Source organism: Solanum dulcamara, chromosome 12 (assembly GCF_947179165.1).
Source record: "Solanum dulcamara chromosome 12, daSolDulc1.2, whole genome shotgun sequence".
NCBI lineage: Eukaryota > Viridiplantae > Streptophyta > Magnoliopsida > Solanales > Solanaceae > Solanum > Solanum dulcamara.
In genome coordinates this window covers 5,433,489-5,577,667 of record NC_077248.1, presented here as the reverse complement: position 1 = coordinate 5,577,667, position 144,179 = coordinate 5,433,489, and the positions used below count along the sequence as shown (strand labels likewise).

Genomic DNA, 144,179 nt, shown 5'->3' with positions numbered 1-144,179 from the left:
TAGCTCCCAAAAAGAGTATCCTGTCAAAGATAACTCATTTCACCTACCATAGAAAGATCTAGATAAATTTGACATCACTCATGACATAAATTGTCCTCCATTTAACATCATCCATGACATCAATATATTCCACTAAATTTTCAGATTTTTATTTATAATTATTTTATTTATTGTTAGGTCTTCTTTTCTACCTATAAATACCCACCTTATTTCCTCATTTTATTCATCAAACTTTCTCAAGCAAATCTTCTCTCTATACACTTCTTTACACATTCTCAAATATAGTTTTAGTTCTTAGTAGTGAAGAAATACTATTCCGGTAATTCATATATTCCGGGTAGTACACAAAACGTTCCGGCAAGGAGAGAAGCTAGGACTCAAGAGTGGTCATTAAGTCTTCCGGTACCAACTAAAGCTTCGGTTTCCAGGTATGTAAGGTTTCAATGAGAGTATTCCTTCCACTCTCATGTCTAAATTATTTTAATTATATGATAAATTATGTTTATTTTCTTTAAGCTTTACTCTAAGTTATGTGGGTGTTTATCCATGGGTTCTTCCATCCATGTAGTCCAAAAACTCTTTTAATTAAATATCTTGATTTCAAGTAATATTTTCTTATGTTAATTCTTAATTTTACTTAATAGTATGAATCATGGTTAAACTAATGATTATTGCTCTATTTTGATGCAACATAATTTCATATATATGAATTGATGGTTTACAAGTAATTCCTCTATTTATCTATTTAAAGGCTCTTGAAATTCATGGTGGGTTGTTTAAAGCATGATTTTTAATAAATGGATTTTAAAGTATTTATGTATATTTATTTACATACATATTTGCAAGTTGAAGTGATTTGAACCCACCTAGTTTTACTATGTTTTTAATAAAGTTTGACTTGAAAGCTTTGACTCCAAATAAATATTTATGAAAGCAATATCTATGATCAAAAAACGAGTCTTATGAAATGAAAGAATGATGAAATGATATGAATGATGGATTCTTTATGCAATAAGGACAATTCTTGCATATTTGAATTATCAAATGTTTTAATGAGCTATTCTACCGAATATGATGTTTGAATTCTCAAGTTATATGCTATGAATATTTTGAAGTATTAAACTATTCCGTGGCATTGACTTAGCACCGAATGAGGCATTGAGGTGGGATTCGGTAAGGGAATCCTAGTAGCAACCCCTTGTCTCATTAACTATGTGCCAACATAGGAGCCCTTGTAGGCTTAGGCTAATGGATCCATAAATAGCCCTTAAAGTTAAAGTTAAAGAAATGAATGAAGTTGACGGAGTTCTACCTGGCAAGTAGTCTCCCCGACCAACGTAGGGGGTTATGTTGGATTCCATGTAATAGCTCGCATGGTCTTAAATGTCGGTTATGGTTAATTTCCCACAAAATGAATGTTTTAAAGGATATATATATGATTTATTATGCATACATTAAATTATGTTCCATATTACATAAATGTTTTAATGTTTTCTCAATGTTCATGCATCCTTACATACTTAGTACATTCAAAGTACTAACGCATACTCTTTTGCCTACATGATATCACCATGTAGGGATCAGTGCTCCTCTTCATTCTCCTCTACGTGGCTAGTTGATATTCCATTGAAGACTACTTTTGGTGAGTTCCCATGTTCCGGGAACAATACTCCTTTATCTTTCTAGTTTATGATATGTTAAGATATTTTACTATGGAATTTCTTCTATTATGATTGAGGGTGAGCTAGGGACTTGTCTTAGCCCCGTTAAATCTAATAGTTAGAGGTATTGTTGGACATATGTAAGTTGAAGATTTATTATGATTTCCGCTTGTTTATTTATCATCATTACCTATGAAAGGCTAAAAGAATGCTAAGAGGCTTGTTTGAGGTACTTTCGAGTTCCTCATTCGCCATGTCACGTCTAGGCCCTAGGCTTGGGTCGTGACAAACTTGGTATCAGAGCCCGAGGTTTTGAATGATCCTTGGAAGTCCAACATACCGCGTCGAATAGGTTCTTGTTCATGGTTGTGAAGCGCGCCACAATTATGAATAAGAGACTATGAGACGTTTAGGAAAATTTTCACTTCTTTCAAATTCATGTCGTGCCTTAGAGTGTCCTAAGCTTTCCTTTAACTAACGACCCATTTTGTGTTCTCTAGATAATGACTCGTGGAAGACCACCTCAAAGAGCAAGGGTTGATGGTGAGGACCAAACTCCTCCGATTCCTAATGCCCAACATCATGAGGACGAGGTAACCCATGCCGAGTTTCGCAGTGTTATTACTTTGTTAGCCCAAGTCGTAGCTAACCAAGGGAATCTAGGTGTTCCTCCTCCCCAAATGAAAAATGCAGCCTCTAGGATTCGGGATTTCCAAAGGATGAATCCACCCGAGTTCGATGGTTCTAAACTAAATGAGGACCCTATGGAGTTCATTAATGAGGTGTACCGGATTGTGGCTATCATGGGTGTGCCACCAAATGAGAAGGCCGAGCTAGTGGCCTATCAACTCAAAGGTGTGGCTCGAGTGTGGTACGAACAATGGATTGTTGAGAGGGATGAAGAAATAGGGTCGATAGGATGGGAAGAGTTCAAAGGTGCCTTCCTAGACCGCTTCTTCCCATTGGAGCTAAGGGAGGCCAAAATCCAAGAGTTTATCAACCTTCGTCAAGGAAGTATGAGCGTGAGGGAGTATGCTCTCAAATTCAGTAAGTTGTCAAAGTATGCTCTGTTGACACCCAATTTTGACCATCCACAACGCAAATTATCTATCGAGTTTCTTTGAATTCGAACATTTTGAAACAATTAGCTTTTAAAAAAAAAATATTTTCATATTATTCTTAACTATTTTTATCTTTTTATAAATTTTAGTATAATATACATATTTCTATATAACTATATATTTGATTAATATTTATGTGGTTATGCAAATATTACCTTAAAAGATTTTTTTTTTACTAAATACAATGTTAGTTAGGTTAGTTTAATTATAGTTTGCATTTTTGAAAATTTTAGTTTTTTTTCTAAAAAAAAAAAAATAAAAAATCCCAAACTCCCACATCGAAAATACATGGAAAACTTGGGGTTTTTGGAGCCTATATAAAGGCTCATATTTTCATTAAGAAGAGGGAGAAGGAGGAGGTTTTTTAACCACCCCAAAGTTAGAAATTTTCTTAACTTGGCTAGGATTTTGGACTTTTGTCCCCAGCCTAAAAGTTGTGAAAATTTCTAGCTTTCAATCTATATTTTCTTCACGGAAAATAGGAGATTGAAGTTGAAATTTAGGCTAAGAACCCACGAAGGTTCGAGTCTAAACTTTTTTTTTTTAAAAAAATCTTTTTTCTTTGTTTTGTAGATTGGAGTTCCATCAAGCTATTGGGTGGTGGTGAAGTTGTCTTCCGCTCATCGTTTTCAATCTTGGCCCGAAAAGAGGTAAAATATTTTTTCAGTTTTATTTTATTTAATTATTTCATGTTTTATATTTAGTTGATTCATAGTCTTATTTTTTTTGTTAGTATGTATATAAGAATAATTAGATTAATGATATAAATTTGTTACAGTTAGCATGTGTTAGGATTAATTAGCTAGCATGTGTTAGAGTTAATTAGCTAGAATATGTTAGGATTATTTTATGAAAGCACTTAGTTTTGTTCATTATTTTTCCAAGTAGTTTGATATTATTATTATTAACTATTATTATTATTATTGTTTGTTCTTATTATTATTGTTTGTTCTTATTATTATTGTTGTTGTTATTATTATTGTTGTTGTTATTATTATTGTTGTTGTTGATTACTATTATTATTATTATTATTGTTCTTATTATTGTTGTTGTTGTTCTTGTTATTATTATTGTGTTCTTCTTATTGTTGTTGTTGTTCTTGTTATTATTATTGTGTTCTTCTTATTGTTGTTGTTCTTATTATTATTATTATTATTATTATTATTGTTATTATTATTGTTGTTATTCTTGTTATTATTATTGTTGTTCTTATTATTATTATTGTTGTTCTTATTATTATTATTGTTGTTGTTCTTATTGTTATTATTATTGTTCTTATTATTATTGTTGTTGTTCTTATTATTATTATTATTGTTATTATTATTATTATTATTATTATTATTATTATTATTATTATTATTGTTGTTGTTGTTGTTCTTATTATTATTATTGTTGTTCTTATTATTATTATTATTGTTCTTATTATTGTTGTTGTTCTTGTTATTATTATTGTTGTTCGTATTATTGTTGTTGTTGTTCTTGTTATTATTATTGTTGTTATTATTATTGTTGTTCATGTATTATTTATTATATTTATATTGATTCGGGTTGTAATAATTTAGTTACTTATGTTAGTTATACTTTCTTAGATATTAATTTTAATTTATTTTAACCTAATTAGATTCCCCTAAAGATAAACCATTTCATGTTAATTTTACTCTTTAAATGATTTTCTACCTTTACTTAGTTATTTGATAAACTTTTACTTTTTATATATACATCTATATTATTTTCAGTGTTTAAGTTTAATCTTTTTTTTTTCCTAAAAAATAATTCTAAAGTCTTCATTTCACTTTAAATTAATATTTTCAAAAGTTAGTCAAATAATTTTTAAATCGTCGGATAACCGCGCGTTAGCGGCCACTTTGAATGCTTAACATCTTCTCAAAGTGGAAATAAGAACCTCGTACCTTTTTCTCTGAATTTTTAAGACTTAAATCTGTTAGGGTCTTTTAAATTAAGTTTTCTTAATTTCTTTAAAAAAATTAAGTGGCGACTCCTTTTTTCTAAAATTGATTTTTTCTCTAAAAAGTTGAAAGTAATTTTAAACCGTCTTTTTTTCGATATAACATGCTCCCTTCATGGTCTCCGAGCCAAGAGCTAGAATGAGCAAGTTTATTTCCGATATCTCAAGCTTGGTGTCCAAGGAGTGCAAAACGGCCATGTTGATCAAGGAGATGGACATCTCTCGGTTAATGACTTACGCAGAACAAATTGAAAAAGAGAAGCTTAGAGAGAGATCAAGGGGGTTCAAAAAGGCTAGAGTGGAGGGTTTAACCCTCAAAGGTCCGATCATGGAAACAATGGCAAAGGCCAAGGTGGGCAAAGATTTGTGGGACAAGGTTCCACCAATACTCCTCCTCCAAAGTTCAACAAGGACAAGAGTGGTAAACCAATGATTCCAAGAGAGAATGTTGCTACTCAAACTTTCCCCACTTGCAAGAAGTGTGGAAGGACTCACAAAGGGGAATGCTTAGCCGACTCCAATGCATGCTTTAAGTGTGGCAAGCTGGGCCACCATGCTAAGGATTGTATAGATGGTGGTGGTGGTAGGACTCAAGGACAAATTGCTCATGGTCAACAAGTCCAAGGAGGTGTCCAACGTACCAACCGCTTTTACGCCTTGCATGGGAGACAAGAGGTTGAGGATGCACCCAATGTCATTACCGGTATGTTAAAGGTCTTTTCTTTTGATGTGTATGCACTATTAGATCCGGGTGCAAATTTATCTTTTGTTACTCCATTCCTTGCTAATAGATTTGATGTTTTACCTGAAATGTTATTAGAGCCCTATTTGGTGTCTACCCCCGTTGGTGAGTCAGTTATTGCTAGAAAGGTCTATAGGGGTTGCCTTGTGTCTATCTTGCATAAACTTATTCCTTGTGATCTCATTGAGCTTGACATGATAGATTTCGATGTAATTCTTGGGATGGATTGGTTACATGCATCTTATGCTTCCATAGATTGTAGGAATCGTCGAGTCAAATTCCAATTTCCAAATGAGCCTGTTATTGAATGGCAGGGTCGTGATTCGGTGGTGAAGGGTCAGTTTATTTCTTATCTTAAGGCCCGCAAAATGATTTCTAAGGGATGTATTTACCACATTGTGAGGGTTAGGGATGTCAACTCCAAAATTCCTTCTCTTGAGTCAGTTCCTATAGTCAATGAATTCCCCGATGTCTTTTCCGATGACCTTCCTGGTGTCCCTCCCGAAAGGGAAGTTGATTTTGGTATCGATCTCCTCCCTGATACCCAACCTATCTCTATTCCTCCTTACCGTATGGCCCCGGCAGAATTAAAAGAGTTGAAGGAACAGTTAAAGGACTTGTTAGAGAAGGGGTTCATAAGACCAAGTATTTCTCCATGGGGTGCTCCCGTTCTATTTGTAAGAAAGAAGGATGGGTCACTTCGAATGTGCATAGACTACCGGCAATTAAATAAGATGATCATTAAGAACAAGTACCCACTCCCTAGAATAAATGACTTGTTTGATCAATTGCAAGGGGCAAGTCACTTCTCCAAGATCGACCTTCGGTCCGGCTATCACCAACTACGGGTAAGGGAGTGTGACATTCCCAAAATAGCCTTCCGAACAAGGTATGGTCACTATGAGTTTGTGGTGATGAGTTTTGGGTTGACGAATGCACCGGCGGTGTTTATGGACTTGATGAATAGGGTGTTCAAACCTTACCTTGATACCTTTGTAGTAGTCTTTATTTATGATATTTTAATTTACTCTCGGGGTGAGGAAGAACATAAAAATCACTTGAGAGTTTTGCTTCAAACATTGAGGGATAGACAATTATTTGCAAAATTTAGTAAGTGTGAATTTTGGTTAAAGGAGGTAGTATTTCTTGGTCACGTAGTGTCCGGTGATGGAATCAAGGTTGATCCTAAGAAAATAGAGGCAGTCAAAAATTAGCCTAGACCATTATCTCCTTCAGACATTAGGAGCTTCTTAGGTCTAGCCGGGTACTATAGAAGGTTCGTCAAAGGCTTTTCTTCCATCTCATCTCCTATGACAAAATTGACCCAAAAGAAATCCAAATTCATATGGACAGATGAGTGTGAGAAGAGTTTCCAGACCTTAAAAGATCGACTTACCTCTGCTCCTATTTTAACTCTCCCAGAAGGATTAGAGAGGTTTGTAGTTTATTGTGATGCTTCAAAGATTGGTTTAGGTTGTGTCTTAATGCAAAACGGCAAGGTCATAGCCTATGCTTCTAGGCAATTAAAGGTGCATGAGTGTAACTACCCTACCCATGACCTTGAATTGGCGGCCGTTGTTTTTGCTCTGAAGATTTGGAGGCATTACCTCTATGGGGTGCATGTGGATGTGTATACTGATCATAAGAGTCTTCAGTATGTGTTCACCCAAAAGGACCTTAACCTAAGGCAAAGAAGGTGGCTAGAACTCCTTAAGGACTATGACATGAGTGTGCACTATCATCCGGGTAAAGCTAATGTGGTTGCTGATGCACTTAGTAGAGTGTCTATGGGGAGTATGGCCCATGTGGATGAAAGTAAGAGGGAGTTGGTGAAAGATGTTCACCGATTGGCTAGATTAGGGGTGAAGTTGTGTGGTACTAATGATGGGGGTATGGTTGTTCAAAATAGGTCTGCATCCTCTTTGGTGGTGGATGTTAAATCCAAGCAAGATCTTGACCCAAAGTTTATCGAGTTAAAGAAGTTGGTAAAGGAAAAGAAGATAGAGGTCTTTTCCCAAGGGGGAGATAGGGTACTGTACTATCAAGGTCGGATATGTGTTCCAAATGTTGATGGCTTAAGGAGTTTGATCATGATGGAGGCTCATAATTCTACATACTCCATTCATCCCGGTTCAACGAAAATGTACCGAGACTTAAAGGAGTTGTATTGGTGGGGTGGCATGAAGAAGGACATAGCAAGGTTTGTGTCCGAATGTACGAATTGCCAACAAGTGAAGGCCGAACATCAAAGGCCGGGTGGCCTAGCCCAAGACATTGAAATCCCAACTTGGAAGTGGGAAGATGTGAATATGGATTTTGTAGTGGGTCTGCCTCATACCCGGAAGCGTCATGACTCAATTTGGGTAATTGTTGATAGAATGACTAAGTCAGCTCACTTCCTACCGGTTAAAACTTCCTATAGTGCCGAAGACTATGCCAAGTTGTATATTCGGGAGTTGGTGAGGTTGCATGATGTGCCATTATCCATTATTTCGAATCGTGGTACCCAATTCACTTCTCACTTCTGGAGATCATTTCAAAAAGGCCTCGGTACTAAGGTAAAGTTGAGCACAGCATTCCATCCTCAAACGGATGGGCAAGCCGAAAGGACGATTCAAACACTAGAGGATATGTTAAGGGCTTGTGTGTTGGAGTTTAAAGGAAATTGGGATGATCATCTACCTCTCATCGAGTTTGCCTATAATAATAGTTACCACTCAAGTATTGAGATGGCACCGTTTGAGGCTTTGTATGGGAGATGATGTAGATCACCGGTTGGTTGGTTCGAAGTAGGTGAGATGACCTTGTTGGGCCCCGATTTGGTACTTGATGCTTTAGAGAAGGTGAAGATCATTAGAGAAAGGTTGAAGACGGCTCAAAGTCGTCAAAAGTCCTATTCTGACACTAGAAGAAGGGATCTTGAGTTTAATGTGGATGATTGGGTGTATCTGAAGGTTTCACCCATGAAAGGTGTGGTTCGATTTGGTAAGAAAGGGAAATTGAGCCCTAGATATGTAGGGCCTTATAGAATCGTGAGACGTGTTGGTAAGGTTGCATATGAGTTGGAATTACCATTGGAAATGGCCATGGTTCATCCGGTGTTTCACGTGTCTATGTTGAAAAACATGTGGGTGATCCTAGTTCCATTGTACCTATGGGAGTAGTGAATATTGAAGAAAACTTGACCTATGAAGAAGTTCCTGTGGAAATTTTGAACCGGCAAGTTAAGAGATTGAGGAACAAAGAAATTGCATCTGTTAAAGTCCTTTGGAGGAATCAACAAATAGAAAGTGCAACATGGGAAGCGGAAGCGGATATGATTAAGAGATACCCTCATCTTTTCCCCTCTACCCAAACCTAAGGTATTAAGTTGTCATTGCTCAATTACTTGAAATCCTTACATCTCAACTTTTCTTGTCATATGGTTGCAAAATTATGAAATATATTTTAAACGATATTTTAAATTACACTGTTGCATTAATGATAGGTTGTTTGTTAACACTCTACTCTACTCAAGCTAAGTCTTTTCTCATTCGAGGACGAATGTTCCCAAGGGGGAGATAATGTAACATCCCCTAAAAATGTTGTATACGATGTTTTAATTTTTGCCTAAACATGATACAGCCTCTGTATTTTGGTCATAACGTTTCATAGGAATATCCAAATTGAGTGATTCAAATTTCTGAGTAACCATAAGATCATTACCTACAACGTTTATGAAGACCATATTTTAAGATTCGGAGGTTAAGTAGGTCAAATAAATTAATCTTTGTAAGGTAGGATGCTGTGACGGAAATGAGTGTTTATAGAAGAAAAATCATATCTCACTATAGATTTATCCAAATTGGTTGATTCTTAAACGATATGAAACTAGACTTCCATATCTACAATTCTTATGAAGATACCAAATCCTAATAAGGAATTTATCTTATTCAAACGCAGCTTCGAAAACAAGTATTCTGTTAAAAAGAACTCATCTTACCTACCATGGAAACATCTAGATGCATTTGACATCATGCATGACATAAATTGTCCTCCATTTAACATCATCCATGACATCAATATATTCCATTAAATTTTCCGATTTTTCATTATAATTATTTTATTTATAGTTAGGTCCCTCTTTCCCACCTATAAATACCCACCTTATTTCCTCATTTTATTCATCAAGCTTTCTTAAGCATTTCTTCCCTCTATATACTTCTTCTCAAATATAGTTTTAGTTTTAGTAGTATAAAAATACTACTTCGGTCATTCTTATACTCCGGGTAGTACACAAAACGCTCCGGCGAGAAGAAAAGGCTAGGGGTCCAAGAGTGTTCCAATTCGGAGTAAACCTTCGGATTTAAGGTATGTAAGGCTTTCATAGCATTGGATTGAGTTCGTCCATGCGCCCAATATTTAAATTTATTATAATTGAGTTATAGTTGAGTTTTATCCAAATCTTGAATTCTAAATGAAATAATTCTTCTTCTATTGAGTTTGATATATTTATGCATTAATATTATTATTATTGTTATCTCTCATATTATTGGAATTATTGTTCATGGCTACTTTTCCATGAATCCTAATTGATTTGATGTTCATGAATATTTTTACACATATTTTGAGTAAAGATGTTGGCTTTTTAATATTTTCATTGATAAAAAGAGTGATATGAATTAATACTATATATGTATTTTATTGAGTTTTGAAAGAGCAAAAGAATTGAGTTTAAATGATTTTTTGAGTAAATGATGTTTTGAGCAAGATGTTTTGATGAGATGTAAATGATGTTTTCGAAGTATAAAAATTGATGAAGAGGTAATGAGATGAGTTTGATGATTTAAATTAAAGTCCAATGAGACTAGATGATGAGTTTAATATGAGCACATATTTTGAGAGTAGTATTGAGCACCGAGTTGGGTAAGAGTTTAATTGACTCAAACCCCAGAACTACGTAGCCAGCGTAGGATGGAGGCTATGCCTCTTAAGTCCCAAAAAGAGGACTTTGATGAGTGGATCCAAGATGGTGATGTCCTTTACCCTGGCAAGGTATTGGATGGATGTGGCAACGACATCGCTTCGTTGTATCATCGCTAGCTCATAAGTGATGGTTGTCGGTTAGAGAAACTCCCAACTGAGTAAGCACTGCTTATTACTATTATTTTTATTATTATATTTTAAACTTGCATTACATATTCATGTTGAGATGATGTTGAGTTCTGAGCTGAGTTTTATTGAGAGGAGTATCTTGATATCTGTCCTTACCTTCCTGCCATTTTACATACTCGTACATTCCACGTACTGACGTCATTCGACCTGCATCGTTTTATGATGCAGATACAGGTGTTAGAGATCCTCAACAGGCGCATCGTTGAAGATCATTTCTTTTCAGCTATTTGGTGAGTCCTTCTTGTATTCGAAGGAACTCCTTATCCTTTTATTATTGTTGAGTGTGATGTTTCTTTTGAGGTAGCCATGGACATGTCATTGGCACCATGTAAGAGTATTAGAGGCTTCATAGACAGAGTCTGATGATGTAATCGGAGTAGTTCTCCTTAGAAACTACTTCTTCTAATAATTATCTATTTTTCCTTTGATTATGACAAGCCCACATTAGTATTCTTAAGTCTTCCGCTGATGAATAAATAAGAAATGAGACCAAGTGGTTCTCTCAGAAGTCAGAAATGATTTCTGAGTGCCGGCCACGCATAGGGTACCCTCTCGGGGCGTGACAGTTTTGTGTACTACCCGGAATATATGAATTACCGGAATAGTATTTCTTCACTACTAATAACTAAAACTATATTTGAGAATGTGTAAAGAAGTGTATAGAAAGAAGATTTGCTTGAGAAAGCTTGATGAATAAAATGAGGAAATAAGGTGGGTATTTATAGGTGGGAAAGAGGACCTAACAATAAATAAAATAATTATAAATAAAAATCTGAAAATTTAGTGGAATATATTGATGTCATGGATGATGTTAAATGGAGGACAATTTATGTCATGCATGATGTCAAATGCATCTAGATATTTCCATGGTAGGTAAGATGAGTTCTTTTTAACAGAATACTTGTTTTCGAAGCTGCGTTTGAATAAGATAAATTCCTTATTAGGATTTGGTATCTTCATAAGAATTGTAGATATGGAAGTCTAGTTTCATATCGTTTAAGAATCAACCAATTTGGATAAATCTATAGTGAGATATGATTTTTCTTCTATAAACACTCATTTCCGTCACAGCATCCTACCTTACAAAGATTAATTTATTTGACCTACTTAACCTCCGAATCTTAAAATATGGTCTTCATAAAAGTTGTAGGTAATGATCTTATGGTTACTCAGAAATTTGAATCACTCAATTTGGATATTCCTATGAAACGTTATGACCAAAATACAGAGGCTGTATCATGTTTAGGCAAAAATTAAAACATCGTATACAACGTTTTTAGGGGATGTTACATTATCTCCCCCTTGGGAACATTCGTCCTCGAATGAGAAAAGACTTAGCTTGAGTAGAGTAGAGTGTTAACAAACAACCTATCATTAATGCAACAGTGTAATTTAAAATATCGTTTAAAATATATTTCATAATTTTGCAACCATATGACAAGAAAAGTTGAGATGTAAGGATTTCAAGTAATTGAGCAATGACAACTTAATACCTTAGGTTTGGGTAGAGGGGAAAAGATGAGGGTATCTCTTAATCATATCCGCTTCCGCTTCCCATGTTGCACTTTCTATTTGTTGATTCCTCCAAAGGACTTTAACAGATGCAATTTCTTTGTTCCTCAATCTCTTAACTTGCCGGTCCAAAATTTCCACAGGAACTTCTTCATAGGTCAAGTTTTCTTCAATATTCACTACTCCCATAGGTACAATGGAACTAGGATCACCCACATGTTTTTCAACATAGACACGTGAAACACCGGATGAACCATGGCCATTTCCAATGGTAATTCCAACTCATATGCAACCTTACCAACACGTCTCACGATTCTATAAGGCCCTACATATCTAGGGCTCAATTTCCCTTTCTTACCAAATCGAACCACACCTTTCATGGGTGAAACCTTCAGATACACCCAATCATCCACATTAAACTCAAGATCCCTTCTTCTAGTGTCAGAATAGGACTTTTGACGACTTTGAGCCGTCTTCAACCTTTCTCTAATGATCTTCACCTTCTCTAAAGCATCAAGTACCAAATCGGGGCCCAACAAGGTCATCTCACCTACTTCGAACCAACCAACCGGTGATCTACATCGTCTCCCATACAAAGCCTCAAACGGTGCCATCTCAATACTTGAGTGGTAACTATTATTATAGGCAAACTCGATGAGAGGTAGATGATCATCCCAATTTCCTTTAAACTCCAACACACAAGCCCTTAACATATCCTCTAGTGTTTGAATCGTCCTTTCGGCTTGCCCATCCGTTTGAGGATGGAATGCTGTGCTCAACTTTACCTTAGTACCGAGGCCTTTTTGAAATGATCTCCAGAAGTGAGAAGTGAATTGGGTACCACGATCCGAAATAATGGATAATGGCACATCATGCAACCTCACCAACTCCCGAATATACAACTTGGCATAGTCTTCGGCACTATAGGAAGTTTTAACCGGTAGGAAGTGAGCTGACTTAGTCATTCTATCAACAATTACCCAAATTGAGTCATGACGCTTCCGGGTATGAGGCAGACCCACTACAAAATCCATATTCACATCTTCCCACTTCCAAGTTGGGATTTCAATGTCTTGGGCTAGGCCACCCGGCCTTTGATGTTCGGCCTTCACTTGTTGGCAATTCGTACATTCGGACACAAACCTTGCTATGTCCTTCTTCATGCCACCCCACCAATACAACTCCTTTAAGTCTCGGTACATTTTCGTTGAACCGGGATGAATGGAGTATGTAGAATTATGAGCCTCCATCATGATCAAACTCCTTAAGCCATCAACATTTGGAACACATATCCGACCTTGATAGTACAGTACCCTATCTCCCCCTTGGGAAAAGACCTCTATCTTCTTTTCCTTTACCAACTTCTTTAACTCGATAAACTTTGGGTCAAGATCTTGCTTGGATTTAACATCCACCACCAAAGAGGATGCAGACCTATTTTGAACAACCATACCCCCATCATTAGTACCACACAACTTCACCCCTAATCTAGCCAATCGGTGAACATCTTTCACCAACTCCCTCTTACTTTCATCCACATGGGCCATACTCCCCATAGACACTCTACTAAGTGCATCAGCAACCACATTAGCTTTACCCGGATGATAGTGCACACTCATGTCATAGTCCTTAAGGAGTTCTAGCCACCTCCCTTGCCTTAGGTTAAGGTCCTTTTGGGTGAACACATACTGAAGACTCTTATGATCAGTATACACATCCACATGCACCCCATAGAGGTAATGCCTCCAAATCTTCAGAGCAAAAACAACGGTCGCCAATTCAAGGTCATGGGTAGGGTAGTTACGCTCATGCACCTTTAATTGCCTAGAAGCATAGGCTATGACCTTGCCGTTTTGCATTAAGACACAACCTAAACCAATCTTTGAAGCATCACAATAAACTACAAACCTCTCTAATCCTTCTGGGAGAGTTAAAATAGGAGCAGAGGTAAGTCGATCTTTTAAGGTCTGGAAACTCTTCTCACACTCATCTGTCCATATGAATTTGGATTTCTTTTGGGTCAATTTTGTCATAGGAGATGAGATGGAAGAAAAGCCTTTGACGAACCTTCTATAGTACCCGGCTAGACCTAAGAAGCTCCTAATGTCTGAAGGAGATAATGGTCTAGGCTAATTTTTGACTGCCTCTATTTTCTTAGGATCAACCTTGATTCCATCACCGGACACTACGTGACCAAGAAATACTACCTCCTTTAACCAAAATTCACACTTACTAAATTTTGCAAATAATTGTCTATCCCTCAATGTTTGAAGCACAACTCTCAAGTGATTTTTATGTTCTTCCTCACCCCGAGAGTAAATTAAAATATCATAAAATGAGGAAATAAGGTGGGTATTTATAGGTGGGAAAGAGGGACCTAACTATAAATAAAATAATTATAATGAAAAATCGGAAAATTTAATGGAATATATTGATGTCATAGATGATGTTAAATGGAGGACAATTTATGTCATGCATGATGTCAAATGCATCTAGATGTTTCCATGGTAGGTAAGATGAGTTCTTTTTAACAGAATACGTGTTTTCGAAGCTGCGTTTGAATAAGATAAATTCCTTATTAGGATTTGGTGTCTTCATAAGAATTGTAGATATGGAAGTCTAGTTTCATATCGTTCAAGAATCAACCAATTTGGAGCAACCTATAGTGAGATATGAATTTTCTTCTATCAACACTCAATTCCGTCACAGCACTATATCTTGCAAAGATTAATTTATTTGACCTACTTATACTCCGAATTTGAAGTTATGTTCTTCATGAAAGTTGTAGGTAAGGATGTTGTGATTACCCAGAAATTTGAATCACCTAATTTGGACCAACCTATGAAAAGTTATGCCTAAAATACAGAGGCTGTATTATTTTCGTCGACAATTGAAATATCGACATACAACATTTTAGGGGTTGTTACAAAAACGTTCCGGCAAGGAGAGAAGCTAGGACTCAAGAGTGGTCATTAAGTTTTCCGGTACCAACTAAAGCTTCAGTTTCCAGGTATGTAAGGCTTCAATGAGAGTATTCCTTCCACTCTCATGCCTAAATTATTTTGAGTATATGATAAATTATATTTATTTTCTTTAAGATTTACTCTAAGTTATGTGGGTGTTTATCCATGGGTTCTTCCATCCATGTAGTCCAAAAACTCTTTTAATTAAATATCTTGATTTCAAGTAATATTTTCTTATGTTAATTCTTAATTTTACTTAATAGTATGAATCATGGTTAAACTAATGATTATTGCTCTATTTTGATGCAACATAATTTCATATATATGAATTGATGGTTTACAAGTAATTCCTCTATTTATCTATTTAAAGGCTCTTGAAATTCATGGTGGGTTGTTTAAAGCATGATTTTTAATAAATGGATTTTAAAGTATTTATGTATATTTATTTACATACATATTTGCAAATTGAAGTGATTTGAACCCACCTAGTTTTACTATGTTTTTAATAAAATTTGACTTGAAAGCTTTGACTCCAAATAAATGTTTATGAAAGCAATATCTATGATCAAAAAGGGAGTCTTATGAAATGAAAGAATGATGAAATGATATGAATGATGTATTCTTTATGCAATAAGGACAATTCTTGCATATTTGAATTATCAAATGTTTTAATGAGCTATTCTACCGAATATGATGTTTGAATTCTCAAGTTATATGCTATGAATATTTTGAAGTATTAAACTATTCCGTGGGATTGACTTAGCACCTAATGAGGCATTGAGGTGGGATTCGGTAAGGGAATTCTAGTAGCAACCCCTTATCTCATTAACTATGTGCCAACATAGGAGCCCTTGTAGGCTTAGGCTAATGGATCCATAAATAGCCCTTAAAGTTAAAGTTAAAGAAATGAATGAAATTGACGGAGTTCTACCTGGCAAGTAGTCTCCCCGGCCAACGTAGGGGGTTATGTTGGATTCCATGTAATAGCTCGCATGGTCTTAAATGTCGGTTATGGTTAATTTCCCACAAAATGAATGTTTTAAAGGATATATATATAATTTATTATGCATACATTAAATTATGTTCCATATTACATAAATGTTTTAATGTTTTCTCAATGTTCATGCATCCTTACATACTTAGTACATTCAAAGTACTAACGCATACTCTTTTGCCTACATGATATCACCATGTAGGGATCAGTGCTCCTCCTCATTCTCCTCCACGTGGCTAGTTGATATTCCATTGAAGACTACTTTTGGTGAGTTCCCATGTTCCGGGAACAATACTCCTTTATCTTTCTAGTTTATGATATGTTAAGATATTTTACTATGGAATTTCTTCTATTGTGATTGAGGGTGAGCTAGGGACTTGTCTTAGCCCCGTTAAATCTAATAGTTAGAGGTATTGTTGGACATATGTAAGTTGAAGATTTATTATGATTTCCGCTTGTTTATTTATCATCATTACCTATGAAAGGCTAAAAGAATGCTAAGAGGCTTGTTTGAGGTACTTTCGGGTTCCTCATTCGCCATGTCACGTCTAGGCCCTAGGCTTGGGTCGTGACAACTGGATTATTGACTGTATGATTAGCCTTAAAAATGGAGATGAGGGGTATAAAATGGTGATCTAATAACATGTATTGGTGGAATTGATATGTTGTGATTATGAATTTATTTTGGACATCTGAAATGATTATGTTAGTGTGAGACAGGAAGAATTATTGTTGTTGTCATTTTATTATCGTGAATTATATGAACATGAATTGATTGCATTGGTTCTGATATATTGTGTTGAAACTGGAAATGATATGAAATAAAGGGGTCGGGCCACACGCTCCGTGGCAGGTATTATGAAATAAAGGGGTCGGGCCACACGCTCCGTGGCAAGTATTATAAAATAAAAAGGGTCAGGCCACACGCTCTGTGGCAAGATATATATATTGAGGGGATGGGCCACACGTTCCGTGGCAGGTTACATGGACAGAAATGTCCCCCATGGGTTCCGGACTGTGATTCAGCGGATGTGTACCGATAGGACAGGCATGCATCATTTTATTGCACTGCATTGCACCTTTCTGATATTTGTGAATGTGTTTACCTTCATATTGCTCTGTGTGTGCTGAACTTGACTTGGTATGATTCATTGACGAGACTATTGATGAGTATTTGTGGACTGTATTATTGTTGTTATTGTACAAGTGTAGAGTTAGGCTGATTTTATGCAGGTTGTAGTTAAGGAGGTTCGGTTGGGAGGACATGAGTACTTGTATCTATTAAGTTTTGCTTAGTTTTAGTTATCCACTTGCTGAGTACCGTGTTATTTGGTACTCACCCCTTGCTTCCACACTTGTGTAGGTTGTGAGCCCGGACCTGCTTGATCTTCTAGCATTTTCTACTACATCCGAGGTTATCATTCCGAGTGTCGAGGTAGCTGTTACATCTATTTAGCGGACACCTCTTGCTCTTTTCTTATGTTTTAGTCCTATTCTAGAGACAAAGACATTGTGACTGTATTTCTTTTCGTACTTCGATAATACATTAGTGGCTTGTACATGTGACAACCAATCTTGGGGGGATGTTGAGCTTCTTTTATGTGTTTTCGCTTAAGTTAAATTTTGATCCTTTTCTTTTTCTTCCGCATCTACTTTTCGTTGGGTATTAGGCTGACTCATCTCGGTGGATTGAGATGAGTGTCATCACACCCGGATTCGGGTCGTGACATTATATCGTTAAATTTGGATCATCAATACAATATTGTTTGTGACTTATTATTAATAATTTATTAACTGATTGACCTAATTAACAAATTTTAGACTATACACTTTGGGATAATACTCTACTTACTTAAGATAAACCACAACATAATCTCATAACAACATATCATTAATATTTTTTAAAAAAAAAAAAAAAAAACAAGTAAAATCTGTAGTACTTTTGTCTCATTTATTCCTCAGTATTTATGGCCGGCAAAGCTATTATTACTCAAATAAAAAGCCTATTACTACTGTACGTAACATTTGTCTCCATCTCAATACAATAATGTTCACCTGTCAGGCTGTCAGGCTGTCACACTGAAAATACGTCATATAGTCGATACATAGTACAATTACCTACTAATTAATTAAATGATAGAAACCATTCCATCACGTGTGAAAAGCCAAAAGGAGTAAATGTAAATTTCGTGCAAAATTATATACATCACCTAAATCAAGATAAAAAAATAAGAAGAAATCAAAACTTACACAAAGTCACTCAAATCCAGTACTAGCTATAAAATGAAGTGACATATGAACAAATTTTCTTTTTTCTTCATTTCATATCCATGGCAACAAGAGAATTCGAAATTGAAGTGAACAATCACTATTAAAAAATTATCAAAAAACGACGCAAAAAAACGTCAGATTGCGGTGCTTTTTTGGTCAAACTCAACGAAAAAGCGATGCAGTCACTTTCGTCGCTTTTTTGCTCGACGCTTTTGAAAGAGCCACAGACAGGGCCGTAAAAAGCGACGGACTGCATCGCCCCTAATTTTTTAAAAGTAAAAAATATATAAAACAAAACGACGGACTCCATCTTTTTATTTTTTTAAAAAAATAATTATTTAATAAAAGCGACGGACTAGTAGTCTCCATTCGTCGCTTTATTTATATTGGTCTTCTTAAAATTTTGCAGAAAAGCGACGGACTTTGAGTCTCTGTCTGTCGCTCTTCTGGAAAAATATAAAAAAAAATCCAGAAAAGCGACGGACTAAAGGAATTTGTCCGTCGCATTTTTCCAACATTTTTGACAGCAAAAACCTGCAGTTTCTGCTGCCCACCTGCAATCAAAATTCAATTCACTTGTATTCAATTCAGCCCATTCAAACACAAATAACAACAAACAAAATACGCAAAATACATAATAACAAACATAATTAAACACTTAAAACGAATAAAATCATAATTTAGAACGATTTAAAGTGTTTCAAAGTTAACAAAAAATTTCAAAATGTTCATAAACTAACATAGGAAACTCTAAGGACTATTTCCTATATATTCATCACTATCGTTGGAATCATCCAGAGTGGACCCTCTGAAATAACGGGGCGGAGGCTAACGGGCGAGGTTGAGCACTTGTTCTTTAATTTGCTCAACTTGTTCATTCATACTTTTTTGATCTGTGACCCTTCTTTTCTCTGATTCTGCCAATGCGCGTATAAGTTCTGCAATTTGCTGAGACATTGCAGCTATATGAACCCCGTCAATGGCCTTGGTTTGACGCGACGATCCAATACCTTCTAAATCTGATAGGAGTCGCCGTACATTATTCCTAGAGTCCATTCCATATATTCGGCCCTTTTGACTGTCTCCAACCACTTTTTCTGTCCAAATTTGAGTGGACTGTTCAACAGTTAGCTGAACCGAATCTCCCATCTCACGTATGTGCCGTTCATAATCTTGCTGCATATTAGAAAATAAAAGTTATAATCAATATATATATATATATATATATATATATATATATATAAAATAAAACTTAGAATCAAAATATATTATACATTATATCTTAAATAACTTACATATGCTCGTTCGGTCCTTTCCTCCGCTCACTCATCCGGATTCGACTCTTTAGTATTTTTCTTCACATTAGTCTTTTTAAAGACTTCTAATTTCAAGAACTAACCAACTTAAAATAACATTTGAACATCAACAACACTTTAATTCCAACTCCAAAAAATATTCAATTCACAATTTAATTCAAAAAAAAATCCCAACTCAAAGAAAAGACCTAAAATCTAATTTCAAACATTCATCAATTTAAAATCACATATACAAATTAACTATGTTAATAACATACATTAAATAAATTAAATAAAATAAATTAACTAACAAATCAACAAATTAATTTTTTTTTTCAAAATTCAAAAACCCTAAAACTACTAACCTTATTAACAATGAGGAGAGAGAGGCTGACGGTAGGGAAGGGTGGCGGCAACAACGGCGATGGGGGAGGGCGTGGCGGCGACAACGACGAACGACGATGAGGGGGTGGGAGTTGGAATTTTTAGAGAGAAAGGGGAGGGTTTAGAGAGAGAGAGAGAGCAGAAATGAGAAAAAAGTCGGGTCTGAGTTTCAAATATTTTAGAAAGAGAGACGGACAGCGTCGCCCTGTTCGTCGCTTTTTTTAAGTATTTGACCGCCATTTTGATAAAAAAAGCGACGGATTGGGAGACGTTGTCCGTCGCTTATTAACAAAAATTGATAAATAAAATATAATAAAAAACGACGGACGGAGACGTAATTTTTAAATAATATTTAATTATTTTTAATTAAAAGCGACGGATTCCGTCATTATTTTTATTTTATAATTGATTTTTAAATATATTTATATATGGCGCAAATATCCGCCAAAATAAGTGACGGACATATAGTCCTTGTCCGTCGCTTTTTATTAAAAAAAAATTAATTTTTTCTTAAAACAAAACGACGGACAGCATCTCAAATTCCGTTGCTTTTTTGAGCGACGCAGTCCGTCGCTGTTATTTTCGTTATTTTTTGACAATTTTTTAGTAGTGAATATTATTAGTACTGCAAATAATTGCACCGCGAAAAATTCGAAGAAAAATAATTTGAGGAAGAAGTGCAGTGATTTTGCAAAGAAGCAGAAGGCTAAGTTTTATATTCTTAGGAGATGTGTAGCTATGCTTGTTTGTTGGCATGAGAGAAATGATCATTGAATTTGAGAGTATGCAGATAAAATTATATTGCAATCTTCTTTATTATGAATTTTAGTTTATAGTTTAAAAAATCTTGATTTTTTTTTTTTGGTTTCATGGATTTGTGCTTTTTAATATTTTATCATGTTGCTTCACAGTTTCTTGGGAAGAAGCTAATATATATTTTACCTCCTCCGTTCCATATTAGTTGATCATCTTTTTAAAAATAGTTGTCCATATTAGTTGTCCACCTTATCAAATCAAGAAATCATTAATTAAATATTTTCTATATTCAAATTTGTTTGTAAAATTCTCAAGAAATTTCGTAAGGGAAAATTTTGTAAGGGATGAACTAGTAAAATTATCTTTTTATTTGCGATTTCTTAATGTGTGTGTAAAAAAAATGATCAATTAATATCAGACGGGACTTTGCAATTAGACTCGACTACTTTGTTTAGTTTCTTGTTCCCAACAAAATTATTTTGTGCTAGAAGTTACTCACTCCATTCATATTTACGTGTTCATATTGATTTTGCACACTCTTTAAGATTGAAGTAATAAATAAAATTATAATTTTACTACTTATATCACATCTAATTATTCTCAATTCATCTAAATATTAAAAATGATTAATAGTTAATAATAAGTATAAAATAAAAAATTATCTTCATTTTTTTCAAACGGAAAAAATACAACATTCTATTCTTATTATAGTGAATATGTAAAAAGAACAAGGGGAATATCTTATTCGGTCTCAAATGTTAGTCAATTTGTCAAACTTAATTTGTTTCAAGATATATCATGCATGTTTTAGAATAATAAGATTTTATTTTCTTTCTCAATTGACATTCAGTTAGTTAAATATTAATCAAGTGAGACGTTTAAAATGCATAGTCGAGATAATATTCTTGTGAATGTTTTGGCTATTCAGACAATCTAAATGGAGTCTTTTCTATGGTAGAGTTTCTCTAAATTAATATTGTCAGAAATAAGAAAAGAAGAGTCGCCATGATTAGGGCTGTACAGGGCAAACCAATAAATCGCACCAAACCGACAAACCGAACTAAACCGGAAAAAAAACCCGACTAGTGGTTTGGTTTGACATGGTTTGGTGTTTGGAAAAAAAAACCCGACCATTATAGGTTTGGTTTGGTTTTAACTAAAAAAAGTCAAACCGAACCCAAACCGACCCGATTATAGATATACTACTCTTAAATTATGTTATACATAAAAATATTTATTAAAATGTAATTTATAAATATATATTTAAAATTTTTCATAATTGTTTTTTCTTTCTTACATTTAGATTTGGACTTGAGAAACCCATCTAAATAATATACAAAAAAAAAAGCTCATCTTATAAAGTTATATTATAAAGTTAAAACTTCAAACAATGTTCTACCTCCATCTTATATGTTGATATTTTGTACTAGAATTCTTTTTAAGAATCACCGGTCTTTGTTTTTTATTAGATACTATGGAAATTCGAAAAACCCGAAAAAACCCGAATAATCCGAAAAAACCCGAAAAACCCGAGAAAAATTAATATCGAAAAACCCGACTTTATTGGTTTGGTTTGGTTTATAGATTTAATAACCCGACACAAATGGTTTGGTTTGGTTTGTAAAAAATCCGAACCAACCCGGTCCATGTACACCCCTAGCTAGGGGTGTACATAGACCGGGTTGGTTCGGATTTTTTACAAACCAAACCAAACCATTTGTGTCGGGTTATTAAATCTATAAACCAAACCAAACCAATAAAAGTCGGGTTTTTCGATATCAATTTTTCTCGGGTTTTTCGGGTTTTTTCGGGTTTTCGGGTTTTTTCGGGTTTCTCGAATTTTTCATAGTATCTAATAAAAAGCACAGAGCAGTGCTTCTTAAAAAGAGTTCTAGTGCAAAATATCAACATATAAGATGGAGGCAGAACATTGTTTGAAGTTTTAACTTTATAATATAACTTTATAAGATGTTTTTTTTTTTGTATATTATTTAGATGACCTTCTCAAGTCCAAATCTAAATGTAAGAAAGAAAATAAAAATTATGAAAAATTTTTAAAAAATATTTATAAATTACATTTTAATAAATATTTTTATGTATAACATAATTTAAAAGTAGTATATCTATAATCGGGTCGGTTTGGGTTCGGTTTGACTTTTTTTAGTTAAAACCAAACCAACCCTATAATGGTCGGGTTTTTTTTCCAAACACCAAACCAAGTCAAACCAAACCACTAGTCGGTTTTTTTTTCCGGTTTGGTTCGGTTTGTCGGTTTGATGCGGTTTATCGGTTTGCCCTGTACAGCCCTACCCCTAGCCATGATACATTACTAGTCCTAAAAATATTTAGCAAATTGCTAAGTGTTATGTCGAAAAGAGACGGTTTAAAATTAATTTTAATTTTATAGAGAAAAAATCAATTTTAGAAAAGAAGAGTCGCCACTTAATTTTTTAAAGAAATTAAGAAAACTTAATTTAAAAGACCCTAACAAATTTAAGTCTTAAAAAATCAGAGAAAAAGGCACGAGGTTCTTATTTTCATTTTGAGAAGGTGTTAAGCATTCAAAGTGGCTGCTAACGTGCGATTATCCGGCAATTTGAAAACTCTGATTTTGACTAACTTTGAAAAATGTGTTTAACAATAATCGAGGCGTTAAACAATTTGAAAGAAATATAAACTTTAAAACATTTATGATAATTTATAAGAGAAATAGACTTAGTATGAAAATAATTAAATAAATGAGGGATAATTTACATAAATCATTTAAATGAAATAGATGATCATAACAATGGTCTTTCTTCAAAGGATTTAATTAAGTTAAACTAAACAATTAATGTTAGAATTAATATAGGATAAATAAGTATCATCAATAATTTAAATAAGAGTAAATGCAAGCGAAATAATAGAAATTAGTGATGCCTAAAAGGAATCATTTCAGTTTTTAAAAATATTAAACTACCCCAAATATATACAAATGAAAATATTTAAAAGTAGATGGAATAAAAATATTTATGTACTCATATTCTTCGGATCAGCGCCGGCTTATTAATCAGAAGATAAAATATAGTATTTTGTCGTTTTCTGCTCGGGTTAACTTCCATCATTTTCGAAGGACCTACTTACCCACCTACTTACCCCTACCCTTCCTAGGTTTATTTATTATTATAATCCTAAAGTGACCTAAGAGAAATAATAAAAACTAACATCCTAAAAGGTGTCTAACATCCAACTTAATGTCGAAGAGGCATTGGACGTACTATTAAGATAGGTTTTAGACTAAAAAAAATATAGGCATCCTAATTAGACACACCTTCAAATAAAACAGATAGGACGAGGAGTTAGCACATAAAATCTCAAGTAAGCCCTACATTATTTAATTAGCATGCTTGAAAAACACAGATAAGCCGTGAAGGTCATAAAAATTATCGTATATGCGTACATAATCAGACGTATGTATCATAAAAATAAAAAAACTTGAATAACATGGAGGCCAATTTTATTATTTAGACATATGAGGCCAATTTTAATTACTAAGGTAATTATAATAAAAGAGGGCATGCTTGACAATTTTAGTTGCTAACTAAAAATATTTATAAAATTCTATGCATAGGTTTTCTGATTAATCACATACCTAAAATTATTGAAATACTATAGGCATTGTCTCTAAATGAAATGATATGCTAAAAATTTATTAAAATGGAGACATGATTTCAAAAATATGATAAACATTTATTAGAATCTTAGAGACATGGTTTCTATATATAATATCATGATAAACATTTATTAAAATTCTATAGGCATGATTTCTATATAAATTAACATGGTGAGAATTATTTATTATGTCCTATGGGCATGATTTTACTGAGCTGAGGGTCGTTCGGAAACAGTCATCCTACCTTGGTAGGAGTCAGGTCTGCGTACACTTTACCCTTCCCACACCCTATGTTGTGGGATTTCACTGGGTCGTTGTTATTGTTGTCCTATGGGCATGATTTCTAGATTGATCACACTATTTTGGACATGATTTTAACCGGCAAGGTCAATTTTAATCTATGAGCATTATTTCTACATAAAACAATATTTTTTACATCTAAATAATATGCTAAAATTATTTTTTTGGTAATTAAATATTGTATTAATCACCAAAGTATTGATTTACATAGCAATAGCTTGTTACAACTCATCAAGCTATATCTCAAATAAGAAAACACAATTACAAGCTACCTAATACTGTTGTTGCTTTGAAATACATAACTATGGATTACATTCTGTATTTAGATTGGAGCTCTAACACATACTACATACACAATCTCCTTTGCTATTGCTTCTTTTGTGCTACTTTTTCTTCTCAAATATTCTACTATTCCTTTCCTTCCACACAGCATGTATAACTTCAAGATATACCATTTTGAACAATTGATATTGAGTTGTCTTGCCCTTGGACAGTTGAATAACCCATTGCAAGTGTTGGTCCCAATTGATCAAATCATATTGTGGTCTTTGCATCAATTTCAACACTTTATCCCACACAGCTTTAGAGAAAGAAAAATGAACAAATAGATGTTCTCTGGTCTCATTATGTATTTGACATAGGTTGCACTTCTCATCTATCTCCAACCCCCGTTTCAATAGCCTGTCAGCAGTCAACAGCTTCCCTTGTAGTTGTAGCCTTGTAATAAATCTTGCCTGTGGTCTTGCTTGGCTGGAATACATTAAACCTTTCCATACTACCTTCGGGTGATCTCCAAGTAAGTGACAGTATACCTCCCTTATAGTAGCTTTAACTTTTTCAGCTTCTTGTACTTGTGCATCATAAACTCTTACTTCTATGATCCTCCTTATCATCCAGCAAGCTTGCTTTGGTACCTGTACAGTGCTTACATGTTAATCTTTTATGTAATGAGTGTGCACCCATCTAATCCACATTTTGTCTGCCTTATGCTCCAAGTCCCAATATTTATTCACTATTGCAGCTTTGTTCCAGAGGTTAATGTTGGTAATATTAAGCCCTCCCACATTTTTTGGGTACAAACTTTCTCCCAAGCAACTAATGCTTTCCTTGTAATGGTGTTACTGCTAGACAAGAGGTAACTTCTACAATGTGCTTCAATTAACTTTACTATTTTTGAAGGTAGCATGAATAGCTGGGCCCAATATACTTGAATCCCAAAGATGACAATTTGTATAAGTTGTTCCCTTCCTGCATAAGATAGATTATTTGCTGTCCATGAAGTGATCTTGTATGTGATTTTATCTATGAGTGGTTTTCATTGAGTAAAGACTATTCTCTGAGTAGATAGATGGACTCCTAAATAGGGAAATCTTCCAGAGAGTATCCCAAGTGAGTAATAATCTTGTTCTGCATCACTTGAGACACTCCACCAAAATATACTGAACTCTTCCCCGGATTAGCCTGTAGCCCTGAAGCTTTAGAAAAATTGTCAAAAGCTTGATGCAAACACTTAACTAACTTCAGATTACCTTTAGAGAATAACAACAAGTCACCTGCAAAGCACATATAACTTATATTTAGCTTAGCACATCTTGGATGGTATTGAAATTCCTTCACACTTTTCAGCATATTAAGTTGCCTACTAAGCTATTCCATAGCTATTGCAAATAGATATGGGGAGATTGGGTCTCCTTGTCTCAGTCCTCTAGCAGCTTCAAAAATATGCTAAAATTATTATTAAAACCTATAGACATGATTATATAAAATATAGAGATATTCGTTAAGTCCTATAGACATGGCTTCTAATTAATTTTAGCATGCTAAAAGAATATTAAATAAATGTTATGAAATATGATTTCTTTGTAATGTGACATATTGAAAATATTTATGATCTTATAGGCATGATTTCTATAAGAATTGATATACTGAAAAATATATGTAAACCTATTGGCATGATTTCTAAAACATAATATGATCATAATATAATTGAATTAAATAGGCATAATTTTTATGTAATTTTAACATGATAAAAATATAATTAAATCATATTGGCATGATTTCTAATTAAAGATATGTTTTAATATAAACTAATCATTAAACACTCATTTTTAAAAAAAATGAGAAGGTGACTTTACTTTAAACTAGACACGGATAAACACATAAAAGTTAGGCTACACATGATAATGGACAATATTTAGATTGAACTAGTTTTACTAATTTCAGGCCGATTTTAATTAAGCAAACAAATATCCGTAGAAATAAACTTAAAATCATATTTAAAATTAATCTAAACAAGATGGTTATGATCAGACAAATAACTCTTATAGCACATCCACACAATTTAAGGTTGAAATAAAAATACAAGTAGCACATAGTTCCCCTCCCCCTTAGATTGTCCCCAAGTATTTTATTATACAGAGAGAGTTATTACAAACTTACTACATAAAAGAACACAAATACCACTTTAGGGAAAGAGTAACAACAATAAAATTTAAACTACAAAGCAATTCATCCGAGAATGTACCCCAAACCCCAGCGAACTCTTCTTGTGCGTTAAACTTTAAAGTCCAAACTCTGCTAAATCATAAAGAAAATACAAACAGCATACAAATAATATGAAGGTATAACATGATTATATAATTTTATTTCAATAAAGAAAACAAGAAAGGTAAGAATATTTTTAAAGATAATAAACTGTCACGACCCAAAATGGGCCGTGAGTGGCACCCACACTTAACCTCCTAGGTGGGAGAACCAACGATACAAACCCCAACTAATAAATATAACAATAACGCGGAAGCTTAAATAAATACGTTTTCCCCAAAACCTGAAAGTCATCACATGAAGGACATCTAAATTCTAAAACTAGGTCTGAAAATATCAACACCAGAATAAACAAGTAACATAGTGTGTCCGAAGACTAAGGACGTCATGCCATGACAACAGATTCCATCGCCAGCTAGAAAGGTAACTCACCCTACAATCCGATGAACTGGAGACTGACTAGAACTGAAGTCGAGTCGAAGCCGATGGAAGACTCGTTGCACTCCACAAAATTTAACAAGAAAAAATACAAGTAGGGGTCAGTACAGGACAACATGTACTGAGTAGGTATCATCGGCCAACTCAAAATAGAAATTAATATACATAAAATAATAGTGAAAAATCAACAACAACACTTAACAGGTGGCAACCAATGAACAATTACATAACCAGTCAATAATATCAAGATCACACATAAGGACTCAAGCCTCCACATCACACTCTTTTGAAATATGAGATTTTGGAGATTGGGTAGTATTAAGTCATTTTAAATTTATTTCCCTTTAATATTACCGTGCCGGAACGTGACACCCGATCCAAATATACCGTGTCGGAACGTGACACCCGATCCAAATATACCATGTCGGAACGTGACACCCGATCCAAATATACCATATCGGAATGTGACACCCGATCCAAATATACCGTGTCGGAACGTGACACCCGATCCAAATATAATTAATTTATCATTCCTTATGATTACATTCCACTTCATTAAAAATATTTCATCAAGTCTTCTTTATTCAAGGCACCATTTTTGATAGGGCAAGTTCAAGATTATGAATTTCATGGCCTCGGGATTTTAGACCAATCACAACAACATATCAACCATCCAAACCACAACAATTAAATGCGTAGTAAACTTCACACATATTACTCAATGAATATCAATCACTATTCAGAGTCTATCTATGATATAGAATAAAAAACCATAACCTACCTCAACCGAAGAACCGAAGTCAAGCAAGCTAATTCACCAGTGATTTTCCTTCTTTGATGCTTTAAAACGTTTCCAATCTATCAAGTGTATAATATTCATAAGTAAACGAATCTGTAGACACCAATATTATGTGTATGTTTAACCTAGACCTAATATTCATCTAATTCTATAATTATTTCCTTAATTCCAAACCTAGGATTAAGTCCTAATTTCTTCCATTAATATAACTCTAATGGTATTCATATCATATAATATACCTAATATTTAATTGCCTATATCAATATATCAAAAATTGAATCATGATTTGATAACTATAAGAAAATCATAAATCAAAACCAAGTTTTGCAAATCCATACCAAAACACGAAAATCAGTATTACTTAAGAATTATTTTATCCAATATGTTGCATGTCCATTCTATAATATAACATCCATTGGTCATCATAGACCAATTACTGGTCATAATTACCTCATAATGACCACTAGCCCTTGTTGCAGTAACTAATAGAAACAATATTTCACTTTGCAAATCCAACCTTACAACAATTGAAGTCTTAACTTTTTCTAGTACACTAATATAATATTTAACCCAAAATCAACTAAAATTATTGTTCAATGATTGGCCATAGTTATTCATAAACCTATTTCCCCCAATTCCCAAGAAACTACAACACGTAGACTTACAATTATCAATTTCCTTATATGACCATTTGAATAAAATAAAATTAAAAAATAAATTTTTCCACCTTTGCAGCAATCAGAATTCGAGTATACATGTGAAAACTTTGAAACCCAAATTGAGTATGTTTACCTGAAGGTATCGGCGCTCCCTCTTCTCTTTTCTTTTCTTTTCTAATTAATTAGGGCAACTAATCATGAATTAACAAATAAATAAAAGCTAAATCCCACTAATATATTTTTATATGTATTAAATAAGTGGTATAGGGCATTAAATAAATTACCACTTTAGCCCATTAACTACTTTATTTATCTAAAGTTACCCCTCAACTAAATAATCATAGTTATCAATTAGTCCAAAGTACCCATTAAAAATTTACGGGGTGAGTCTTTTATGAAATAAAAAGTTCTAGTTCTCAAAACGACCTAATGGGTCGTTACAATAGATACCAATTTATCCACCGTTCATCCCCGAACGGCCAAGAGAAAAGCGAGGGTTGAAAAGGGCACCTAACTCGATGAACAAATGTGGATATCTTTCACGTATATCAGCCTCAATCTCCCAAGTGGACTCCTCAACAGGGCGAGTCTTCCATTGAACCTTCACAGACACAATCTCCCTTGATCTCAACTTGCGAACCTCCCTATCAAGAATAGCTACAGGCTCCTCCTCATAAGACATTCTCATCAAGCAAGACTGAATTCCAGCGAATAATATAGTTGTCATCAACATGATATTTCTTTAGCATATACACATGAAACACTGGGTGTATTCGAACAATCCCAGAGGTAAAGCCAATTCATATGCCACCTTTCCAACACGCTTAAGAACTTTAAACGGCCCAATATACCTCAGATTGAGCTTACTTAGTTTATCGAATCTCACCACACCCTTCATGGGTCTCCATAAACTCCATGCTCTTGACCTTTCGGTCTGCATACTACTTCTGCCTGCTCTGAGCGGCTAGAAGCTTCTCCTGAATAAATTTCACCCTCTCTAATGATTCCCTCAAAATATCAGTTCCCCAAGGTCTTACCTCAAACGCATCAAACTAACCAATAGGAGACCTACATATCTTCCCATATAATGCCTCAAATGGAGCCATATCAATACTCGGGTAATAACTATTATTATACGAAAACTCTGCCAAGGGTAGGAACTGATCCCAATGACCATCAAAATCTATTGCGCACGCACGAAACATATCCTCCAGCACTTGAATTTTCCTCTCAGACTGCCCATCGGTCTGAGGGTGAAATGCAGTACTAAGATCCAATCTAGTACCTAACTCAGCATGCAAGGTCCTCCAAAAGTTAGAAGTAAATTGTGTGCCTCTATCTGATATGATAGAAACCGGAACTCCATGTAATCGAACAACCTCGCGGATATAGAGTTTGGCTAACTTCTCAGCGTCATAAGTCACCTTGACTGGAATGAAGTGAGCAGACTTAGTTAACCTATCAATAATCACCCATATCGAATCAAACTTACCCAAGGTTTTTGGAAGGCCGACCACAAAATCCATTGCAATCCTTTCCCACTTCCATTCCAGAATGGGCATTCTTTGAAGTGTCCCTCTAGGCCTTTGGTGCTCATATTTTACCTGCTGACAATTTGGACAATGAGTAACAAAATCAATAATGTCACGCTTCATTCTGCTCCACCAATAATGTTGTCTCAGATCGCGATACATCTTGGTTGCACCAGGATGTATAGAGTACCTCGAACTGTGAGCTTCTGCAAGAATAGTCTGAATCAAACTATCAATACGGGGCACACATACCCGCCCCTTGATCCTCAATACGCCTTCCTCATCGATCACAGCCTCTTTGGCCTCTTCCTGCAAGACCATATCACGAATCCGGCTCAGCTTCTCATCATCAAACTGCTTTTCTTTAATCTTGTCAGGGAAAGAAGATCTGGACTCCACACAGGCCAAAAATCCTCCTTTCTCCGTTACTTCTAGCCTTATAAAGTCATTAGCCAGAGTTTGAACCTCTCTAGCCAATGGACGTCTCGAAATCTGCAAATGAGCTAAACTCCCCATGCTCCCTGCTTTTCTGCTCAAGGCATCAGCCACTACATTAGCTTTTCCTGGATGATAAAGAATAGTGATATCATAGTCCTTTAGCAATTCCATCCACCTCCTCTTCCTCAAGTTCAAGTCTTTCTGAGTGAATACATGTTGTAAACTGCGATGATCTGTATACACTTCACATTTTACCCCATATAGATAATGTCTCCACTGCTTCAATGCAAATACAACCGCAGCCAACTCTAAATCGTGAGTGGGGTAATTACGTTCATGAACCTTCAATTGTCTTGAAGCATAGGCAATTACCTTCTTCTCCTGCATTAGCACTGCACCTAAACCAGAATATGATGCATCACAATAAACAATGAAATTCTTACCTTCTACTGGTAGGGCAAGAATTGGTGCAGTAGTCAATAAGGTCTTGAGTTTCAGAAAACTCTCTTCACACTCATCCGACCACACAAATGGAACTTTCTGCTTGGTCAGATTAGTCAGCTGGAAAGCGATAGAAGCAAATCCATTGACGAACCGGCGATAGTAGCTAGCCAAACCAATAAAGCTCCTTCCTCTGAGACATTAGTGGGTCTTGCCCAACTCTTCACTGCTTCAATCTTTTGGGGATCCACCATCACTCCATCTTTAGAAACCATGTGCCCTAAGAAAGACACTGAATCAAGCCAGAACTCACACTTGGAGAATTTGGCATATAACCTCTTCTCCCTTAACAATCCCAGAACAGTTCCCAAATGCTCTTCATGTTCTTTTTGGCTCTTTGAGTAGATCAATATATCATCAATAAAAACAATAACAAAGAGGTCCAAATATGGCTTAAAGATTCCATTCATCAGACTCATGAAAGTAGCAGGCGCATTTGTAAGCCCAAAAGACATTACCAAGAATTCATAGTGACCATACCTGGTTCGGAAAGCCGTCTTTGGTACATCTGTTGCCCGTATTTTCAGCTGATGGTAACCAGACCTCAAATCAATTTTTGAGAAAATACAAGCACCCTCCAACTGATCGAATAAGTCATCAATGCGAGGAAGGGGATACCTATTTTTAATAGTCACCTTGTCAGCTGCCTGTAGTCTATGCACATACGAAGGCTACCATCCTTCTTCTTTACGAATAAGACTGGAGCACCCCAAGGAGAGGCACTCGGTCTAATAAAACCTTTACCCAACAACTCCTGAAGTTGGGCCTTCAACTCCCTCAACTCAACTGGGGCCATTCTATAAGGTGGAATAGAAATAGGGCGAGTACCGGGCTCCAGATCAATACAAAAATCTATATCCCTATCAGGTGGCATACCTGGTAAGTCTGCGGGGAAAACATCCATAAACTCACGCACTATCGAAATAGACTCAATCGATGGCACTTCAGAATGGTCATCCCTGAGATGTGCTAGAAAGGCTAAACAACCCTTACCCACCAACCTTTTAGCATGAAGAAAAGAGATAATCTAAACTAGGGCGGGAAGATAGTCACCCTCCCACACCAACTGATCCATCCCAGGCTTGGCTAATGTCACAGTCTTAGCATTGCAGTCTAAGATAGCAAAATTTGGAGAGAGCCAAGTCATACCCAAAATTACATCAAAGTCAACCATCTCCAGAATAATCAAATCTACATAAGTTCTGCTCCCCACAAAAGTCACAAGACAAGACCTATACACTTTCTCAACTAGCACAGACTCACCAACAGGTGTAGAAACACGAATAGGCATGTCAAGTAAGTCACAATGTAAATCAAGTCCATCAGCAAATGTGGAAGATACATAAGAAAATGTGGATCCAGGATCAAACAATACGAAAGCCAAGCTATCGCAGACCAGAAGAGTATCTGTGATAACAACATCAGATGCCTCTACCTTTGACGTCTCGGGGAAAGCATAATAATGGGCTCTGAAGTGAAGTTATCTGGCTTCACCCCCTCCACCTCTATCACAAAATCAACCACTTCCAAAGGTCTAACCCAATTTTATATGCACGTTCTTATTAAAATATTCGATTGTCTTTACCCAAGTTTACTTGTTGGGTCTTCCTGTACCCATAATCTTGTCATTCCTATACCGATCCACTTTCTTGGAGCTTACGATGAAGTCACCGATCCTTATTTAGAATCTTTGGAATATACTCAACAACCTAAACGCATTAATCGTATCTAAGATTTACCTTTAGTACACATTATACCTATCGATAAGACCGTACCTCAAATGACCCGCACCTTTCTACTCATTGAATAACTACAAAACATTATCAAATTCGACCCATTCTATCTCTATCCCAAGCGATATACATTTTTTCATAGGTCAGGTCGCTAGCAGAAGTAACACAATCCATAATCTAACCAAGTAAGCATCGATATCATTATAGTAGTCATATCCGGACCTTTTTGATATACACTCAATCTATGAAACTGCAATAGAGATTCTGACCACAATCCTTTCATAAAGTGGCAAAATCCGCTCTTTTGGACTGAAGCAAAGTTGCATATTTGGATAAGGCATGAAACCTGGTCTCACAAGCTATAACGAATATCTTTCCTTACTCTATATTTTGGAACTCATCTCCCCTCTTGTCCCTCTAGGTCCAAGGGATATATTTTTCAATGAAGAAGTCAGAAGACGTTGCCTAACTGCCTGATCTCTGCCCCTGGTGGGATTTTTCCTGCGACCTCTACCATGATCTCTCATCACTAACCCCCTCTAGATACAACCCTAATGGCTGGCTCAGGCGATGCTATTGTTTTAGTTCTGAACATTTGCGAAAATAGAGTGAAGAAGGTCAGATACCAATTTGTATCACCTAGATACCAGTTGGATTCAAGTAATAGCACGAAAGAAAGAAGGAATGGAGTTTTTCCTAAAGTCCCGTAGCCTTTCAAAGAAAAGTAAAGGCGTCCCCGTACCGTTCCACAAGACTCTACTAGACCTGTCCTTATGTGATGAGATCACCGAACCTAAAGCTCTGATACCAAGTTTGTCACGACCCAAAATGGGCCGTGAGTGGCACCCACACTTAACCTCCTAGGTGGGAGAACCAACGATACAAACCCCAACTAATAAATATAACAATAACGCGGAAGCTTAAATAAATACGTTTTCCCCAAAACCTGAAAGTCATCACATGAAGGACATCTAAATTCTAAAACTAGGTCTGAAAATATCAACACCAGAATAAACAAGTAACATAGTGTGTCCGAAGACTAAGGACGTCATGCCATGACAACAGATTCCATCGCCAGCTAGAAAGGTAACTCATCCTACAATCCGATGAACTGGAGACTGACTAGAACTGAAGTCGAGTCAAAGCCGATGGAAGACTCGCTGCACTCCACAAAATTTAACAAGAAAAAATACAAGTAGGGGTCAGTATAGGACAACATGTACTGAGTAGGTATCATCGGCCAACTCAAAATAGAAATTAATATACATAAAATAATAGTGAAAAATCAACAACAACACTTAACAGGTGGCAACTAATGAACAATTACATAACCAGTCAATAATATCAAGATCACACATAAGGACTCAAGCCTCCACATCACACTCTTTTGAAAAATGAGTTTTTGGAGATTGGGTAGTATTAAGTCATTTTAAATTTATTTCCCTTTAATATTACCGTGCCGGAACGTGACACCCGATCCAAATATACCGTGTCGGAACGTGACACCCGATCCAAATATACCATGTCGGAACGTGACACCCGATCCAAATATACCGTGTCGGAACGTGACACCCGATCCAAATATAATTAATTTATCATTCCTTATGATTACATTCCACTTCATTAAAAATATTTCATCAAGTCTTCTTTATTCAAGGCACCATTTTTGATAGGGCAAGTTCAAGATTATGAATTTCATGGCCTCGGGATTTTAGACCAATCACAACAACATATCAACCATCCAAACCACAACAATTAAATGCGTAGTAAACTTCACACATATTACTCAATGAATATCAATCACTATTCAGAGTCTATCTATGGTATAGAATAAAAAAACCATAACCTACCTCAACCGAAGAACCGAAGTCAAGCAAGCTAATTCACCAGTGATTTTCCTTCTTCGATGCTTTAAAACGTTTCCAATCTATCAAGTGTATAATATTCATAAGTAAACGAATCTGTAGACACCAATATTATGTGTATGTTTAACCTAGACCCAATATTCACCTAATTCTATAATTATTTCCTTAATTCCAAACCTAGGATTAAGTCCTAATTTCTCCCATTAATATAACTCTAATGGTATTCATATCATATAATATACCTAATATTTAATTGCTTATATCAATATATCAAAAATTGAATCATGATTTGATAACTATAAGAAAATCATAAATCAAAACCAAGTTTTGCAAATCCATACCAAAACACGAAAATCAGTATTACTTAAGAATTATTTTATCCAATATGTTGCATGTCCATTCTATAATATAACATCCATTGGTCATCATAGACCAATTACTGGTCATAATTACCTCATAATGACCACTAGCCCTTGTTGCAGTAACTAATAGAAACAATATTTCACTTTGCAAATCCAACCTTACAACAATTGAAGTCTTAACTTTTTTTAGTACACTAATATAATATTTAACCCAAAATCAACTAAAATTATTGTTCAATGATTGGCCATAGTTATTCATAAACCTATTTCCCCCAATTCCCAAGAAACTACAACACGTAGACTTACAATTATCAATTTCCTTATATGACCATTTGAATAAAATAAAATTAAAAAAATAAATTTTCCCACCTTTGCAGCAATCAGAATTCGAGTATACATGTGAAAACTTTGAAACCCAAATTGAGTATGTTTACCTGAAGGTATCGGCGCTCCCTCTTCTCTTTTCTTTTCTTTTCTTTTCTAATTAATTAGGGCAACTAATCATGAATTAACAAATAAATAAAAGCTAAATTCCACTAATATATTTTTATATGTATTAAATAAGTGGTATAGGGCATTAAATAAATTACCACTTTAGCCCATTAACTACATTATTTATCTAAAGTTACCCCTCAACTAAATAATCATAGTTATCAATTAGTCCAAAGTACCATTAAAAATTTACGGGGTGAGTCTTTTATGAAATAAAAAGTTCTAGTTCTCAAAACGACCTAATGGGTCGTTACATAAACTAACATATAAAAAAAAGATTGGGACGAATCTGGATACTTCAGGAGGAATAAAAAAAAAGACAATTCAGACAGCGATGCCAAGAAGTAGAACAGAATATAAAAAGTATGCAAGCAACTTTTTGTTTTTGTTTGAAATGCTAAAATGTGAAGTAAAAATACTTTCTTCACTTTTCTTTCTCAACTCTCTATTGTGTGTTTTTCTTTTCTCTCTGTTTGTGTGTGTTCCTCTTTTTGCTTTTTCAAATAAGGATGGGGTCTTGTTTTATAATTATTCAAAACAACTAAGAAACCAAGAAAATCAACAAAAATGGTTGGCCACCTGCAAATAATAGTAATAATATTAATATGAACAAGCAAATATTACTCATGATACATTACTAGTCCTAAAAATATTTAGCAAATTGCTAAGTGTTATGTCGAAAAGAGACGGTTTAAAATTAATTTTAACTTTATAGAGAAAAAATCAATTTTAGAAAAGAAGAGTCGTCACTTAATTTTTTAAAGAAATTAAGAAAACTTAATTTAAAAGACCCTAACAAATTTAAGTCTTAAAAATTCAGAAAAAAAGACACGAGGTTCTTATTTTCATTTTGAGAAGGTGTTAAGCATTCAAAGTGGCTGCTAACGTGCGATTATCCGGCAATTTGAAAACTCTACCATAAATGGAGTCTTTTCTATGGTAGAGTTTCTCTAAATTAATATTGTCAGAAATAAGAAATATTTTTATTTTGTAGAGGTATTATTTAATTGATAAATTTAATATTTATTAATTTAAAAAGTGTTTTCGAAATTTAATGAAGATTAATTTTGATCACATTAAAATCATTGTATCTTACTAATTTATGTATCATATTTATTGAGTTAATATAAAAAATAATTTCTTTGTACATAAAGTACAATGTATGGCGTATGCTCTATTGTAATGTTTATTGTTTATTCATTGTAATTAATAAATTATTGTAATGTTGATAATGAAGTTGAAGACGATACAATATCTTTATAACCAGTTATACGTAAGGAAACACTTATAGTGTCTAGAATTCTTCACAATTTTTTGGGCAGTTCGAGAAGACAATACTAAAACTTTTGGATGCATTAAGAAAAACATTAGAGATGAGTTTCTACTAGATTTAAATTTTAATAAAGAACACTAGAATCACATTTCAAGAATTATTTTAGATATTTTTATAATTTTAAAGAATTATTAATTTATAATATTAATAAGACCATATATTTATACAAGGTCTTCTGAAAATATTTATGATTATATTATCTTATTAAAATTAGTGATTTTTTCCACTGTCCAAATCGGAACTATAAAAAATATTATCTTAAAAAAGGTTATTAATTTAATTTTTTTTTATTATAGTTGCTTCTTGCTAACACAACACTAGATCGCCAGGCCCGGGCCTAGGCATCATTTTCAGAAAAAAAAAAGTTATTTGGTTTGCCCCACAAAACTTAGTTGATCATACTTTTAATGTTTAATGTTGATATTTATTGATCTGACTGATTCACTTTTGTATAAATTATAGAATTAATTAATTAATGATGAAAGCTCACTTATCAAGAGTTTTTTTTATTTTTAGAATTTAAAGTTGAAATCTCAATTAAGATTGGAGGTATCACGTTCATTTATCCACAATCAATTTAGTTGGATTACCTGAACTCATTTAGGCTTTAGCTCTAAGCCTCTAACTCAGTCAAACACATCTTTACGTATATATTTTGTTTTGTGAGGGTCCTCAACGGCCCCTGCGCAATCTTGGTCCAATCGAGACGCTTCATTGGTGCATCAAGTAGTGATACTTCACCCATATTTCATCATCGCATCGACTTACGATATATACAAAAAAAATTATATCTTATATATATAATATAATTTTTATTCAAAGTATATGTGTGAACACTATAGCAATCCTTTAAATCTTCCCCTGCCCTTGCACATGACAATAACAATAACAATAACAACAATATATTCAGTGAAATTTCAAAAGTAGAGTTTGAATTACTGTCTTGTGAAGGTAAAAAGACTATTTTTAAAAAAATCCTCGACTCGAATACAATAACAAACATACAAATAAAAGTAAAATGATATATAAGATTTAAACACAACGTAAGTTCACATGCATGATACACAGATTTTTGAATTCAATATTGACATTATCTAAATAAGAAATTCTTGAAATTTATTAAATTAAAACAGAACAAATAATACGTATTATAAACTTGAACGAATCGGATTCTAACGACCTCTATTCCCCAACGTAATGGCAAAAAAGGCAACGGACATCAAGTCGGCATTGTAGAAGGATAGTGAGAATGGGTGAAAGGAGCCGACAGCAAGAATCTACAGACTGCAGCAAAACAGAGGGCCAGTCGTGTGCACCCTTCTTATTAAATATTTCACCACTTTTTTGGGCCCCTAACCCGATCACATCATTTGACTTTCTTCATTTATTGTTACTGTCCTCTTTGTCCATTTTTAATTGTTCAATATTCTTATTAATTTGATATTTTTTTCGTTTCAAAAAAATAATTTATTTTTCTTTTTAGCTTACTTCAAAAAGAATGATTTTTTTTTGAGAATACTTTAATTTTAATTTTTTATGTGACATGTTTAACGTTATAAGATTAAATGATATTTTGATATATTTGATATAACTTTAATTTAAGACAAAAAAAATTAAAAAAATTATTTTTTAAAATTTAATATCAAGTCAAATTAAATCATTTTTTAAAAAGGAGGAAGTATTTTTTTTTATGAATAATAAATACTTGCTCTGTCTCTATTTACATGTCAAACATTTCCTAATTTGATTTTCCTTTTTACTTGTTATTTTTTGACAAATCAAGCAAGGACAATTTTTTTCTTCTTATTATATCCTTAATTTATTAACATGGAGTTAATGTCTTTGAAAAATATAGTGAGTAAATATATTTAAGACTCTATCAACTAATAAGGGTAAAATGATAAACTCACTATACCAATCATTATTTTCTTAATAGATGCGTCAAGTCAAAATTTGACAAGTAAAAATTGACGGAGGGAGTAAAATAACAATTTTATCATATTGCTTTTTTCAACAACAACAACGACCCAGTAAAATTCCACAACGTGGGATCATATTGCTTTTTACAGTACAACAAATTTATTGTTTTACAAAATACATTATGGAAAAACTATAATTAATAATAAGGCTAAATTAATAATTTAAAGATAAATTATTTCTTAATTTTTTCACTAAATAAATAAAAATGAACAAAGAAATTACTGCTGTATTCATTTTTACTTATTCACTAAACAAAAATCAATTACCAATATAAAATGAAGAAGTACCGATTTATTATTTTATATCTATTTTTTGACCTAAGAAGTTTTACATTGAAGATCTGAAGCCTTTTTGGTTGTCGTAGATAAAATCAGTGGCGGATCCATATGATGTTCAGGGGTTCATCCGAATCTTTTTCGGCGAAATATTATATTGTTTATATATGGTTAAATTTTTTTTATGTATAAATAGTAAATGTCGAACTCCTTCGACTAGTTCGTATGTATACTTTGTCAGATTTTGAACTCCATTATTAAAAATCCTGGTTCCGCCACCCGATAAAACAAGAACAGGTGAAGGTGATTCTGTTTCAAAGTTATCAGTGAATGCAGTGTATAATCATTGTAACATAAGTAATAAATAAGTATTATGTTAATTAAATAAATAAATAAATATTTTTAAAACATTTATCATTCAAACGTCATAAACAGAAAATTAAACATAAGGAATTTAATAAAATATTCCAATTATTAGTAATAACGTTTTTTTGCACTTTAAATATGTAAGTCATTTGTAATTTTATTTAATTATAATATTTATTTTTATAGAAATTTATCTTTTTATTTTAGTTATTTATTTATTTTTTCTTTTCGTAATTATCTTAATATAGATGAAGTTTCTTTTGTGTAGGACTTCCATAATATATATATATATATATATATATATATATATATATAAAACTTCAAACTCTTTCCTCATTAAAGTGAGCGTTTGGCCTCAAGTAGTTTTTGAGAAAAACTTGAAAAATATTTGAGAATTTGTGTTTGTCCATACAATTTATCATTACTTGGCAAATATACAACAACAACAACAACCCAGTGAAATCCCACAACATGGGGTCTGGGGAGGGTAGAATGTACGCAGACCTTACTCCTACCAAGGTAGGACGGCTGTTTCCTGGAGACCCTCGGCTCAGTAAAAGCATAAATGCATAAAAAAATGTTAGATAAGAATAGAAACTTGGCAAATATATTTGGCAAAATCCCCAAGTTCCCAAATTCTAAAAAAATAGAACTTGGGAACATGGAAACTTGGAAAAATTTAAAAATTTAAAAATAACCCCAAACTTTTATATTTTATAAAAATATCAATCATTTATTAATTTCAACTAAATATTTATTTATCAACCTACTCCATTAATATGATCAACCAATATCATTAATCCATCTTAAATAAAACTTGGAAAGAATGATAAAAGAATAGTTTGTTATTACCTCATCCGAAAAAGAATAGTTTGAGCAACAAGATTGGGATAGCAGAATAATTTATTTTTAATTCGATTAATATATTGCTCTTGCCTATATTGTTATTTTGTTATCAATTATGTTATAAGATTTTTTTTTAACGAAACATGTTCATTGTAAAATGATAACACAAACTTATGAGTATTTTAAATAATTTTTAGAACTTACAGGTACAAAATAATATTTTTTTGAAATTTCACCAAAACTTGAAAAAATTTATGGTCAAACACATGGTAAAACTTAACCAAAATTTCTCCCAATAATAACTTGCCAGAAATATTTGAAAACTTGGGACCAAGCAGCACTTAAGATATCACCCCCTAACAAATGTTGTAAAGCACAATTGCATAACAATATGCCTATATACATTTCTGGATTATTTCATTATAAAAAGAATGTAAATTTTAGATAAAATGCTCACATACATCATGTTTTGGCAAAAAACAGAACTCTTTGGTTTTTGGCACCATATATTGGGACAATAAAATGAATTACAAAAGACAGCTATGAAGATCCAAAATATAAATTATAAACTGAGAGCAAAAAGATCCAAACATAAATAATAAACTGAGAGCAGCAAAGGAGAGATTTCAATTTGCTACTCACAAGTTTTTCAGCTGAATAAATAGAGCCCATTTTACAGGGTTCCAAATGTATGTAAAATATGTAAATAAGACTTGGGACAACCTAACTATACAGGTCATCTTCATCTGCTCCGCCAGCTGAAGTTGCAAAGGGGTCAGTAGCAGTTCCAGTGGTCCCTGCAGTGCTCGTCTCGGAAAATCGGAATTCAGAACCGAAACCTCTAGACTGCTGCAATGTCTGAGCAAAAGCCTGGTACTTGCGAATATCAGCGTCACTGACACTCCTCCTAGCGTACTTCATTGATTCCTCAAAGTGAGCAGCCTTGATCTCAGGTACCTCGTCTTCAATGTCTTCCTCCATGGCTTCAGGATTCTCACTTCTCCTTTTCTCCCTCTCAATATCCTGTGAGCAAACACTCATCCACGTTAATTTTCTGTAACCAACAGATGCTTAGACTAATTGTTATCAACAGACTAGAGGAGCTCGGGAACTTACTTTCTCAATGTTTTCTCTGATAGCGTATTTGCAAGCACGTTGACAGATTTCTGTAATGTCAGCTCCACTAAAGCCCTGTGTATATTTTGCAAGAGCTCTTAGATCGATATCCTTAGAAAGAGGTGATTTCCTCAGGCATGCCTTGAAAATTTGGTGACGAGAATCTTCATCAGGGAGAGGAATATAAATCAATTGGTCAAGACGACCAGGACGCAGAAGTGCAGGATCAATGATGTCTGGCCTGTTGGTTGCACCAATAATGAACACAGTCTTCTTAGCATTCATGCCATCCATTTCAGTAAGGAGTTGATTCAAAACTCTATCAGCAGCTCCCCCAGCGTCTCCCGAGCTACTTCCTCTCTGAAATATTTAAGTTCGATCAGTAAGATAGACAAATTCCACAAAGAAAAAAGTGACATTAGTATAGCCATATATTACTGGTCAAGAACAAGGTAACAAACCTGTGTGGCGATTGAGTCCAGTTCATCAAAAAATAGGACACACGGAGCAGATTGGCGGGCCTTGTCAAATATTTCTCTAACGTTGGCTTCACTCTCTCCAAACCACATGGTAAGCAGTTCTGGACCCTTGATACTGATGAAGTTGGCCTGGCATTCATTTGCAATGGCCTTTGCGAGCAAAGTTTTTCCACATCCAGGTGGGCCATAGAAAAGGACTCCCTTCGAGGGAGACATACCAAACTTCTCGAATTTCTCAGGATGTTCCACCGGATATTGAACAGTCTGTGCAACAAGTTGATTGAAAATAAAAACCATTGATGTGAAAAGAACAACAGATTAAAAATAAATTAAAATGGTCATTTCATTAGGACCCTAAACATACCTCTTGGAGCTCACGCTTGACATTCTCAAGACCTCCAATATCCTCCCATGAAACATTGGGAACTTCAACAACCTGCTCGGACAAAAGTTACATAGTTAAAATCAAATGAGAATTTAGTAGTGTCATAGACAGATAATAAGAGAAAATTAGACGTACAGTTTCACGCAAGGCAGAAGGATTGCTCGTCCCAAGAGCAGTTTGGAAGTGCTCATTTGTCACAGCCATAGAGTTCAGAATCTCTGCATCGATGGTCTCATCCTCCAAATCTATCACGTCCATCTTCTCTCTGATGCATTGGAGTGCAGCCTCGGTACACAAAGCTGCTAAATCAGCTCCAACATAACCATGTGTATCTTTGCAAATTCTTTCTAAATCAACCTGCAAGAAAGATGCCAAAGTTAACAAAATGCAAGTCTTTATTGGAGAAGAATTGAGAATAGTAAAAAAAATTAAGATGTGAAATTACTTCTTCAGCAAGCTTCATGTTCTTCGTATGGATACGAAGCACCTCGAGACGCCCCACTTCATCCGGAACACCAATGTCTATTTCCCTGTCAAATCTACCAAACCTTCTCAAGGCAGGGTCGATGCTATTGGGGCGATTAGTGGCACCCATAACAATTACATGGGCACGTGACTTGAGTCCATCCATTAGTGTCAACAGCTGAGAGACAATTCTCCTCTCAACCTCTCCATTTGTCTTCTCACGTTTAGGAGCTATTGAATCAATTTCATCAATGAAAATGATTGATGGTGCATTCTTCTCAGCTTCTTCAAATGCTTTCCTGAGATTGCTTTCACTTTCTCCAGCCAATTTTGACATGATCTCTGGACCATTAATGCAGAAAAAGAACGCACCAGTCTCATTTGCTACAGCTCGGGCTATTAAAGTCTTTCCTGATCCAGGAGGTCCATACAACAAAATTCCTTTGGGAGGCTTGACACCAATAGATTTGAAGAGTTGTGGGTGCCTTAGTGGCAGCTCAACAAGCTCCCTTATTTGAGCCATTTGTTTACGCACACCACCTACATCGTCGTAACCAACCTCATCTAGTCTATTCTCGTCTTCCCTACTCACAGGTTCACCCTCACAAAATATTTCAGTATCAGGGGCAACAACACAGTATTCAGAAGGATCAGTCTCAATAACCTTGAACTCTACACTTCTCATGCCTCCCCTTACCAGAAAAAGATCACCCTTCCTCACTGGTCTGTATGCTTCAAGAAAATAGGCTGCAGATGAATAAAATAAAGAAGCAATAGCATATCAGCATTTGTATACACAACTAGGACGAGAATAAATTACTTTAATAAGAAACATGAGTGCTTAATTATAATTAACTGCAGAAAATTGCACTCTTAGGGGTCATTTGGTAGGGTGTATACTATAACCTATTACACGTATACACCTAAATCGAATTATCCAAATTAAAAGCTGTAGCAAGCCAGTAGACAGAAAAAATATAATACTTACGCTTCAAGTAAGCATCAAAGAGGTTCCCAGTGACTCCTTCAATGGTGTCATCAATGGGAAGAATGTGTACGCGTTTGCCATACTTGACATCAGGGCACTGATGCACAGAGACAACATCACCAAGTCGAACCCTTAGGTTATTTCTCACAACCTTGTTCATCCTAATCTTCGGCACGTCACAGGTGTCATCAGCAAGGGCAATGCAGATTGTATCTTTTCTCTTCTTACCCTATAAGGTAAAACAAAGTTCTAGAAATTAAATTGTATCTAACCATAAGAGCAGCATCCACATCATATGATTCATATCCCAGCATCCAACTACAGTCAGGCCCTTATTGTTTCACCATAATATAGTGGCATTACAGAGAAAATCTATAGATTCTCAAGTAGCAAAACAGAACTCCAATCATGAGAGCTAACTAAACCCATTGGTCATTGACTATGAGAAAGAAACCAACCAAAAAAAAAGGATGGGAACAAAAACAAACCAAAAATGTCAGTGTGCACTTTAACCTCTTCAAAATAAAAGAAATAAACACAGAAACAGAACAAAGCTAGATTCTTTAGGAGGAAAGAGCCAATATTCTAAGCTTCTTTCAAAAAAACTTAATTCACAGTCCTAGAAGTTTCAACTTTTCATCATATAATTGACTCAGAGTAAAAACAAGCACACGAGCAATTTTTCCCATAGGGGTAAAGATAGCTCTAAAATACCAAAACCAAATTTAACCATGCACTTACACGTCTATCGTTACTATCTTCCTTAATCGTTATAAGACTCTAAAACCCTTAACCCAAATAGTACATTGTCTATTAAGCAATTGGGGATTCCTATCAACAAACACTAATAATATAAGAAACTTATTAGACCCATCAAACCCTCACTATCATGTGTGGAATTTAACCCAAAAAGCTACCAAAGTTCAAAAATTCCACATCTATAAACAGCAAACTCAAGTAAATTTTAAAATATTATGGGTAAAAAACAGACCTTGATCAAGATTTCAGAAACCCAAAACCCGAATTCAGATTTCCAAGTAAATTCCAAAATCCCAATCCGAAAACCCTCACATTAACTCGAAATACATAGTACAAAGAACCAAAACCCCATCAAACCCCTTATATAAGCAAGCCATAAACACACAGAACCACCAAAGTTTAACACTAGTTGCACATCCAAACACAGAAAATTTTACCAAAATAATGGGTAAAAATCAGACCTTGATCAAGATTTCAGAAGAAAAAAAAACCCAATACAGATTTCAAAGTCAAAATAAAAAATCACAATCTAAATACTCTCACATTAACTCGAAAACCATAGTACAATGATCTAAAAACCCATCAAACCCCTTTACATAATCAGTGAGCCATAAATCTACAGAACTACCAAAGTTCATCACTTGCACAGCTAATCACATTAAACTCAAGTAAATTTCAACAAAAAAATCAAACCTTGATCAAGATAGTGTCACCACGAAAAAGCTGAAGCTTCTCCATAGTATCAGGGTGAAGAGCAACAACAGAGTTGTCATCATTGGTTGCCTCATCCACAACAAGTCGATTAGGCGACTTCTTCCTCTCCAAAATTGCTGTACTGAAATCCCTCTTTGTCCCTTTCCTGCGCGCGCGCGCACACACACACATTCATTTTTTTACATAAATACCAAAATAAAAAAAAAACGAAAATCTAACAAAGTGTAAAGATCTGGAAAAAGGGTACTTACGAATCGGAAGATTCAGCTTTGTTAGTCATGATTTTGCAGAAATTGATTTGTTTCTGAAGAAGCTTCTTTATATGAGAAAAAATAATCTGCCGAATTTACAGGGGATTGGGAAAACGAAGAGTTATATAAAGTGTAGTATCGCTATTTCTTGTTATCAAAGAAATCTGTTTTATATTTTAGTACTTTCCTTTTCATTGTTTAAATAGGAAGTAAATACTTTTTATTTTACTTTTTTTAAAAATATAAAAATAAAACACTGTTTTTTTATTTTATTTTCCTTTCTACTACTTTTCCTTTTATAATTAAATGTGAAGTCTCCAATTTTTAGAATCTTTTTTGGGTTTAGCAAATTTCGGCATGTTAGTTTGAAAAAACAAAAATAATTCGAATATAACTCTACTAGCAATCATAAGTAAATTTATGAATTTTCCCAACTTTGTCCTTTAAGAACTGATATATTCATTATGAAAGCAGCTTGTTTGTGTAACAGTAGGTTTATATACGTCATTTTCATAATTCATAATGACAGAATATCAGCTCTAAATAACAAAGTTGAGTGATATGTCATACCCTTTTTCCTACTTATAATGTCAATTAACCGGTCAATGATATTTTCAAGGAAAAATCCATATTCATGTAAATATTTTAAGATGCGTGTATTTGTTTCACTAATTCACGTCATAATTAAATGTTTACAAACATAAATTTCATTGTAAAGTTTCACAATACAAGGCACACCTAAATCATAAAGGTGTTCTAATGTGATGGAAGATCGCAATAGTTCTCCTCAAATATATTTCATAAAGGATTTAGGGAGAAGAGAGTTGTTTTCTCGATTATTTGTGGGACAATTTTTTTACAAAAGAAAAGAAATCTCATTTAATCAAGATAACTAGTACGTATGTTATAGAAAAATTATATATTCAGATACATTAATCTAACGAATAATTCTAGAAAGACCAAACCTAATTAAAGAGGAAGGAGGCAATCAATTGTTCATGTTATTCCACTCTCATTGGCCCTTATTCAGAAACACGAGACTGACAGTTTAGGATCTGCATCTTCTAACCAGAGTGGACGACCTTTTGCAGCCATAGATTTAACCTTGGTGGATCAGGTGGGAAAAGAATTCTGGTTTGTTGATGGGTTGTCAAAGCAAAACTAATTGTCGAAGCAAAAATCAATGGATCATGCTACTTGGGAATTCTTTAATGCATTGACGTTGTTACACAAAAATGAATCACCTGGTCAAGTTAATTACCTTTGCCTTATTACGTGCTGTTGAATTAGTTAGAAGCAATTAGCAAGATAAGATTCTTTCTCATTTCTATATAAGGCATCGTATCAGAATGAATCATCAATTAAATATACATTGAATTCTATTCATCATCTTTTTCTCTCTTCATCCTCCATAGTTGTATCCCTGCATTTTGGCTAAAACTATTTGTCTTGATCTTGAAATTTGGCTAGCATTCCTTTTCTATCATTCTTTTATAATTTTGGTGTTCAGGTCAGCTTGTGTGCACCTCAATTAATTTCACGGGATATCTGTCACAGATAGTAAGAAAGCACCTAGTATTTTTATATCTTGGAATTGAGCCTGAGACCCAAAATAAAAGAGAAGCTCACATTTTATCCTTGTGAAAATAACAGATTCCTGACTGACCTAATAAGATAGAATTGATCAGTCTTGGAGGAAGAAAGGCTACAAGTTTGGTGGAATTCCAGTGGCCTTCAAGAAATAAATTCATGATTTTGGTCTTCATATATAGCAGCATTACCAAAGGTGATCAACTTAGCTAATGCCCATGATACAATGACAAATTTTAACATTAGATCAGTAGATCAAATAAGTAATTTTCGAGGTAGTTTTATTCGCAAATAAGTTGTAACGGAATTATAATATGAAGATTAAATAACAACCGGAATTATGCAGTATGTAGGTAATGTGTTTAGAATGTTAACCCCATTTTGCATGTATTCTTACTATTGTTTTGTACTCTTTGAGTCATTTTTAGCTGCTCATAACCAACCCCTATAAAAGATTGATGTAAATATAACAGGGGCTTGGAGTTATGTCATGTAATTTTAATGATTGTGTTTGCACGTATTGCAACTAATTTTACCGACCTCCTAGCAGTAGAGGGACTGATCACATGGTGAAGAAGGGGTCACGTGCACCTGTGAAATTCAGAAAAAATTCGATATATATATATATATATATCTTGAGATGTGAACATACATTTTATTAGCCTCCTCTTCTCGACTAGGATTAAAGCGTATTGTCCCCTCTCCTGTGAAAGAAAGAGGTTGATGCACCCAGCTAGAGGATCAGGTGTGCGATAACTATACTAGCTTTGTGGCGTCTTTCATCAAAGAAACAGCGAGTAGCTCTGGGGATTCTATCTCGTCTCATCGGTCATTGAAGGAAAACTATTGATATAAGCATGAAAAAGGACCCTCCTGCCGACACGAACTCCGAAGCAAAAACATAGGCTTCAGACGTTTCTAGGGCTTGAGTAAAATGCAAGGGAGCCATACCGATTGAGAAGGAGATAAAGTGGAAAACAACTTGCATTTGAATCTTATTTCTGCTTTCTCTCCTTCTCTCCCCCTCTTTTCTGTTGGAACATGTCTTTATTGGACCTGTTCACAAAAGTAAGGATGTTTCCTATAGCCAAAGTTCCTTCAATTCTATTCTTGTTCATCATTTTAAAATTAAACTCAATACATTAGTTCAATTCTATTCTTGTATTAATCACAGATACATTGGATACATCAATGCCCTCTTAGAATCAATCCATAACTATGCAAGGATACACTAAATATTTGATACTAGATTCATGTATCTATGCACGAATACACAAAATATTTGATATTGGATACACAGGATGAAATTGATTTTGGATACACAGATACATATAATTTGTAAAACTTAGATATGTTATGAAAATAAAGATACATTGAAAGAGAGGCAAGCGAGAAAGGGAGAGATGCGAGCGAGATAGTCAGTGTATCCTAGATACATACAAATTGCGTTTGGATAGAGTGTATCCGAAACAAATTACATAAAATGTTGGGGTGGCAAGTTTCGAATAGGCAACCTCAAGGGCGAAAAGTAGTCTTCACAACCACGGCATCACCCTATAGAGTAAATTTTACCTAATAAGGTCATTTATAATTCATATTTATACATTAATGCATTAGTTCTATTTGTATTTAATAAAATTATCGGACGAATTGTGTGACATACTTTAACTAATGTGCATGTAATGGCTCTATTTGCCAAGGATAGTGTGTTAATTGACGACTCCAACAAGGGTATCAATCAAGAGCTTGAAGTGTCGAGCTGGATGCATGTACTTGAGCAACATTTTCGACCGGATTAGGATTCTTTGCGCAACTATGAAAGAAGAACTGCTGAGATAGTGAAAGAAAATACAGTACAGTTAGCAGCAGTACAATAGCTGTGTTTGTCTAAAGAATTGATTGCATTTTCTGAAGAAAAAAGAATTCTGAGGTAGACAACTGTTCAACTGAACTGTAGTTCATATTAGTCCACGTAGTTCAAAATTGGAGTGAACTGAGGAAAGCAGAAGAGGATGGGCCAAGGGGCCAGCTGGAAAGAAAGACAGCAAAAATGTTACTATCATGGCAACTTAGCATGAACATTAATAGCTATCTAAAGTGCATTGTACCAAGCTGATTATTTATGTACCTGAACCTGTAAATGCCTCGTTTCTAGTATTCTTACCATTCAAGTTCTTTTCTTTACTAGACAATAAACAAACATCTTTGGTGAACAGTCCTTTTCTCCTTCTCAACTTTCTGTGGTTTCAACCCTAGCCACATTGGTACCAACAACAACAACATACGTGCCCACAAGTGCGGTCTGGGGAGGGTAATGCGTACGCAAACCTTACCCCTACCTTGAAAGGTAGAGAGGTTCTTTCCGATACATACTGTATGATACCATACAATATAATTCAAGAGATTTTGTGTTCGGGGGGTAGGGGGTGAGAATTAGAGAATGGTGTTTTTTGGTTCAATAGTAAGAGCAATAAGTGCACGTCATGAATTCAAGTTCTGTACCAAACGAAGCTTAACATTTAAGTAGAGAACAGTAGATGAGTGGATCCTTTATCCATTGAATTTAGAATCATGTACCAATTGGCTTTTGAGGATTTCTGAATTATACTTGAGAAAACAAGCCAAAAAAATAGAAGAAAAGGACAGACGAAGTATGAGACAATTCAATTTTCACTCAACAATCCATGGAACAGAACAGTTTCAAAATGAAAATGTAAACTGGACAAATAGGATTCTTTACTAGCAATCCATGTTACCAAAGACCCCTTCAATAGTGACATCTCTAGTGTGTCCCTTTGTGGGGAGCACAAATTGGATAACCCAAAAATAGCTTGTCAAATGAGAAAATAAAGGCGTACACGGTAGTCAGATACTATATATATGAGATTCCAATTCCTTTGGAAATATCACCTAAAACTTTCACCATAAAGAAACAAGAACTTGAACTTTTTCAGCACATTAGAAGAATAAGAATGAGCAAGAAAAACCAAAAAAGAAATGATATGTGTGGGGACTATTTTGCCAAGAAGATCATGAACCTTTTTGAAAAGATGTTTCTCCACAACATCAGCAACTGGAAGAAATGGAAAGCTCAAGTTACAACTTCAACAAAGAAAGGGCACTTCTCAGTGCTCGCTCTGGGAGTGAATGCAGAGCCAAGGAAATTCTCATTGGCTTTAGATTATCTTTCTCATCCTTCTTTTATTAAGTTACTAGAAGAAGCAGAAAGAGAATTTGGATATTACCAGCAAGGCGTGATAGCCATACCATGTGAAGCCAGTGAGATACAGAGACTTCTTTTACGCTGAGATTGTCATACAATGCTGCAGTATATAGGAGTTAAGAACTGTGTACAAATAAATGAAAATGGTGAAAACAAGTACAAAAGGGTTTGAGACACCGAAAAGAAAAAAAATTGATAACTACAATGCACATTGCATGTATGTGAGTTTCTGTTGCATGATTTTTCAAATAAACGAAATGCAAAAGCGAACAATGACTTGGATGAACCCAAATTATTATTTGCAATTTTAATGCTCGACCATATTAGCTGTAAATTGAAATGGGGCTGCCAGACCCTGAAATTTCCATTAGACGCGTTGAAAGCAAAATATTTGTAGGAAAATGATATAGTAACAGTAGATCATAGAAAACGAAACACTTAGTTTTCTACCTTTCTGGCTTCACACCAAATGCATATTGTTAGTGATTAAATTGTGGCTGCACAACTGAATTTAGTCTATCCCAACGCTTTGTGCAAATTGTTGCCTCATTGAGTTTCACAAATCAGTTAAGTAGGCAACTAAAACCAATCACTATAATTCTATGGAAATAGTACAGAGACATTAAATGGTGTATTGATAAGGCACTGAGTGAGATAGAGTGCAGTGGGTTTCAATAAAAAAAATCAACGAAACTAATCAGTCAGTCAAGAAAAGTCCTTCAAACGAAATCTATTAGCAAGATGATTCTGTCCAAAGAAAAATAGCAAGTCCAATGAACCATTTATTCAGAGCAGATAGTGGCACAAACCTTGGAAACAGCCTCTGGCAAAAATACAAGGTAAGACTGCCTACAATAGACCCTTGTGGTCGGGCCCTTCTCCGGACCCTGCGCATAGCGGGAGCTTAGTGCACCGAGCTGCCCCCCCCCAGATAGTGGCAGATTAAATCTGGTAGATTTTTTGCTCAAAAAGATCATCTCTTAACAATAAAGTAGTAAATAATACAAGTGTACAACCACAATTTTAGGGCCTGAACAACAATAGCAACAAATTACCATGATTGAAACTGTCTACTTTTGCAGCAGAAATCTGATGGAGTTCATAGTCGATCTCGGATACCTCGTCTTCAACGTCTTCCTCCACGGCTTCGGGATTCTCACTTTTCCTTTTCTCCCTCTCAATATCCTGCAAGCAAACACACGAGTCCACGTTAATTTTCTGTAACCAACATATGCTAGACTAATAGTTATCAACAGACTAGAGGAGCTCAGGAACGAACTTTCTCAATGTTCTCTCTATAGCGTATTCACAAGCACGTTGACAGATTTCTGTAATGTCAGCTCCACTAAAGCAGATTTCTGAATATTTCCGTAAACAATCACACTAAAGTCTAGGCAAAGTCATGCGAGACTGCGATGGTTTAAAAAAAGAGCATATCACAAAGTCATACTAAAAACTGATTTCAAGGGGAATGGGTTGTTCCTTTATCCTAGGAAGATCTCGTCTTTAGTGAGAGACATTATTTGATTAGGAAATGAGAAGCAATTAATCCCGTTTATAAGCTCTGAAAAGGCAATGCACTAGAAGGCGATCTAGCTAACGATGTCGTTGATGCTCAACATTCAAAATATCTTTCATTTATGTCATTTTGCTACTCAGACTGTTGCCATCTATCAGATGTAGAACATTGAAATGCAGCCAGACTCTCATTTGGGTAATCTTTTATTCTTATAGGAGTCGTATGTAACCCAAAAGTAGGGTGGTTACCTCTTCTACAAGCTAGATGTTACATATAGGTAGGATATACACGTACCACCAAGGTTGGAAAAATGGCAAAGACATATCATCGTGCACTGCAATGAAAAGAATGAGAAGATAATTACTTACGGCATGGCGAATGGAACTCTTAAGGACATTCATATGACTCAGACCTTCCAAATTTGAATTTGGACACAAAGTTTATTGATTTTGGACTATCGAGAATTGACCCAGAAATTGATCAAACACCTATCGGTACTGGCTTACTGCAGAGCAAGGAAGTTTTTTTAATTATTTGATCCAGAGTATTTCACAAGGCAACAACCAACTGAGAAATCTATGGCAGACTGGCAGGCCTGTTATTGACCCTCTCTTCCCAAAGGAATGGTAAATTTGGTTGAATTGGTGTCCAATTGGGTAAGGATAGACAGTTGGGAAGAGTTGTTGATCCTCATATTGTAGGCAAGATAAAACTAGAGTCTTTGCTAAATTTTGTAAAGACTGCCAAAAAATGCTTGGTTCTGGTGTGAATTGACCCTCCATGCAAGAAGTTTTGTGTCACTTGGATTATGTATTAGAACTCCAAGAAAAAGGATAAAAGAACAAGGCAGCCCCCAAACAATGAAAAAAGTTTAAAATATACTGAAAAGAATTAATGCAGCATCTGAAAAACTGGTAGATCTTCAGCCTTATAAATTGTCATAGAGCAGAACATTGGTTAATAAGATAAACACTAACCTTTCTCGATAAAACAACTAAACAGGAAGAACCAAGTACGAAAGTCACTCATCTGGAAAGATTCAACAGTATGATAAGAAAGGCTGTTAACAACAGCTGGATTAAGGGATTCAAAGTTACCAACAGAATATGTAGTTTGTCATTTGCTCTATGCAGATGACATAGTGGTCTTTTGGCAAAGGTAGAGCAAAAGTCATTGAAAATGTCTACTTCTGCAGCAAAAATCTGATGGAGTTCATAGTCGATCACAAAATCTAAGTACCATAACATATAACAGCATCACACTTAGACCGGCTCTACCCGAACTTTTTTGGTTCAGGTCACCCGTACATACCCAATTGTCCGACTGTTGCTAAGCAGTTTTGGATATCAAACGTACCTCACTCAAAGGTATTTTGATATTTCCCCTTTTGCAATCAGTTTCTCCAGCACATGTTGCTCTAGCTAATTGTCCTAAGAAACATGGGATTCGTGGAAATACTTACCACTTATTAAACAAGCTATGCTATCAACTTAGATCAACCAACGGAGGAGTTGTATTCATTTCCCACTATATTTTATTCCAGTTTCATCAATACAATAGAATCCAAAATCTCTCCATGATCTATGTGATTGCTGATGGTCAAGTTGCTATGATCTAGTCAAATTTAACTACAAGTTAAGCACCTATCAGATTGGCATACTGAAGCCAGAAACAATCGCTTATATTGGTTTAATAGAAGTAGCAAGTGGTAGATTCGTGAATCCAAATTACAAGGTTATCAAAACTGTGAATGAACAGGCAAAGGGAGGGCAAAACATAGGCATTCATGAAAAGTAGAAAACAGGGATCCGTATCATAGGAGAAGCATCATATTATATTGCACTCACATCTCCTCAGGAAAAATGACTCTTTTTTCACGGGGAGACTGGACTCAGTGATAACCGCGAGGGTCGGAGGTAAAGGGATGGCAGTCTAGCAGATTACAGTTATACTATTCCGACCTGCACACTTCAGGATGTTTAAATGACTAGTTTATTCATTTGACATAGGAAAGCCAAACACTAAGCTTTAAGTAAAATGGCATATCAACTATTTGAAGAATGGATATATTAGTTGAAATTTGGTTTCTTGGCTTGTTACTTTTACATAATTAATACGGCATTGGAAATTTGGTACTCAAATTAGTGCCTCATCAATACAGTACTTCCAATTTGCATGAAAAGAAAATCACAGTTATCCAACTTTAAAAAAAATACACGATCCCATTGAAAATCCTTGATAGTTTCCATTTTTATTCATACTTCCTCCTTTTTTTATTTAGTTGATAAGATAAGGGAACAGATCAGTAAATGGAGAATTAAACAACTAACCTCCAAAAATGCTTTGCGCTACATCAGACTTCATCATAGACTTGTGACATTCACAGGGAAACTATGGTTTGACTAAACTCCTGTTGATTTCCCATAGCTTGCCTAAGTATCAGCTCTACTCTCCTTCTTGTCATCTTACTCTTCATCCCACCTGAACCTTGATGCTGCTCTCGGAGAACTCTTGTTCGTAACTCTCGGATCCAAATAACCGCACAAGACTTTCTTACTAAGTCTATAATATAAACATACATCATGCCTCATGTCAGGAGGATTTTTCTCCATGTACTATCCGGCTTCAGAAGGATCATCCTTCATTGCCTCAATTGCAGGAGAAAACAACTCCAGCTAAAAAACATGGTTTTTGTCCGCTTCCTTGAAAAGTTTAGCTGCAAGAGCAATTGCATACACATCTTTTATCCAGCTTCTGAAGGCACTGCAAGAAATGTGCTTTCGCATGCATTAACACTTGATCCAATCCTAACATCACATGGTTCCTTGGAACTTGATGCCACGTTTGGACCATTGCACACCAATCATTGTTGTAGATTCAAAAAAGGGGAATCGCTTGAGTAAATTTCACTAACTCAACAATATTACGAGAATCCAATCCACAAAATGATTCACCAGCTAACACATCCATATCCTCTAATCCTTCAATTACATCAAAGACATTGCACTGAGTCCTTCCAGCTAAATTAGCATTTCAGACTTTCCTAGGTTACATATGTACTTAACTATGTCCATACTCAAATTCTAGAATCATTAAAGGGTTTTCCCTTTTAAAAAAACCTTACTTTTCAGCTCAAACTTTGGGTTACTTATCGACACAGAACGCCACTAACAAAAAAAAAAAAAAACTAATTAGTAATTGAAACGCAAAAAGAATCAAAAACTTATTCGACAAACAAATTACGGATCTGGAAATCCCTCAATTCGTGGAACCCAAGAACCAAGATACCCTGCTAGTTCTCTTCCATGGCTTTAGTTGGAAACGAACAAGAGAAACTGATCAAAATGGTGTAGAATTGTTGCTTTATTTTGGTCTTAGTAATACTAATAATATATTTTACTTTATTGAAATATCCTTAAGGTATAGCAAACAAAAAGTAGATTTATAAATTAAAAAACCGTTTAACTAATATCTAGGCTCTTTCATTTTGATATACGTAAATACTTAAATTTTATATAAAATTAATTAAATAGACATATTCGACATCTTACATATATAGTTAATTATTTAATTTGATATAAATTTAAATATTTATTCAATTTAAATTAGAGGATATATGAAATGGATTAGAGTTAGGATAAAGGATTCATTTTTGTTTACACAATTTGTAAAATCAAACCAAATCCAAATCAAATAAATTAAAAGAAAGAGTACAATATTCTAGAGTGAGGATACGTGCCCATTTGTGTAGACACAAGAACACTGGAAATGGCTTCTCTTTTTCATCCTCCTCCATCTCTCACATTCCGCAAAATTTGCCACTCTCCTTCTTCTTCTTCCAATCCCATCAAAGCATCACACTCCCATTCACGAATTTCAGTCCAGAATGAAAACCCACCTCTCAAATTATCCAAAATTTCAGAATTTTCATCCAAGACTTTAAATTTTTTGCTCTCTGGTTCTTTAGCTTTCTGTCTCTCACTCACAGGTAACATTATCACCTCCCCCCCCCCCCCTCCCCAAATTTATTGTCTTTTGGCGTTTCTACAATTGTCGCAAATGGGTTCTTGTTAAATCATACAATTTCGACTTTATTTGCTTCTTTGATGTTTCGCATCCTAAAGATCGTTGGAACTGTTAATTGAGTTGTTTTCTGTTCATAGGTGGTTAAAAACTTAGATGGGTTGGAATTTCTTTTGCAAATGGGAGTAATGAGGAATTCAGAGTAATCTAGGAGCTCATAGTTAAGTTTGATATGCAGTAAAATTTATCTTGATTGTGATTGTTCTCGCGATTGTATTGAGTATTGGGGTCCTCATGGAATACTTTGTAGCTCATGTAATTATTGATTTGAGATCAGTATGAAGTCTATTTCATGAATATGCTTATGTGAGTTTCGCAAAGTATAGCCAGTTGCAAAGGGTGGACAAAGGAGGAGGGTTGCCTTAGGTTCAAGGTTAGAATATAATTGATGGGACTATGACGAATACTTTGTGGGATTCATAAAGTCAACTTGAGCTAGAATAGTTGATTGATAGATGTGTTTATAGTACCCGAGGGTGTGTGGTTTAGTGGTGAATGAGGTGGATTGAGAATTATGAGCTCTCAGGTTTGATTTCCAATGGAGGCAAAAACACTAGGTGTTTTCTTTCTATCTGTTCAAGCCTTGGTGATAGCAGATACCCGTGCAATTAGTCGAGATGGGTGCACAAGATGGTCGGAACACCATGGTGTAAGAGCTTATGTTGTCCATAAGAGTGATCAGCCAGTGCAACTTAAAAACCGGATCAATTTCTCGAATCAGACATAAATTTATTCTCTGCGTCGAAAAGTATGGGCTTCAAGTGAACCTGGTACCACAAGGCTTTATCTGCCTGTGTCTCTGAACTCCAACTCTCTAGCCAGATGCATGCTGGTCTAACATTTGATAAGTGATTTATGGTCTTCCACAGCTTGCTTTTCTTCTGCAAGAAACAATGCGATATTACTTTTCAAATGTACCTAAGGGAAAGCAATCTGCTGGCTTCAACAGCCATTATCCAAATCCCTAACTTGAGACCTGAAATTACCAAATTGAGCTCCTCTTTCCAGCCTTAGTTACCCCTATGAATAAGACATACTGCATGCATTGCCAAATTCTCCTGAGGATGGACCAGAGGAGTATTGGATAAACACATGCTTCCGATGGAATTTTCAAAGCAGTTCTCTAGTTTAGCAACAAAGCAGAACATCTTGTAGACCTTCTCGAATGGCATTTGAATTATGCTAGTGAAGATATATTCACTTGATTTACAATGTTGAAATGGCACAGCATTTGAACTCATTCTGGTATCATCTTACTTCATAACTATAAAGTAAGTGCTATCTTAACAATTGGAATGTTAATAATTCCTAGTAGTAAAATATTTTTAGTTAGTTTTTTCTTATTTGCATAACAATGGTATGCTTCTTGTTTATGTCTTGCGCTTATGCTCCATTATTCCGATCTGTATAGCAGAATCTCATTCTATCCAGAGAAAATGATACTCTCTTGAGCTTCTCTGATGCGCTTTTCATTTCTGAAGGAAATGAATAATTTTCTGGTTCAGTTGGGAATGTACTTCGGAACACTGCTGGATGTTTTTTCCTGGATATGTTTTACTTCTTTCGAAATGTGTGCTTTGATACTTCTGGACTTATTTTTCTTGGATTAGGATATTGAGTGAAAAATAAACCTACCATTGTAGGAGTTGGTATTGCTGAGGGAAAGGTTGGCGTGAACAAGCCGGAATTGCTTCCTAAGGAGTTTACTCCAGTTATTGATGTTGCTGGCTTCCTCTCGGATGGTCAGGTGTGATTTATGGTCCCTTGATAGGAAAGGCATTTCATTGTGCTTATGCTCCACATCGTATTTCCTTGCCTTGCCTTGCTTACTCTCTAATTTGTTTTCTCTGCTAAAAGACATTCGATACACGGTTTAAAAACGTTGCCCTTTTATCTTATCCCATGCGTACTAATGTTTACTTGAACTGAAATAGCTGCTATTTCATATGAAATGGAAAGAGATGCTCATGATTATTACTAGTTTACAGGAGAAAAGACTTGCACAAGAAATCACAGATATAGAAAAGGATACTGGTTATAAGCTGAGAGTTCTAGCTCAGAACTACCCTGATACACCTGGTACATATACTACTATTGATGTCGAGTTATCTCCCGACTCTTTTTCAGAAGTATAATGGGTGATGTTTCAATGCTATATTCACAGGATTAGCTATCAAAGATTTTTGGCAAGTGGATGACAGAACTATAGTTTTTGTTGCTGATCCTACATTTGGTAAATAGTATGCCAGGAATCCTTCTTTTTTCAGATTAAACCTGTGCTATTGGATTAACTTCTGGTGTTTATTGTGTTTATTCAGGAAACATACTGAATTTCAACGTTGGAGCTACTGTGGATCTCGATATTCCACGTAGTTTCTGGAGCCGTTTGGCAGGGACATACGGAAACATGTTTTATTGGAAAGAAAAGGTAAAACTGTTAATTTTCTTTTTCCCTTGATTTATATTTTGGAGATTTTGGAGGTTGTGTCTTGTATAAACCTGATGTGTGAAACAGGGTGAAGACGCGTCTATTGAGGCTGCTGTTATGGCTATATCAAGCTGCTTGAGAGAACCAGTTGGTCCGAATAATTGCTCAGAGGTAAATTAATATCCGTGTGACACTGCAGAGCTTGTTCCACTTTTCAATTGATCTCTGTACAGCATATTTGTCGATAAGATGTACATCAAAAGATGGATCAATATAGCGTCATACGGTGTATCTTTTTTACTGCCATTGTAAAGGAAAAAAGGATGAGAGATACTATAGACCATCTATTTTCTGGAATTTGAACTTGTGATATTGGTTCATTGGTAGAGAATTGCATTCTATTTGAAAGAAAATTTCTCACTGATATGGTCTCTCTTCAAAGGCTTTTTAAGTTATGAAAACAACTTGCGGTTAGTTTTTCTTGATAATGTGATGTGATTTATATGCAAGTCAGGTATGCTCTTCGGTCCATTTTAGTTGTCGCAATAGCTAAAAATAACTGGTCTTTATAGTTGTCATTTTAAAAGAATTGATAACAATGACATACCAGTGTAATCTCATAAGTGGGGTTTGGTGAGGGTGGTGTTTACGCAGCCTTATCCCTAGCTTATGAAGGTGGAGAAGCTTTTGAAAGACCCTCGATTCAAGTAAAGCATATAAAAAATCAAGTACAAAAAGCATGTGCAGTAGTGAAGAAGCAATATTGAAAACAATGAAGAAGAAAGTAGTAGTAGTAGTAACAAATACAACGAAAGCCGAAGCAAATGAAACAACTAAGTAATACTAAAATCGAAGAAGAGGAAGACGAGGAGGAGGAGGAGGACTTAATAAGTCGTTGCTGTAGAATAGGTACTGCAACGGATTAAACCATTGCATGAACTCAAAGTGTAATTTTTTCTTTCTCCAGAATTCAAAAACATGTACCTAGATCAGTCTCACCTCTCTCATACAGAGCCCTAAATTGCTATCATCTCTCTCCAGTTCATTGCTCAAACAGTTGAAGTTCATCGTTGTCTTCAAAGCCCTAGTTTTCAGTGTCCTAACGTATTGCGGGTATGAATTTGTTCAAAGCCCTAATTTTTGCTCATAGCAACATTCATAGGTCTAAATTGCCGTGTGAGTTATCTTCCTCGGGCTACCTTTACCTCTCATTCTTACCATAGTCAACTTCTCACACTTCCTTACTCCTAAGTGGGGCTCTTATAATACTCGTATAGTGAATTCGGTCCCATTCTTGATGCGAAAGCAACTTTAATTTACTAAGTTATTTTCAACTTCTATAACGTATAGTCTGAGTATTTTATTCAAGAGGATAATGAAATTTACATAATAATAAGTCCACTTATAAGGTAATTACAAGTAAATATATATTATAATCATTTCTTGATAACCTTATAAAGTTATTAATTACTTACTAATTACTATAACAGGTTTAACTACATTGATCAGTGTGTATGATCATTAATGTCTTCCAATCTTGAGCTGTAAAATAAGCTTCTCTAATTCCTCATGTGGACAAGGGATTTCCAAAACACCTTTCTGTCTAAATCCATATTCTTCTTCAGCCAACTTTAACAACCTCAAAATTGCTGGATTATTTAGCCAATTCAACTCTAAAATAAACCTTTTTCTCTCTTTCTTAGTATTGACGGCAAAAATAGCAAAATGTCCTTCCTTCACATCATATGGTATAACTTCTTCATTTTCTATCGACGTTTCTAAAAATTCAACTCTATTTTCATCATCATAACGAGACGAAAAATGAGTCTTGATGAGCTTCTTGATTAAAAGCTTTAGAATTATCGAGCCTTTAATTCTTTCTCCTCCAATTATCTTGAACATTTTCCAAATGAGGACTTCTTCTTCTTCTTTTTTTTTTTAAGTAAAATTTGTGAAATAATAATGTGTTGGAAGATGGGAATTTATAATTAGTTAGTGTAGGAGAAGAAGGGAACAAATGAAATTTCTAAGAGGCTTCAATATATATGGGTCCATTTATATATAGTTGTCATCCTTGTGTAACTGAAACATTTTATGGGTCTTTTTCCTGCTTTAATTTGCCAATTAATTGTATGTTATCCCTATGTCTATACTAGTGGCGAAAAAGGTGCATGTATTTGTTGAAAGTCTTCTGGTTATGTAGTGTCACATCATGAGTATATGTATGTTGTAAAATAGGTGGAGTAAAGAAATTCTTTTCGAGCCGTGTCGTTGACGATATTATCTTTAAAGATATTTCACTTAATGATAATGATAATGTATTTTTAAAAATTGAACAAACTCTTCTAGTATATATAAAATAAGCTCATTTCTCTCATTCACGAATCCACTCTTATTTTCTATTTCTTATAAGCTGATTAAAGGACAATTTCTTATTAAAAGAAAATGAGAGTTTTTTCTAATCAATAAAGGACACTTTAATTTATTTTAAGATATTATTCATAATATAGCATGTTTGAACATGTAATAGAAATCAAAAACAAATTCAGCCATTAAAAGTATGCTTGCTTTTGAAATAAATTGACTTGTGATATCATAACACGAGCCTATTAGTCTTAATTGATAAGAATTAAATACTGAAATTGATTATATATAAATAAATAATTATATGTTTGAATAAGGACCGCACAATATATATATATATATATATATATATATATATATATATATATATATATATATATATATTATAGGTTGACTTAGTGGTTGAAAAAATTCAAAATTTAGCTTGAAGTCTTAAGTTTGAATTGTAAACATTACATTTTTATTTTTTGAATCTCAGTGAAAATCATAAATTCGTCATTGACCAACTATTATTTGGTACCCACAATCACCACCATTAAACAATGCCATCCTAACCCGCATCCGTAACCACTCATCACCATTACCAACAACCTAGGAATTTTTCAAAAATATTTTAACAATGTAATACTAAATTGGTATATTTTGAATTTTATATTTATTTTTTGAAAACAATACAAGTACATTTATCCATTTATAACATCTTAAATATAATTCACATTTCGGTCATTTTAATCTTAATTTATTAAAAATAAATGAGCACTAAAAGTTTGTTTGAGGTTTGATAAGGTTTTAGTTAGGATCCGGTGCAATTAAGTACCAAATTCCGTACGTAGGAAAAAGCAATTCCGTACAGCTGTTACGCGGTCTACTATGAGCCCGTTTGGATTGGCTTTAAGTTGGTCAAAACCAACTTAAAGCCCCTTTTTAGCTTTTAGACGTGTTTGCCTAATGCTGACTTTAAGCCATAAAGTTCTTAAAGTCAGTCAAAAATGAAAAGTTAGAATTCCTAACTTTTTTTTTCCAAAGTGCTTAAAGTCATTTTCTTTGACCATGAAAATTACTTTTATATCCTTTGTATTTTAACTAAATTCTCAAACTACCTTTTTTTAATTCTTTTAACCCTAAAATTCACATCATAAGCACTTTTATCCAAACACTTAACTGCTTATTTATAAAAATAACTTTCAGCACTTCAAAGTTCTAAAAGCACTTCATATGTAAAAGTTATTTCTTTTAAGCCAATCCAAACGGGCTCTATATTGTCAATTTAGAAAGTACGTTTCTTTTTTCTTATTCTAATAAAAGGAATTTAACATAAAATATAATTACAAAATATGATCATGGAGACATGATTGGAAAGGACTAAATAGGAGCATAATCTTTCCTTTTTTTCTAAAAAATATAAAATATACTCTATTACTCCATATAATCGTAGAATTGTATAACAATATTGCAAGCACTACTACCAATAACAATTCATTTATTCTTAATCAGAGGTTGGATTTGAGTCCCCCTTAATACGGAGTCGTCTTTGTAGAGTTTTACCCTTCAATATGAAATTTTCCGACGAGAATTCAGATTTAATCAGGTTTCAATGTGAGTACCGGACACCGGATGAAAAAATAATAATCAAGAACTATTTTGCTAGTAAAGTGCACATGCATATACTTGTTAAAAGAACCCTAAATTATTGATTTTGATACTAGTTGAGGTAAAACAATTCAAAAATACTCTTATATAGTGTGATATTATCTATTTTAGATCAAACTTGCACAATTTTTTTGAAAAAAATCTCACACCATTTAGATTATCAAACATTTAGTTATCGATTTTTTCATACACATCGACACACATCGAACGAATTTTATTTTAATGTTATAATTAAAGTATATTTGATTTTTAGTCTTATTTTTTTTCAAACAATCATATAACCAAATGGACCCTTATTTGGTAGGAGATTGGTCTAGTCCAATGTGTCAACAAGTTTTGCTAGCCACAAAGATGAATGATCTTTTGAAACATATTGTAACCACGATGTCTGGTAGCTAGCCTGGTACTGATTCCGTATACTTTCTACAACTGGCACACGGTCTCATATTAATCATGAATATTATAATATATCGTTCGATATGCTGGATGAGATAAATATAGATGGCTTATAAGTTGAGATATTTCATTAAATTATTTTCTCTCATCTCAGGTAAATGCATCTAAGATCAAATATTTTGAGTGGGCTTTCATTGAAAACTATATCTAGATTTCCTTTTTGATATTGCGTTCACAAAAAAAATATAATTTTTGAGGTTCAATAGCTAAATATGACAATTGAATCAGAATCAGACAATATAAAGAGCATGCCACAAGTAGGAAGTGGAATTAATACAATGGATTTAAAAGCAACAAACCTTTCTTGTTCGAAAGAATTGAAACACATCTAAATGATACCTGTAATAATAATTCTGCCATTTTAATACAAATAATAGGATAAAATAATTTTAAAATTAACTAATACCTTTAACTAAATATGAGAATTAAGTCAATCCCAAATTTATTCCAAAATTAATATTCTTATCAAACTAGCTCTTCCATTTTCATCTTCTTGGACTTGTTTGTATTATTATATGGAGTACTATTTTACTTGCTTTTCTTTTTGAATTGTGAGGCATAAGAGTTATGTTAGACATATATAAGAGTTATAATCAATTAATTGTATATGACTTTTATAGGTAATTCCCTAAAACAAATACATAAAGAATAACATAAAATGTAGAACCATGTAACTAGTTATTGGTGATATTACTTCTATTGTGATAAAAACTGATTCTAGCAATTCAGAACTGATAGGAATTGAGAGTACCTGGAATTGAAAGTTTCATTGAAGAAGAGAAGTATGAAATTGATCCTCAAGCTTTGTACAACACTCATGTACATAAGCTATTTAGAGAATACAAAAAATATCTTTAATCATCTGGAAGATTCTATCTAACTACCATAACAACCTCGCATGCTAATCACATTCCAGCTCACACTAACTAACTGAACAATGTGCGTGTGTAACTAACTTTGTGAAGTCGACTAACTAACTAATCCAGCTAATCACAACAACTAACTCGCAACTAACTCTTATACTTTCAACAATCCCCCTCAAGCTGGAGGGTGCATAAAGCTTACTTAACAAATATAGATGTTGTTCTTTTCCTAAGCTCTTGGTCAACAGATCAGCCACCTGTTGTTGAGTAGGTACATACAAAGTTTTTATCAATCCAGCTTTAATCTTGTCTCTAATAAAATGACAATCAATCTCGATGTGCTTAGTTCTTTCATAGAATATGAAATTGGCTGCTAGCTGGATAGCAGATTTACTGTAACTCAATATTGTAACAGGCTTGTGAATGGAAACATTTAGCTCTATGAATAGTCCTTCCAACCAAGTTACCTCAGCTACTGCTAAAGCCATACTTATGTGTTCAGCCTCAGCTGAACTCCTGGATATAGTATGTTGTTTCTTTGACTTCCAAGAGATCAGGGATTTACCAAATTTAACAACATACCCTGTGAAAGACCTTCTTTTATTTGGGCATGCAGCCCAATCTGAGTCACACCAACAAACCAAGTCTGCAGTAGCTTGAGCTTTTAACCAAACACCTTGACCCACAATTCCTTTTAGGTACCTGACTACTCTATTTGCTGCTTCGAAATATGACTTATTTGGCAATTGCATGAACTGACTTAGTGTATGTACAACATAACAAATATCAAGCCTAGTGATGGTTGCATACCTCAACTTCCCTACCAACCTCTAATAAGAAGTAATATCCTTCAAAACAGCATTCCCAGTGAAACCAATAGCTTTGTCAAACTCTAGTGAAGTTAGTTTAACATTAGATTCTAAAGGAGTAGAGGTTGGTTTTGCACCAGCAAAACCTGTTCCAGATTTGAGCTCAAAGATATATTTTCTCTGATTCAATATAACTCCTTGTGCAGATATTAGTACTTCAATGCCCAAAAAATACTTAAGCTCTCCTAAATCATTTAGCTTAAACTTAGTATGTAGGACTTTCTTAGCTTCACATATCATGGATGCATTATCCCAGTAATAAGAAGATCATCAACATACACCAAAACTACAATCATTCCTTCATTCCTTCCTTTTCAAAGTAAATAAGGAATAGTCATATATACTCTGAGTGAAGCCTTCACTCAATAATGCTGAAGTGAGTTTGATATTCCACTGTCTGGAGGCCGTTTGAGGCAAATTAAAGACTTGTGTAATCTATGACCTTGTGTATTTCTTCTTTTTGAATTCCTGAGGCATCTTCATATACACCTCCTCATCCAAATCACCTTGTAAGAATGCATTATATACATCCATCTAATACAGATACCAACTTTTAGAAATTGTTTGTGCAATAACACATCTAACAGTCACCATCTTAGCAATAGGTGAAAAAGTGTCATGATAATCTAATCCCTCTTGTTGATTAAAGCCTTTAGCCACTAGTCTTGCCTTGAGCCTCTCTACATCCCCATTAGCCTTGTATTTGATCTCATATACCCATTTAGATCCTATGACATTCTTATTAGGAGGCAAGTCAACAACCTCCCAAGTATTATTATCTTCTAGAGCTTGAATTTCTAGTTTCCATAGCTTCAACTCATCTCTCATCCTTAGCTGCTTAGCTAAAATGTTGTGGCTCCACTAGTGTTGAAATATTTTTCAAATAGCACTAGTAGCTAGGAGTTGTGTTACTGTATGACAGGTAGCTAGCCAAATGATACTTTGTCTAGGTGTTGCATAATCTTTCATCCATATAGACTGTTTAGACACTTTTGATGTTCTTCTTGGTGGACTAACTATTTTTTATCTGTATGAGTAAAGCATTCTGCAAATTAAGTGTCAACTACTGTAGTTTGGGCTAGTATATCCTGAGATGCTAAAATCACTTCACTTTCTACTTCAGTAGATAATGTAGAATCAATATCCTGACATGCATTAGACTCCACAAGTATATCACTATCACTTTCTATGTATGGGTGGAAAGGCTTAGTGCGATGATCATGAACTTGTAAATTTGCAAATGAAAATACATTTTGTCACGACCCAACCCCGTAGGCCGTGACTGGTGCCCGTGTTGGGCACCCAAACGTACCCTTATCCCAAATTAGTCTATTTTTTTTTTGAATAAACCAATGTAGTGATTAGTAGAAATTGCTAAATATATCATAAAAGTAGATATACGCACGAGAGTTGAAAGGTTGTCACAAAACACACAAAAATCCAAACCATATATACAAAACCCACAACATAACTCTGTCTACAGACCTCTACAGATGATAGCATAGTCATATGACGGGACAAGGCCCCGTCGTACCCCTGACCAACATATCCAAATATACAGAGATAAAGTCAGTACCAAAATACAAGCTCCGAACAAGGGAGCACTGTCAACGACGCAGCAAATATCCTAAACAGGTGGATCAGCAAATCGAACTTCGGTACCTGCGGGCATGTAACGCAGCCCCCCCGAAGAAAGGGGGTCAGTACGAAAATGTACCGAATATGTAAAGCGTAAATTGTAATAAATAAAATCATAATCTGAATAATATGTGCAGAAAATAAAATAAATGTTCAGAATTTCAAAATATTTTTCATAATCTCAAATCATATATGCAAATACATATGCCGTATCCGGCCCCATTTTATGGGACTCGGTGAACAAAACGTGGTCGCCCTCCTGTCATTGGCGCCACAGCACATCATAACACCAGAGTAGGGAATATCTCCGTAACAAATCATATCATATCAGATGGTCATATCAAATCATGTCATATTACAAACATATATGTACATGGCACAGCATAACTCCGTGGCATAACATTTACCACCCCATGTACATGGCATACCTGCCCCCTCACGTCGGGACACGACGAACAATGCAGAGAAATACGCACGAAAACATATCCTGGCCCAGGCTCAGTGAAAGAATGGTTACAGTATGCACGAATAGAGTAGTGAGAAACTAAATGCAATTTAAATTATAAAATATTTATACAGACTCGATGGCATAATTTCGATAACAAATCATAAAAGGAAACTTGAATAATAATAATAGTACAAATACTTCCAAATATATTATAGAAATTTAACGGAATAATTATTCATATAATATTAGGAAGCATAGCAAAAAGTTTCTTTCAAATTTTCCCTAACATAATCCAAACGGAATAGTGGGGCCCACCTCGGTCAAATGTGGTGGCGCATACGAATCACGTGTGTTACACCTTATAACATTATTTAGAAGAGTTTTAAGGTAGTCAGAATTTATTTGTGCAAAATCTAAAAGTTTAGACAATTTTTCCAAAACTATTCATAATTACTTAATTCAATTCTGTTGAATAGAAAAGGGAAATTTTCGAGCGTCGATTTGGAAGAGTAGAGTGATCCCCGAGGTTCGTATTCACTCCTATTACATCTAGGACATGCCAAGAGAAGAAAATGTAAAACTTTACATACCTTATCGACTTTTCACGTTTGTCCAAATTCAACTCCCGTTTCCTCCAAAATCTACAATTGGTCATATTTACCAATTACTATTCACAAGACTCTAAGAATTCAATTTTACCAATATTTGTCTACAAAAATTTCGGCAGCATCTCCCTTATATATATGACAACCCCGAGATTACAACTCGGCCACCATATCAACAACCAAGCCAACAACAACACCGATACCATCAATAATCAATTTAAAACGCACCATAATATAAATTGATTTCTTTTCCAACTAATGCAATAACTTTCAACCCAATTTTGCATTTCCAAATAAATATGAATATTTCATGTTCATAACTAATTTAAACTCATTCAAACATAGGTGAAAAATATTCCAAGTAAGCTATCCAATATTCATCAATTCCATATTTCACCCAAGAAAAAAATCCATAAATGCAACAAAACTATTACAATTCATTTTCTTCTTTCAACTTCATAATCAAATTCATTTCCTTCTTTCAACTTCATAATCAACAACAATCCATACTTTTAATAACTTACCTCCATATTCTTATAATATCATACTAAAATTACATAATTCCTACAACCCATTTTAATACCAACTTACACCATATAAACTTCATTTATATCCCAAAAATCATAACAACAACTAACAAATTATACAAACTTAATATTTTTCCATTTCATCACCTAACCCATATTTCTAACTTCAATAAATTCATTCAACTTTCAATTCCAACATAAATTTTTTTACCATAACTACTACTCCATAACTACTACTAAAATACTACACAAAAATTTAATTCATCTTGCCTCCAAAATCTTCGTATACATGGATTTATACATATGTAAAACCCACCATGCAAACTTCCATATTTTCATAAATTCTACACATCTCTACATACTACAACATCAACAATATACACATAAAATTCTCACAATTCAGCCCATAACAATTCTAACAACCCAACAACTTCTCTTAATCCATTTCAACCCACAAAGTTTCTATAACATCGATTTCATGCATTCTTTTAATTCCAATTTTTGTCCCATCCAAATTCTAATAATTTTATTACAATACTATTAACACAATTTCATCATAAATAAGAAAAACTTACTTTGATTTTTTTTCGGAGGAATTTCTACTCATCGCTCTAATTTCGCATTTGTTTTTCTCCAACTTAAAATCCGATATTGCCTCACCTCCTTGAATTTGTACTACACTTGAATATTAATCAATACAAGGAACAAAATATTTTTATTTTTTTTCAAACAGCCATGGTTGTCCGAAAGTTGGCAATCATGGCAAGGTTCTTGCCTTTCTTTTCCTTGAACTAGTTTTGTGCAAAAATGAATATGAATTGTAAATTTTTATCCTTGAGACCACTATGTATATATGGTTGTCCATTGATATACACGTGCCCCTCCTTTGTGACTCATCAAAATTAATTAATTAATTACTCCCTAACCCCTACTTAATATTTTAATCATAATTAATTAGTTCATAATCTCCAATAATATTTCCACACCAAATAAAACTTATAAATAATTCATGCTCTAATTTAAACTTGAAATTTAAAGGTTTCTACTTCATGTCCGAAAATAATTCTATCTTTAACTTGACTCAACTCGCTTTCGAATAGTTCGACGTATAAATAATATTTAATTTCCGAAAAAAGGTAGCTAAGTTGCACAATTTGTTTTTCTTCAAAATTATATGAAAAGTCCTATGCTGCCCACTTCATGATATAATATTCATTATATACACCCTCATAAATAAATTCTTCATTGTGGACAGTGGGGTCCACTCCCTTTTTGACCATTTCCTTGAAATAATGACTTTTGTCTTAAAGGTGTCACCATTAGACACATATATAACCCTATACCCATGTGTAACTACATCAACCTTGTATAATTTATTCTATTATACCTTGTTGACCATTATTTGTTCATAACACGTATGAAATCTGCCCACACTAACAATTATCCATTAATCTCAATTAATTTCTTAATCTCCATTGCAACTTTCTCACTTAATGGATTGTACACATAATTAATTTTTTTTAATCTCAATCCACTTAAATAGTAATCATTTTTGATATACTTCATATACCCATTACCATGACCATGTAATAGAACACTAGTCCATAGCCTCGTTTGCCATACATAAAATATTATTTGCAATCATCATCGTCACACTCTTCCATCTTAAATTATTTCGATACTTCATTCCTCGTATACATTAAGTTCTTAATTTTCATGTTTGAATACAATCAAAGTTTTCAGACTCGAGTAAGTTTGCCCATGTTGAACGATTAAATTTTCTAATCCAAAAATATGGGATGTAACACATTTTCCTGAAAAATAACATCTCTACTGATAAAAAGTTTGTTAGTATGGAAAACTAGCAACAAGCACCCTTTCTGTGTGGTAGAATAACCCATCAAAATAATAGGTCTGGACCTTTTTGAAAACTTATCTCTCTTTGAAACTACTGATGCATAATATAGACAACTTATCACCCTTAGGTGAGTTAATGATGGAGGTCTGGAAAACAACACTTTATATGGACTTTTACCCCCAATAGAGGAAGAAGGTAGTATGTTCATGAGATACACTGCAGCATTGACACTCCCAAAATCTAATAGGCATTGAAGATTGGAATCTAATAGTTCTAGCTATATTTAATATGTATCTATGCTTCTTCTTCACCACACCATTTTGTTGAGGTGTGTGAGTTTAACTATATTATTCTCATAGATTGAAACAAGTCCTTACATTTGGAGTTAAAAAACTCAGTCCCATTATCGGATCTGATGATTTTTATAGTAACACTAAACTTATTTTTAATCATCAAGAAAAAGGTTTTGAGTTCCATAACTGTTTCAGGTTTAAGTTGTAATAAAGTAATCCAAGTATTTCTACTGCAATCAACCACAATAGTCAAGAAGTAGTATTTTTTATCAAATGTTGAAATATTATAAGGCCCCCAAAGATCTATATGTACAATGTCAAAATATTTGACTGATCTAGTATCACTGATAGTCTAGTTTGTTTGGCTAATGGACATACATGACAATTATTTAAGGACTCTATATCTTTATTCTCTTTCAAGAGATCTAATGACTTCAGAATCTGAGATGAAGGATGACCCATCCTCTTATGCCATAGATTGCTATCCTGCACTGTTGCTCCTGTAATTAGTTTCTAGTGAGCATGAACCTTAGGTGATTCCTTTATTCCACATTCACTTTTGAAGATGTATAAATCTTCAGATTTCCTATCAATTTCCTTCATCCTGCCACTGTAAAGATCTTGAAACACACAGAAGTCAAGATAAAAAGAAATAAAGCAAGAGAGTTGCTTAGTGATCTTGGACACAGATAACAGATTGAAATTGAAATCAGGCACGTATAACACATCCTATAGAGCTTCACCATCAAATACCAATGCCTCACTAATATGTGATATATCAACCTTAGCTCCAGTAGAAAGATTTATCTTATCCCTTTCTGATTTAATCACTTTATGATTCTTTAAAAGTAAATCCTTATTTGTTGTAATATGGTGAGTAGAACCAGAGTCTATAATCCATTCTTGTGAATTAACAACATGAGATAATAAACAAGTAGCTATACCTGTCATGTTGGCCTGACTCATTTCTTGTGTGTCTTTGTTTAGTAATTTCATGATCTGCTGGTATTCACCATCTGTAAATCCTTAAGCCTTAGCTAGTACAACATTTTTTACTTCCTTGTTCATCTCGTGATTAGTTGATGGAATCTGATTTGCCTCTCCATTGAAGTTATTTGCTTAAGGCTGACCCTTACCTCCATGTTGATATCCATGTCCATTTGGTTTGCCATAACCTTAGTTATTGTATCCTCCTGAGTAATATTATTGACCCGTTCTTTTTGAATTTCCATTGTTATAGCGTTTTTTTTTTCTCTGCTTCCAATCTATAGGATAGCCTATCAGTTTATAGCAATTTTCTCTAGTGTGTCAAGTGAAATGACAGTAATCATATTTCCTTCCCTTGAATCCTTGGTCTTGTCTCTGAGTTCCTATTCACTTGCATTGCAATTGGTTCTGACTTTTCTGCTACTGTGGTCATACAAGATAATTGCTGAATTTCATCATCTACTATCATTGTATAGGTTTGGTTGATAGTAGGTGTGATCCCTTTCAACAATATTTGCCTTCTAGGTTGATCATAAGAATCATTCAATCCACTTAAGAATTGAATCAACCTCAACTGATATTGATAATTTGTATAATCCTTTGATTTTGGACAAACACAAGTTGGAGCTAGAACAGAAGCATCATACTCACTCAATCAGTTCTTCAGCTTTGTGAAGTAAGTTGAGACTGAACCAGTTTCTTGTGCAAGCGTGTTGATCTCTCTATGCAACTAGTAAAGTCTCATTCGATTCACCTTATCAAAACGTTCTCTCATCTTCCTATACTACAAATGCACTTGTTGCATACACGATCCCACTCAAAAGTTCTTCACTGATAGAACTCACCAGCCATGATATCACTATTGCATTGTAAGTTTCTCATTGCTCATGCAATTCATCTTTAAACAATGACCTGCTACAAGCTCTAGTAACAAATCCATATTTCCTCTTACTAACAATGCAATCCTCATCGGTCGACTCCAAATTCCATAGTTTTCAGATCCAATTAGTTTGATAGGGATCAAGGCAGTTTTTAATACATTTGATGGGCCTATATACAAAGGATCACTCGAATCGATCTTAGAACCTGTCATCTTCAGAATCTTCAACAATCTCATCTAGATCTGAGCTAAATCTGAAATCCTCTATATTCTATCTACGATCTCAATCCTCAATTCATCAACAATCTTGCTCTGATACCATGATAAAAACTAATTCTAGCAACTCACAGAATTGATACGATTTGAAATATTCTTCTTACTCCATCCCTACCACGAGTCCACGACCCCCTACCCAAAAAAAAAAAAAAAAAAATCAGAAAAAATTAAAAGTTTATTTTTGAAAAATATTTCATATTTTGAAAAATTTATTTTTCACCCCATCTCTACCCCGACCACCCCATCCCTCCCCCAAAAAAAAAAATTAAAAATTTTATTTTTTTTGTAAAATATTTCAAAATTTAAAATTTTCATTTATTTTAACCCCAGCCCTTCACCCCTACCAGCCCCTATACATATGAAATTGTTCCAAAGTAGATAAACCTACAAAAATATTTTTAAAGTAGGTATAGGTTAAATATGGTGTCCAAATTGAATAGAATCGTGAAGCTTTTACTAGGCATAATACATATACATACCCTTCAAATTGTCCTCAGCTGATATCTATATCCTCCAACTTTGATAAAAATAAAATAAACCCCAACCACTGAGTTGGTTTACATAAAAATAAAATAAATATATCATGCATCTATCGACTTGATATAAAAGTTGTATATCTTGTAATTAAGTACAGCTGCATGAAATATTAGAAAGCCATCACTTTCCTCATAATCAGGTCCTATTCATAGAGCAGTGAGAAAACTGAAGAAGAAATATCATATAAACACCCCTCCAAACTAGCAACTAGTTAAAGATACGAAATGATCAACATCCAATAGATTTCTTGAAGACCAAGATAATTAGTGGCTCATATGAAAGTGTGTATACAGAAGAAAAGGGCCTTGATTTTCTTCATGCTACGTTTCCCTTTTATTTTACTTGATACTCATGATCATGCAATATGTTGATTGATATTTCACTTTCTTGAGTGACTATTCATATACCAATGGGTCCTTTGTTTCTCTACCTAATTTTAGGTACAATTAATTATTTGTTTTTATATAAAGATTATAAACAAACTAGCAAAAGAAGGTTCCGGGGGACTTAGCTTCCACATGGCAGATATTTTTTATCGAATAGTTATAAAATCAAGTCACATAAATTAACAATGAATAACCCGCAAGGAAGGCCGAGTTGATTGAACAAGAAATCTCCTAAATGCGGGGTCTGAGGTTCGAAACCCTCGCATGCTTTCTTGATCGAGTTAAGTCATTGCACTGAATCGAATCTGCTTAATATGGTTTATCTCTCACGAGTCATGTATGATTTACAGACTATTATATGCACTAAAACGGATTTTTTCCTGTGCTCACTTAAAAAATAGCATCCCTTATCATAAGAAAATTAACAACAACTAAATATTTATATTATTACTTGTTAACCTAGAAAAATATGCATGACCTATATCTTCTCTATCAATAATAAGTTAGCAGAACAGTACACCAAAAATGATGTATAATGACAATTAATTAATGACAATTATTTAGTTATCGCTAAATATATTTCTTTGACGGAAATACTATCGTGAATCGTGATCCAAGAAATAATCACTCACTTAAGAAAAATGAAAGGCAATTAGCAGGGCAATATGAAAAAGTTTTTTGGCAAAAATTGAATGGTCTTTTATACGTCAAACACTTGTCAACTTCAACTTTCCAAATAACATTATAAACCTTATAATGTCTCGTGTAACAATCAGAAGAGTGTGTCTATCCTAGTAAATAATAATCGCGCACCATCTAACTAAGGGTATTATTTCAAGAGAATTAATAATTCAAAGAGTAGTAATAGTTTTGATAAATATGTCAGGCTTTCTAATCTTCACTGGAAATAACAATTTCAATAACAAGAGAAGAAATAAAATCTCTACTATCATCCCTATCTCTCGTTCCAAAAATTCTATTCCCTCCATCTCATTTTATGTAGTATTTTTTGATTAGGCATGATAATTAAAAAAAACTTTTAAAATTTGTAGTCTAAAATAATTTTTAGATATTTGCGTGGGTGTAAATAATTTTATTAAGGATAAATGGGGAATGTTAAAGTTAAATTGTTTCTAATTATAGTAAGGGTTGTTCATGGTTATGGTTAAAAAACCAAACCAAATCGATTAAAAAACCGATATTTGTTTGATTTGGTTAGGTTTGATTATAAATTTTGAAAATGGATACTATTTTGATTTGTTTTTGATTTTACTAAAAAAATGTTGAAAAATTAACCAAACCGAACCGATAATCATATATACAATTTTATAATTATTTATATATTATTCATAAATGAAATATTCGTATTTTGTTAAATTTTAATTTTCTTGTACCTCCTCCGAGGGTAGTTCCTCAATTGTTGAGTTTGGGGTTATTTTTTGTTATAAGGATTTGATCTTTCGATTTTTAGTGTGTAATGACTTTAGTATTGCTTGACTAAATCACTTTGTTTGTGTAATAATTACTCTAGTATTGCTTAATTGAATTCACCGTAGATGTTCTGTGATTGTTCATGAACTACATGTTTGTGTCTATTGAGATGCATATGCCCTCAACAAACTTATCATTTTCAAATAAAAAAAACAAAAAATAAACGAACCAAACCTACAATAACCAAACCGACGATTATTTTTTTGGTTTTGTTTTAGAAATTTAAAAATCGACTAAATTGCTATGGTTTTGGTTTTAACCAATAACTAATCTAAATCGAACCATGAATATCCCTAAATTTATAGTAAGGCCGTGACATTTTTTTTGAGATGGATTAAAAAAAATGCCGCCACATAAAATGGGACGTAGAGAGTAGCATAGTATATGAAAAAAAAAAGTAAGGTAAAAAATAAGATAATATTATTAGATAATAACTAAACACAAAATGAGAAGAAAAAAAAAAGGTAACGACGCGATGACATTAAATTGACCGTTAAGGGACTTTTTCTTGTTACATAATGTTGAATTTAATGATACGATAAACAAAAATTCAAGTACTAATAAAAACAAAAGTAAATTGATCGCTATATAAAATAAGACTTTTCATTATTACATAATGGTGAATTTAACGATACGATATTACTATCAACTAAAAACAAAAATTACACTTAAACTAACAACACAATAATACAATACACTACAAATAGGTAATGATAATCTAAACAACACATAAACTAGCTAGTACCTCTTGTCCTTAACATGAAGTAAGTTTCAATTCTAGTTTTAGAGATGGATTCATGGTTTAATAAACAGAAAAAGAAGAAGATATATATCTATATATGTTTGTAAATATCTAAACTGCAAACTTGAGTTCCAAAATGTTGTGTAATTCCTCTGCAAGACAATGAACTTCAAGAACACCTTTTTGTCCAAATCCATATTCATCTTCTGTCTGTCTTAATAATTTCAAGAATGATGGATTATTGAGACAATGGAGTTCCACAATAAACCTCTTTGGCTCTTCCTCTGGATTTACTGAAAATACAGCAAAGTAACCTTCTTTAACATCATTTGGTACCATTTCATTATTTGCTCTTGGGGTTTCCACAATTTCCACAACATCAAATTTGGAAATTAATTGAAGAAGATTATTCTTGAGCTTTCGCATAAGATGATTAAGCCTAGACATTATTGAGGATAATTTGGAAAATATTTATAATGAGAATTTGGTAGTAGGATAATGTGTTTTGCTTAAGAGTTGGGGAATTTATAGGAGGAGATTATTGAAGCTATGAATTAATTAATAAAGAAGCTTCATAGATGGTGATGAGCTAGAGGTCAGAAGGTCCATTAATATTGCATGTGATTTTGCTACCTTTGTATGAAACATAAATTAGGGGTGTACATGGATCGGGTTGGTTCAGATTTTTTACAAATCAAACTAAATCATTTGTGTCGGATTATTAAATCTATAAACAAAACCAAACCAAATCAATAAAAGTCAGATTTTTCGATATCAATTTTTCTCGGGTTTTTTGGATTTTTTCGGGTTTCTCGGTTTTTTCATAGTATCTAATAAAAAGCACAGAGCAGTATTTCTTAAAAAGAGTTCTAGTACAAAATATCAACATATAAGATGGAGGCAGAACATTGTTTGAAGTTTTAAATTTATAATATAACTTTATAAGATGGGCTTTTTTGTATATTATTTAGATGGGTTTCTCAAGTCCAAATCTAAATGTAAGAAAGAAAACAAAAGTTATGAAAAAAATTTAAAAATATTTATAAATTACATTTTAATAAATATTTTTATGTATAACATAATTTAAACGTAGTATATCTATAATCGGGTCGGTTTGGGTTCGGTTTGACTTTTTTTAGTTAAAACCAAACCAACCCTATAATGGTCGAGTTTTTTTTCCAAACACCAAACCAAGTCAAACCAAACCACTAGTCGGGTTTTTTTTTTCGATTTGATTCGGTTTGTCGATTTGGTGCGGTTTATCGATTTGCTCTGTGCAGTCCTAAAACATATGATGAATCTTTTTCTGTCATGCTATTTTGGAAAAAAATAGTAAATGAATCTTTTAAGATTACCAATATTGAATTTATTATAGTGTTAGGGCTCATTTGATATGCTGGATAAGCATAGATAGTTAGTTTTATGTTTATTTGGTTATTAGTTTTGGAATAAGTTATACTACAATTAGTAGTTAGTATCAGAATAAATTATTTTTGCCAAAAGGTGAAATAATAGTATCAGGATTAGTTATCTCGGAATGATATAATGACAAAAATACCCATCAGATCCCTCGAACCTTTTTCTTTACTACTAAATTAGGCAGAGTATATTTTCATAAACACACAATTTTTCTTACAAATTATACCATATGTGTTATTTTTAAACTAACAAATCAAACGGTCAATAAAAAATAATATCAAAAAAAATAATCTCAATATAATAAATTCAAACATAATTAAACTCAGCACAACTTGTCTTCAAATCAAATGACCCCTTAAAGTAATTATGAGTGCAACTCCAATATTTTATTGTAATTATGATTGCAACTCAAATATTTTGTTGAGATTTTATCACGATCCGAATCCGGGTGTGATGACACTCATCTCAATCCACCGAGACAGGTCAGCCTAAAACTCAACGGAAAGTAAATGCGGAAGTAATTGAGATAAAACAAGGTTTAACTTAGACAAAGGCAAATAAATAATTTCAAAGTCCCCCAAGACTGGTTGTCACATATACAAGCCACTAATAAATTACCGAAGTACGAAAGAAAATACAGTCACAATGTCTTTGTCTCTAGAATAGGACTAAAACATAATAAAAGAGTAAGAGGTGTCCGCTAGATGGATGTAACAGTTACCTCAACACTCGAAACGATAGCCTCGTACGTGTTAGAAAGCACTAGGAGATCAAGCAGGTCCGGGCTCACAACCTACACAAGTGTAGAAGCAAGGGGTGAGTACCAAACAACACGATACTCAGCAAGTGGATAACTAAAACTAAGCAAAGCTTAATAAATACAAGTACTCATGTCATCCCAACCGAACCTCCTCAACTACAACCTGCATAAAACCAGCCCAACCCTACACTCTACACAATAATAATAATACAGACCACGAATATTCATCGATAGTCTTATCAAGTGAATCATATCAAGTCAAATTCAACATATACAGAGCAATAAGTGGTAAACACGAATTCACAAATATCAACAAAATGTGATGCAATTCAATGAAATGATGTATGTCTGTCCTATCGGTACACGTCCACTGAATTACAGTTCGGAACCCATAGGGGACATTTCTGTCCATGTCACCTGCCATGGAGCATGTGGCCCATTCCCTCAATATACATATCCTTCCACGGAGCGTGTGGCCCGACCCCTTTGTTTCATAATACCTGCCACGGAGTGTGTGGCCCGACCTCTTTGTTTCATATCATTTTCAGTCTCAGCACAGTATGTCAGAACCAATGCAATCAATTCATGTTCATAGGATTCACGATAATAACATGACAACATCAATAATTTTTCCTATCTCACATCAACATAGTCATTTCACATGTCCAAAATAAATCCATAATCACAACATATCAATTCCACCAATACATGTCATTAGATCACCATTTTATACCCCTCATCTCTATTTTTAAGGCCAATCATACAGTCAATAACCAGTCCAATTCTCATTACTCTCCAGTACACATAACAAGGAAATACAAGCATCTACAAGATTAAACTGAGGTTTAGAAATTCACTTGCCTCAATTAAATTGAATAATCATTTTAAAACTTGAGCCTTTCGTAACTCTTTCGAACGATCAAAATCTGTTCAAATACATAATCTTCATAAGAATACGAATTCAATGACACCCATATTGCTATATTTATTTTCGGATATAAAAATTGGGTCAAAAAGTCATCCCGAGTCATTGAAGTCAAATCTGAAATTTTCTTTCCGATTATGTTTGCTCATGATAAAATAAACACACATGTCAAATTTCAGCTAAAACAAATCGTTATTCGACCCTTAAATCAAGATTTTATGTGAAGAACCTTAGAGTCATATTTTCTTATTTCAGTGTTATTTCTCCACCAATATATCCTAAAAATATGTTCATAATCACATAAAAATTTAATGGAAAGGATGAGAATAATTAACTTGACGCTTTGGAATGAAAATCCTTATTTTTCTCTTCTCCTTTATTTTTCTTTCTTCCTCCGTATTTTTGTTTTCCAGTTTCTGCTGTTATGTCAAAAAATGGACAAAGTGCAAAATTAATTTCATCTTTATAAGAAAAAATCAATTTTAGTAAAAAAGGAGTCGCCACTTAATTTTTTAAAGAAATTAAGAAAACTTAATTTAAAAGAGTCTAACAGATTTAAGTCTTAAAAATTTAGAGAAAAAGGGTACGAGGTTCTTATTTCCACTTTGAGAAGGTGTTAGCACTCAAAATGGCCGCTAACGTGCGGTTATCCGACGATTTGAAAAATATTTGACTAACTTTTAAAAAAAAATACTTGTAAGTAGTAAAGATAAATATATTTATTTGAATAGTAAATCAACTTGAGATATTTGAGATAATTTATTAAGAAAATATATTCTATTAAATGACTGAGTAAATGGATTTTAAATATATTTAAAGAGAAGTGGTAGATCTAATGTATTTTAGCAAAATTAAAGATGATTAAGACTTTGATTACATAAGAAAAATCATTTGAGCTATTTAAAATATTTTTTTTTTAGAGAAAGACACTTTAAACTCAATTGATTTGAAAGAACATCAACTTATAAAAAAAAACTTTAAGATAATTTGAAAGAAAACTCTATTTTTTTTTAATGTCTAACTAAAAGAAAAATACTTGAACAAAGTCATTTTTAGAGCAAATTAACACAAAAATGGTTTCTCTTTTAAGGGGAGTTCGATTAAGTCAAACCAAACTAAAAATTAACATCTAAGCAAGTATACACAACCATAAATAAATTAAATTATTACAACCCAAATAAATAGAATAACAATATAAACAAAACAAAAATCCGGCCCAATACTTAGTTTCTGTACACCTGGACTAAGATATTGGGCCACCTGTATTTTGGGCCTTTGGCCCATTTCGTTTATGTATATCATGATTAAATATAAATGTATATCAATATATACAGTCACCCTTTTTCTGTATTTCCTGTATATAGATTGTATATCAGCCTATTTTCTTCCTCCGAAACCTATAGTAAACCTCCTTTAGTATCAGCTTTCAAAATTCGAATAAGGGTAAAGTTGACTCAAAATTCAATGATATGCGAGGATTTAGTCCAAAGATGGACTCGGATGGTGTCACATGCACCAAAATAAAATCATATAAGCAACTATTCATTTTAAATTGAACAAAGAAATATAACACAATATTTTAAGACAATAAATTGAAGATTATCTTTCTATGTCAATTTGGAGAATGCAACTAGAAGTGCATATAAAGTAACATAGTGACTAACAACATGCATACATGTAAAAATAAAATAAAATAATAAATAATATATATATATATAGAAATATATTCAAATAACTAAAGAACATGAAATCAACCTATACATTAAACTAACTCAAATTTTAAAGCAAGATTTACATCAATATAGTGACTAACAACATGCATACATGTAGAAAATATATATATTCAAATAACTAAAGAACATGAAATTAACCTATATAGTAAACTAACTCAAATTTTAAAGCAAGATTTACATCAATTAAGCCATGAAAAAATGAAAATTCTAACTCAATGATAACTTAAGTATATATTTATTATTTAAATCATGATAAAGAAGAAATTAAAAATATGAGAATCTATATGGTCAAACAAAACTACTAAAAAAAAAGTCATGAACGAAATTGAGATTTTTTTTTTTTATAAGATGTCTCTACACTTTAAGCAAGACAAAAAAATTTCATTTTTTTTTCATTAATCTAATTGATTCTAACACATGCTAACTAAAAATAATTACAAATCAACTACATAGAAGACATGAAATAATTATTAATTAAGTAAATAAAATCGAGAAAAGATTCTTACCTATTTTCGGGCAGCGATTGAGACGACGAATTTGAGGGCGATGAACTCCTTTAACCTATTTTCGGGCAGCGATTGAGACGACGAATTTGAGGGCGATGAACTCCTTTAACCTATCAAGAAATGAGAGAAAGAACTAAAAAAATGAAAAATCCGAGACTAAATTATTTTTTTTTGTAGTATTATGTTCTTGCTTCCTTTTTTTTTTTTGTATGTTGATGAATATTGATGATTGTAGATTAATTCTCCCTTTTGTTCTTCTTCCTTTCTCTCCTTTTTTTTTTGTGTGTGTGTTCTTGATTTTTTTTTTTTGTGTGTGTGTTCTTGGTGAAAAAAATGGTCTCCCTCTCTTTTTTGTTCATCTTCTCTTTTATGAAGAAGATGAAGATGTCTTTTAAAAAGAATGAGGTTGGTGAGAGTAATAATGAAGTTTTGAATAATGATGGGTTTGGTGGGGTGAAAAAGGAAAAAGAAAAAAAAGGAAAAGGAAAAAGATGAAGATAGAAGAATGATGATGTTTGGGATTTTAAGAAAAGGTGGTTTAGGTGGGATTGGGAGGTGGAAAAGGAAAAAGTAGAAAGGGTGGGGTTAGGATTGTATAAGTATAATATATGTATTGTAGTAAGTTGGTGTTGGGCCAAAACTATTATAAGAATTGGGCTTTAGGTGAATAGGTGTTAGCATGTTGTAGTAATGTAGGTTGTTGTTGTTATTGGACTTGTAGAGAGTGGATGACAATATTGGATTGGGATGAATTTGGGCCCAAATTTTGAGTTTAAAAAAAATGACTTGAAATTTGGTTAAGGGTGGAGTGAAAAAAAATGGTTAGATTTATAAGAAAAAATTACTATATGAAAATTAATTTCGTTTGTGAAGGGTCAAAATTGGGTGTCAACATCTGCATTCGCTTGGGCTGCTTTATACTCATGGCTTAATGCCATCAGATTTTATATATATATATATATATATATATATATATATATATATATATATTTTCCTTTTATTATTATTTATTTCTTTTTTTTTCTTTTTTTCTTAAAAAAAATATATATTTTTAACAACAAAATAATTTTTTTTTATTAATAGGAAAATCATGCCACTCATTCCCACAAGTCATAAATTATTTATAAAAATTAAGGGTTAAATAAAAAAATTAATAAAAGTCACAAAATAATATCATTACAGATTTAGTATATTTTTACACGTATTGTCGAAATTTAAAGGCAACAACCCCTTATAATGTAGGTAATACATGCTTTAAAGACACTTTTTTTTATTTTCTTTGTTATATTTTTCACACATCATTCATATGCAAAGATGATCTCTTTTCATGAGTCTAAGTTCATTAAAAATCGTTTTGATAATGATTACTGACAGTGAGATCTTAGTTTACTTTAATATCATGAAGTGTGTGAGTATAATTTTATTTAAAAACTTAGATTATTGATTGGTAAATAATACTTACCCATATTTATTAATGTTTATACCAAATCATATAAATTTACTGCAATTACATTAAGTAGGCGATTGACCATAAAGAAAATTACTTTATTGGGAATTTTTAAAGTTAGAGTTGTCCTTGGTCATACTTTTTGCTAATAAATATATAGAATTTAAATGTATTTTTTAAAATAACATGAAATATGATTTGAGCATGAAATATAATGGAAAAACATGTCTTTGAATGTACTTTTTTTATAAAAAAAAACATGAAATATAATTTACTAAATTCTGATTATTTTATATAAATAAAAAATTTAGGGTAAATTTTAAAAAGTAATAATAATTAAAAGTGAAAACAAGGAGGCTTTGGGTGTTCCCGAATTTCAAATACAACTTCAAGTTGTATTTGATTTTTTTTTGCCAAACATTGATTTTAAATAAAGTAAAAAAAAACATAAAAAGTGAAAAATTCTTATAGCCAAATGGGTCCTTAGTGAAGTAAGAATACATGCATGTATGTTAATTAATCATGATTAACTGCTAATGATATATGTATAATTTTGTTTTGATAGAATCCATCCACCCAGGCTTTCACATCCCCCCCCCCCCCCCCCGGTGGTAGCAATACACTCCAATTTAAAGGTAGCTAAGATAGACAAAAAAGCTACCATAGCCTTTAGAGTTCGATTGGATAATATAATGTACATTCAATTTTTATGTACATGCAATCACATGTCATACCTCTTATCGACTTAATATAAAGAAGGAAAAATTACTAGAAAAAATATTTTTTAATAAATAATTACTGATTTTAGCGATACTTTTTAATTTATTATCATTTATAGCAATATATAGCAATATTATGATATATCTACTATGTATTAAAAGTAAATTATGTATGCAATATAAATGTATTATAAGTGTTTTAAAACATATTATACTTGTTTTGTAAGAAATTGACACAATGTATTATAAGTGTTTTAAAGTATGTGATAAATATATTATCCATGAATAAAACTTATATTATATGAGTTTTATAAATTATTCTCGTTAATATGTATTAAAATTGTATTATAATTATATTATAAGTGTTCAGTAAAAAAAAATATTATTGCTATAAATGTTAAAATATTTTCTTAATGTTATGTAAATTTCCCTATAAAGAATATCGGATACTATATATTGCTTTATTACTAATTGTACCTATATCTTCTAAGTACAGCTGCATGAAATATATTAGAAAGCCATCACTTTCCTCATGATCAGCCCCTGTAACACCCCAATTTTTTTTCTACTAAGATTCGAACCATTCTTCATGTACGTATAAGATCGAACTCGAAGGCTTCAATTTGTATATATAATCTATGATTGATTCATAAGTATTTAAAATATTATATGTGATTTAGAGTCATAAGGAATCCCAAAAAAATCAAGCCAAGTCCAAAGAATTCCTTTCGGCTAAGTTTCCGAATGAGTTAGTATAAGGGTCAACTTCAAACGACCATATCTCCTAAAATATAACGAACTGGGTGTCCCATAACCTATCAAATTAAAGGTCTTTGAGTCTTCTTTCCAACTCCACTAAGATTGTATTTTTCCGAGTTCGGAGTCAAAAGTTATGCTTGATCGAACAGAGAAGACCTGCAGCGAATTTTGGCCGATTTTCCAGATTTTGTAGGGATATTTTGGTAAAATTACCTAATAGCTATATACATAACTGGACGCGTTTTGGATCATAATTTCAGTCTTTTTCCTCTCCAAACAACCCAAATCTTTATCTCCTTCTCTCTCAAATTATCTCCAATAAAATCCTCTCAAACTCAAGGATTCAAGTTTCCCTTTGAAGACCTAACATCAAGGTTTCTTCAAAATCTACACTAAGGTATGTAAGGCTACTAAAAACATGGATTAAATTCACCATGTGCCCTACATCTTATTTGAGATTGAATTTTCATAAGAATTGGGTTTTCTTGATAGATCTATGTCCTAATGAGTTCATACATCTATTAACTTGATTTTGTTATGTTGATATTGATAAGTTGGAAATTGATAAATGTTTCATATTTGATATGAGTTGATTGATATGAGTTGTTATACATATTTTGTTATGTCTAAGAGTTGATTGATATGAGTTGTTATACATATTTTGTTATGTCTAAGAGTTGATTGATATGAGTTGTTATACATATTTTGTTATGTCTAAGAGTTGATTGATATGAGTTGTTAAACATATTTTTGTTATATTAGCAATAGATAATTAACTTGCAGTAACTTGGAATCCGTTGGTACGTTACAGTTTAATTCAATTACCAAATGATGGAACATAGAAAGAATACTAAAATGTTGGTTAGGATGTTTTCATTAGTTTAACACCTTCATAGATCCAAATTGCTAGAAATAAGATGGGGACAATATTTGATTAACCTTTTAGTTAGCATGAATCCAGTTTCTATGAGTTGATGCCTCAACGGAATTCCATTAGCATCATGAAATTAAATTATATTTAAGAAAAAGTTATATTCCTATTAGTATATTCATATAATACTTCCACTTTGATATATTCTAACAATATAGAAAAAGCTAACTTTATCATTTATTTCTTAATTTTACGTGAAGTGTTTGGTTTGGTTTGGGACAACTTGGATAGTTATTAAATAATAATGTTTGGCAAAAGAACACTATGGAAAGACATTCTTTCTAGTCAAAGGTGATGACACAAAGTAAAGTAAGCAATATTCTTGAGATTGCCTTTAATATATATATATATATATATATAAGATTGGTGTTGATTGGATAATATGATTGGTCAAGAGGCTTGATTTGGGATAGAATTGATGAATTGACAGAGGTCCAAACGAGACTGGTCGATATGATTAGATTGAATTGATTGGATAGAGTTTTATGAGCATTGAGTCTTGGGAGGAGTATCGAGCACCGAATTGGGTAAGAGTAAGTAATAACTCGAATCCAATAACTACGTCGCCAAACGTAGGAAGGAATTGGACCGTTAAAGTCGGATGTTTTCCAAATTACTGTCCTGATATAAGAGGACTTGATTGGTTATGAATTTATGATTTGTTGATTCGTTCGTACCCTGGCAAGGTATGAACAGATGTGGCAACAACGTCGGCTTGTTGTACTATCACTGGCTCATAAGTGATGGCTGTCGGATAAGAGAAACTCCCATATAGGTCTTGATAGTACTCTGAGTCGGATTGGGATGGATTGGGCTGGATTGTATGTTATTGGTCCTGTCTAAATTATATTTTGTTTAGACTCAGAACATCTTGATTGAGTTGTACCTTCTTCTGAGTTGAGATTATGAGTTGATTTGATCCCACCTTGATGTATGTTTCATTCGGCCATTTTACATACTCGTACATTCCACGTACTGACGCCATTTGGCCTGCATCATTTCATGATGCAGAGACAGGTACTAGAGATCATCAACAGGCGCATCATTGAAGATCTATTCACTTCCAGCTAGTTGGTGAGTCCTCCTTGTTTTCGGAGGATACCGCAGTTATCTTTTCAGCTTTGAGTTAGTTTTCCTTTATTTTGATTTGTGGTAGCCATGAATTTGTCATTGGCACCTCTTATATTGTTGATAGAGGCTTCATAGACTAGAGTGTGGATGATGTTGAATTGTTTCGTTGTGACTAGTTTTATTTTTTCTAGTTGTTGAATGGAGATGTGGTTGGCCTTTGGCTTTATTATGAATAGTATTCTTATGATTTGAGTCTTCCGCTAATAGAGTGTAACTGAATGAAAGTGTGATTGGACCAAGTGGTTCGCTTGAAGGCCAGAAATAGTTTTCGAGTGTCGGCCACGTCTAGGGTACCCTCCCGGGGCGTGACACCCTCTTCACAGAGTAATAAGAAAATTGAAGAAGAAATATCATATAAACACCCTCCAAACTAGCAACTAGCTAGTTAAAGATATGAAGTTATCAACATCCAATTGATTTTTTGAAAAACAAAATACTCACGATCATGCAATATGTTGGTTGATATTTTCATTTTCTTGAATGACTATTCATATACCAATGGGTCCTTAGTTTCACTACCTGATTTTAGGTACAATTAATCAACTTGTTTCTATATAAAGACTAGGCATAATACATAAATGTGCCCTTTATAAGTTTGGCTTCAGTTGTCATTTATGCCCTTTAATTTTGAATGTCCACAAGTAGACACATAAATTTGAATAAATTGACACACACGTCCTACATGACATATTACACGTATAACGTCACGTAAAATACGTCCTACATAACATATTACACATATAACGCCACGTAAAATGTGAATTGTCACATAACTCATATCAATAATTTAAAATACATATATGATAGTAATGCGAAAATTGAGATTATTTGTCCCGCTCGAGCCATTATTGGTCGCGGATTATATATTTAAAAAGTTGGAAAAATCTATTTATGTTCGTAGTAAGGATAGAAAATATTGTTTTTATTTAGTGCATCATAAAATAATATGAACTAACCATGGATAAAAGTAAATAGCATCGGTGACTTATTAGACTAAAAACTGTTGGATATGTTTGCTGACGTGGATATAAGAAGTATATATGATGTGGATAGAAGAAGTAATTAAATATTTATACAAAGTTAAATGATTTTTTTTTGTTACAAAAAACTCCTTTAATAATTTTCCTGATATTTAAGTAAAATTGACTAATTAATTTTTCCATTACAAAGATAAATTTATTATTTTTTGGTGTAGTAAAGTGAAAGTTGAGTGACAATTCAAAATTTTAACTCGTAAATCTTAATGACAAATGTACGTTAGGAAAGGAACCTAACGAAGGAGAAATACTATATGCTAATTGCTACTAAATCCTTTGAACCTTTCAAGGACGGGTTACACCCATTTTTCTTATAAAAACAATATATTGAGATTTGAGATATAGTGGGTCAACTATTATTTCCTTATGTAAGACTACTTTAATAATGAATCAATTCCTGAGGAAATTAACCAAACACGTGTATGTTTGATTTCAAAATGCAAAAAATGTGAGCACTCTAATAAAATTTTGGCTAATGAGTCTTTGTAATACCATCTATAAAGTCTTTGTAATGCTATTAGCTTTGTTTATCAAAAATAAAATTAATTATAGCTTCCCTTAAGAGATGATAAAAGCATAAAAGAACAATTCAACATACGCGTCAATCACAATAATTAAAAGGAGAATGTCCCTTTTACTTAGAAAATTAAACAACTATCGGGACCTTAAGGTGAAATAAATTTTTAACATAACAATTGTTAAGAAAATTGTCATTACTCATATAAAATTTGGAGGTGGCCATATAATAGTCCTTGGACAGACAGTTGCATTAACATCATTCTGTTATTTTATTAATTAGATGACATAGTATAATCTTGTATATTTAACATAAATGGAGTTGTTCTCATTTTCAATTGCGGGTGGGCACAATATTAGCCTTGTCATAAATAAAAATGTATTGTTCTAAGAGAGTTTAAGCTTTAAAATAAGATGATATCATATTAGAGTACATACAATTTCTAAATTCGATTCTCACCGCACCATTATCAAAAAGAATTTTCACATACTTCCACGTGAAAAAGAATAAGACTTGTACATTTGTGGGCATCGAAGAATTTTATGTCCCCTTCGATATAGCGTTATCTTTATAAATAATTCACAAGGTAGGGGTGCAGGCCAAACCTTCCACCACCATGGAAGGTGAAAGTCTGGGTAGATGAATTATTATAAAAGAAATATTTAATTCAATAGTGCAAATTATTTTACACGATCAACATATATAACATAGTCTCTAGATTAAACTCTGTAACTAAGTCAAAATTAGACAAACAGAAAACGTTCGAAAAATTTATCCTAGCTGTAATGAACAATTTGATATTTCATCCAATCTTGAGTTTCAAAATCTTTTGTAATTCCGCAGCGCGACAAGGAAGTTCAAGAACACCCTTTTGATGAAATCCATATTCATCTTCAGCTTGTTTTAGTAATTTCAAGAATGATGGATTAGTGAGACAATGGAGTTCCACAATAAACCTCTTTGGCTCCTCCTCTGGATTTACTGAAAATACAACAAAGTGTCCTTCTTTAACATCATTTGGTACCACTTCATTATTTTCTCTTGGGGTTTCTACATATTCCTCAATATCAAAGTTGGGAATTAATTGAAGAAGATCAATATTGAATTTTTCCATTATAAGCTTAAGCATGACCATACATGCATTGCTTATTTCTTTCCCCATATATCAATGAGCTTTATGGAATTGTTGAATATTCTAATTTTGGAATGTGGTAATATTTGTAGTAGGATTTTGTTTTGATTTTTGCAAGAATTTAGTAAGGGAATTTATGCAATAAGATGCTAGCTAGCAGATGAAATTTCTAAGATGCTGAGAATAGGGTCCATTCCATGTGCTATAGCAAGTTGCAACTTGGAACATCTAATTAATTTTTTCATGTTGTATCTTTTTCTTTATTAAAAAAAGTAAAATAAACTCTATTTAGTACTCTCTAAGTTTCATTTTATGTGAGAATTTAGAGCATGAGTGTCAAGCTAATTAATTCTCAATGTGAATTTGTAAAACAAGTAGTTATCTTTTATTTTAAAAAAAATCGTATATTTAAAAAGTACATATAATATACTGTATTGAAGAAAACAAAAGATCTATTCTCATTCTGACGTCCAAAATGCAATAGTATATGCACTTATGCAGAGGCATAGCTAGCGCGATTTCAGCTTAATTGAATAATTTTAATTTTAATCTTGTATTTGTATTTAACAAAAAACATTGAATATATAAATTATCAAATTAGTGTTCCATAACTTAAAAAAATGCAATTTTAAATTTTAACTCCGCTTCTCGCATACATCACATATAACAGAACAGATGGATTAGAATTTTCTAAGTTGGATCTTATTTTAAAATTTCCTTTCTAACGTAAATGGAAACGCGGTATACCATAATATGATTGAGCTGCCCAACGTCCACACTTATTTTTAAAAAAAGGATTTATTTTCCGTAGTGTACCTTAGTCCGTACGGTCAAGATAATTGTAGTAAGGCCCATGTGTTGGGAATAGAAAAGGATATTATTATTATAATTAAGAATATGTGAAAGTCTATTAAAAATTGTTTATACAGCTGGTAAGCCGTTTGGATCGGCTTATAAATTGTTTTTAGTTTTTTTTGAGTATTTAATTGGTTAACTTAAAGTCATTTTATGCTTTAAAATAAGTCTTAATAAATAGTTGGATTTATTTGGATGAACTTATTTTAAGCAGTTTATAAGTTGAAAACTGTTTATAAGTCAAAACAAAAGTTGGTCTGCACCTACCTTTCTTTAAAAAAACTTATAAACAATTTTCAACTTATAAGTTGCTTAAAAATAAGTCAATCCAAACAGGCTATACATCATTAAGTCAGGTTTCTTATCTTTATTTTAATATTTTTCGATGCATCAAGTGGTCCATCGCGTCAACTAATTTCAGCACAAAGAAACTCGCATCACATGATTTGTTTGATTTTATGTCACGTAAAATTCATTAAATGAGCTAGTAAGAAATCTATACGTACGAAAATTCAATTAAAATCCACTTATTGAATGAAATATTATGCTATATATATATTATGATTTTAGAAAATTCATAATACTGACTAGCTAGGTGGATTTCTTCTTGTTCACCGACTAGTGTGAACTGCAATGGACGTTTTGACTCGTAGGCCCGTGACGGTTATGTAGGGCACTTAAATTATGTAAAACCAATACGGAAATAAGATTGTGGCGGATGTAGTTTTTTCCCTACAGATTCATCTGAACGCATATATATTCAAGTCTACCAAAATTTCAATAAATATATATTAGATTTGAACTTGCATTTTTAATGATATAACGATTAACGAGTTCAATATTAAAAATCTTAAAAAATGAATTTTTTGAATTTAAATCTTAAATCCGCCTTTATGAACACATCTAAATTTTGATTACTTCCACCTTTTAATTTATAGTTATGGCTGAAAATATGGACTACACTAATAAAGTGCGCAAGTTTTATGATGAAATAATTGACATACGCATAAGCTAATTTTGATAAAACTATTATTATTATATACTTTAAAAGAAGTATATCACACCATGGTTATATACGAAAAAAATATTATAAACGTTAGATATAAATACAAATAGTGGTGTGGCCGGTTGATATGCAGCTGGAGTTGCAGTTCTGCCCATCCACCCACAAGTACTGTATTTATGATGATTTGATGTATTCTTACAGTTCACGCTGTCATGTTGATAGAAATTAAGGTCAAATATTTCAGTGGAAGAATTTATTCTACCCCATTTCATAGTATGGAGCCAATTACTGTAAGAAAGGTGAAAAGGATTTGACTAAGGGTGTAAAATAGGCTAATCGAGTTAAATTTGGATATAGTAGGAAAAAGAAGAGTTAAATTTGGATATGTTAAATAGACCGATTTAATAAATGGGCGAATCGTTCAAAAATTATTTAGACTGAAAGTGATTCAGTTAAAATAGATTAAAAAATAGATTATAATTCAACCTATTTAATTGTTACTAAGTTTTAATTTCTTCGTTTATTTTCTTATATAGTAATGTGATTCATTAATAATTGCATCAAGAGACTGCCTATTTTACATCATCTTAATTAGAATAGCCTTATTCGAATCATGCATGAACATGATATGTATTACATCATCTTAGGGAAGCCCTCTTCGAGTCCTGCATAAACTGATGAACATGATATACTTCATGCATTGAATTGCCTTTTTTTTTCTTCAAATGAAACTGTTCACTAGAAAATATCGTCAATATGGAAATTGGAGAGGATAAAAATGGAGTCATGAGTTCACGTTTCCCTTTCCTCATGAATGACTATTCCTAAAACTATTGGATCCCTTAATTTGTTCCCCATCCATGATCTTAATTCTTATGTACAATTAAATTGTGTGTCAATCAAAAATAAAAGCAAAATGGAAAAAGTAGGGAGTTTAACAAGTTTGTCGACTATGTACCGATAAAATAAAGAACATTTACAACATTAAGTCAACGTTTGGTCAAAATTTTATATATTTTTCATCTTGAATTTATGAAGTTGGAGTTGAAAATAATTTTACGGTTGAGTTATACAATATTGTTGGATTATTATATTTTTGAATGAGAAAGTCAAAAGTTATATTGTTGGAACAATGAAGATTAAATCATAATAAGCTTGAATTTAAGAAATTAAAATATCTACGTCAACCTAAATATTTATTTAATTAATTTTTAATTTATTTTTCAATTTTACTTTATGGTACTTTCACCAACACTAAACAATTAGGAAAAGAAGCTGAAAATTTAACCTAGGTAAAGTGAACCATATATATAAAGGAACTATATCTTAATAATTTCCAAATAATTAAACTGTAAATTAAAAGAAGTAGTGATATTATTTCTTTCGGGCCAAACCTCCTATCACCATGGGATGAAAGTCTTGTGCGGATGGATTTATTATCAAAAAAATAAAGTATTTCATTCCATAGTGCAATCTTTTTTTTTTTTGCACAATCATTGTATATAACATAGTCTCTTAGCCTAAACTATATAATTTAGTCAAAACTAGACAACCAGAAAAAACATTTGAAAAATTTGTCCTAGCTATAATAAACAATTTGATATTTCATCCAATCTTGAGTTCCAAAATCTTTTGTAATTCCGCGGCGCGACAAGGAACTTCAAGAACACCCTTTTGTTGGAATCCATATTCATCTTCAGCTTGTTTTAGTAATTTCAAGAATGATGGATTAGAAAGCCAATGCAACTCCACAATAAACCTCTTTGGCTCCTCCTCTGAATTTACTGAAAATACAGCAAAGTGTCCTTCTTTAACATCATTTGGTACCACTTCATTATTTGCTTTTGGGGTTTCTACAAATTCCTCAATATCAAATTTGGGAATTAATTGAAGAAGATTATTCTTGAACTTTTCCATAATAAGCTTAACCATGACTATACATGCATTGCTTATTTCTTTCCCCATATACCAATGAGCTTTATAGAATTAATTGTTCAATATTCTAATTTTGGTATGTGGTGATATTTTTGTATGTAGTAGGATTTTATTTTGTTTGTGGAATGAATTTAGGAAGGCAATTTATATAAGAAGTTAATGCATGCACTTTCTGAAATACTATAAGAAGCTAGCTAGCTAGCAGATGAAACTGCTAAGATGCTCAGCATAGGGTCCATGCCATGTGCTGTAAACAAGTTGTAACTTTTTGTATCATTTATGAATGCAATATTTTCTTTCCCTTTTGTTTCCTTTTTAAAAATAAAGTCTCTCCATCTATTACTCTTTAGCTCCCGTTAGCAATATATTTCGAAGGTGAAATTTGAAATTTTGAGTTTTTAAAATTGTGTTTGGACATGCATTTTACTTTTTAAAAAATGGATTTTTTGTGAGTAAAAAAACTCCAGTTTTGGAAACTTGAAAATATTTGAATTTCATGATCAAATAAATATTTGAAGATAATTTTTTTTTAAATCTACTCTAAAAATCTATAGTCAAACACTAAATTAGTTTCATTTAAGTGGCGGAATTTAAAGTGTGAGTGTCAAATTTATCAACTTGAGGTTTGACAGAATGCAGTAATACTGATTCAGAATTTAGATTATTTTTTTGTGCTTAAAAATCTATCAAAATATACTTAATACTTTATTCAAATTCAACAATTTTAAATTTTTACTCGCTCCGATTATATATCACATATAGTAGAACAGATGGATTATAATTTTCTAAGTTGGATTTCATTTTAAAATTTCCTTTTTTGACGTACATGGAAACGCGGTATACCATAATATATATGATTGAGCTGCCCAACCTCCACATTTATTTTTTTAAAAAAAGGATTTATTTTCAGGAGTGTACCTTAGTCCGTACAGCCAAGATAATTGTAGTAATAAAGTCCATGTGTTGGGGAATAGAAAAGGATAATATTATTAAGTGATAAGTGTCAAAAACAGATTTAAATTATTCTTTTTTTTTAATTTCATATCTAAACTATTGAAAATGTGAGTTTTATATTTAAACTATCACTTATTAATTTGAGAAACACACATCAATTGTGTGTGTAATACACTCTCTCTAATTTTTGAAAAAATATTACCACATTGCATTCCACATGGATAAAATATTTTATATTGACAAAAAATTAAATAAAATATTAATATTAGTTAAAACTTAAAACTAAAGTATTTCTATCCAAAAAAAGAAATTATTTTTTTTTAAAAAAAGTTAAAAATATTTTTCTCACTCACTACACCACCTCCACCCCTACCCCCCCCCCCCACACACACACAATACCCCGTTCTTTTATTTTTTTTATTTTAAATTTCTTGTATATAATATTTTTTTATTCATACTTCACCCCTTCCCCACTCCTTCCTAAAAAAATGTTATTACTTTAATTTTTTTTAAAAATAAAAATATACCCATCTCATCTAACACTTCTCTCTTAATTTATTTATTATTATTTTTTTCATTTTAATATGTACTTTTTATCATATTAATATGAGAAGTATTGCACCTTTTAGAATTTTTCGTATAATTTTGATGAAATAAAATATGATAATTAAAAGTGATCGAATGAAGTAAATTAGATTTAAAATATTCTTTTTCACCGACTAGTGTGAACTGCAGTTTAGATTTTTTTGACTCGTAGGCCAGTGATAATGCAAGAGCTGAGGGCAGCAGAGTTATGCAAGCAATAATGGAACTGTATATCTAGGTTTTGGCTAATCAGAATTTTAGTTTATGAATTTTAGATTATAATTTTTTCTGTTTAGTTGGTTATGAATAAATTATATGAACACGTTAAGTAAGAAATTTATGATAAATACAAAATGTAAGTCAAAATTATTAATTTTTGTCGAATTCATGAGTCTATAACAGCTACGCTAGCTTCGTTATTGGTTTTGGTTAGATTCAATTTGTATTTACGGTCTAAATATACGTATAGATAACAAGAAAGAAACTTATTTAATTATATGATGAAATAGTTGAGATTGTGCGCAAGTTAATTTTATTTTGACAAAACTGTTATGTACAAAAAAGTTATTATCTTAGTTTAGACATGTGCAAATTAATTAATCCTTTTACTAGAATTGTACATTCTTTAGTGCAATATAAATGAATTGACATTTTTTATCGTCCAAAATGAACAATTTTTTCAAAGTTTAAGAATATATTAATTTATTTATTTTGAATTATTCTTTTATTTTAGGGGTTTTTTTCATTATTTTTAAATCTCAAATAATAATTACTATCTCTATTTTACAAAAGAGTTTGGAAAGGTAAATAATGTTAACAAATTATCATTTAATTAATATTTTAAATACATATTATTAAAAAAAATACAGCTTTGTTGAGATTAAGTTAGCTTAGCCAAGCTTAAATTCTAGATAATGCTGAATGGTAGTTTCTTAAATTGTAGATTGGAGTTAGTTAGTTAGTTAGTTAGGAATTAGTTGGTTAGTTAGGAATCTTCTAGATGATTTGAATTTGTTACTGTTATGTATATATATGCAACAGTAAAGTGAAATCAACATAGTTTTCATTTCCTAATTTATTCTTTTTAGATATTTCAAGTTCATCTTCTCCAAGCTCCTTTCATGGAGTTTTAGGTCGAATCCCAAATAATCTCAGCATTCTAACATGGTATCAGAACTGTGAAGGTTCATTCTCACAATCACTCATCTGGAATCTTCGAAATTTCCAGATTCTATCATAGATTTTCAGTATTGAAGTTCATCTCAATTCAACTCAGATCTATCCAATTTATCCATCAATTAATTCCTTCAACAATGGCTATAGATTCAGATGCTATAAATCAGACATTAGAAAATTATTCCTCGAATAATGCATTTTACATACATCCATCAGAAAATGCAGGGACTTCGATAATGCCGGTCGTCTTTGACGGATCCGGAAACAGATCTTGGAAGCGAGGTGTACTTTGAGCTTTTTCAGTGAAAAACAAAACTGGCTTCATCAATGAAAAAATATCAAAATCAGCTGAGAATTCTTCTGAACTCGCACAATGGGAACGATGTGACGACATGGTAACTCGCCGGTTATTGAACTCTTTATCAAAGGACTTGAGCGATAGTCTACAATATGTCAACAATGCTAAGAAACTCTGGGACGAATTGGAAGACAGGTATGATCAAGCAAACAGAGCAAAATTATTTCAGCTTCAACAAGAAATTAACGATCTCGTACAAGAAAATTTGGACATAACAGACTACTAAACTAATATTAGAAAACTTTGGGAAGAGCTCAGTGCTCTGGACACCAATGCTCAGTGCACTTATTTATGCACCTGTGGTGGAAAGAACAAGATGCAAAAGGCTAAACAGAATAGGTGACTTATTCGATTCCTAATGGGACTAAATAATTAAAGTATTATACAGTAGTCAAAGGCAGCATACTGATGATGAATCCACTGCCCACTATGGCTCAAGCCTTCTCTATTTTAGTTTAAGAGGAAAAGCAAAGGGAAGTCGGGCCTCCAAATCGACTTTATTTGGAATCTACTTCATTGATTGCCAATACAAAATACAGGAACTCGGGTGCAAACACTAACAGTAGCAATTTCAAAATAAATTTTGCCCCAACCTATAATACACATATGAATGGGGGTAAAAATGTGTATAGAAACATGAATTCATCTAGATCCTCTGGACATCCTTCAAGCTCATCTAGCTACTCTACAAATTGTTTCATCAAAGCAAATCTATTCTGCAGCTATTGCAAGAAAACTGGTCACACTAAAGGCAAGTGTTACAGGCTACATGAATTTCCTCATGATTTTAAATTCATCAAAGGAAGAACCACACGATCAGCAGCAAATGTAATTAGAAGAGTTGGTGGAGTGTTTGCTGGAAATCCTGATGGATACTATACTCAATAGAAGAATGAACACAGTTTGACCAAGAAACAATACGATCCGTTGGTAAATCTTTTGGGTAACATTCAAGCACAGGGAGAAAGTATAGGTGAAAATGTCAGGGTGCCTGCAGATGACTTCATCAGTGGTCATGGAGTTGTTAACCTTGCAGGTATCTTAGCTTGTCACTCCTCTATAATTGAGATTGGTGATTTATCTTGTAGATGCACTACATTATCTGCTGACTCATGGATCATATATTCAGCGGACACAAACCATATGACATACACTAAAACCTTACTTTCTAGAGTTAAAACCCTACCTTATCCTTTCCTTGTCACCCTACCAAATGGCTACAAAGTTAAAGTGACTGAAATTGGTGATGCATATTTAAATCATGTTTTAACTTTATGCAAATTGTTGTTTGTACCTAGTTTCAAGTTCAATTTAATTTCTGTTCTTTTTTAGCCTCTCAACTTCAAGGAATTATCAGTTTTAACACTACTTCATGTCTTATGCAGGGCCCTTCACTGAAGAGCCCTCTGGAGATTGGTAGAGCAAGAAGTGGTTTGTACTTCATCTGTCCCAAGTGCCATAACTGCTCACCATCTTGTCATTCTTCATTTGTTTGTCTACCTCCTACTTTGCTGAATGTTTCTACTTTGCCTATTTCTAATAAACCAACTTATGTTTCATACTCCACTTCACTTGTAAGATCCACACATTCAAGCAATAAAAGAGTTGGTTCTTTTGAAAATGTAAATTCATCTAATTCTGTTAATAGCTTATGTTTATTGATTCTCATGCACCACATCTATCTCATGAAAACAATGTAGATCACCTATGGCATACTAGATTAGGTCATGTACCTTTTGAATAGATAAAGGGATTACCTACCATACCAGTTTCTTTACCCCAAAACAACTTTTCACTTGCATTATCTGCCCTATGGCAAGACAAGCAAGATCCTCTTTCCCTACCAAATCTACATTCCAGTCCAGTAAAGTGTTTGATTTATTACACATTGACCTATGGGGTCCATATCGCACACCAACTCATGAAAACCAAAGATATTTCTTAACCATGGTTGATGATTTCAGTAGATCTACATGGACATAATTGCTCATTTGCAAAAGTAATGTTGTAACACCTTAATTTTTTTCGCTAAGAATCGAACCATTCTTCATATGTGTGTAGACTCGAACTGGATGACTTGTAATGTTATATATGAGATAAGATAAATTCCTACGTATTCAAAGGGTATTAGATGTGATTTAGGGTTATAAGAAATCCATAAAACTAAGCCAAGTTCAAAGAACTTTTCTCAATCTTTCGACCTAATAATATTCTTATACATAGAGATACTCTCAAAATCTCAAATTCTCCCTCTCTCAAAGATCAAGAACTTTAAGAAAGGGATTTTTCCAATAGTGGGAAATTTAAAGACTCCAAGTTCAAATCTCCTTCACAAATTCATAGATTGGTTTCTCAACTTCAAGCTACAAGGTTCCAAACCCAACACTTTTATCCAATAACTCCTAAGATTCAGGTATGTAAGGCTAACACAACGTTGGACTGAGTTCGTCCACGTGCTCCTTCATCTTTATTGATTCAAGTTGAGTTGAGTTGAGTTGGAGTTTTCGAGTTCCTTAAATTGAATTCTTGAGTTATCTATTTTCTTTTGGGTTCCTTGTACATATTTAAAATATGTATTGATGTTGCTCATGGGTTGAGTATTTGATTTGGATGCATGTTCATGTCTTCATTCACATGAACCCTAATTGAAGATTATATTTGATTTTGAGCATTGATTGTATAAGAGTTTGATGTTTTCACATAAGTTGATTTTTTTCATTATTTTGAACATTGATATCTTGGGCATAAATGATGATTTTGAAATAAAGTTTTAATGAGTTGTGATTGATTTTCAAAAAATATATTTCTTGAAGAACTTGATGAGTCGAATCCGAGTTGAGCCCGAGTTAAATTGAAAGAGTCTTTAAGATTTTTAACTATTTGATCTTGATTTTGCTATACATTATTTTGAGTCAAAATTACATGTTTTAAAGAGTCACATTCTCTCACTTTCAACTGATGATAGCCTGATCTGAGGTCTATCTTAGAGAAGCATGTGGCACCCTGAAGTTGGTCAAACAAATCATCTATTTTGGGGAGAGGATACTTATTTTTTATGGTGACCTTGTTTAGTTATCGGTAATCAATGCACATTCTAAGGGACCCATCTTTCTTTCGCACGAATAGGATAGGAGCGCCCCAAGGTGAGACACTTGGCCTAATAAATCCCTTATCTAGTAGGTCTTTTAACTGTTCTTTCAATTCTTTCAACTCAGCGGGAGCCATCCTATAAGGAGGAATGGAGATAGGTTGTGTATCAGGAAGGACATCAATACCAAAGTCTATCTCTCTATCCAGAGATATTCCGGGGAGATCCTTAGAAAAGACTTTAGGAAACTCATTCATAATGGGAACTAACCCAAGAGATGGAGCCTGATCATTAATATTTTTGACTCAGACTATATGATAAATACATCCCTTAGAGATTAACTTTCTGGCCTTTAGGTAGGAAATAAATTTACCCTTAGGCACTACAGAACTCCTCTTCCACTTTAAGATAGGCTCATTTAAAAATTGAAAATTGACAATTCTGGTCCTACAATCAACTGAGACATAACAAGTATAAAGTTAGTCCATGCCAAGAATCACATCAAAATCAACCATGCCCAACTCAACTAAGTCAGCCATGGTATCCCTGTGATAGATTGACACAGTACAATCTCTATGCACCCTCTCAGCTAAGATAGACTCACCAACAGGAGTAGACACGCTGAAAGGCTCAAGAAGACACTCAGGAAGGATCTCAAATTTACTATCTAAGTAAGGAGTCACAAAAGATAACGTAGCACCCAGATCAAGTAATGTATACAGATCAAAAGAAAGGACTCGGAGCATACCAGTAACAACATCGGGTGCATTCTCTTGGTCTTGGCAACTACCCATAGCATACAGACAGTTTGTTCCCCAGCCTACACTTGAAGTTGCACCTCTTTGATTACCTCTATTCTGTGGAGCTGCAGAAGAAAATTGAGCTCTACCACTTCCATCTACTTGTCTCTTTGAAAGACACTCATTCTGGAAGTGACCTATCTTTGCACACCCGTAGCAAGCATTGGTGCCCAAACGACACTCTCCCAAATGGAGCCTCCCACATCTTGCACATGGTGTCTTTCCTGTAGAACCTTGAGTCACAATTACTTGGGACTGAGAACCCTGAGCTCAAAAGTTTTGGTGACTTAACAATCTCTGATCATACCTGGTATTAGGTGTAAAAGCATTTGTTGGAGAAGGTGCATAATTGGAAGACCTCTTCTGAAAGAAGAACTTGTTACCCTTCCCTTACTTCTGCTCGTTCTCATGCCCAGCAGACTTAACCTTCTTTCTTAGGTGTTTTTCTCGGACCCTTTTCTTATCCTCCTCAACCTACTGAGCATACACCATCAATCTAAAAAAATCCATGTCAGAAATCATTGGCATTGCCTTACATTCTTTCTTTACATATTTGCCCAGGCCAGAGATAAACTTCCTCATCTTGGCCCTTATATGAGGAATCATTTCTGGGGCATATTGGGACAACTGAATAAACTTCAAACTGTACTCTTTCACAGTCATACTCTTCTGCTTGAGGTTCACAAACTCCTCAATTTTTGCTTCACGTAGTTATTGGGGAAAGAAGTTATCAAGGAATTCTTTTTCAAACTCATCCTAAAGATCAGGCTCCGCATCCTCACCTCTACTTTCTTTCCACTGGTTATACCAGACATTTGCCACATCTTTGAGCTGATAAGATATCAACTCAACCCCATTAATCTCTGTAGCATGCATCGCTTTTAGTATCTTTCACATCTCACCAATGAAATTTTGGGGGTCCTCATCAACCTTGGAACCCGTGAAAACCGGCGGATTCATTCTCAGAAAATCTCTAATCATCGTGGCAGCAGACGACTCTTGATAATTAGAGCTAGGAGTTGGTGAACTTTGGCTACTATTTCGGGTAGCCACCAATTGGGTGATCATAACAATCGCTCCTCGAAAATCTTTCTCAAAAATAGGAGTGGTCTGAACAGTAGGTACTTGGGGTACCTTAGCAGATCTTGCAAGTCGGCCCCTAGTTCTCCATGGAGGTATCACTGACTGTGGAACCTCTGTGCTGGCAGCGTTTCTCTGACTAGCTGAACCTTTAAGAGGCATGTCTGAAACCTGTATAAGCATGAATTAGAAAAGAAGTTATTATAGAGTTAAACTCTATCGCACGAACTCAGATATGAAAGAAGTGAGACAATTCCTAATGTCCTATAGCCTCCTGCTTATAAGTGTGGTGCACGACACACCCATAAGCAACTTTAATGAGTAATTGTTCATTACTCATTAGAAGATATCAAAGGAAAGTGGAGAATTAATAAAGATGGGTCCTTTGGTCCCTTTTCACTACTATTCCTAAAACTATTGGGTCCTTTGTTCCCTATCCATATATTATGACACCATATTTATATAAGAAAAAAAGTATTTACTTCCTCTATTTCAAATAAGTGATATTTTTAACTTACACACATCAATTAATAAAACTATACACTACTGGAAATAAGAAGTGATAACCTACACTTAATTAAATGTATTGAAAAAAAGTACTCCCTACATTTTCATTTGTAGAATTTTAATTTGGCACACCTTTAAGAAATAATAAACAAAATGACAATTTTGGTATGTTACTCTTTGAATACAATAAATTCAATGTTTTAAAAAATAACTATAATTAATAATAAGAATAAATTAGGAACTAGGTAATATATTATCTCTTGTTTTCTAAACTGAACAAGTAAAAGTAAACATTTATTTTTAGTATAGTGAACAAGTAAAATATTGTTTAGTAGCATATATAAGAAGAGTGTTGACTATGGTCATGTATTAGTAATGCTTGGCTTAAATATGTTGGCCTTAGTTCTATTAATATTATTGCTTATGTAATGTTTGGTTTGCTATATTGAAAATAAGATGCATTGCATAATTTTTAAATAAAATTATTTGCTTACAAAAAATATCCTCCACAAATATGATAGAAATTTTTTTTGAGGAACAAAGCATTATACCAAATAGAGCGTAAGAATTAGTTACATATAGGTTTAAAGAAATTTATCAAATAAAATATTAATAATATATAAAATTAATATATACATTATTTTTTCCAATACATCTTATACAAACGACCCCTAAAAGTGGATGGAATTGGAAGGAGTAGTTCTTTAAAGGTTTCTTGATTATGTAAAATTTTATTTATTTAAATACGGATAAAATCAAAAGAAAAATTATCACTTATTTTAAAATAGAATTAAAAAAAATAAAAACACCCTAATTTTAAAACTGGGAAAATAAACGTTACAGTAGTTGGGAAGTCAAATATTGGTGTGTCCGGTTGATATGCAACAGTTTCATTTCAAGGATTGAATGGACATCAAATACAGCAGAAAAGCATTTATTCTCTTACCATTTTGCCTATAAGAAAGATGAAAAGGATTTGACGAGTACTTTCCATTTTCTTTGGAGTATAATTTAAGAAATTGAATAACTGTATCCTTTTTAATACTTTAAATTATTATTAGACGTGATCGCATATTTTGATATATTCATGTATTTTTTAAATATTTAAATTTTAAATAATTAATTAATCAAATTTAATTTAATTTTAAAATTAATTAAATTAATTTTTGAAAAGTGAAATATCACAACTAACATAAAAATGAAAAAAGTATTCTATAACATGTAATAAACCATATTAGAGGTGACATCCATTGACTTTGGAGGTAGAAATCATTTTACTCATTTGGTCCTCTTTACGAGGGAGAGGAAAAGAGCAAAAAAATATCATATAAATGTCCGCAAAAGATAAAGATAAATGGGATATTTCTCAAAAAATTGGATATATAATATAATGCGGATAAAAAAGGAGGGGTAAATTCCTTATATGATTCTGGTCAATTTTTCTTCTTTTAGGTTAATTTTTGAGATGTGAGTTAGATACAAGGTTTATTTAATATGATATTAAAGAAAAGATCGATTTTATTATTATTATTTACTGATGTGAATCTTCATGTTAAATTATTCATACTTTAGAGGTCCGAATCTAAACATGATTTTGGGTGTTGAAGAGTCTTTCATTGGATAAAAAAAGACGAGTAATCTCTTTATATGATTTGGACAATTTTTCCATCTTAGCTGAAATTATATTAGATTCAAAATTCAGTGCTTTAGAACATTAAATAAAATTATTGAGGGACCTACTTACAAATTGATTGTGTATTCGGATAATGATCGAAATCAATCATTAATGCTAATATCAAAATAGATTGCATGCCTTAATTACACTCCCTGAACGCGGCCCTTCCTTACCTCTTTCATGAATGCGGTATACTTTGATGCACCAAATTAGGTTTTACTCACATGAAGTTGTTCATTAGAGTTGATAAAGATAGATGTGGGGTTTCCCTCTTTTCACTTTTCAGAAATCATAATGATTACTATTTCTAAAACTATTGGGTCCTTTGATCCCTATCCACATCTATGTACAATTATGACTTGTCCCAACCAAAAATAAAAGCAAATCGGACTAATTTATCCACATTATAATTTATTAATTTCAAATATAATATGAATTTTATTTTAAATTTAATTCTCAGTATTCCATTTTATTTCATCATAAATTTGGATTATTAGAGAGATAAATCAGTTCATAAATTATAATTTCGAGATAATTTAAACCAATAATTATCTTAATTGTTATTGTGTGTGAAAAATGTGTAGTTATTCTTAATTGTTAGATATTCGTAAATAGATGCGGATCCAAGATTTTGAATCTCTAGGTGTCACGCTGCTTTGAACAATAATCTATGGCAAAAACTCCAGCATAGAGTAAGATAATACTTAATATTACCAGCATGAGTTATGGTGCAGTGCTGGAACTGCTTCACCCTTAACCAAAGGTATCGGGTTCGAGCCCTGAAAATGGAGAAAATCATGTTGGGAGCGCCACCCCGAATGGGCCATGCAGTGCACGATCCAAATTTAGTCGAGGCTCCACGGGTTCCGCATACGGGGTGGGAAACCAAAAGAAAAAGATAATACTTAATATTTTTAGCAAATTTACATACAAAATTTAGACTTGTTGTGTTAATTTAGTTAAGATTTTACTTGCATCTCTACAGTGGTAAATCTGAGCTTTAACCACTCGCACCACAAAATTCATTATTTTTAATGGTGCCACATTTATTATTTATACTTTTCATATATATTTATACATACACTACAACAAAAATAACATTTAGCGGTAATAAATATGCACATTAACAAAGAGTGTTAAAATCTTTATCGGCATTAGTTAATTGTCGTTAGATCCAATGTCTCTATAGGCTTTAGCGACATTTACAAAAAGTCTTAATTGCCACTAAAAAGACATTTTTAGTGGCAATCAAGCTATTATTGTTAATTAATTGCCGCTAAATATCATTTTTTGTGTAGTGATATATATATATATATATATATATATATATATATATATATTTAATTGAGACCATGAAATGACGTGGCACCCTCCGAACAATATAAATTCGCCCCTATTTTTAAAGATGATAGAATTATACTAAGATCTATATATAAAGAGAGAAATTTTTAATTGAAACCACAAAATGACTTGGCATCGTCTGAGCAATATAAATTCGCCCCTATTCTTAAAGATGATAGAATTATACTAAGATCTTTTTATCTAGAATCATACTACGTAAGTACAAATAGGAGTAGCCTTAGTGATAAATATTGCTCACCGGTGAATGAGACCTTGTTGGCTAATAGGAAGATGAGGGAAATGTAATGTCCTATATAGGACAAGAGAATATTTAATGAATCATTACTTAATTTGTCTCTTCTTTGGTTGGAGTCTCACAGGAATTGAAACATGGATTCCTTATATAATTTTTTGGGATTGTGTTATGCTTAAAGTCTATTTTTTTATTATGATATCTAGATCAGATCTATCACAATTTATTATTTGGTATGTTGAGCCTCCCATCTTATTTTTCATACTCCATATATATAATAGATTTCTTGCCCGTGGAATATGGAATAATCCCAGTATGGTCTTGAACAATTTCCTTCATCCGTCGTGAGCTAAAGGTGGTATAAATATAAGCAAACAATACAAATTTCATTAGTTTAGGACCTAATTACATGCTTTTACTTTATTTTTCAAAATTACTTTTTGTACAATATTTACTACGCTGAATAGATATATTTGGAGCAATCAAATACATGTATTTCGCATACATGTGGATCAAATTAGGTATAATACAATGTATCCACGTGTGATTCGCATGTATATGGGATACACTAACTCTCTCGCTCTCCTCTCTCCCTATATATCTATATTTCAGAATGTATGTGATACCAAGGATATATGTATATAGTATCCAAAGATACATGTTGAATCTCTCACTCGTCTCTTGCCTCTCTTCCTTTCTCGCTCTCCTTTCTTCCTATGTATTTGTATTTCAAAATGTATCAGTATCAAAGTTACATGTATTGAATATCTTTGATATATGTATCCTTAAAATCTGAAGGAGTACAGTAATGTATCTGATTTGAAATCTAGTCCGAAATTATTAATTATTTCAAACTATAGAATGAATAAATATTTATAATAAAAATATTTGTGTAATTAGATAGTTTTCCTATAAACATTGAATCGTTAAAAATCTCGTATGTTCTAATATCCCTCTCATTTTTTATTGCGAATCGGATCAATATATTAGACTTTTTAAAGTTTATGTTAACTTATTTTGCATGCTACAAATAATAGAGAAAGTTACATATCGTTGTAGGTCAAATTAATATCGATAGTACATTTTGCATGTACTAATAATACAGAAAGTTACATAGTGCTCTCTCATTTGACACGAAGTTTAATGAAGTGAAAGAAGATTCTTGAATTTTGTGGTATTAAATTAAAGATATGTCAAATATATTAAAATCGTTTTTAATCTTATAACTTTAATTATGTCACATGAAAAGTTGAAATTACAGAGTTGCTAAAAAATACAGACATTCTTTTTTAAACGAATTAAAATGGAAAGTAAGACAATCAAAATGAAACGGGAGGAGTAATATATATATAACTAAGTCCAAAATTAGACAAACTTGAAGAAAAAAAGAAGTTTGAAATTTTAACCTAGCTATAGCTAGCATAGAAGAAACTATCTTAATTTCCAATATTAGAGTTCCAATTCACTTTTTATCAACATGAGGTGATTGTAACATATAGTATATAAAACTCGTGATTCAGACATTTCAATCTTCTGTGTGTAAAGCGGAAGCCTCCAAAATCTTTTGTAACTCCGCGGCGTGACAAGGAACTTCAAGAACTCCCTTTTGTTGGAATCCATATTCATCTTCAGCTTGTTTTAGTAATTTCAAGAATGATGGATTATTGAGACAATGGAGTTCCACAATAAACCTCTTTGGCTCCTCCTCTGGATTTACTGAAAGTACAGCAAAGTGTCCTTCTTTAACGTCATTTGGTACCACTTCATTATTTGCTTTTGGGGTTTCCACAATAGCATCAAATTGACATCTATTGGAATATTTGGGAATTAGTTCAAGATGAGTACTCTTAAGCTTTCTCATGATAAGCTTGAGCATGACCATGCAATTGCTTAGTCTTTCTTTCCCCATATATTATAAAATTGTTGAATATGTATGTTTTTGGTAAGGTAGGATATATTTGTTTTGCTTTTAAAAAGAGCTTAGGAAGAAGAGAATTTATACAAGAAGAATGATGAAACTTCTAAGATGCTGAGAATAGGTCAATAGGGTCCATTCCATGTGTGCTTGCAATTTGAAACTTTATGGTATCATTAATGAATCTTTTATCTATTACTCCCTTTTTTTCCTTTTCTTTTTAAAATAAATTTCATAAATCATCATATAATTACGACTTATTTTCAGCAAAGACACGTAATTTTATGTTACCCAATTGAAACTCGATTAAATTCAGATCCCCAAGACTCAAAATTCATATGCAAAATTTAAACCTCATCCTCACCCCCAACCACCCCCATACCCCTATTTTATATCTCAATTTTTCATAATATTTATCTAAGTTACATATAAATATTCTTAAGATAATATTTTTTACGTACATATATACCGTATGTTCTAAACTCTTTTATACTAAATATGTATGTTTGGAGCTCATTTTAAATTTCGTTAATAGAAACGCGGTACCATAATAGTATGGTTGAGCTGTCTAACCTTCCGTATTGTACCATAGTCCGTACACTCGAAAATAAATAATTGTACAAAAGTTCCATGTGTTGTGTTGGGAGTAGAAAAAGATATAATTTCAGCCTTTTCAATTTGTTTGTATTTTGACTAATATAGAATTTAAAAAGGTAAAAAAAATAAAGTATTAAATTTTGAGATCTTAATCTGCAAAATATATTAAGATATTATTTAATCTTACGGTATTAAACATGTTAGATAGAAAGTTAAATTTAAAAAATTATTTTAAAAAAATTACTTTTAAACGAATTAAAAAGAATGTAAACAAACAAATTTAAACGAAAGAAGTATTACAATTTAACTATTTAAGAATATGTGGAGATCGTTGCCACATTTCCTCTTTATTTAAGAATTTATAACGATCTCAAAGTAATACTATAATAATATAATAATTTAGTTTATGATCAATTTATAATTTAATAAATTTCTTAATATAAAAAATCATGAATAGATCCATTGTATACTGCTGCAAGCCTGCAACACGTACGTTAGAGGTGTCATCTTGATTTTGGAAGTAGAAAGCTATCAATTTCTTCATCAGGCCCTCTTCACAAAAGAAAGGAAAAGAACACATAAATGTCATATATAACTAAACACCCTCCAAACAAGGGTGGAGATAGAAGTTCGAATAAAAATTTACTCGAATTTAATAATTTTTTATTTAAATAATATATTTATTGTAATTAGTCATTATATAAGTATACTATCGGTTGATTCAGTTCGATTTTAAATGTTGTCGATTCGGTTTATTGATTTTCGATTTCTAAATACGCTAAATCGATAATCAAACCAATAAGATATTTGTTATTGATTTTTGATTTATTGATTTTTGGTATTTAGCTGTTCGGTTTTCAGTTTAACCAATAAGAAAATACCTTTAAGACAAATATATGATTCCTGGAGCAGCCGTCGTAGCAACTTGCAAACTCTTGCCGCTGAACCTAAAGCGGCAAAAGTCTAAAGAGTAAATACTAAATAATATGATATAGTGATTAACTGATTATATACTTATATTAATCTTTTTTGTTTGATATTTGTGTATGAGTAAAAAACTAAAAATTAAATAAGTACATTATTATAGTCTTAATGGGTTATCGGTTTACCCAATAACCCAATATTAGAAAATAAATACCGAATCTATAATTCAATAAATTTTTTTATAAAACCATTAAATAACCGTTAACTCAATAATTCAATAGCAATAAACCAATAACACTTTTTTTAGTTTGATTTATCGATCGATTTAATTTTTGCACACCCTATATATACAAATTAAAATTTTGAAATTCAATTATTATCATTTGAAGTCATAATTTTACGATTCAAAATCCATAAAATTGAAATATTCCTGCAAATTGTTCACTTGAAAATATATTAGAAGAGAAGGGCCTCCTCTGCTACTTGATATTTTACTTTTCTGAACGACTCTTCCTAAACTAGTGGGTCTTTTTTTTATGAATTTTTATCAAAGTAATCCATGATTTAAATTCATTAACGAAATAATTTTTAAAAAAAAAAATTCAAAACTAATACAATCATATTTTTCAGTAATATATTAAATATTATTTTATTCATCAAACTCAAGATGCAAGAACTAACGGTTGACGAAATAAACGAGGTGATTAATAATGATTAATGAATACATCATTTTACAGCTTATACTTAAAAGAACATTATATTTTTAACGGAGAAGGGCCTAAAATGCCCTTCAACTATTTGAATTGGTATAAAATTATCTTCTGTCCACCTTTCGGCTCCCAAATACCCCTGACGTCAACCTTTTGACTAAAAACTATCCTTATTTCTAATAGTTCACACTCATTAGGTGGATGGGAGGGCAATATTGTACAAAATCTCATAGTTTAAGGGTATTTTAGGTCTTAATCCATTAAAATAATTTAAAATTACTTAATATATGAGCTCTAGTAAAATTGACCTGATTTTGAATTTCATGGTAAACTCACCTTTCCCTCCTTTTTAGTTCCTCTCTCTTAAACTTCTTCTTGGATCTTGTTCATTATTTTAAATTTTAATTTTTTTAAACTTATGGTAAAATAAAAGAGGAAAAAAGAGAAAAAATAATGAGGACATTCATATAGAAATAATTAGTTAAATACAAGATAATTTAATAGCATCTTTTCTTTTGTGTGTACCCAAAATTCAAAATAAACGAATAAAAAATAACCTTTTTCTCCTATCCCCACCTCTACCCCACTATGATAATAATATAAATTAAAAGAATATGAACATGTAGGTTCATTTCAAGTTCGAGACTCTCAATCCTAATTAAGAATAGAGATTTTTTTAAAAACAAATAGGGAACGGACAAGACAATTGGATAATTAATAGAAAATTTTATGTTAATAAAAATAATAATCTTTTTTAATTAGATGGACATTTAGACGCGAAATATTAGATGGATCCCCAGTTATGAGTTAGGTTATAATAAATTGGGTATTAATTTAAATAGGTCAATAGAAAAATATCATGAAATTAATAATTTTTTTAATATTATTTTCAAATGTATCCGGTCAAAATATGAATTATATGTGATTTGTGTTATTTATTTGAGAAGTGTTTAAATTTGGACCAATCAAATTAGGCAACATAGTAAATAAATATTTAATAATTTACTTTAGGGAAGCTATTAAAAATGAGGACAAATATGAGTCAGAGGATTAACATCAAGGATATTTTTTAGCCAAAAAGTTGACGTCAGAGATCTTTGGGGTCGAAAAATAAATAAAAGATAGTTTTATACCGATTCAAATAAATCAATTTCATCTATATAATACACATATTTTTATTTTATATTTTATTCCACAAAAAATAATACTCAAGTCGTTGATCGAGCGGTAAGGATGCCAACTTATAATGTGTGAATTAGATATGAGCTCAACTTGTGCTGTGTGGATTAGATAAGACCTCCACTTATAATGTATTATGTATCATGTGGAACAGGAAAGGGAAGAGGCATAAATTTTCGTATGAAGTTATATCGAAAAGTCAGTTACATATTTAAATTATTATGACAATTTATTACACATCTAAATTATCTAAAAGTGAATTTATTATCATATGATAAATTTACTTTTAAATAGTTTAAATGTGTAATAAATTATCATGATAATTTAAATGTATAACTGATTTTTCGATATAACTTTCGAAAGAAATTTATGTCTTTTGCCGAACAGAAAATAAAAGAAATTGATGTTCAATTACATAAAAGAAAGAAAATCAATCATGTGGCTAGAGCAAAGACCGTTATGCAAATACAAAGACCGTCATGCAAACCAATCATAAATATGAGATGAAATGCATTAACATATGTTCCTGAAGCATCACTTCAAGCTACCTATACCTTGTCCTTTCAAGGACAACATGCACCTAGTGCTTCACTTCGCATAGGTTTTTTTTTCTTATATAACTTTTCTGTCTGAACTAACTCACGCGCATCTCAATTAATTCAATGAGTTACTTGCTATTTTCACTAGTTTTGATGGATGGAAAGGAATCCATCTAGTATTTTTTTCTTCAATGTACTTGAGTCGAGGGTCTTTTGAAAACAGTCTTTCTACCTCTATAAGATAGAGGTAAGATCGGGGTACACTCTACTCTCTCCAAACCTTAATTGTGGGATTACACTAGGTATGTTGTTGTTGTTTTTGCCTCCGATGGGATCTGAAGTTGAAATTTTATAGTTCTCAACTGACTTCATTGATCACTAGGTCACATCCGGTGCTTTGCTTCACATAATTTCTTTACATTAAATTAAGGAAGGACGTATATGACCTTTTAGGTTAATGATGTAAAACTCCACATAAGAGAGCCAATGCTACAACTAAAGATGTACAGGGCAAACTGATAAACCGCACCAAACTAACAAACCAAACCAAACCGGAAAAAAACCTGACTAGTACTTTGGTTTGACTTGGTTTGGTGTTTGGAAAAAAAACCCGATCATTATAGGGTTGGTTTAGTTTTAACTAAAAAAAGTCAAATCGAACCCAAACCGACCTGATTATAAATATACTACTTTTAAATTATGTTATACATAAAAATATTTATTAAAATATAATTTATAAATATTTTTAAAAAAAAATTCATAATTTTTGTTTTCTTTCTTACATTTAGATTTGGACTTGAGAATCTCATCTAAATAATATACAAAAAAAGTCCATCTTATAAAGTTATATTATAAAGTTAAAACTTCAAATAGTGTTCTGCATCTATCTTATATGTTGATATTTTGTACTAGAACTCTTTTTAAGAAGCATTGCTCTGTGTTTTTTATTAGATACTATAAAAAACCCGAGAAACCCCCAAAAACCTGAAAAACCCGAGAAAAATTGATATCGAAAAATCCGACTTTTATTAGTTTGGTTTGGTTTATAGATTTAATAACCCGACACAAATAATTTGGTTTGATTTGTAAAAAATCCAAACCAACCCGGTCCATGTACACTCCTAGCTACAACTCCTTTAGCAGGGGACCTTTTAGTCTAATGATGTAAAACTATTCATAAAAAGCTCAAATGTAGCAAGTGCTTTTAAGTAACAGACAGCAAGCACAAACACTTCCATAGCTACATTTTCATACAGCTAATTTAATGAGGGCAACTTCCCATCTGACTTGTTGAAATAACAACTGCAAAGTACAGTATCTAATCACTTGTTGCATACTAAAATGACTTCTCTTGTTCAACTATAATCACTAATTCCAAGTACAGGATATTACATTGGTGACTTTGTTAGTTATTCTATGATGTTTGGAATGAGTCATTTCTAAAGGAATAAACTTGAATTTTCCAACATTACAAGAAAGTTAAGTAATTTAGTAGGCGTTTGGACATAAATTTCAGAGCAGTTGAGGATACTCAATCATACACTACAACAAATAACTGATTTAGCAGCAGTAATAAATATAGATATTTATAACTAGCACTTTATATAAATGTTATTAAAAGCTTTGTTAGTAAATTGTATTGTAAATATTAAAAACAGTAACAACAACTAAAGGTAATAAAACACAGAATCTGGAAAATTAATGCAAGAACAAAATCGAGCCCACTGAATGCACAGTGTGTCCTTAAGGAAATTATTCCCCTCAAAGTACCCGAGGTTTTGGAATCTTTTCTCCCAGGATAGAATGATTTACTCACCAAAGTCGAGGTACTGCAAATTTTGGTGACTGCGAACCACTCGAAGGCTGTATATCACACGATTTTAGGAAGTGCAGAAAGAAGAAGAAGATGTTGTTTCAGAAATTTCGTATTGAACATTCTGAGGATTAACAGATATATATAGACTGTTTGCACCTTTTAAGAAAAGGCACCTGTTGGGAAAAGATTTGTCTGTTGAGAAAAGGTTTGCAACTTTTCGGACAAGGTTGCAACCTTTCAAAAATCTGTTGGAAAAACGGAGGGAAATATTTTTTTAAATTAATCCGGGAAAGAAGCCGAAGCCGAGCCGAGCGAGCAACGACGACGAGGCGCGAGGAGAGACCCTCTTCTTAACCCTTTAGCAACATGAAGGAGTGCTTCTACTTTTAAGTAGGAGACTTTTCATTTTCACCACCTATGTGGGACCAAATCTTATTTAATAAAGCAAGAGAGAACATATCATTTTCCTCTCCACTTCTTTTTCCGTCAATTTTCCATTCAAACTATCAATTAAACCCAACAAGATTTAGCTACTCTGGATGCAATAACATTAATTCAACTGCCGCTAGATATTTTTGCAACAATAAATATTGCCATTAAGAGAAAAATCTATTGCCACTAAATTTTAATTTGTCAACAAAAAGAAAAAGGTTCATTTGACGATTAAACATTTGACTATAGACATTTTGCACTGGCATAATTCTTAATCAAAACTATCGTTTAATGTCTAACTCATGAAGCATTTTTTGTTATTTTGTTCTTTTAATCTTAGTTCGTTTCCTTCTTTAACAAACCTGGCATCGAAATTTTACTGGATTAATTTTAAATATATTTCTACAGGATGAACTCAATTCATATTCTTTAATGTCTAACTCATGAAGCAATTTTTGTTTAAAGTTTTTTGAAGGCTATTTCACCTCAAACTCTAGTTAACACCTGTAAAATCAGGTACATAATATTTCGTTAAATAGATATTTAGTACATTTCATAAATTCTTAAAAAAATTACAAAAGATATCAAATAAATCTTGAGGAATTATACGCTAGTAACAGTACTCGGATTATAGAGAAAATTTAAAATATTACAATCAAAGAAATACACAAAATTGTACTTACAATTTTGATAAATAAAATTATTATTTTTATTGTTGCAAACATTATTCCTTCCTTCGTTTCAAAAAGAATAGTCTAATTTGACTTGACACAGAGTTTTTAAAAATAAAGAAGATTTTTCAATCTTGTGATCCAAAATTAAAGTTATGTCAAATGTACCAAAATATCTTTTAATCATGTGCCTTAAACATGTCACGTGAAAAATTGTAATTAAAATAATATGAAAAAAGAAAAAAAAATATTTTTGAAACAAACTAAAAAATTTCGGTCATTTTTTTATAAAAAAACGGAGGAAGTGTTTAAGTAGCATGAAAAGGTTCTATTTTCAAAAAAAGAGAAAAAACAAGAAGATAACTATCTTCTTTTTGAAGTATTTGATTCCTCTTTTGGTAATTTCCTTTAATTCATTTTTTTAATTAATACGTGGAAGATTTTGTTTTCTTTGGGTTTTGACATAATAATGTGCATTATTTTATAGATTTTGAGAAGAAGCCAACAGTCAAGTTGTAATGATCCGTTAGATTATTTTGAGTACGAGTTTTTCTTCTTTTATAAAAGATCTTTTTTGTATATTTAAATTGGAAATTTTAGACTATTTGATAATTACGGTTAATTAGTTGACGGGTAATTTTAGATAACTAATTAGTTGGTGGGCTAAATTGATAATTTATCTAATATCCTATACCACTTTTCTTATATTTATGAAAATAGATTAATAGGGTTTGTTACCTTAATACATAATTAATTAGAAAAGAAAAGATAAAGGGAATAGATGAGAAACTTACCTGCGCGACGTCGAGGACGGAAAAGAATCCACTGCAACGAACAGGTAAGTTTAAGTTGGGGGTCATATTATTATTATTCTATTAGCATCATGTGAAATTATGAAAGCAATAGGAATTTGATTTGTAAACAACAATAGGAATTTGGCGAGGTTGCTGCCACTGGTTTCGTAACCAATGGCTTCAATTTTAACTATTATTATTTTGTTTTACATTATAAATTAAGTTTTGATATATTGAGACAGGTAACTAAATATTAGGTGTATTATGTTATAGGAATTTTATTAAATTTATGATATTGGAGGAAATTGAGACTTAACCTCAGGCTTGAAATTTAGAAAATATAATATTTGATTTATTAATTGGCATCAAGATTTGAGAACTTGATTATAGATTTGTGTGAATTTTTGGGTCTAAGCTAGACATGGGTGTTGTTAGTTTCAAAATCTTATTATGGTTATTTATTTGATTAGATAATACTTATTTGGATGCCCAACGAAAAGGAAAGGCTCAAGTCTCGGAGTGATTGCTTGATTAATTAAGGCAAGTGAATTTCTAAACCTCAGTTTAAGCTTGTAGATGCTTGTAATTCCGTGTTATGTGTACTGGGAGTAGTGAGAACTGGACTGAGTTATTGACTGTATGATTGACCTTAAAAATGGAGATGAGGGATATAAAATGGTGATCTAATGACATGTATTGGTGGAATTGATATGTTGTGATTATGAGTTTATTTTAGACAGGTGAAATGACTATATTGATGTGAGATAGGAAAAATTATTATTGTTGTCATGTTATTATCGTGAATCATATGAACATGAATTGATTGCATTGGTTCTGACATACTGTGCTGAGACTGAAAATGATATAAAACAAAAAGGTCGGGTCACACGCTCCGTGGCAAGTATTATGAAATAAAGGGGTCGGGGCCACACGCTCCGTGGCAGGATTGTATATTGAGGGGACGGGCCACACGCTCCGTGGCAGGTAACATGAACAGAAATGTCCCCCATGAGTTCTAGACTGTAATTCAGCGGATGTGTATCGATAGGACAGACATACATCATCTCATTGCATTGTATCGCATTTTGTTGATATATATGAATTCTTATTTACCACTTATTGCTTTGTATATGTTGAACTTGACTTGATATGATTCACTTGATGAAACTATTGATGAGTATTCGTGGACTGTATTATTATTATTGCGTAGAGTGTAGAGTTGACTGGTTTTATGCAGGTTGTAGTAAAGGAGGTTCGGTTGGGATGATAGGAGTACTTGTATCTATTGAGTTTTGCTTAGTTTTAGTTATCCACTTGCTGAGTACCGTGTTGTTTGGTACTCACCCCTTGCTTCTACATTTGTGTAGGTTGTGAGCACAGACCTGCTTGATCTCCTACGATTTTCTACTACACCCGAGTCTATCATTTCGAGTGTCGAGGTAGCTGTTACATATATCTAGCGAACACCTCTTACTCTTTTATTATGTTTGAGTCCTATTCTAGAGACAAAGACATTGTGACTGTATTTTCTTTCATACCTCGATAATGTATTAGTGGCTTGTACACGTGACAATCATTCTTGGAGGATTTTGAGATTAATTATTTGTTTTTGACTAAGTTAAACCTTGTTTTATCTTAATTACTTCCGCAATTACTTGCCGTTGAATTTTAGGCTGACTTGTCTCGGTGAATTGAAATGAGTGCATCACACCTGAATTCGGATCGTGACACAAGTCCCAGTCAAGGCTGAGTCAGAAGCATTTGAGTATCAGGGTGTGTTTGGTACGGAAGAAAAGAAAAATGTTTTTCACTTTTGCATTTTTGTCAATCAAGATATTTGAAAAATAATTTATCTAAAAAAATAAATTTTTTAGTTAGTGAAGATATTTTTTTTTAAAAATGTATCTAGAAAAATAAGTTCTTTTAAAAGAGAAAAATAACTTCTCTTTTTAAGCTCATTACCTCCACACGCCCCAACCTCCACCCATCGACTATTCTACTGAATTTCATCACTTCTGAACCCCTACTCCTCATTTCATCTCACCCCATAATACTTTTGAAAAATTATATATAAATATTTTTAAAATATTTTTTTTATTTTACTTACCACACACTAAAAAAATAAATTAGAAATTCACATATTTTTCAAGAAAATCTTCATACCAAACGCACCCTCAATCTCCAGAGTCATTGCCACATAGGTACCCTTCTTGCTTCTTTAATCATGACATCTTAATTTCCTTATTTAGAGCCCGTTTGGATTGACTTTAAGTTGGTCAAAATCAACTTAAAGTCCCTTTTTAATTTTTGGACGTGTTTGCCTAATGCTGACTTTAAGCCATAAAGTTCTTAAAGTCAGTCAGAAATGAAAAGTTAGGATTTCTAACTTTTTTTTTCAAAGTGCTTAAAGTCATTTTCTTTGACCATGGAAATTACTTTTATATCTTTTATATTTTAACTAAATTCTCAAACTACCTTTTTTTATTTTTTTAACCCTAAAATTCACATCATAAGCACTTTTATCCAAACACTCAACTGCTTATTTATAAAAATAACTTTCAGCACTTCAAAGTTCTAAAAGCACTTTATACATAAAAGTTACTTTTTTTAAGCCTATCCAAACGGGCTCTTAAACTTCAATCATATTTTAATCCGAAACTTACTATAATATAATAAAAGTAGTTGTAACAATTTGTTTGGATAAAATCGACATGTAAGTTACAAAGATACGAGGAAATGAATTTACAATATATTTATGTGGTGGTAGTCGGTCGGTCGGTTCAATCCTAACAAAACACCTTAATTACGAGGACAGATTAGTTACGTTGTTTGATTTAAATAAATGCATCCATCATGAAACCTAATCAACATATATTAGGATAAGACTTATATCATCAAATATTATAGTGGATAGAGGGGGAACAAGAATTTTTAGTAAGGGATTTAAAATTTGAAAAAGTAGATACGTAAATTAGTTGAAGGAGGTTTGACATCTATTATATATAGATAAAAAATTATATATAAATAATATAAATTTTCGTCGAATGGAATTTGAAACCATCTCATTATAAGGTGGCTCCGCCCCTGACGGTGGGTAGTAAGTATTGATTAGAGGTTTTCGACGTCCTGAAAATAGAATTGACTTAACTAAAAAGCATTAACTTACATAAATCACTAGGTTAAGATTTACTTATTTAGGTTTACGCTAGTTTGTAATATTACGGTATATGTATCTAGTGCGTCCAGATAAGTTTAGATATATTTATCTCGAATACATGAAGTCAAAATTAGGTATAATTTGTTCTAGATATACTGTAGCCAAATCGATTCTCATATGTATCCGATTCTCTCGCTCGCTTCTCGCGTATCTCGCTCTTCACTCTCCTCTCTCCTTGTATCTGGTATCCCAGATACAGATATCTAGTGTAATTCACATGTATTTAAGATACATAAATTATATCGCTCATCTCTCTCTTATCTCGCTCCCCTTTCTCCCTATTTTAATACATCTGATAGCAAAAAATACATGTATCTATGTGTATCGGACTTGAAATCTGATATGAAATTATTAATTAGTGAGACAATATGTAGTTATTTCAAACTATAGGAAAAAAAATAATAGGAAATAGCGGTTTTAGTCCCTGTGTTATTGCATAATTCCTGTTTTAGTCCATGTGTTATTAGACTATACACATTTAACCTTCAATTATTTGAAGTGTGCGATTTTGGTCCTTGAAATTAACAAAAATTAATTATTTAACAAAATGATTATTTTGAGATACATAAAATAAAATAAATTAAAGAGTTCATGATTTTAAATGCTTGAAGAATTATATATTATCAAATAATTATTTTATTCAAATTAACGTCCATGCGAATAAGTAAAAGTGAATAGCGGTAATATATTGTAGAAATAATATTACTCATATACACCAATCGCAATATAAAGAAAGGTAGTTTACACTCATCATAATTTATATTGTTGTGGAAGAATAAATACCTTGTTATTTTTTAGATTATCAATTTCAGTTATTATAATAATTATATCTTTTCATTGATATGCGGTGTGTTTCCTATGTCTCATGATATGGCAAAACTGCAAGTGCATGGCATTGGGAAACTCTTCAAGAAAAAGCAAGAAGACACGTGCAGCCAGCAAGGTGAATCTTTGAAGCAAAGTCTAATTAATGACTAAAATAAACATGCATTACATGTACGTGTTAATTTTTTCATACGTGCAAACAGACAAAATAATAGAGCTATATATGCTACCAACATGGATTATGGTACAACGATGAAACTATTTTATTTTTAATTAAAAATTTTGAGTTCAAATTTTAGGTATGAAAAAAATTCTGTTGAAAGCGTCACCTCCAAATGAACCCTGTAGTGTGCAATCCAAATTTAATTGGATTTCATAAATCCTAAACACCGAATGAAAAATAAGAAAAAGAAGCTATATATGCTATTCTTATAACTTTTTTTTTGGAGGTTGACGGAGACCACATTAAACGTTTTAAAATAGAGAGTACTTTCTCACTGTTATTAGACAAAGAATTTGCTTCTTTCGTTTTAATTACCAAAAATTTAAAGTGAATCATGTCATTGGCCATTTTGGGAGGCCATTTACAGTTTACACATGTCAAAGTTGCTGAACATGTGTCCTTGAGTTAACTTAGATTCTAACACTTGTCACGTTTATGAGATAGTCTTTAGACACGTGTCTTGTCCTTGTTGAGTGGAGATGTTTTCTTCTTTTAGTTTGCTAACCTTTTGAAATCTCATGTATTCACAAATTGTCAAATGATTGAGTATCATTAGTTTATAATAGTTCACCTTCCGACTTGTTGATTTTGTGTTATTTAGATTTTGTTATGTCTATCTTATTTTATAGAAAAAAACACATTTAATTTTTGGTGAAATAGTGTCCCATTGTCACATATATCATATTTTTTATTATTTGTGGTCTTTCCTTCTTCCCTTGGAGAAACATCAATGCTTATATTTATGTGGGACAATGGTACCAAAAGAACTAATAAACAAATTGCACCCAAAAATTGAATTGTGTTATCATAAAGTAAAAACCATAAAAGCTTTAAACGAACTAATAAACAAATTGCACCCAAAAATTGAATTGTGTTATCATAAAGTAAAAACCATAAAAGCTTTAAACGAACTAATAAACAAATTGCACCCAAAAATTGAATTGTGTTATCATAAAGTAAAAACCATAAAAGCTTTAAACGAACAAATGAACCAAACCCTAAGCAAATGTTCCTAAGAGTAGTTGTATGATAAAGAATATAACCAATGAATGCAATTGCCACAAAAAAAGACTTCAAATCTTCTTTTATAAAACTGCCTTTAAGTAGCAGCTTTGAAAAGGTAAAGATGTACCAAAAGACCTTTTGTAGATTGAGAAGTCATTCTCATAGATTCTCCGCTCAGACGGTTGCCTTCTCAATAAGAAAAAATGACAACAACAAAATATCAAGGTAGTATAAACACATTCAAGAACAAGAAACCACGCAAATACTAAATAATACTCCCTCTATTTCATATTTAACTGAATTTGTGAGACAATACACACATATTAAAAAAAATATTTAAAGACATAATTTAAACTATATTTTTCACTATTGCTTTTTGTAAAATCATAAAAGTACAAATTTTAAACATCCATTTTGAACAATTCATTTATTTTAAACAACAAAAAATCCCACAAAAAATCAATTAATATGGAATTGAGGGAGTACTAAAGATGAAACTGAAAAATTGAAATCAATTAAACCACAAGCCTGCCGTCTACAACTATCTCTCTCTATCCTGCCATTTTCCTAAACAAAAACTAGGATCTCTATACACGATTTTTGTCTATGAACTGAACTCTATATATATGGTGATCGATCGATGTATTCACATTTTAAGCTAAACTGGTCTTTCCTTCAAAATGTTATTGGATGATCGATGATGATTTTGTCACATGACGGAGCAAGCATTAGGATTTTCATCGCTGAAATATTGAGGTGCAGTGTACGGAGGTTGCACATAGCCAGTGTAACCATAACCATGATCATGATCGCCCGATGCAGTTAAGTGTCGTGGTGACACATAGCCAGTACTATGATGACCATAGCCATGTTCATGATCGCGCGGTGTAGGCACATAGCCAGTACTATGACCATAATAACCATGATGATCCTGCATTGTCAAGCCATAATCTTGATTGGAGTAATTTTGATTGTACATTGGCGGCATTGCGTAGTACATAGTTGAATTATTACTGCAACCACCATAGTAGTACTCCATTTTGTTGTTGATCACCTCTGTCTTTTGCTCTTTTGGTTCTCTACTTTTACTTGCTGCAACCGTAGATTCGCCATCTTTCTTTTTTCTGCTACCACCACCACCACCACCAGCAACTTCTTTCTTCTTCTTGTTATCACCGCGGCCACCTGATCCATCACCTTTCTTTGGTGGAACAACAGCTACATTCCGTTTCAAGTAAGGTTTTAGTTCCTTTTTAATAAATCGCTTTACTTTTTGTGCAAATCCGTCGCAGTGCAGCCGAACTACCTCTGTGTTACATTGATGAGCCTGAACAACCAACAAAAACAAAAACAAAAAATTGCAAAAAGTTTGGGGAAAATGAGGAATTAATATAAATAGCCGTTCATCTAAGAAATTATACTTGAACAAATTTAATTAACTGTAAAATCAAACTGTAATTACTAAGGCCTGGGTTGATTAAATTATGCAAAACATGACTACGAAGTATAAATTAGAGAAGTAAAATTACCTTTTGGGGCTTTTTATCTTCTCCTTTCTTCTCCTCTGCTGCCTTGTTCTCAACCTTGTCATCGGATTTTTTATCTCCTCCGCCGCTTCCACTGCGGGCGACAACCTTTTTGGGCTGAGCAGAGAGGAGCGCCACCTTCTTCTTGGTTTTAATTTCCACCTTTTCCCGGAGCCATAAGGGGTCCACATTCCCTTTCACCGTCAATTTTCCAGTACTGGAATCCGCATTCACGTCTTCCACACCTTCATTAAAAATAAAATTAGCCCAACACAATTTCGAATATATCAACGACAACATCATACTCAATGTAATCCCACGAATGGAGAGTCTGAGACGAACATATCAATTTCAGTATAAGTAAATTCCTAGCCACAGTCCCTTCTCCTACTGTTCTATAAACTGAAGATGTCGAATTAACTAATGTATTAAAGCACATAATGATGTTTAATTCTATTAATTTACCTTCAAAGTGGCGAACGCAACGTCTGACTTTTTTAGCACAGCCTTCACAATGCAAATCGAGCTTTAACATAATAGTGGCGATGCCGCCGCCTTCGTCGGCCGATTTCTCTCCGGCTTCATTCTTCTTCTCTACTCCTTCTGCTTTGATTGTTTCTTTTTCCTGAAACCCAAACAAAAAGACATAATTGAGTACAATTGTAACAGGGAATAATTGAATTGAAGAAGAATTAGAGGTTTTAGAAGAAAGAATTAGTGAAATTACCTCACCCATTTGAAGAAATTTGAGATTATGGGAATATTACAGTTTCTGGTTTTGGTTATTGAAAGGAATTATTATTAATTGAAGAGAGAAAAACAGAGGTAAAAGTGGAGAATATATACAAAATGGCTTTGGTTGGAGTTTCCTAGTTGGGTGACACGGTTTTCTCTGGGTTTTTTTTCTTCTTATTAGGACAAAAATAGTTAATTTAATAAGAAAAAAGACACGCGTATGTGCATGGAGGCATTATGGTTGGAAGGCTTTCCTTAGCCGCCTCTTCCTCAAAAGGAGTATACTCCTTCCGTTTTATTTTTTTAAGAGTTAAATTATATAAATTTTGATTAAAATTTTAAAATATAATTTTTTATCATATTAATATTAAAAAAATTGTAATTTATAAAACTCTTTTTATAATTTTGAATATCTAAAATAATATAATTTAACTTTAAAAATTAATCAAATTGATTTTCAGAAATCATAGGACGGAGGGAGTATTAACTACTAAGAACAATTATTAATTAACTACAATTAAATGTAGAATTTATGGACTAATTCGGGGAAATAGGATTACTTAAGCATGTGTTAAATTTTGAGGATTCTCGTAAACCCGCACACATCATGTTGGACAACCCTTGCTTCTATTTGGATTATTATTTTCAAATTAAACCAAATGGACAGACTTAATTGCCTTGTTCACAAGTTAAATCAGGAAGACATTTATTTTAATAGAAACCATCACAAGATTAACCGAAAAGACAAAATTTATATATGTTATTATTCAATTGTTCATAATTTTTTTGAATTGACTAAATAATCGAATTAACTAAACCAAGATTTATTTAAAATGGTAAGATCTGTGTACATTTTATTTTTTTCAGATTCCATTTGTGAGATTTTACTAAGTATGTTGTTGTTGTTGCAATAGCTACGGGTGGAGCCAGGGTACTAGGGTATTGAAAGGTTATTTTATATATATATATATATGTTGATTCCTCGTAATTTATTCGTATATTTACCTTTATATATTTTGAACCCTCTTAAAAAAATTCCGACTCTTCTATTGGCAATAACCATAGAAAGCGAAAGAACAGGATTGTATAGAAGTTATCTGAGCTGGCCATCTACTCCTAATACTTGTAATGTTCCCAAGAGTACTACCTGTTATTTCATTCTAAGTTGTATAAGATTAGTTGTGGAACATAACTCTCTAGTAGCATGTGCTTGTCATTTGTTGAGCACCTGTTATTTCATTCTAAGTTACCTAGGACAATTTGTTTTGTCTTCTTTTTCCCATTCAGCTTTTGTATCTTCATTTTAGTTATAGCTGAGGTTTTTTTTTTGGGATAATTAAGGATATAGCCTGAGGTAATTAGGCGAGATCCAAGATTTTTCTTTTTACCCCTCCCTAGGAGGCAAGAGCTTCACTGTTTTTGTTCCTTTAGTGATTTGAACCTATAATTTTAGAATTAGAAATGAAGGATATTTTCCATTTAAGCAATCTTTATTGGGCCTGACTAGTTGTTCTTGTAGTGTCAAACTAAGGATTGGGCCTGCATCTCACACTCAAGTGGATGCTGAATTAGCAGATGAAATGGGCCGGTTGGTTGTATAAATCCTATGGGCATCAACTGACCAAACGTCCAAACCACATAAAACCTGCAGTTATTGGATCAAATCGTGGGAAGAAATTGAACCATGTATGATGCAAAGTGTCCAATCACATCTTGCAGTATACTTCCTCTGTTTTCTTTTACTTGTCAAAAATTTTCTAATTTGATTTTCTTTTTTACTTGTCTAATTTGACAAATCAATAAAGTATAATTTTTTTAACCTATTATATCCTCAATTTATTAGAAAGTTAACATCTTTGGAATATGTAGAATTTCTTGAAATCTTAAATGATCAATCAATCTATAGACTTAGAGTACCAATATGTTTTGGAATTTGGATTATGGCTTTAGTAATTAATAAGGATAAAATGGTAAATTCACTATATCAATAATTAATTTTTTAATAAATGTGTCGAGTCAAAATTTGACAAGTAAAAGAGAACGAAGGGAGTAATAATTAACAGCATAAGTCAACTCAAATTTAAAAAGGAAAAAGAGAATGGAATTAAATATCTACAATAGTTCGAAAAAGAAATAACTATAAGAGGAAACGTAGACTAGGATAATTGATTGCTTTCATTTGTCATTCTTTTATTTTGTTCAATCAATATGCATTAGTGAACACACACCCTGCACCACCACCACCCAAAAAAAAAAAAAAAAATCCAAATGCAATCCCTTCCCAAAAAATTATCACCAAAATACATCTTGCAAAAGTTGTTCAAAAATCTCATTAAATGCTATTCTTTCTGTTTCCTTTTAATTTTCATATTACAATTTTATGAGTGTCAATATGATTAACTTTCAAAATTAAATTAAATTACATTAAATTTGTATTTTAAAATAAAAATTTAGATATACAAAAATTATACGAAAAGTACTCCTTTAAATGACAAATTTTATTTTGCATCTTAAAATGTTTGTCAAAGTTCACATTGTTTAAATATTTGTCAAAGTTCATATAGTTTGACTCTCAAAAAAGAAATTGTAACATCTAGTAAAAAGGAAAGGAGGGAGTACTCTCTCTGTTCCAATTTATGTGGCACACCTCCTTTTTAATCAATTTCAAAAAAATGAAACATTTCTATATTTAGTAACAATTTAACTTCAAAATATCCCTCTTTATTCTTGATAAGATATTTATAATCATACAAATATTTATGATTTATTTGATCATAAATTTCAAAAATCATTCTTTTTTTTCTTAAACTTCATATTAAATCCAACAACATCTCATAAATTGAGAGTATAGTATAATATGCTCTTCATAGTAAAAGGCCAATAGGACCAACCGTTTCAAACCCGGTTCACTCTCCTAATTAACCACTTCCGGAACGTAATTAAACCGTCTTCCTGTCTACGTGTCATCCTCATTTCCTGTGGCGTCAATTTTTTTCTCCTTTCTTTTCTCCGATTTTCCCCCTTTTTTCGTTACTTTTTCTCAGATTCCGATCATTTCCCTTCCCCATTCCTTGAAATTCCCCCTCTCGCCGGAAAAAATGCCGGTGATCACCGCCGTCTGTTTCTCCGCCTTATCTTCTATTCCTCTCCTAAAAGAACCGCCCTGTTCTTTCCTTTTCCGTAAATTGCCTCTTTTACCGAGTCAATCGCCGATCCGTTCCGTCCGGTTTATTGTGAAGGCGTCAGGCTCCGGCGGGTTCCTTGGTGATGATGCATTCGGACCCTATCCTTGGGAATCTTCTGACTCCGGTGATCCTTGTATGTTCGTCAATCTCTAGATAGTGTTAATTTAAAATTCAAAAGCCAAAAAGTACTTTTTTTTCCTTTTTGCTTCTTAAAATTTGAGATTTTAAGCTATGTGATTAGTATGTACTTAATTTATTTGCTTAAAGCGGCGAATCAACTAGAGGATCTGTAAATCTCAACGCTTACCTTAAATGCACGATAAGGTGCCTACAATAGACCATTTTACCCTGAGCTTAGTGCACCGGGCTGTCATTTATTTTATACACTGAAATGAAGAAACAACATGTGAGCTTAGTTAGTTGGTGTCATATATAATGGTATATTTAAAAAATTCTACAGTTTAGCTTAGGCATACAATTAGGATTTTGTTCTGATGTGTGTGTTGAATATAGTTCTTGTTTCCGGTAGGCAGAGACACTTGTTTAGGCTTTCATACAAATTAGATGCTAAAAGTTCTTTCACCTATCAAAAACTAAAATGATGCTAAAAGTTTGTTCTTTATTCAATCTTTGTTTAGAGTTATGCTTTTTACTGTTGTATAGTTTAGTTTGTGTGTGTGTGTAAAGATGTTTTATCAGGAAATAGTGTTGCTCTTTCATATGAGGAAGAATTGTACTTGTAGTGGTTTCCTTGTCAGTTAATGTTAGATTCCTTGCGTCATTCTTCAAGGGTGTTCTACCTCAAAGTTAAAGTCGATTGAGATTCTGATATTCTGCTTTAGAAAATAAGCGAAAATGTGGTTTTAGGTTCAATTATCTTCTGTGAGAGGATAGTTCATTGAAAAAGTTGTGTTAGCTGTAATTCCTTCACGAATTTTAATTTAGTGACCATGATGCACTAGTATGTCAATAGATGTTTTATACAGTTTCCAATATCTTGTCAGCAAGAAATGCATAGCTAATTGCAGGAGAGAATGAAGCTTGGTAAAATATGGAGCGCCTCCCAACCTGATGCTTAGCATATATACAAGAAACCTCTAGAATGCTTCAAAATTTGAGCTCACACATCTGACCACCTTGAGAATAGGATACTTTTTTTTTTTTACTTTGGACTTCTTTTGTTTTTGTGTGAGATGAAAGAGAACAGGTGAGGCATCTCTGTTACAATCATTTCGGGATAAAAAAGTTTCATGTGTATCATGTCACATTGGTCCAGTGACTCCAACACTGTCCTGAAACATCAACCACTTTCATTGGTTTATGTGCAAGAATCTTGTTCTATGACAGGTCCATATATTTGATGAATCTTCTCTCCCTCTCCATCTCTGGTAAATTAAGTAGTACAAAATTAAACTCTGAAAAGATGTACATACCCTCATGTACGATGCATACTTCTGGCTCCAAAAGTCCCCTCGCATTGACTCGAATGAAAGGTTAATTATGGGTTTGATATGTTATAGCATTTATTTCTTTTAAATTTTTCTTCCTCCCCATTTTATGTAGATATAGTTCATAATTTAACATGGATACGTCTTCACTTATAGTCACTTGGTTGTCGTAGTCGATTTGACTTCTTCTTTATTAAATTTAATTATTTACTTTTTAAAGTTTTCCCTGCTATTTGCAGCTGTGCAGTGGGTACAGGAGGAGAAAATCACACTGTTCACTGCTGATGGACTAGTTCAACTTGGGGGCAACATGGTCAAGCGACAAATGTCTTCATCTGATGTATGCTTATTTTCCCCCATTAGTTCTGTCCATGTTTTATCTCGCCATTCTGAGTAAAAAAGGCATAAATGGATTTTCATTCCTCTATTTTCTTGTAGAGCTGAGCCTTCCCCGGACCCTGCGCATAGCGGGAGCTTTAGTGCACCGGGCTGCCCTTTTTTTTTATTTTCTTGTAGAGCTCATCCATTGAATCTCTAAACACTGTTAGGTGTATTAGTTTATTCTAGTTTGGAAGATACACAATATACTGGTAAAAACTGAATAAGTCTGCAGTTTGTAGAAGTTTATGAGACACGTCGCATAATATCTTCTTGGCATTCTCCTTTCTTCACTCTTTCCACACTTCATCTGCTCTGTTTAATATCGATAATTGTTTTTGCAATGATTATGCACATCTTCTCTGATGTTTTACTTTGAATTGCAGAAGAAGCAGGGAAAAGTGAAAGTCTCTTCAAGATATCAACGTTTTCGCGAGAGCAGTTACATGGATCCAAATCAAAGCCTCTGTTTGGGTGCTCTCTTTGACATCGCAGCGACTAATGTAAAGCTTCTGCTACTTGTTGACTTCTAGTGTTCAGTGTTTGTATTCAACTTAATGGGAATTGGAATTGGTGACTTTTCCAGGGCCTTGACATGGGCAGAAAACTATGCATAATTGGTTTTTGCCGTTCTATAGAGATGTTGAGTGACGTTGTGGAAGACACTGTTCTGGAGCATGGTGGGGAGGTATATCCACTTATATCACCTCCCTTTTTTGTTTCTGATCCTTTCATGGACCATTTTGATTGGTGTTACATGACAAGCCCGAGCTTCCCTTGCACTGTTTTTTTATGAATTCATTGCATTTCTGATCATCTCGTAAGATCGTTTCATCCACCTACTGTTGTACATCTTGACCTATAGTCTTATTGTAGGCTCGTAGATCAACTTAATTAGGCCTCAAATATCATTAGCGTCGAGAGTGTGGGTGGTAATTGAAGGTGTGTTGACATTAAGTAGGTTTACTTTTAGGTTCCCACTGGCCCCTTCTTTGGTAATTCAGTATGAAATTTCACGTCAGGTTTATTGAATGGTTCGACAAATAATCTTTTCATGCTACAGATTGTCTCTGCGGAGAAAGCCAGCAAGGGCGATATGCAAGAAAAGCTAACCATGACAGTTGCAGTGCCGCTACTTTGGGGGGTTCCTCCTGCCTCTGAAACGATCCACCTTGCAGTTCGAAATGGTGGAGGCATTGTAGATAAAGTTTACTGGCGATGGGACTTCCTGTAGATAAACATCCAAGCTCCATTACCTTTGTTTGTGCATTTGTAAATATTGTTGTTATTCTTATGTACAAAACTGGAATATGTAACTTAATCTGCGTACACTAGATGTTAGTCCATCCATCATTCTGAATTGTAAAGTGGGCACCTCAAGAATAACAAATTACCTGTCAATAAAAATTTAAGTTGAATTACTTTGGTTATCTAACATGTTCATCAATTGTGAGCAGTTCACATATATCAATTGTATATACAAAATATAGCAATTCTACCCTTCATAAGCTTAAAAAAACAGGCTTGTTAAAATGGACTGAGTTAATAAATTAGGATTATTTGATTTGCACTAAAGTTACTTGGGCTGAAATGAGTTGGATTGAAATGAGATAAAATGCAGATTATAACTCAATTCGTTCAATTTAAGTTTTAATTGTTCTAGTTGTTCTTTTATATAACTTTATATAGTACCTAATAAAACTATTTTTTTTCTTTTTTATAGTTATATATAATCATGCTAATAATATGATGATGATGATATGGTGTAATGATACGATTTAATATGATATAATATATAGAATGTGGTATACAGCTGCATAGAGTTGATAATATATACTTTATTTCTTTGCCCTATAGTAGTTGACTTGTTATCATTCTATTTTCTCTTTTCAATTCTAATGAAATGAAGGTTCCTACCATAGATTTCTGCAAGCCAGAGCTAAAACCAGGCACTATACAATGGGACACCACAAAATCTCTAGTTCTTCAAGCATTACAAGAATATGGTTGCTTCAAAGCAATATATGATAAATTTCGACATGAAACTAAAGAAGGCATGTTTTGTTGTTCAAAAGAAATATTTGAATTTCCATTGGAGACTAAAATGAAAAACTTGTCAAAGAAACCATTTAGTGGCTACTTAGGGCAGCTTCCAACACAACCATTATATGAGAGTGTATGTATTGATGACTTGCTCCAACCTGCAAGTGTTGAAACCTTTGCTAATATCTTCTGGCCTGAGGGAAATCCTGACTTTTGGTATGTTTACTTCTTTTAACATTTTTCAATTTTTGATTTTGTATTTGTCACTTTTCTTTCTTTTTTTGGTAACTCTTTAGATGCGATTTTGTATTGAATGTTTCGTACTAGTTTTTCAACATATTTTTAAATGTCTGATAAGTAAGCAGAAAATATTCTTTCAAAAATATTTATATAAAATTTTGTGCAAACATTATGGAGGTGGGGTGGTGGAGGTATGGGGCCTATGGATGGTTAGGGTGAGATTGGGTGTGTTGAGGATCGCACTAGCTCATAGAACTTGTTTTTTCTACTTTCACTTGGGAAGACATTTTGTTCATTTTTTAAGGTACTTGTTTTCCTAGATCCTAGAAACATGAGAAAATTGAAGACATATTCTGGAAAATATTTTCTTCCACACCAAACACACAACTAACACCAACAACAACATAAGAAAACCTTGCAAGAAGACTTTACCTCTACCTTGTAAGGATGGGGAGATTGTTTTCGATGAATTCTCGATTTAAGAAGAGATTAAAAAAAAGCGGTAATAACAAGCAATAACGACAACAAGCTAAGATAATAAGATAAAGGAAATGGAACAAACAAACTAAGTAGTACTAGAGATTTAAGAAAAAGCAAACGAAAAAGAAAAATGTTTGGCAACCTACTATCCCTCTACCTTGATACTCGACATCCACGCCCTCCTATGAAGTATCATGTCCTTACTACGATGAAGTTGTGCCATGTCCTGCCTAATCACTTCTCTCTAAACCTTCTTAGACCTACCTCTCCCTCTCCTCAAGCCCACCACGGTCAACCTCTTACATCTCATTGGGGCATGCATATGTGCATCTCCTCTGCACATGTCTGAATCATCTCAACCTCTTTTCGCACATCTTATCTACCACGGGGGCCACTACCACCTTGTCCCAAATCTCTTCTTTCCTACCTATCAAACACAAACAAAATGATAAATCTATTTATGTGTCACACAACAAACATTAGTTATGTGACAAATGGATTCACGTGTCCCCACTTGCTTGTTTTGACCATATTTCTAAATCTAATTTGCAGCAATGTGGTAAAGTCCTACTCAAAGCCACTTGTGGAATTGGATGAGATGGTGAAAAGGATGGTTTTGGAGAGTCTAGGGCTATATATTTACGTTGATGAATTCTTGGATCTCAGCTCTTTCCTTTTGCGATTAACCAATTACACAGCAGCTCAAGGTGAAGATGGGAATAAACTTGGAATCGGTGAACATACAGATGGTAACTTCTTGACCATAATATCCCAAAATCAAGTTAATGGATTGCAAATTCTCAAGAAAAATGGAGAATGGATTGATGTTAATAGTTCATCAAATTCGTTCGTTGTTCTATCTGGGGATTCCTTCATGGTAAGATTGACTTTAGTTCCTTTTATTGGTAACTTTTAGAGGATATTACATTCATTTTAATATGCTTATATTAAGAAAATTAATAAGCATGATAACTCATACACAAAATCACAGCTAAGCTTAGCTGCGTTGTCTCGTTGTCCATTCATATTAATAGTCATAGTATTGCTCTCGTAATTTTTTGTCATTCTTTTTTTTTTTTTTGGTTTCACATCCGGTCTCCGGTACCCACATCCCTATTCGTGCCGGGAAGTCCCACATTGGGGGCTAAAGCGCTCCCTAACAAAGGCGACACTAATATCTAAAGGGGCTCGAACCCGAGACCTCTTGGTTAAGGATGAAAGAGTACTTACCACTCCACCTTATATATGTTTTGCTGTAGTCTCTGTTCTATTACTATCTTTATTTTTGTCATTATTTGTTTGTGTTGTACTTCTGTAATTTCTTTTTCTGGACTGTTTTTTCCTCTCTAATTCTAAAATAGGGGTAAAGTAAATGTCTACGTATTAGATCTACCTTTTTTTGGTAAGTAACAATAAAGCTAACGAAAGGTTTACATACTACTCCTGGGGACATGATATTAAACTATTAATCATGAAGTTCTTTGATTCACATATCACAAGTCGTAATGCTGAACTAGTTCTAACATAATTGTTCAAGTTTATACATGCATGGGACAAATGATCGATTATATTCTCCTCTCCATAGGGTATCAATGGACGGAGATAGTGATAGGTTCTCCACTCAGCTATTTGCAGACCCAAAACCAGATTGCATCATAAAGCCCCCAAAACAATTTGTGGATAAAGAACACCCTTTACTGCCATATGACATTCTTGGATATTTTGAGTTTTTCAGGACAAAAGCTGGACGGGAAGATGGCGCCAATGTTCTTAAGGCTTATTGTGGTGTATGAATTATTGTACTTCTCTAAGCTCTAGCTTTTCGAGGATCTATTGGAAGCAATATCTCTATTTGTAAGATAGGGATAAAGTCTCTGTTACGCTCTACTCTCTCCAGACCTTACTTTGAAGGACTACACTGGATATGTTGTTGTTGTAAAGCTAAAGCTTCCCGTATAAATTTATAAGGTCCTTCTGGTTATACGTAATAATAAATATATATATTATGCTTTTGATGAGGCTCCTAATAATTTGCTATTTTGATTTCTTATCTAGTGGAAAAACACTACTAAAAACAGGCCAAAAAACGAAAGAGACAAAAGCAATGGACTGCGTTGCTCAAAAAAGCAATAGAATTTGTGACGCAGTCCGTCGCTTTTGTTTTGTTTTTTTTTACTTTTTTTAAATAAAAAGCGATGGACATGGACTACTTGTCCGTCGTTTTTTTGACAGATTTTTGTGTCATATGTATATATAATTAAAAATTAATTATAAAATATATATAGTGACGGAGTCCGTCGCTTTAAATTTAAAATAATTAATTATTATTTAAAAATTACGTCGCCGTTCGTAGATATTTATTACATTTAATTTATTATTTTTTTTATAAATAAGTGACGTACGGCGTCTCCCAGTCCATCGATTTTTTGGTCAAAATAGAAGTCAACTATTTAAAATTTGCGACGGATAGGGCGACGCTGTCCGCGCTTTTCTGAAATATTTTATATCAGTCCGTATTTTTTCTCATTTTTCTGGTCTCTCTCTCTCTCTCTCTCTCTCTCTCTCTCTCTCTTCACTCCTCTCCTCCTTCTCTCTAAACTCCCAACCCCCCGTCTCCGTTGTTGCTGCCGCCACTGCCCTCCATCAGCCCTCTCTCCTTATTGTTATTAAGGTTAGATAGCTAGTTAGGGTTTTAGTTTTGGAAATTTTTGATTTGCTAGTTATTTTATTTTATTTAATTTGTTTAATGTATGTTATTAACATAGTTAATTTGTATATGTGATTTTTAATTGGTGAATGTTAGAAATTAGATTTTAGGGTTTTGCTTTGAATTGAGTTTTTTTAATTAAATTGTGAATTGAATATTCTTTGAGTTGGAATTAAAGTGTTCTTGGTGTTCAAATGTTATTAGCAAAGTTAGTTAGTTTTTGAAGTTAGAATGTGAATGGAGATTTCAGGGCTTTAGTTTGTATTGGTTTTTTTAATTAGATTGTGAATCGGGTATTATTTTAGTTGGAATTGAAGTGTTTTTGAAGTTAATTAAGCTAATTAGAGTTAGACGTTATTCAAAGTCATGAACTTAAACTTTAGGAATTTTGAAGTTGAACTTTGAAAATTTTTAGGTTTGTATATGTTTGAACTCTTTAGACTTTAGAACTAACTAGAACTTAGAAGTTCATGTGGTGATTAACTTGAACTTTAGATACTTGAATTTTAGGATTTCAAAATTTTATAAATTATTTTGATTTGGATAAATTTTGAACTTTTAGACTTTAAAACTAATTAATTAGAACTTTATTTGTCATGAACTTGAACTTTAATTAGATACTTGAATACTCGTATTTTAGAACTTTAATTTGTATATACTTGAAACTTGTAAATTTGTTCTTATTTAACTTAGAACATCTGACTTGAATTAATTAGAACTTGAATTAATTAGAAGTTAAACTTAATTATAACTTGAACTAAATAGAATTTGAACTTAATTATAAGTTGAATCAATTATAACTTGAACTTAATTATCAACAAGAATTAATTAATTATAACTTGAATTAATCATAACTTGAACTTAATTATTATATGAATTAATTAATTATAACTTGATTTAATAACACTTGTAGTATCGATGAATTGCAATCTTTATGAACTAATTAAGCTTGAATATATATAATTTTGTAAATGGATCATCGTTTGTGGATGTATAACATGCATTATGAAGTTGGTGGTGGTTTGAAACCTGAATTTATTGATCGTGTAAGAAGTTTTATCGATCATGCAATGACACTTGATATTTTTAAGAGAAATGGATTGGTTAGGTGTCCTTTACGTGAATGTAGGTGCTTGAAATTTTTTAATCCAGACATAGTTATGGTTCATTTGTATGGTAATGGATTTAAGCCTAGATATTTTGTATGGGTTGATCAGAAATAGATGGATTGAATAATATATTTTATAATTTGTTGCTCATGGATGAATATAATATGGTTGCACCACATGGTCAAATTAGGGTTGAACATGATAGGGTTCTACATGATAGAGTTCAACATGATAGAGTTCATGAAATGGTCAATGATTCTTTCGGGGTTCAAGGTGGGATGGAACCCAAACAATATTTTGATGAAACTCCTAATAAAGAAGCAAGACGCTTCTATCAACAATTAAAAGATGCTAGTCGTCCACTATGTAAAGAGAGTCTGCATTCTTCTTTGTCAGTTATAGTTAGGTTAATAAATATTAAATCAGATTGGAGTGTTCCTCATACGGCTATGGACTCAATGGTTGATCTTTTGAGTGAACTGGTTAATTCTGAGTTTAACATACCTAAGAACTTCTATTAGGCAAAGAGATTCATTCTCAAGTTAGAATTGTCGTATGATAGAATTCATTATTGTGTTAATGGCTGCATGTTGTTCTACAAGACTGATAGTGAATTAGAAAATTATAAGTTTTGTGGACAAGCTCGTTATAAGAGGACTCCTGCTGGAAAGATGGTCACAATTAAGGTGATGTATTATTTACCTCTTATTCCTAAATTAAAGAGGTTGTATGTATTGATGAGGTTTGCCCTAAATATGAGATGACATCGTGAATATAGGCTGTCGGGTGTCTTATCTCATCCATCTGATGGAGAAGCATGGAAATATTTTGATAACATATATTTGGATTTAGCTAGTGAATCAAGAAATGTAAGATTGGGGTTGTGTGCAAATGGCTTCACACTATTCTCTAATACTGCCTCACCTTATTCTTGCTGGCCTGTATTTCTTATCCCGTACAATCTTCCTTCTAAAATATGTATGACAAGTCCGTACATCTTTCTAAGTTGTGTTATTCTGAGTCCTCGTAATCCTAAAAGTTTGATTGATATCTATCTACAACCATTGATAGATGAGCATAAACAATTGTGATTTGAAGGTGTAGTGACTTATGATATATCAACTAAGCAGAATTTTGTTATGCGTGCTTGTTAATGTGGACTATTAATGATTTTTCTGCATATGGGATGTTGTCTGATTGGATGGCTGTTGGAAAGCTTGCTTGTCCACATTGTATGGAAAATCGTAAGGCATTCACCTTAAAGCATGACAGAAAAAATTTATGGTTTGATTGTCATCGTCAATACTTGTCAATGGACCATGAGTTTAGAAAGATGAAACATGCATTCAAAAAAAACAGATTTGAAAATGACTCTCCACCTCCATCACTAACAAGACATCAAATTTGGGAGAGAGTTTCTCAATTGCCTAAAGTTACAAAAACTTCACCTTATAGACTTTCTGGCTATGGTGTTGAACATAATTGAAACAAACAGAGCATATTCTCGAAGTTGCCGTATTGAAAGGATAATCTTATGCGACATAATCTTGATATGATAAAAAATTAAGAAAAATTATTTTGACAATTTATTTAACACAGTGATGGATGTTAAGGGCAAGACAAAAGACAACCCAAGAGCTAGAATGGACTTAAAGGAATACTGTAGGAGAAATAAATTGTGGTTGCAAGAATTACAAAATGGATAAATTGTCAAGCCTAAAGCTAGTTTTTCATTCACATTGGATGAGATACGTGAAGTATGTGAGTGAGTTAAAAATTTGAGAATGCCAGAAGGATATGCTTCGAATTTGGGTAAGCGGGCAAATCTGAATGAAGAAAAGTTGATAGGTATGAAAAGCCATGATTTGTCATGTATTCATGAAAATTTTGATTCCTATAGCTTTTAGCCATCTACCTGACAAGATATGGAAGCCAATCATAGAGGTAAGTCTTTTCTTTAGAGATTTATGTTCTGAAAAGTTGTTGGAAAGTAATTTAGATAGGATGGAGGAAAATATTTATGTTATTACTATAAAGCTGGAGAAGATATTTTCATGTGGTTTTTTTTGATGTGATGGAGCATCTTCCGATTCATCTTGTAAAAGAAGCCCGCCTTAGAGGTCCAGTTCAAACAAGGTGAATGTATCTATTTGAGAGGTAATGTTTTTCTTATATAAGTAATTAAGTTATTTTTCTTATATATAATATAATTATTAGTATAAAATATATTGATATATACATTCAGAAAAATTGGAAGCTGTAAACAAATAATTAAACAGAGAGGAAAGATCGAAGGATCAATAGTTCAAACTCATATTGCGAGAGAAATTGATGACTTTTATTCTTATTACTTTGGGGATGAAGTTCCATGTAGGAAAAATAGGCCTAATCGCAATGATGAAGGTGATAGTGATCCGATGTTTTCGCCGATTTCAATTTTTAATCAAAGTAGTTGAGGATCTAAACTGCGTGAAAGACGAGGCTTCACTACTATGGAAAGACAATCAGATGTGACCCATATTCAGCTTAATTGTCCAGAAATTCAGTCATATCTTAAATAAGTGTTAAATTATATTACCAAATTATATAGTAATAAGTGATTACTAACTAATAAAATTGTACATATCAATATCAGCTCGTTCGTAAACACATATATCAATGAAGCCATATATACGAGGTTTTCCAAATGGCTAAAGGATTATGTAAGTGTGAAAGCTTATATTGAATCAATAAGTATAATGTATTCATTTTATATTAAATTGTATTATTTTAAAATTAATTTGTAGGTTTATGATGAATACTCAAATGCCGAACATTCGCCATTAGTGAGAGAGATCGAACTCAGACCTGAATCTCAAATTCATACAATGAATAAATATAGTGTGAATGGTTTTAAGTTTCAAACTAAAGAAATTTCTATGCACAAGAAAATCAATAATAGTGGTGTGTGCGTTCAAGGTGATGTCGACGATAATGGCCAAACTATTGAATATTATAGTGTCATTCAAGAGATTATTGAAGTAAGATATTCTGATTGGCCTAAAAAAGATAGTATTATTTCGATGTAAGTGGTTTGACCCATCACACAGAGGCACAAGGGTGTACTAACAACATAATATAATTGCATTTAAGCACACCAGATAATACGGAAGTTATGATTCTTTTATCATTGCCCAAAATGCTAAGAAAGTCTATTATGTCCATATCCATTGCGTAGAGATAACGCTGATTGATGGATTGTTATTAAAACAAAGTCTGTTGGAAGAGTTGAAATTGAAAATGTATTAGATATGGCGTACCAAAATGATGCTGTACCTTTTCAACAACAAGTTGATTTTGAGTTGGAAACCACACTAGAACATCCTCAACACATACTAGATGAGGTTTCTGATGATGAACTTATAATGTCAAATGTTGAGGAAGAAGTAAATAAGGAATATGAATCATTTGAGAAGGAGGAATGAATTACAATGAATATGAAATAACTGAGGAGGAGGAGAAGGAATGGAAGGATGACGAAAATGAAACAAACGAGGAGGAATAGAGTGGTAGATTATAACTAGTATGTAAGCTATTTATTTTGCTAACATAAATTTATTTAATTTATATTTTTTATATATTGTATTATTACTTTACATACAGATGTCATCTTGTAATAACCCGTTTGGTCATTTTGAGAATGAGTCATCTCTCTTTCATAAAATACTCTCCCCGTAAATTTAAATTAAATATTTTTTTTGACTTTTCGATAACTTTGATTAATTAATTGACGGGTAATTTTAAATAATTAATCTAATTGATGGGTTAAAGTGTTAACTTATTCAATACCACTTTATATATATATATATATATATATATTTAATAAAAAAATATATATTAGTAGGGTTGTCACTTTTAGTACCTAATTATTTATTTAGAAAAGAAAGGAGAGGTAGAAACTTACCTGGCGACGCCGACGATAACACGAAAGCACGGTGCATTCAAGTAAGAGCTTCAAATTTTAATCCTCTGAAGGTGTATTTGATTATTGGGTTTGTGAATTGAGTGGTCAACTATTTCATTTAGCATGTGGTTACTGAAAGTTATTGAATGCTACGGCTAAGGTCACTGAAATTTGGTGCAAGAAAAATAGGACCAAGGTTGGTCAATGATTGACACATTAGGATATATAGTGGATGATTAATAATCTGAAAATGTTGTTTCCTCGATGTTACGGCATTACCATTTAGGTTCCGATAATATTAGTATATATATATAGATAGATAGATAGATAGATGTAAATATCATTTGAGTTATGTTAATTTAAGGAACTGAGACCTAACCCTAGAATTGGTATTTAAGACTTGATTATAGATTTGGATGAATTTTTGGGCCTACGCCAGATATATAGTATATGGGTAATGTTAATTTTGAATTCATATTGTGATTATTTATTTGATTAGATTACACTGATTTGGAGGCCCAACGAAAAGGGAAGACTCAAGTCTCGGAGTGATTGCTTGAGTAATTAAGGCAAGTGAATTTCTAAACCTCAATTTAAGCTTATAGATGCTTGTATTTCCGTGACATATATACTAGGGAGTAATGAAAATTGGACTGGATTATTGACTGTATGATTGACCTTAAAAAAATGGAGATGAGGGTATAAAATGGTGATTTAATGACATGTATTGGTGGAATTGATATGTTGTGATTATGGATTGATTTTGGACATGTGAAATGACTATGTTGATGTGAGATATGAAAAATTATTGTGGTTGTCATATTATTATCGTGAATTATATGAACATGAATTGATTGCACTGGTTCTGACATATTGTGTTGATACTGAAAATGATATGAAACAAAAGGGGTCGGGCCACACGCTCCGTGGCAGGTAATATGAACAAAGGGGTCGGGCCACACGCTCCGTGGCAGGTATTATGAAATAAAGGGGTCGGGCCACACGCTCCGTGGTAAGATATATATATTGAGGGGATGGGCCACACGCTCCGTGGCAGGTTACATGGACAGAAATGTCCCCCATAGGTTCCGGACTATGATTCAGCGGATGTGTACCGATAGGACAGACATGCATCATTTCCTTGTATTGCATTGCACCTTTCTGATGTTTGTGAATTTGTTTTTATCCCTACATTGATATGTATATGTTGACTTGACTTGATATGATTCATTGATGAGATTATTGATGAGTATTCGTGGACTATATTGTTGTTGTTATTGTACAAGTGTAGAGTTGGGCTGATTTTATGCAGGTTGTAGTTAAGGAGGTTCGGTTGGAAGGAAAGGAGTACTTGTATCTATTAAGTTTGGCTTAGTTTTAGTTATCCACTTGCTGAGTACCGTGTTGTTTGGTACTCACCCCTTGCTTCCACACTTGTGTAGGTTGTGAGCACGGACCTGCTTGATCTTCTAGAATTTTCTACCACTTCTGAGGCTATCATTTCGAGTGTTGAGGTAGCTGTTACATCCATCTAGCGGACGCCTCTTACTCTTTTATTATGTTTTAGTCCTATTCTAGAGACAAAGATATTGTGACTGTATTTTCTTTCGTACTTCGGTAATATATTAGTGGCTTGTATACGTGACAATCAGTCTTGGGGGATTTTGGAGATTATTTATTTGTTTTTGACTAAGTTAAACCTTGTTTTATCTCAATTACTTCCGCATTTACTTTCCGTTGAGTTTTAGGCTGACTTGTCTCGGTGGGTTGAGATGAGTGTCATCACACCCGAATTTGGGTCGTGACACATCTGGTGATAGTGATAAATCCCGGGATCATCTTAGGTTTAGCCAGTCTGGTAGGAGTAAAAAGAACTCTAGGAGACCTGTTGATCCAGAAAATATCCAAGGACATATTTCTTCAGCGCTGGAGATGCAGCACCGCCGAGCTAGTCCTACACATATTCTTGTTGTGCCTTTTAGGACTATGGATCCTTTAGTTTACCATAGTCAGTTTCGTCGATTACGCGACGCTTCTTCTTCTTCTTCACAGGTCAGATATGTTTTATATGATCAGACCTACCAGCTACCCACAGAGGTTATTTCTCGATCCTAAAGAATAGCATCTTTGTCTACTCCATCTCCCACAATTCCATCTCACGTATCTCAATATCCTCACATATCTACTCTGAGACTTAGAGATTGTAGTGTTGAGATTGATACTCCTACAACATCAGCTTCACCTTCTTCTGCTACTAGACCAAAAGCGGCACATGATGTGCCTGGGTTAGCTCTTGGGCAGAGGGACAAACTTGAGAGAGTCATGACTGAGCCTCATGGATCCTCGTAAGTTTAATATTTTATTTATTTATTCTACATTAATAAATTATTCATGAACTAATTACATATTTATTATGCGTCTTGCATGTGGCATCCTTTGAGGGAGGCTTCTAGGGCTCTTCAGGAGATTGTTAGGAGGTTATAACTAAGCCCTATCATTGTTGGCTAGAGATTCCAAACAGTATACCCCGGCGATGTTTAATGAATTCAAGGTATATATATTTTTAAATTTATTTTTTAAAGTTAAGTTTAAGTTTTTTTACTAAACTTTACTTAACTAATTATTTAACTCTATTCATTTTTTTCTGACTTTATGTACATGGGAGCCAAGGTATAATATGGTCGTTGCGACCACTTTTGAAAGAAAAGTGAGCGTCAGACTGTCTAGTTGATTAAAGAAAGTTAGGGATGATCGAGCACCTTTGAGTTGGATGTTGCCTCATATATTTGAAGAATTATGCCGGGATTTGATACCGAACAATTCAAGGCTTTGTCCGATCAAAGGAAAAAAGCTAGACCTAGCCTAAAAGGTGGCTCGTTGCACACTGATAGTGCAAAGAGTGTTGGTACGATTTAGAGGGAGATGGTAAGGTTTCTAAATTTTAAGTCTAAATTTATTTTCTTAAATAAATTATTTGATAAAATATTATTTCATTAATTGTATTTTTATTTATAGAAAAAAGAATTGAGATGCACTCCCTATCGTCATGAAGTCTTTAAAAAGAGGCATATAAAAAAAAGATTAATGCGTCGGATCCGGATAAGTAAGTGGAGGAAAGGGCCGAACGAGCCTACGTAAGTTGTTTAAATTAATGTATAATATATTTTGATTCTAACTTTTATTTTTAATATATATATATATATTGATTATAACTTTTATTTTTTAATATGCAGCAAGCTTATGAACGGCACATACGTGAGATGGGAGATTCGATCCAGCTAACACCTGTACAGTCCACTCAAATTTAGACAAAAAAAGTGGCTCGGGTGAATATATGGAATGGACTCTAGGAATGACGTACGATGACTCCAATCAAGTTTAAATGGTATTGGATCGTCATGTCAAGCGAAGCCGTTGATGGGGTTAAAATAACTGTTATATCTCAGCAAATTGCAGAACTTACACGCGCATTGTCAGAATCTAAGGCAAAAAGGGTTGAGGAGCAAAAAAGTATGAATGAACAAGTTGAGCAAATCAAAGAACAAGTGTTCAACCTCGCTCATCAGCCTCCGCCCCATTATTCAAGAGGTCCACTCCGGATGACTCCAACGATAGTGATGAATACATAGCAAAAAGTCCTTAGGTTTCCTATGTTAGTTTATGAACATTTTGAATTTTTTGTTAACTTTGAAGAATTTAAATCATTCTAAACTATGACCTTATTCGTTTTAACTGTTTAATTATGTTTGCTATTATGTATTTTGCGTATTTTGTTTGTTGTTAGCTGTGTTGAAATGAGTTGGGTTGCTATGAAGTGAATTGAATTTTGATTACTGGTGGGCAGTAGAAACTATAGATTTCTGCTGCAAAAAATATTGCAGAAAAGCGACAGACAGGGTCTTTTAGTCCGTCGATTTTTTGGAAATTTTTAAGAACACCAAGAAGAGACGGACGGCGACCATTTTTTTATCGCTTTTCTGGAAAAAAAATTATTTTTTTTTAAAAAATATAACACAATTCGTCGCTTTATATTAAATAATTAATTTTTTAAAAAAAATAAAATGACGGAGTCCGTCATTTTTTTATTTATTAGGGGAAACACAGTTGGTCACTCTTTGTGATCTTGTCCTTCACTTTTTTAAAAGCATAGAGCAAAAAAGTGACTGAAGTGAGTTCGTCGCTTTTTCGTCGAGTTTGACAAAAAAAACACAGTTTTGCATCATTTTTTTACAATTTTTTAGTAGTGAAATAACGAACAAAATTCTTTGCTAAAAATCTCTTCTAAACAATTAAATGAAAGGGTCAAATGACTCTTAACAATATGTTTCTTGTGTTCCCTCAAATATTTCTATAGAAGTTGGTCTGCAAGGATTAACATAATTGACAAAGGTTAAAGACTTGATTTGGAGGGGTAGACTCAAATCCGAGAGAAAAGACTCAAAGGGAGGAACACAATTGTACCCATATTGATTTAATATCAATAAAATTGTATTTCTTCATATTTTATTTGTGATTGCAATTTATCTTCTATTACTTTAAATTTGTTGCAAACAATTATATATTCAAGTATAACATATATATATTTATTATATATATAAAATACAGATAATTAGTGCATATATTTTATGTATCAAATATATAAATAAATAAGTTTGATCAAATTATGTATATATTGATTCCATAATTTTTTTGTTACTTAGCTTGATACTTTCACCAACAAAATACACTAGCATGAGAAGTTAGAACTATATCATGAATTATCTAATCAAAGATAAATTATCTTTAATATCATTTTACAATCATATTGATGATTTGTTCAAATTTTTATATTAATTTATAGGAAAAAAGATCAAAAATACCTTTCAACTTTCATTTATAGTTAACTTTACTCTTACCGTTAAAATCAAGTTATTCTTACCCCTACCGTCTACAAAGTTAACATATATACACCTGATTTGGATGGAATCTCCCAAATTGACTACAATTGCCCAATTTCAGCCAAAATTATCCGTTTAAAATAAATTTTCAATTAACCAGACCCGCAACTCATTTAATTAAAATCCAAATCAAATTAAATCCAAAAATCTATCACCAAAATCTAAATATAATTTTCAATTCACCTAATTTGAAAATATATTTTTCACCATACCGAATACACCCTATATATAACTCTTTTATTATTCTCTCTCTCTTAACAAACATGCGATTAATACTATATATGTGGTTGCGTGATAGGTTCTTTTCGAAAAGAAAAGAAAAAATTACCTAACTAAGAAAATATATCATCAATGCATGCTTTTCATGTTATTATTAGGTTAAATAGACAGCAATCTACCAAAATTTCTTTGTTGGTCGGAAAGTGACAGAGTTAGAAGTTTCATTAATAGAATTTAATATATAAGCAATTAAAAAAACTTATATATTTTTTTAATTAAAAAGTAGTGTTAATTAATTTCCTTTGGACGCTAATAGTTCGGCCCTGTAGTTGGTTTAATTTTTGGTAAAAATAGGAGTAGGTGTAGTAATTTAAGAGATAATTATAATTTAATGTCTTTGAATGATCTTTAGTTTACATAATGGTCATTAAATATCTAGGTATTATTGTAGATATCAAAATTTTATGGGACTCTACAAGATGTGTTTAATTTTAATTGGAACAAGACATGTTCAATTCCAGTTAGAGTTCTTGGAGGCTACTCTACTCTAAATTCTAGTTGATTACTATATAAAAGGTATTGTATTCCCTTGAAAAGACATCTCGAACATCCTATAAACTGTTGGATATTCATAAAGAGATCAAGGAGGTACAAATCATCCTTAATTTGAGAAATATACTATCAACCGCCTTCTAATCATGGAGAAAATTAAAGAAAATTCAGAGAGAAAAATCAATGGAGGAAGAAAATTGTACTCATACTGTTTTAATATCAATAAAATTATGGTTCTTTAAATATTATTTGTTATTGCAATTTATTTTTCATCACTTTAAAATTTGTTGCAAACAAATTGACTCATCTAATGTGACCAAATCTGTCATTCATCTCTTCTCTTACAAATCAAATTTACAAATCTGAAGCCACAAAACCGCAAAGGTGTGGAAGCTCCATATATACTTCAAGTCTCGTCTTTGAATTTCATCAAGTCTACACTTTGAAAAGCATTGAAATAGGAGGCATTTGTAGACATCAAAATTTTATGAAACTCTACAAGATGTGGTCAATTTCAATTGGACTCTACAAGACATGGTCAATTAATTTCAATTAGGATTCTTGGAGATTTCTTTACCCTAAACTCTAGCTGATGCCTATATAAAGGGTAATGTATTCCCTTGCAAAGACAACTTGAATATCCCATTAATTCTTTGGATATTTATAAAGAGATCAAGAAGGTACATGTCACACCCCGATCTCAACAGGGTGTGATAGGCACCCGACCCCATGCTCGGCACCGAGCGAACCCATTACCTCATATTATATACTTAATCTATTTAGACTTGTACATCAAAAGAAATAAAAAAAACATAGCTATGCTTTCCAAATCTTTCTTTCCAAAATCCGTCATCCCATAAAACTCGTGACATACGACATAATAACCTATCGGCTGGTGACGCCGCTTACAAAGCTGACACTCTATACCCACATGTCTGTCTGCAAAGTCTCTAACTTCGAATGAAACATCATAGCGCATATACTCTGACTCGGCAGCACTCCAGGAACAAGTGGAGTTGCTAACCTCGCAGCAACATCTTCTATAATAGCTTCTACTTGTCTTGGTGTACCTGCGCGACATAAAACGCAGCCCCCAGAGAAAAGGGGATCAGTACGAGTAATGTACCGAGTATGTAAGGCATGAAAATCAGCATAATAAAGAACATAAGGTAGGAACAACCATATCATAGAATCATAGAACATATAGTGAGATAAGAGAGTAACCTGTACATATGAGTGCCTTTTAGGCCGGATGTCATGCATGCTTGTCTTATCTTTAAAAACATTTCTTTTTCATATACATAGAAAGTAAAAGTCATATCACCGAACAACGTCGGCTCGCCCACATATGTCCCGTGTCTGGGCATCCCGCGTCCTGAATGAAAATTACTCCAACT

At 32.9% G+C, this 144,179-nt stretch overlaps 9 protein-coding genes, 1 long non-coding RNA gene and 1 pseudogene across 10 annotated transcripts; 3 read left to right on the top strand and 8 right to left on the bottom strand.

Annotated features, from left to right (window-relative positions):
- Window positions 1-41,422: 41,422 nt before the first annotated feature.
- LOC129876211 (cell division cycle protein 48 homolog) lies at window positions 41,423-46,245 on the bottom strand. Its single transcript, XM_055951575.1, has 9 exons — window positions 46,092-46,245; window positions 45,820-45,985; window positions 44,368-44,596; window positions 43,360-44,126; window positions 43,050-43,271; window positions 42,894-42,965; window positions 42,512-42,793; window positions 42,051-42,410; window positions 41,423-41,957 (listed from the first exon to the last, which is right to left on the bottom strand). The coding sequence occupies exons 1-9, from the start codon at window positions 46,118-46,120 to the stop codon at window positions 41,658-41,660; spliced, it is 2,427 nt and encodes an 808-aa protein (XP_055807550.1). The 5' UTR covers window positions 46,121-46,245; the 3' UTR covers window positions 41,423-41,657.
- Window positions 46,246-51,868: 5,623 nt separating this feature from the next.
- Window positions 51,869-55,425, bottom strand: LOC129876898 (uncharacterized; annotated as a pseudogene).
- Window positions 55,426-56,098: 673 nt separating this feature from the next.
- On the top strand, window positions 56,099-59,358 carry LOC129877719 (thylakoid lumenal 15.0 kDa protein 2, chloroplastic). The gene is made up of 6 exons (XM_055953248.1): window positions 56,099-56,411; window positions 58,150-58,253; window positions 58,495-58,585; window positions 58,671-58,739; window positions 58,825-58,934; window positions 59,022-59,358. Exons 1-6 carry the CDS (start codon window positions 56,192-56,194, stop codon window positions 59,112-59,114), a joined length of 687 nt encoding a protein of 228 aa, XP_055809223.1. The 5' UTR covers window positions 56,099-56,191; the 3' UTR covers window positions 59,115-59,358.
- Window positions 59,359-66,497: 7,139 nt separating this feature from the next.
- LOC129877108 (uncharacterized) lies at window positions 66,498-67,875 on the bottom strand. Its single transcript, XR_008763474.1, has 2 exons — window positions 67,813-67,875; window positions 66,498-66,798 (listed from the first exon to the last, which is right to left on the bottom strand). It is a non-coding gene; the product is annotated as an uncharacterized LOC129877108 (long non-coding RNA).
- An 8,040-nt stretch (window positions 67,876-75,915) lies between these two features.
- On the bottom strand, window positions 75,916-76,251 carry LOC129876897 (auxin-responsive protein SAUR32-like). Its single transcript, XM_055952376.1, has one exon. The coding sequence runs from the start codon at window positions 76,249-76,251 to the stop codon at window positions 75,916-75,918; it is 336 nt and encodes a 111-aa protein (XP_055808351.1).
- A 12,239-nt stretch (window positions 76,252-88,490) lies between these two features.
- On the bottom strand, window positions 88,491-88,850 carry LOC129876896 (protein SMALL AUXIN UP-REGULATED RNA 16-like). Its single transcript, XM_055952375.1, has one exon. It carries the CDS (start codon window positions 88,848-88,850, stop codon window positions 88,491-88,493), a length of 360 nt encoding a protein of 119 aa, XP_055808350.1.
- A 3,223-nt stretch (window positions 88,851-92,073) lies between these two features.
- LOC129877580 (auxin-induced protein X15-like) lies at window positions 92,074-92,718 on the bottom strand. Its single transcript, XM_055953101.1, has one exon. The coding sequence runs from the start codon at window positions 92,644-92,646 to the stop codon at window positions 92,287-92,289; it is 360 nt and encodes a 119-aa protein (XP_055809076.1). The 5' UTR covers window positions 92,647-92,718; the 3' UTR covers window positions 92,074-92,286.
- Window positions 92,719-105,771: 13,053 nt separating this feature from the next.
- Window positions 105,772-106,447, bottom strand: LOC129877511 (auxin-responsive protein SAUR71-like). Its single transcript, XM_055953024.1, has one exon. It carries the CDS (start codon window positions 106,340-106,342, stop codon window positions 105,959-105,961), a length of 384 nt encoding a protein of 127 aa, XP_055808999.1. The 5' UTR covers window positions 106,343-106,447; the 3' UTR covers window positions 105,772-105,958.
- A 13,231-nt stretch (window positions 106,448-119,678) lies between these two features.
- LOC129876500 (heavy metal-associated isoprenylated plant protein 6-like) lies at window positions 119,679-121,652 on the bottom strand. The gene is made up of 4 exons (XM_055951952.1): window positions 121,534-121,652; window positions 121,272-121,431; window positions 120,810-121,051; window positions 119,679-120,607 (listed from the first exon to the last, which is right to left on the bottom strand). Exons 1-4 carry the CDS (start codon window positions 121,540-121,542, stop codon window positions 119,990-119,992), a joined length of 1,029 nt encoding a protein of 342 aa, XP_055807927.1. The 5' UTR covers window positions 121,543-121,652; the 3' UTR covers window positions 119,679-119,989.
- Window positions 121,653-124,504: 2,852 nt separating this feature from the next.
- On the top strand, window positions 124,505-127,982 carry LOC129877653 (uncharacterized). Its single transcript, XM_055953174.1, has 5 exons — window positions 124,505-124,859; window positions 126,414-126,514; window positions 126,939-127,055; window positions 127,139-127,240; window positions 127,616-127,982. The coding sequence occupies exons 1-5, from the start codon at window positions 124,640-124,642 to the stop codon at window positions 127,784-127,786; spliced, it is 711 nt and encodes a 236-aa protein (XP_055809149.1). The 5' UTR covers window positions 124,505-124,639; the 3' UTR covers window positions 127,787-127,982.
- Window positions 127,983-128,440: 458 nt separating this feature from the next.
- On the top strand, window positions 128,441-131,108 carry LOC129876894 (probable 2-oxoglutarate-dependent dioxygenase AOP1; the record flags this gene model as incomplete). The annotated part of the gene is made up of 3 exons (XM_055952373.1): window positions 128,441-128,811; window positions 129,868-130,189; window positions 130,860-131,108. Coding segments are annotated over 3 exons (942 nt in total), but the record flags the coding sequence as incomplete, so codon positions are not given.
- Window positions 131,109-144,179: the final 13,071 nt, after the last annotated feature.

Excerpts from the sequence above, each read along its gene's own strand:
- LOC129876211 (XM_055951575.1), bottom strand. The coding sequence starts at position 46,120 with ATGACTAACAAAGCTGAATCTTCCGATTC. Across the intron at positions 44,127-44,367 it reads CTTTGATGCTTACTTGAAGC|CCTATTTTCTTGAAGCATAC; the intron begins GTAAGTATTATA and ends ATTCATCTGCAG. Across the intron at positions 42,411-42,511 it reads TGGACTCAATCGCCACACAG|AGAGGAAGTAGCTCGGGAGA; the intron begins GTTTGTTACCTT and ends TAAATATTTCAG.
- LOC129877719 (XM_055953248.1), top strand. The coding sequence starts at position 56,192 with ATGGCTTCTCTTTTTCATCCTCCTCCATCTCTCACATTCCGCAAAATT. Across the intron at positions 56,412-58,149 it reads TTTCTGTCTCTCACTCACAG|GAGTTGGTATTGCTGAGGGA; the intron begins GTAACATTATCA and ends CTACCATTGTAG. Across the intron at positions 58,254-58,494 it reads GCTTCCTCTCGGATGGTCAG|GAGAAAAGACTTGCACAAGA; the intron begins GTGTGATTTATG and ends ACTAGTTTACAG.
- LOC129876897 (XM_055952376.1), bottom strand. The coding sequence starts at position 76,251 with ATGTCTAGGCTTAATCATCTTATGCGAAAGCTCAAGAATAATCTTCTT.
- LOC129876896 (XM_055952375.1), bottom strand. The coding sequence starts at position 88,850 with ATGGGGAAAGAAATAAGCAATGCATGTATGGTCATGCTTAAGCTTATA.
- LOC129877580 (XM_055953101.1), bottom strand. The coding sequence starts at position 92,646 with ATGGGGAAAGAAATAAGCAATGCATGTATAGTCATGGTTAAGCTTATT.
- LOC129877511 (XM_055953024.1), bottom strand. The coding sequence starts at position 106,342 with ATGGGGAAAGAAAGACTAAGCAATTGCATGGTCATGCTCAAGCTTATC.
- LOC129876500 (XM_055951952.1), bottom strand. Across the intron at positions 121,052-121,271 it reads TTGCGTTCGCCACTTTGAAG|GTGTGGAAGACGTGAATGCG; the intron begins GTAAATTAATAG and ends TTTTTAATGAAG. Across the intron at positions 120,608-120,809 it reads AAGATAAAAAGCCCCAAAAG|GCTCATCAATGTAACACAGA; the intron begins GTAATTTTACTT and ends TTGGTTGTTCAG.
- LOC129877653 (XM_055953174.1), top strand. The coding sequence starts at position 124,640 with ATGCCGGTGATCACCGCCGTCTGTTTCTCCGCCTTATCTTCTATTCCT. Across the intron at positions 126,515-126,938 it reads GACAAATGTCTTCATCTGAT|AAGAAGCAGGGAAAAGTGAA; the intron begins GTATGCTTATTT and ends TTTGAATTGCAG. Across the intron at positions 127,056-127,138 it reads TTGACATCGCAGCGACTAAT|GGCCTTGACATGGGCAGAAA; the intron begins GTAAAGCTTCTG and ends TGACTTTTCCAG.